Source organism: Oncorhynchus gorbuscha, linkage group LG18 (genome assembly GCF_021184085.1).
Source record: "Oncorhynchus gorbuscha isolate QuinsamMale2020 ecotype Even-year linkage group LG18, OgorEven_v1.0, whole genome shotgun sequence".
Lineage (NCBI taxonomy): Eukaryota > Metazoa > Chordata > Actinopteri > Salmoniformes > Salmonidae > Oncorhynchus > Oncorhynchus gorbuscha.
In genome coordinates, this window is record NC_060190.1 from 78,038,374 (window position 1) to 78,182,552 (window position 144,179).

The window sequence follows — 144,179 nt, forward strand, 5'->3', positions numbered from 1 at the left end:
TGATTAAACATGAAGGTGAGACTGATTAAACATGAAGGTGAGACTGATTAAACATGAAGGTGAGACTGATTAAACATGAAGGTGAGACTGATTAAACATGAAGGTGAGACTGATTAAACATGAAGGTGAGACTGATTTAACATGAAGGTGAGACTGATTAAACATGAAGGTGAGACTGATTAAACATGAAGGTGAGACTGATTAAACATGAAGGTGAGACTGATTAAACATGAAGGTGAGACTGATTAAACATGAAGGTGAGACTGATTAAACATTAAATGAAGGTGAGACTGATTTAACATGAAGGTGAGACTGATTAAATGAAGGTGAGACTGATTAAACATGAAGGTGAGACTGATTAAACATGAAGGTGAGACTGATTAAACATGAAGGTGAGACTGATTAAACATGAAGGTGAGACTGATTAAACATGAAGGTGAGACTGATTAAACATGAAGGTGAGACTGATTTAACATGAAGGTGAGACTGATTAAACATGAAGGTGAGACTGATTAAACATGAAGGTGAGACTGATTAAACATGAAGGTGAGACTGATTTAACATGAAGGTGAGACTGATTTAACATGAAGGTGAGACTGATTAAACATGAAGGTGAGACTGATTAAATGAAGGTGAGACTGATTAAATGAAGGTGAGACTGATTTAACATGAAGGTGAGACTGATTAAACATGAAGGTGAGACTGATTAAACATGAAGGTGAGACTGATTTAACATGAAGGTGAGACTGATTAAACATGAAGGTGAGACTGATTAAACATGAAGGTGAGACTGATTAAATGAAGGTGAGACTGATTAAACATGAAGGTGAGACTGATTAAACATGAAGGTGAGACTGATTAAACATGAAGGTGAGACTGATTTAACATGAAGGTGAGACTGATTAAACATGAAGGTGAGACTGATTAAACATGAAGGTGAGACTGATTAAACATGAAGGTGAGACTGATTAAACATGAAGGTGAGACTGATTAAACATGAAGGTGAGACTGATTAAATTAAACATGAAGGTGAGACTGATTAAACATGAAGGTGAGACTGATTTAACATGAAGGTGAGACTGATTAAACATGAAGGTGAGACTGATTAAACATGAAGGTGAGACTGATTAAACATGAAGGTGAGACTGATTAAACATGAAGGTGAGACTGATTAAACATGAAGGTGAGACTGATTAAATGAAGGTGAGACTGATTAAATGAAGGTGAGACTGATTTAACATGAAGGTGAGACTGATTAAACATGAAGGTGAGACTGATTAAACATGAAGGTGAGACTGATTAAACATGAAGGTGAGACTGATTTAACATGAAGGTGAGACTGATTAAATGAAGGTGAGACTTATTAAACATGAAGGTGAGACTGATTAAACATGAAGGTGAGACTGATTAAACATGAAGGTGAGACTGATTAAACATGAAGGTGAGACTGATTAAACATGAAGGTGAGACTGATTTAACATGAAGGTGAGACTGATTAAACATGAAGGTGAGACTGATTAAATGAAGGTGAGACTGATTAAACATGAAGGTGAGACTGATTAAACATGAAGGTGAGACTGATTAAACATGAAGGTGAGACTGATTAAACATGAAGGTGAGACTGATTAAACATGAAGGTGAGACTGATTAAACATGAAGGTGAGACTGATTTAACATGAAGGTGAGACTGATTAAACATGAAGGTGAGACTGATTAAACATGAAGGTGAGACTGATTAAACATGAAGGTGAGACTGATTTAACATGAAGGTGAGACTGATTAACATGAAGGTGAGACTGATTAAACATGAAGGTGAGACTGATTAAACATGAAGGTGAGACTGATTAAACATGAAGGTGAGACTGATTTAACATGAAGGTGAGACTGATTAAACATGAAGGTGAGACTGATTAAACATGAAGGTGAGACTGATTTAACATGAAGGTGAGACTGATTAAACATGAAGGTGAGACTGATTAAATGAAGGTGAGACTGATTAAACATGAAGGTGAGGCTGATTAAACATGAAGGTGAGACTGATTAAACATGAAGGTGAGACTGATTTAACATGAAGGTGAGACTGATTTAACATGAAGGTGAGACTGATTTAACATGAAGGTGAGACTGATTAAACATGAAGGTGAGACTGATTAAACATGAAGGTGAGACTGATTAAACATGAAGGTGAGACTGATTAAATGAAGGTGAGACTGATTAAATGAAGGTGAGACTGATTTAACATGAAGGTGAGACTGATTAAACATGAAGGTGAGACTGATTAAACATGAAGGTGAGACTGATTAAACATAAAGGTGAGACTGATTAAACATGAAGGTGAGACTGATTAAATGAAGGTGAGACTGATTTAACATGAAGGTGAGACTGATTTAACATGAAGGTGAGACTGATTTAACATGAAGGTGAGGCTGATTAAACATGAAGGTGAGACTGATTAAACATGAAGGTGAGACTGATTAAACATGAAGGTGAGACTGATTTAACATGAAGGTGAGACTGATTTAACATGAAGGTGAGACTGATTTAACATGAAGGTGAGACTGATTAAACATGAAGGTGAGACTGATTAAACATGAAGGTGAGACTGATTAAACATGAAGGTGAGACTGATTAAACATGAAGGTGAGACTGATTTAACATGAAGGTGAGACTGATTTAACATGAAGGTGAGACTGATTAAACATGAAGGTGAGACTGATTAAACATGAAGGTGAGACTGATTAAACATGAAGGTGAGACTGATTAAACATGAAGGTGAGACTGATTTAACATGAAGGTGAGACTGATTAAACATGAAGGTGAGACTGATTAAACATGAAGGTGAGACTGATTAAACATGAAGGTGAGACTGATTTAACATGAAGGTGAGACTGATTAAACATGAAGGTGAGACTGATTAAACATGAAGGTGAGACTGATTAAACATGAAGGTGAGACTGATTTAACATGAAGGTGAGACTGATTAAACATGAAGGTGAGACTGATTAAACATGAAGGTGAGACTGATTAAACATGAAGGTGAGACTGATTTAACATGAAGGTGAGACTGATTTAACATGAAGGTGAGACTGATTAAACATGAAGGTGAGACTGATTAAACATGAAGGTGAGACTGATTAAACATGAAGGTGAGACTGATTAAACATGAAGGTGAGACTGATTAAACCTGAAGGTGAGACTGATTAAACATGAAGGTGAGACTGATTAAACATGAAGGTGAGACTGATTAAACATGAAGGTGAGACTGATTAAACATGTAGGTACGACTGACTTTGTAACCTTAGTAATCATTTGGAAAATACCGTGGCTGTTAGTTCAAGCCAGGTATCCCTTTTGAAAAGCAAGTATTTTGACCTCATTGGGACGACCTGGTGACATAAAGATTGAATAAAAAACAAACAGAGCCCTTTGACTATTCAGAGAGTCCCTCACAAGTAGAGCCTGTAACTCTGCCAATCAATCAATCAATCAAATGTATTTATGAAGCCCTTTTTTTTACATTGGCCGATGTCACAAAGTGCTGTACAGAAACCCAGCCATAAAACCCCAAACAGCAAGCAATGCAGATGTAGAAGCACTCTTGAACTCTAGAACATGTTACAAATCTCAAAGCACGTGTTAAATGCTGTGTAATGTCATTTTACACCATGAGAATCACACTTAGATAGGCAGAGTATCTTCCTGTAAAGTAGATCTGTAGAGAATCAAGGGTTCGGGTAATTATTGAAAGGTAATCCCGGCGTTAATGCCCGTGGTAATATAAGAAAGCTCAGCACCTCTGCGGAGAGGTGTGGATACAAGTTCACGGTAATTATTACTGTGGAACTAAAAGCTGTGATCCAGCTGAAATGTGCCAGGAAAGGGAAAGTAAGACCATATACATAGAATACATGGAAAGGGCTTGGAACCTCTAATCCTGGATTCTGTTCTAATAGAATAAATGGAAAGGGCTTGGAACCTCTAATGCTGGATTCTGTTCTAATAGAATACATGGAAAGGGCTTTGAACCTCTAATGCTGGATTCTGTTCTAATAGAATACATGGAAAGGGCTTGGAACCTCTAATGCTGGATTCTGTTCTAATAGAATACATGGAAAGGGCTTGGAACCTCTAATCCTGGATTCTGTTCTAATAGAATACATGGAAAGGGCTTGGAACCTCTAATCCTGGATTCTGTTCTAATAGAATACATGGAAAGGGCTTGGAACCTCTAATGCTGGATTCTGTTCTAATAGAATACATGGAAAGGGCTTGGAACCTCTAATGCTGGATTCTGTTCTAATAGAATACATGGAAAGGGCTTGGAACCTCTAATCCTGGATTCTGTTCTAATAGAATACATGGAAAGGGCTTGGAACCTCTAATCCTGGATTCTGTTCTAATAAAATACGTAGAAAGGGCTTGGAACCTCTAATCCTGGATTCTATTCTAATAGAATACATAGAAAGGGCTTGAAACCTCTAATCCTGGATTCTATTCTGATAGAATACATAGAAAGGGCTTGGAACCTCTAATCCTGGATTTTGTTCTAATGGAATTCATAGAAAGGGCTTGGAACCTCTAATCCTGGATTCTATTCGAATAGAATACATAGAAAGGGCTTGAAACCTCTAATCCTGGATTCTGTTCTAATAGAATACATAGAAAGGGCTTGGAACCTCTAATCCTGAATTCTATTCTAATAGAATACATAGAAAGGGCTTGGAACCTCTAATCCTGGATTCTGTTCTAATAGAATACATGGAAAGGGCTTGGAACCTCTAATCCTGGATTCTGTTCTAATAGAATACGTAGAAAGGGCTTGGAACCTCTAATCCTGGATTCTATTCTAATAGAATACATGGAAAGGGCTTGGAACCTCTAATCCTGGATTCTATTCTGATAGAATACATAGAAAGGGCTTGGAACCTCTAATCCTGGATTTTGTTCTAATGGAATTCATAGAAAGGGCTTGGAACCTCTAATCCTGGATTCTATTCTAATAGAATACATAGAAAGGGCTTGAAACCTCCAATTCTGGATTATATTCTAATAGAATACATAGAAAGGGCTTGGAACCTCTAATCCTGGATTCTATTCTAATAGAATACATAGAAAGGGCTTGGAACCTCTAATCCTGGATTCTATTCTAATAGAATACATAGAAAGGGCTTGGAACCTCTAATCCTGGATTCTATTCTAATAGAATACATAGAAAGGGCTTGGAACCTCTAATCCTGGATTCTATTCTAATAGAATACATAGAAAGGGCTTGAAACCTCTAATCCTGGATTCTATTCTAATAGAATACATAGAAAGGGCTTGGAACCTCTAATCCTGGATTCTATTCTAATAGAATACATAGAAAGGGCTTGAAACCTCTAATCGTGGATTCTATTCTAATAGAATACATAGAAAGGGCTTGAAACCTCCAATCGTGGATTCTATTCTAATGAACAAGACAAGATGTAGTGGTGTCATCATGACAAACATGCCATGTGCATATTGCTTAAACTATCTATGTAAAATACACCTGCAAGGAGGACACATTTTCAACAAAGATTTGATTTGTATGTATGAATATTTAGGTTGTCTATAACCAAGCTTGATCAGATACAGAATAAGGGTGATGAGAATTAAATTTGCTGAACAAAACACTGAACATTCAACTGAACATTTACTCAGGTTGCCCTATTGAATTGCCCTTGAGGAATCAATATGAATCAGTCTGTAATGTGAATCATATAGTATACCCGTCTGTGACCGCTAAGACAAGCCTGTATGCCGACTGGAAAAGATGAGAAATAATGCTTCCACATCACAACCCCGCAGGACTGAGAGATCAGGGCTAATATGTAGTATACAGTGTATGGTTGTGGGTCATGTCAGGTGAAGTTAAAATGCCAAACACCAAGTTGGTGGAAATGCTGTGATCTTATCACTCAGGCTGTATTTAAAAGACCATGTGTAGAAGCCGCAAAATAATTCCTCTGTCTTCCTCAAACAGACACCGCTGAAGTCCTTTTCCAATGGATATTGATGATCCATGAGCAACAAAAAAAGGTTGATATCCAACATTTACAGTATACATCCTTTGAACCCGCAAGAATAATCTGGCACGTCAACAGGAAGTGACGACAATGAGGGGGCTTCTACATTATCTCCCATAACCTGCTCCATGCATATTGATGATCCATTAGCCACTGTGACCACCATAGACCATGTGACCACCATAGACCATGTGACCACCATAGACCATGTGACCACCAGAGACCATTCTGCTCTCTCTATGTTCTTCCCCTTTCTCTTTCCCCCTCTCTCCTCTCCATCTATCTCAGCCATCTCTCTGTGCTCTCCACCCCCTCCCCCTCCCCCCCACTCTCCCCCCCCAGTCTCTTTGCGCTCCCTCTCTTCCTGCTCCTGCTCTCTCTCCCTGATTCCCCGGCTCTCTCCCTGCTCCCCCTTCTCCCTGCTCATGCTGCCAGTCCCTTTCTCTCGTCTCTTATCCCCTCCAACCTCTCTCCAACCCACCCCCTCTCTCTCCACCCCCCCCTCTCTCTCTCTCTCCACCCCCTCTCTCTCTCCACCCCCTCTCTCTCCACCCCCCTCTCTCTCTCTCCTCCCCCCCCTCTCTCTCTTTCTCTCTCTCTCCAACCCCCTCTTTCTCTCTCCACCCCCCTCTCTCTCTCTCTCCACCCCCCCTCTCTCTCCACCCCCTCTCTCTCTCTCTCTCTCTCCACCCCCTCTCTCTCTCTCTCTCTCTCTCTCTCTCTCTATATCTCTCTCTCTCTCTCCACCCCCCTCTCTCTCTCCACCACCCCCTCTCTCTCTCTCTCCACCCCCCCCTCCCTCTCTCTCTCTCTCTCTCTCCACCCCTCTCTCTCTCTCTCTCTCTCTCTCTCTCCCCCCCTCTCTCTCTCTCTCTCTGCTCCCAGTTCCCCTCCTCCTTTCAGTGTTTTGTGTCCCATTTTTATGAGGTTGAGATGCAATATTAATAAGGGAGACAGCATATTTACTGAGATGTCCTGGGGAGGCTATTTAACTGACTGGGTCAATGGTGCTCCGAAGTAGAAAACACACACCCTCACTCAGATTTTGACCATGTAAATATCTGTCTGATACATTATAATTAGCACCAGAACACTCTCAAACACATTAAGCAATGTCTGGGGTGATAATGTGGCTATAATATGCTACTGCAAGACAAATTATCCTATGAGGTTTATGTTCATTTATACAAGTACCTATAGCTGTTGGTCAATGTATGTACCTGGGTTTGGCTTTGAGTATACAATGATGTTCTCCATCAAAATTGCCAATTCATAACTTGACATACTACGAAAAGCTTTCATCCAGGAAGTCCTCATTATATTATCTCTTCCAATACTGCGCTATTAACCATATTTTCTTATAATGAGAATTACAGAATCATCACTTTATGTGTGACAATACATTCTCTTGAGGCAAAACAGATTTCATGTATCCCAAACACCACCATACACCCTCTATAGTTTGACCAGAGCCCTATGGGTCCCAGTTCCCTATGGGCCTTATATGTCACGCCTTGGTCATTGTATTTTGTGTTTTCGTTATATGTTTGGTCAGGCCAGGGTGTGACATGGGTTTATGTTGTTGTATTTCGTATTGGGGTTTTTGTATTATTGGGATTGTGGCTGAGTAGGGGTGCTTGTATGGGCTTGGCTGCCTGAGGCGATTCTCAATCAGAGTCAGGTGATTCTCGTTGTCTCTGATTGGGAACCGTATTTAGGTAGCCTGGTTTCGCTTTGTATTTCGTGGGTGATTGTTCCTGTCTCTGTGTAGTTTCACCAGATAGGCTGTAATTAGGTTTCACGTTCCGTTTCTTGTTTTCGTATTTGTATAGTTATTTCATGTATCTCTTTTTTCCTTCATTAAAGACATGAGTAACCACCACGCTGCATTTCGGTCCGACTCTCTTTCTACAAACGAAGAACGACGTTACACCCTATGGGTCCCTATGAGTCCCAGTTCCCTATGGGCCTTATAAACCCTGGTTCTGGTCCAAAGTAAAGAACCATATAGAGATCAGGGTGTCGTTTGGGACTCAGTCATTGTTCACTAATACCTGCATCTTAAAAAGACAAAAAAAACCTAGATAATAGGATTTGAAGCCTGGCAAACTGTAATGTTCTCTGGAATAATAATATGTTGTGGTGAATAAGAAATGTGATTGGATCAGAGTCATGGTGAATAAGAAATGTGATTGGATCAGAGTCATGGTGAATAAGAAATGTGATTGGATCAGTGTCATGGTGAATAAGAAATGTGATTGGATCAGAGTCATGGTGAATAAGAAATGTGATTGGATCAGTGTCATGGTGAATAAGGGAATGTGATTGGATCAGAGTTGTGGTGAATAAGAAATGTGATTGGATCAGAGTCATGGTGAATAAGAAATGTGATTGGATCAGTGTCATGGTGAATAAGAAATGTGATTGGATCAGAGTCATGGTGAATAAGAAATGTGATTGGATCAGAGTTGTGGTGGATAAGAAATATGATTGGATCAGAGTCATGGTGAATAAGAAATATGATTGGATCAGTGTCATGGTGAATAAGAAATATGATTGGATCAGTGTCATGGTGAATAAGAAATGTGATTGGATCAGAGTCATGGTGAATAAGAAATGTGATTGGATCAGTGTCATGGTGAATAAGAAATGTGATTGGATCAGAGTTGTGGTGGATAAGAAATATGATTGGATCAGAGTCATGGTGAATAAGAAATATGATTGGATCAGTGTCATGGTGAATAAGAAATATGATTGGATCAGAGTCATGGTGAATAAGAAATATGATTGGATCAGGGTCGTGGTGAATAAGAAATATGATTGGGTCAGAATTATGGTGAATAAAAACGTTTATTAGGTTCGAAATATGGTGAAAAATAACTGTTATTGGGTCAGAATTATGGCAGCTAGTGGTGAATAAATCCTACTTTAGGCCTACTCCTTTGTCATATTTGTTATATGCCATCTGGGGGCGGTTAAGAACATTGAGTATTGAAGCGTCACTGGTTCAAATCCCTGAGCTGACTAGGTGACCAATCGGTTGATTTCCTGGTCACTTGTTATTAGACCCTTTCAGATGGATCGTTCACAGTGTCACAGTGAGACCTGCATGTTTTACATGTTGCTTTCTCTTTCACGTTATCTTATTATCTGTCATTATTACATTCTGTACGTACATAACTCTCTCCGAGACAGTGCCTTTCATGTGAATTAACATTGAGCATAACCTCAGAAACGATCCAGCCTAGACCTGAGATAATATACAGACAATTGTCCCTGATGGTAAATGACAAATGCGGTGGCCTTGGTTAAAACTAAACAGGAAGTGCTCTGCAGTCTACACACATGACATTATAATGTGATCTAGTTCACGTTGTGATGGAGTACATTAGTATAATATAGCAGAAACAGTAGCCTATGTTAAACTACAGGCGGGCAATCCCCTGTTCTGTAGGATATGATTTACATTATCAGGCAGTCTAGTACAGAGAAAATGACAAATTATTCCTTACATGGCCCGAATAATGTGGCGGTTTAATAGAAGCCCCCGGGGCCCAAGACCGTAGGGGGCCCAAGACCGTAGGGGCCCTAAGACCGTAGGGGGCCCAAGACCGTAGGGGCCCCAGGCAGAGAAACATGGAAATGTATATATAGATATATATATTTTTTTTACAGCAACCACCAATCACACGAGCCCAATCTCAATGCTGCTCGATCTGCTAATCATCAGATGGGGGGGAGGAGAGGAGATAGGTGGCCCACGTGGGTAACTGGGGGGCCCTTTCTTGGTTGGGTAACTGATTCAGGGCCGGCCCTAACTTTTTTGGGGAGGCCCTTAAACACTTTAGTCTCTCCCCTCTTGACTGCAGAGACAAAGTTAATTTCCTGCAATTCTATACGTTTTGCCATGTGGCGGAGAGTCATTTTTGCAGTTTTAAAGCTAATTTCTTGCGGTTAATCTGGCACAGATTCCAGAGCGCATTGCATAATTTTGAATCACATACCATGTTCTTAGCTCCAGACACTCTTTCAAGAATTCCCATCAAACACCAGAGAAGATTCAGGGCACGTTCATCTGCTCAGGCATTGCTGACACCTGCCAAATCTTACAATGCCAGGACTTGTATTTTACATATCAGTTAACCACATCATATGTTATGGCAATCTGTCAATCGATAACACAGTCGATGGCATTGCACGCAATCATTGGTTGAGCAGGGGAACGCGACCTCAATCAAATTATTTTTGATTGTCTTGTCCTCACGTGAGCCAATCAATTTCCACAGACTGACTGCACAGTAACAACACAGACTAGCTAGCGAGAAATAAATTACATCACTAAAACAAATAGCCAGCAGATCACACTCCTAAAATAAGTATTTTTTACTTCTTAAACCAAAATATGTCTCATCTCAACAACATGGGCTGTCAGCTGTATGGTGAATAAGAAATGTGATTGGATCAGAGTCATGGTGAATAAGAAATGTGATTGAATCAGTGTCATGGCGAATAAGAAATGTGATTGGATCAGAGTCATGGTGAATAAGAAATGTGATTGGATCAGTGTCATGGTGAATAAGAAATGTGATTGGATCAGAGTCATGGTGAATAAGAAATATGATTGGATCAGAATTATGGTGAATAAAAACGTTTATTAGGTTCGAAATATGGTGAAAAATAACTGTTATTGGGTCAGAATTATAGCAGCTAGTGGTGAATAAATCCTACTTTAGGCCTACTCCTTTGTCATATTTGTTATATGCCATCTGTGGGCGGTTAAGAGCATTGAGTATTGAAGCATCACTGGTTCAAATCCCTGAGCTGACTAGGTGACCAATCGGTTGATGTGCCTTTGAGCAAGGCACTTAACCCTAATTTCTCCTGTAAATTGCTCTGTACAAGAGTGCCCGTAAAATGTCAATCTGTATTTACATGAAACGTTTTTACTCATATATCTGTGGACTGTACAACAAACATATTATATTAAAAAACGTATTCAGGATTCGTGAACTGTCCCTGCTAACATAGGCTAATGCGATTAGCATGAGGTTGTAAGTAACAATAACATTTCCCAGGACATAGACATATCTGATATGGGCAGAAATCTTAAATTATTGTTAATCTAACTGCACTGTCCAATTTACAGTAGCTACTACAGTGAAAGAATACCATGCTATTGTTTGAGGAGAGTGCAGTTTTGAAAATGAAAAGTTATTAATAAACAAATTGGGCACATTTGGGCAGGCTTGATACACATTTTTTAACAGAAATGCAATGGTTCATTGGATCAGATAAACTTTTCACATACACTGCTGCCATCTAGTGGCCAATGTGTAAATTGCACCTGGGCCGGAATAATACATTATGGACTTTCTCTTGCATTGCAAAGATGATGGTACAAAACAAAGAAAAAAAATGGTTGGTTTTTTCTTTCTATTATCATTTACCAGATCTAATGCGTTATTTTCTCCTACAAGCCTTTCAAATTTTCGTAAACTTCAAAGTGTTTCCTTTCAAATGGTACCAAGCAAATGCATATCCTTGCTTCAGGGCCTGAACTACAGGCATTTAGATTTGGGTATGTCATTTTAGGCGAAAATTGAAAAAAGGGGCTGATCCTTAAGAGGTTTTTTTAACAATTTAACAATAGTCATTTCACAGTTCATTTGGGTTCTTAATAGTGCCAACTGTTGTCAAAAGGGTTTGGTAAATACATTTGATTGATTCAATGGTTGACTGATCGATTGGATTATTCATTATTAATAATCACATGTAATTGAATGGAATCTTTGGTTTCCATTCTATTATATTCTACTGTATTCTATTCTATTCAATCCTATTCTAGGCTAATCATGTTCATGTGTTTGAGTCACTGTGGTAACGGTCTGAAATACTATGCATATTTCTCAATGATTATTTTCCACTAGGCTACTGCTTAAATGTCAGACTATTTTAGAGAACGGTGGAAATAAGGTGGAGAGACAATTTGGGGCGGAGTAAATCTAGACGCTACCTCCCTCCCACTCAGGCCAGTGGAGTGGAGGAGAATTCATTCCTAAAGGGCTGGCTCTGGCTCCTCGGACACAGCTCAAAGACGTAGCTAGGAGACATTTGTGTGCGTCTCAGGGAAAGAGAAAGAGAGAGAGAGAGAGAGAGAGAGAGAGAGAGAGACAGAGAGAGAGAGACAGAGAGACAGAGAGATAGAGAGGGAGAGAGAGAGAGAAAGAGAGGGAGAAAGAGAGGGAGGGATAGAGCTGGCTAAATGAGTGTAGACCTCTCTAGCTGATCGGGGAGGTGGTTTTGCTACTTAGCCCGTCATGTGATTGCCCTGGGCTTGTTATCCTTCGGTTTTTCTTATTATTTTTTTGTTTGTTGTTAACTTGATTTTCAGAAGCAGCCTACCTACCAGCGCAGAGAAGGCAAGTAAGAATAGGACTTGTAATCAAATACCGGTGGTGCGTTTTTTTAGTAGGGTAGGCTGGGGGTTTCTGCAGGGTGGTGGACCCGAACACAAGCTTCCTGTGGAGACTCACTACCATCTAGCAGAGACGACAGCGGGAACACCTTTAATACTTGTTTGGAGACGTCCAGAGAAGGAGTTCTCTCTCTTCACCTGGGTCGTTACCGCTGGTTCTTCTTTTCAGTCCTTCTACAAAGAAGAGGATTTCAAGGAATATAATATATGCCACAGATTAAAAGGTCAGTTTCCGATATATAATTAAAGGCTTCATATTTAAAAAAACAAACAAACAAAAAAAAACCATAGAAAAAACTATCTCTGCTCCTGTCTTCTTCTATGTGGCGTTGATGTTTCTTGGATCTACTGATCTAGTCTGCCGGCTCTGTCAGTGAAAGTGTTTGAGAATAGGGACTCGAGGAGAAAGAGAGAGCGATCATTCTTATTCTCCCTTCTGTGGATACAAACAGGAGAGGAACGGCCAAGTCAACATGCCATTCCGTTTGATCATTTACACATTTAGCCAAGCAAACTAACGTGAATTCGGTGAATGCAAATCGGGTAAGTGTATATACGGATAGCTAATTGGTGCATTGTTATTAAGCTACAGAACGGCACAAAACTTGCCCAAGCCATAGCCAGATATCTGTCTGTAGCTATCTAGCATTGGCCGAGGTGGGTCCTCCGCAGTAGATCGCTATTAAAACCTTGTCTTCTCTGCCTGCTGCTATTTCAGACCTCACTGTGTTGCCCTTCGCAGCTGCCGGCCCGTTTCATGGCTCTCAAACTGGCCTAAAAACAGGTGCACATGTGCAAGGATATATGTGGTGCCTGTACGAGATGGTATGCGCTAACGTACTGTATGTAGTTAGATAATAACACTATTTATTTAACCCGATTATCGTGGGTTTCTATGCTGTTACTATTAGTTATATCGGTATCCGACTGAATTACTAGGACTGTACGGCGAGATTTGCAAAGGTGAAGTTATGGCTAGAGATTTAACTTTTTGTTATTTCAGCATTATTTGCAATTCTACTTTTCATGGCCTGCCTTGGAAATGTTGGTTACCCTTAGCCTACTATACAGTCTAATAGTTTACTAGATCTCATTACATTAACCATACGTTATATCATGTTAGGTTAGATTAGCTGAGTAGACTCATTAATACTTTTCCCACCTTCTTCATTGAAAATATAGATGTAGTTTATATGAATAAATCCTACTAGTTGATCTTATTCTGCCCAATGTTATTGCACTATAGCCACCGATTTGCTCAAAACATTTATTAGGTGTCTAGATCCACTTCCACATTAAGGCAGGCTAGTGGAGCCAGTAGCTATTTATTTAATGTAGGTTACAGCTATTTGTTTGCACACATGGGCTTTTCTTGCGTTGTGAGAGAACAGTTTGGGGTAACGTTGAATCAAAATATGAGTCCGGATGCGTTAGATTCTGTGCATCACCGCACTGTAACATTTTTTTTACTGCAATCTTACAATGTAACGCAGTTATCTCGATACTGCTACTGTTTGATTCACATCAAAATGCCACACGGTTTGGTTCAATAATAAAAGTGTGTTATAATTGTTTTTACCGGGGGACGTGTTTTTAATATTTGACTCACGTCTCCCTTCTCCATGGAGACGTTTGAAACCTTCCAGCTGAGGGGGGGGGTGTATCTCTAATCTCTGTATGGCCCGAACGCGGAAAAAGCTGTCTCTCTGTGTGAGGACAGACCACCATATGGCAGGGAAACATTTATGAAGGCTACGACCATACCACACGTTCATTCTTTAGAAAACCCTTTTGGTTTCAATATGTTTGTCTGGTCCTTTAAAACAAACATGTTTTCTTGATAACATCACACTTGTTTTTTTTGTGTTTTTTTTAATCTTTCGAGGTATTTGTGTGTGAGTCTCTCTGGTATTTTTACGTGACCTATCTGAGTGTTTTTTCCCTGAGGTACACTAAAACACTTAGGAATATAAATAGATTATTTTTTAAATGACCCAAATAGACCATTGTACGTTTGTTTATTGTTCTGATTCACTGGGAGGTGTTGGTCCAAAATTATTCATAACCTATTTAGTCATAGATACTTGAAACCTTGGCGGTTTGCCTGTTAGGAGTGGCACTGCATTCTGAAGCATAAGCTGTTTCTAATGAAGCATTAGAACCTGGGTGGTTCCAGCCCCGAATGCTGATTTGACTGACAGCTGTGGTATACGAGACCATATACCATGGGTATGACAAAACATGTTTTTATTGCTCCAATTACTTTAGTAACCAGTTTATAATAGCAATAAGGCACCTCAGGGGTTTAAAATAAGGCCTGAGGGGGTGTGACCAATATACCACAGCTAAGGGCTGTTCTTACCCACAGCGCATTGTGGAGTGCCTGGATACAGCCCTTAGCCATTGTATACTTGTTCATATACCACAAACCCCCAAGGTGCCTTATTGCTAATATAAACTGGTTACCAATGAAATTAGTGCAGTAAAAAAAAGAGAAAGGTGATTCCAATGGTATACGGTCTGATATTTTACCTTTATTTAACTAGGCAAGTCAGTGGTCTAGGAACAGTCTAGGTCTAGGAACTGGTCTAGGAACAGTGGGTTAACTGGTCTAGGAACAGTGGGTTAACTGGTCTAGGAACAGTGGGTTAACTGGTCTAGGAACAGTGGGTTAACTGGTCTAGGAACAGTGGGTTAACTGGTCTAGGAACAGTGGGTTAACTGGTCTTGGAACAGTGGGTTAACTGGTCTAGGAACAGTGGGTTAACTGGTCTAGGAACAGTGGGTTAACTGGTCTAGGAACAGTGGGTTAACTGGTCTAGGAACAGTGGGTTAACTGGTCTAGGAACAGTGGGTTAACTGGCTTGTTCAGGGGGCAGAATGTCATCTGGGCGATTTGAACTTGCAACCTTTCGGTTACTAGTCCAACGCTCTAACCACTAGGCTACCCTGCCTCCCCAATATACTGTGTCTCCGGCTGTCAGCCAATCAGCATTCAGGGCTTGAAAACCCCTCAGTTTATAATAATGAACAACAGCAGTTACATATTGACTAGCCTTTGCCGAATCCCCAACAACTGGAAGTTCCGTGTTTTTAGGGGAAATGGAGAGAGCTTGTGACTTCTTTTGGACATTAACAACGTGACACCATAGATTATCCATTATATTAACAAGACGCTGTAGTGGGCCGCTCTAACGATTCAAGTAAATATCTTCAAAAAATGGAACCCAGCTGGGAAGAGGCAAGATCAGGTGGGACCATTCTAGCCAATGAGAGGGCAAATACATGTGTGAACAACAGGTACAACGGCTTCCATTAGTTACTACAGTCACAAAGTCAAAATTGGCTATGTATTGTAAAAAATTCATGAAAACAAAACATTTGACTTTTTGTTTTTAATGGTTAGGGGTTAGGCGTAAGGTTAGCGGTGTGGTTAAGATTAGGGTTAGTTCATTTTTTTCCCTTTTTCTTCTCCTTATCGTCAAGACCAGTATGTAGGGGATCTATTTTCAGGTGTTTACTACGTTTAGGTGTTATTTTACGGTGTTATTTTCAGGTGTTATTTTACGTTTACTACGCTATAGATTATATAAATGAGAGACAAGACTTTATACAATTATGTCCTCTTTTCAGATGTTTAAATTGTTTTATTTATTTATGGCTCTCCACTTTCTATGTTTGTTTTTTACATCTGGAAACAAGATAAGGTATTTAGTGTGGCCATTTTATTTTATCTTTATTTTACTAGGCAAGTCAGTTAAGAACAGATTCTTACTTTCAATGACGGTCTAGGAACAGTGGGTTTAACTGCCTTGTTCAGGGGCAGAACGACAGATTTGTACCTTGTCAGCTCAGGGACTCGAACTTGCAACCTTTCGGTTACTAGTCCAACGCTCTAACCACTAGGCTACCCTGCCGCCCCATTCATTTCTATACCTTCACTATTTGATGAAACAACATTGATGTAGTGCCTCAGAGCTGCTCTGTAATTAAATAATCAATGGGAAGTGCTTTTAGTAGTGACTTGCAATGCATTCTGGACACTGAAAACAGTGCACATGTCCCAATCGACACCCCTATTCTCTTTACAACACATAGGGGGCTCTGGTCAAACGTAGTGCTTTATGTAGGAGGGAATAGACTGCCGTTCGGACCACAATACATGTCTCACTTGCAAACAACACACAGATTAGTAGTATCACCTCTCCATGACCCTAATACATCCTGTATAGTAGTATCACCTCTCCAGGTGATACATCATGTAGTAATATAGTAGTACCACCTCTCCATGACCCTAGTACATCATGTAGTAATATAGTAGTACCACCTCTACATTACCCTAGTACATCATGTAGTAATATAGTAGTACCACCTCTACATTACCCTAGTACATCATGTAGTAATATAGTAGTACCACCTCTACATTACCCTAGTACATCATGTAGTACTATACGGCCGGATGTGATGCAGCCTGTATCTTCCTGTGAGCGGTAGCAGCTGTTGTCTTGTTTTATCTTTCTGTGAGCGGTAGCAGCTGTCGTCTTGTTTATATTTCTGTGAGCGGTAGCAGCTGTTGTCTTGTTTTATCTTTCTGTGAGCGGTAGCAGCTGTCGTCTTGTTTTATCTTTCTGTGAGAAGTAGCAGCTGTCGTCTTGTTTATATTTCTGTGAGCGGTAGCAGCTGTCGTCTTGTTTATATTTCTGTGAGCGGTAGCAGCTGTTGTCTTGTTTTATATTTCTGTGAGCGGTAGCAGCTGTCGTCTTGTTTTATCTTTCTGTGAGCGGTAGCAGCTGTCGTCTTGTTTATATTTCTGTGAGCGGTAGCAGCTGTCGTCTTGTTTTATCTTTCTGTGAGAAGTAGCAGCTGTCGTCTTGTTTTATATTTCTGTGAGAAGTAGCAGCTGTCGTCTTGTTTTATATTTCTGTGAGAAGTAGCAGCTGTTGTCTTGTTTATATTTCTGTGAGAGGTAGCAGCTGTTGTCTTGTTTATCTTTCTGTGAGCGGTAGCAGCTGTTGTCTTGTTTATATTTCTGTGAGCGGTAGCAGCTGTTGTCTTGTTTATCTTTCTGTGAGCGGTAGTAGCTGTTGTCTTGTTTATATTACCGTGAGCGGTAGCAGCTGTTGTCTTGTTTTATATTTCTGTGAGAGGTAGCAGCTGTCGTCTTGTTTTATCTTTCTGTGAGCGGTAGCAGCTGTTGTCTTGTTTTATCTTTCTGTGAGCGGTAGCAGCTGTCGTCTTGTTTATATTTCTGTGAGCGGTAGCAGCTGTTGTCTTGTTTTATCTTTCTGTGAGCGGTAGCAGCTGTTGTCTTGTTTTATCTTTCTGTGAGCGGTAGCAGCTGTTGTCTTGTTTTATATTTCTGTGAGCGGTAGCAGCTGTTGTCTTGTTTTATCTTTCTGTGAGCGGTAGCAGCTGTTGTCTTGTTTATATTTCTGTGAGCGGTAGCAGCTGTTGTCTTGTTTATCTTTCTGTGAGCGGTAGCAGCTGTTGTCTTGTTTATCTTTCCGTGAGCGGTAGCAGCTGTTGTCTTGTTTTATATTTCTGTGAGAGGTAGCAGCTGTCGTCTTGTTTTATCTTTCTGTGAGCGGTAGCAGCTGTTGTCTTGTTTTATCTTTCTGTGAGCGGTAGCAGCTGTCGTCTTGTTTATATTTCTGTGAGCGGTAGCAGCTGTTGTCTTGTTTTATCTTTCTGTGAGCGGTAGCAGCTGTTGTCTTGTTTTATCTTTCTGTGAGCGGTAGCAGCTGTTGTCTTGTTTTATCTTTCTGTGAGCGGTAGCAGCTGTTGTCTTGTTTTATATTTCTGTGAGCGGTAGCAGCTGTTGTCTTGTTTATCTTTCTGTGAGCGGTAGCAGCTGTTGTCTTGTTTATATTTCTGTGAGCGGTAGCAGCGGTCTTCTTAGGCAGCACCACTTTCTCAATGCGTCCTAAATACCACCCTATTCCCTATATAGTGCACTACTTTTGACCAGGGCCCCAGTCTAAAGTAGTGCACTATATAAGATATAGGGTGCTATTTGGTTCACTGCCTTCGTCTGCTGAAGTACACACAGGGCTGTGTAATAGTCCACACTTCAGCTGCAGCAGCCGTCTGGAGCCTAACCTAACCATGTTCCTGCTCTGTTGCCTGTAAATAACCTGCGGTGGGTTGTCTTACATGGTATGGGGAAAGGTTTAGGAGCGAGTCATGCATGCCCCTTTAATGATCAGTCTGCAGTGTTGCAGTGAAGCAATAGGTTCAGGAGCGAATCATGCATGCCCCTTTAATGATCAGTCTGCAGTGTTGCAGTGAAGCAATAGGTTCAGGAGCGAATCATGCATGCCCCTTTAATGATCAGTCTGCAGTGTTGCAGTGAAGCAATAGAAAACAACAAAGCTACTGGATCCAGAAGTAAAAGAAGGGAGATTCGGACATTTCAGTAGGAAAGTGAAGCAATAGCAACACATGTAACATGTAGCTCCACCTGTAATAATGTGGAAGTACTTGCATCCCCTTTCCCTCACTCTTTTCAGAACATAAAGTTGTACGACTTTCGTAATAGTTTGAAAAGGTACCGTAGCTGTATTCTTCCAACTAAAAGGGTTGCTTGAGGGTCATTTCGTTGGGTGAAAAAAATATATATATATTCTGCCCGAACCCTTTTATATAATTACATAATAGTGGGTTCTTATATTTGTCTGATTTCGCACATGCACACGTGTGTATTAATACGTGTGAATTGGACATGTTTTGTTTGGTCGGTTGGTTGTTTCATGCACTACCTCTCCCTGAGTCACCCCCGGAGAGAGGGGTGACTGCCAAGGTCTGCCATTATCAATGACAACCCTTGGGCAATTAGGGTTAGGTCTAAGTGCCTTTCTCTAGTGCATATCGACAGATTCTCGGTTACTGGTCTAACGCTCTAACCGCTAGGCTACCTGCCGCCTTGATGCTTCTAGGTAAAACATGTTGTATTGATTTAAAAGGAGGATTCAAACTGGAGTTCTGTAGGTAATAGGACTCGTTCTGTAGGTAATAGGACTCGTTCTGTAGATAATAGGACTCGTTCTGTAAGTAATAGGACTCGTTCTGTAGATAATAGGACTCGTTCTGTAGGTAATAGGACTCGTTCTGTAGATAATAGGACTCGTTCTGTAAGTAATAGGACTCGTTCTGTAGGTAATAGGACTCGTTCTGTAGGTAATAGGACTCGTTATGTAGATAATAGGACTCGTTCTGTAGGTAATAGGACTCATTCTGTAGGTAATAGGACTCGTTCTGTAGGTAATAGGATTCGTTCTGTAGGTAATAGGACTCATTCTGTAGGTAATAGGACTCGTTCTGTAGGTTAGGATAGGACTAGTTCTGTGGGTAATAGGACTCGTTCTGTAGATAATAGGACTAGTTCTGTAGATAATAGGACTAGTTCTGTAGATAATAGGACTAGTTCTGTAGATAATAGGACTAGTTCTGTAGATAATAGGACTAGTTCTGTGGGTAATAAGATCTGTTCTGTAGGTTAGGATATGACTCGTTCTGTAGGTAATATGACTCGTTCTGTAGGTAATAGGACTAGTTCTGTAGATAATAGGACTCGTTCTGTAGGTAATAGGACTCGTTCTGTAGGTAATAAGACTCGTTCTGTAGGTTAGGATAGGACTCGTTCTGTAGGTAATAGGACTTTTCAAATGGTGCACAGACAGACTTGTTTGTAGGGCCGGGACGATACCAGTATTGGGAAACTCGTTAGTATCGTAGCAAGGAAACAAAACACGCAGCGAACGTGACTTCTTTGGGACAACAGACGGGTGGGATTTGCCAGGGACCTCACGATTCTATATGTATTGCGATTCGATACTGTGATTTCATTGCGATTCGATGTTCCGAACATACATGTATTGCTAAGCATATGTCTGCTGCAGAGGGACGAGAGAGAGAGAGAGAGAGCCATGAGAAAATGATTAATCGTGGAAATAAAATGGCTGTAAACGAATTATCTCCCTACTTTAGAAAGGAACACGGAGAACAAGCTATGAAGGAAAAATGCTGGAGTTTTGTTTCAGACACATCCAACTATTACAAAAAAATAATATTGCGATATTGTCAAAAAGATACGATACGATATATCGTCATAAATATCCTGATATGTAACCATATACACCCCCCCCCAGTCAAAGAAAAACAGCCCTAATGTTGGAAACAGACATCATTATTTTGTCGCGTGTGTTTCTTTTCCAATTTACAGACAATATTTGACATCATACAGCAGGTTTCTAAAGGAAGAAGTAGTTTCATATGCTTCATATTTTTCATTTCAGGGAAAAAATAATGTGATGCTTCTATTGTCCCTACTGGTTTGTTTTCCAAGGCCTGATGTAAACATGTTGTTGTTTACTTTGTACTGTAGGCTAAACAGTTTATGGCCAAAGCATTTTATAGATTTTTTAAAATTTTATCTGTCTCTGCTAATCAATATTCCTTCAAAACATTTTTACATTTATTTTTAATACCTGAACTTAGGTTTATTCAATACCTTTTTCAAAATGATTAGTGGACAGTGTGCTTTTTTTTTATAGGCAGACTAAGCACAAAGGCGGGACCGATATTGGCTAAAGCAGCAATAGTTTGCATTTGCTCTGGTATTCCAAACAGTGTGTTCATTGTAGCTGTAAAAGTAGGCTGAGGCCTACTCAACCATGGTTGAGACATCAATCTGACAGAAGGCTTTTCTTTGTCTCCCACTTAACAAAAATGTGGATAAAGCATTTTCAGACATCTACAATTGTTCTCTTTAAAAAAAAATGATTCATCCTTCTTCTTTTATAGAAAAACAAAAGCTACACAACTCTGAAAGGTCTATTGAAGCATGCAGTCAACACTCAAACCCAACATTTTGACGTTAAAAATTAGCCTAGCTAACTAGGCTAAACTTCCATACGGTACCTATAAGAAGTGGCTAGTTGTTAAAGCAGACATGTGCTCGATCGGTGTTATTCTCGTCTATTGTCATTGTGTCTATTTGTAACGTCCTGATTGTGTGTTTAGGAGTCATTACAACCATCTTATCCTATATTATCTGATCTCATCATTCTCTCTATAGATAATCCGCCATAACTAATATTCTTTAACTGAGAGCAGCTTTTAGCATGAGCCTCTGTCAACAGTGACAAGCTCAACAGGAGTCGTGTAGTGAGATGTTTAATTCCACAGCACTGCACACAGTCAATGCATAGAGGTGCTTTTTGATGTCTCTGAATGGCCCTGTTTGTTGAAGTGGAGGCGTGTGTGTGTGTGTGTGGTGAACTAGGTGTCAGGAGGGGAGGGGAGGGGGTGTCAGGAGGAGGGGGTGTCAGGAGGAGGGGGTTTTAGGAGGAGGGGCGTGTTAGGAGGAGGGGGTGTCACGAGGGGAGGGGGGGGGGGGTCAGGTGGAGGGGGTGTCAGGAGGAGGGGGGTGTCAGGAGTGGGTATCATGTGGGGTGTCAGGGCGGGTAGTTGTGTGATTCTGGGCCTCATCTTATCCAAATATATCCTTATTCCAAGATATCCTTATCCCAATATATCCTTATCGCAAGATATCCTTATCCCAAGATATCCTTATACCAAGATATCATTATCCCAAGATATCCTTATGCCAAGATATCATTATCCCAAGATATCATTATCCCAAGATATCCTTATCCCAAGATATCCTTATCCCAAGATATCATTATCCCACAATATCCTTATCCCAAGATATCATTATCCCACAATATCCTTATCCCAAGATATCATTATCCCACAATATCCTTATCCCAAGATATCCTTATCCCAAGATATCCTTATCCCAAGATATCATTATCCCAAGATATCCTTATCCCAAGATATCCTTATCCCAAGATATCCTTATCCCAAGATATCCTTATCCCAAGATATCCTTATCCCAAGATATCTATATCCCAAGATATCCTTATCCCAAGATATCCTTATCCCAAGATATCCTTATCACATTCAACATGTTCTAATGTCACTCAGCTGTGCGTAAAGTACATTTTTATTAGTTGACTCTTTTTTTCTTCACTTCTCTTGCGGCTACTTCCCCGAAACACACACAAGCCCCGCCCCCCTGTCACTCAAACAGCTCAGCCCCTCCTCTTTTCTCTTAGTCACTATTAGTTTGCATGCTGTTCTGTTAGGTCATGCAGTCAAACCCCGATTTTGGTCCAAACAAGGAACAAAGCTGCTTTCATCTTTTTGCTTTTTAATAGGCACGTTCCACACTGCACCTTAGCCCAGGGCTTAAGCGAGTGTGATCACACTTGTACATTGTAAAGTGGGATAGCACCAACCGGTGCTATCAGGCCGTGCTCTGGAGCAGGGTTAGCCCTAAAAAAAAACACGGTGCCAAAATAGCCGGTGTGAAATGGAGGTCGAAAACAACACAGAGAATGTGTTCAATCACAAAAGCAGCACCTTCACTGAATTGACATATGCTGGTGATGGCTATAATATGTTTTGTGCATTATGTTTGATAAGTCAATTTATATCATCTAATCCTTCCATTTTGAGGACAGAAACCAAAATATTTTAAGTTGTGCGAAAACATTGGTTGCTATGACTTACGAAAGTGGTTGCTATGCAGGCTGTCTTCTCACTTAAAAAAAAACTAAAGCTACAAACTCTACAGCTGGAAGGGCAGAAAACGCTCCATTTCCCTCTGTTTTCATACCTTTTCAATTGACATTTAATTTGATATATCCATGATAATAATACTGTTGACAGCATTCTCTGTACAGGGACGAGACCAACATAAAAAAAAAAAAAGTGAAACATTTCTTTCTGATGTCGGACAGGTAGACAGCAAGGTTTATACAAACCGTCACTGTTGGAAATAGATTGGCCCGAAGCAGAGGACTTCACGTCTTAATAAATACCTTATTGTTTAGAACATTGGTCATGTATATGTGAGATAACATGTCGGGTGTTTTGTTTGTCCGTTTATTCTAGGGCTTCGGAATACCAGTGTGAATACTTAGCCCAGGGTTAACAAATGCTTGTGTGAACACATGCTAAGCTAGCCCAGGGCCAGTCTATCCTGGGGGAGAAGATAGCCTGGGGACAGGTTAGCCCAGGGCCAGTCTAGCCTGGGGGAGAAGATAGCCTGGGGACAGGTTAGCCCAGGGCCAGTCTAGCCTGGGGGAGAAGATAGCCTGGGGACAGGTTAGCCCAGGACCAGTCTAGCCTGGGGGAGAAGATAGCCTGGGGACAGGTTAGCCTGGGGAAAATGTACCCCGGGGGCCAGTCTAGCCTGGTGCTAAGCATAATGCTCTGTGAAAAGGCCTAATGTCTTCGATTTCAACAGTTCACCCTGGTGTTTTGATATGTGTTGCAAGTCAAATCGCAATATTTTATAAAAAAGAAAAAAAAAGAATGGCCCATATCATGTAACCTTATTCCGGATGGACAATAAAGTTATATTCTTATTGTGTAACCTTATTCCGGATGGACAATAAAGTTATATTCTTATCGTGTAACCTTATTCCGGGTGGACAATAAAGTTATATTCTTATCATGTAACCTTATTCCGGATGGACAATAAAGTTATATTCTTATTGTGTAACCCTATCCTGGATGGACAATAAAGTTATATTCTTATCGTGTAACCCTATCCTGGACGGACAATAAAGTTATATTCTTATCGTGTAACCTTATTCCGGATGGACAATAAAGTTATATTCTCATCGTGTAACTGGATGGACAATACAGTTATATTATTATCGTCTAACCCTAACCTGGATGGACAATAAAGTTATATTCTTATCGTGTAACCCTATCCTGGATGGACAATAAAGTTATATTCTTATCGTGTAACCCTATCCTGGATGGACAATAAAGTTATATTCTTATTGTGTAACTCTATCCTGGATGGACAATAAAGTTATATTCTATTATTGGGACCCATGGTAGGTTGAGTAGTATAGACCAGCCATGCTTATTCTCTGTTCTCTGACAGGGGCTAAGCAATGTCCTCCTCCACCTGGCAGACATGAGCCTCTGCTTCTATCCCAAATGGCGCTGTAGAGTGAAATAGAGTCCCGTTTGGTACGTTGCCTCGTCAATAGAGATGTAGCAGCAGAGGACAGGGCTATGTGCTACTTCTCACAGTTAAACAGCTCTGCTTTCACACTGACCTGTGTCTCTTTACACTTAAAACGAGGAACAATGTCCTCTATTTGAGAGTTTTACTTTACTCAGTCATTCGTTGTCACCCCCCCCCCCCAACATACACATAGGTTACGCACGTGTGGACAGACACGCACATACACACAGTCCTCTATTGGTTCAAACAAACTCACACATTGACACAGCTTAAGTGAAGGCTTTCATCCAGACACACCAGACACAGAGAAAGACCCAGCATGCATCAGTTTAAAAGAGCTAGTGATGATTCAGGTGTTAAAGAGAGTCTGTGGTGCGACGTTAACAAGGCGACACTCCACATTTAGTGGATTGGAGACCCTAACAGTTTTTTATTTTGTCTCTTCAGGACCAGAAAGAAAGTTTTTTTTCGTGTCTCAGTTATGTTGTTATGTTAGGTTAGTGAAGGTCAGATAGAACCGGGCCCTGTGTTTACTGTGAAAGCCTCCTCACAGAACACAGATGACAACACGCATTCCTTCAATCAAAACATCAGTAGTCACAATGCTGCCTGAGATGACTCACCGAACTGCACCGCGGCAGCGTTAGGTTGAGGCCTTTCTTGCTTACGTTGGAGAGACAGAGTGACGTTCAAAGGATTGAAATGTCTAGATTGATTTTCACCTGGAAGGAAGGTGTTGTAATGTTTAAATCTTAGAAAGAGACTATCCCTGTATTGCTGACTCACAACCATTTACTGGGGGGGGTGGTGGTCTTCCTACTGATTTGACTAGCCTGTGTTGGTGGGCATTGCCAGGGCTGGGATTGGTGTGTAACCTGGAAGCCAGGGCTGGGGGTGGATGTGTAAACCAGGGCTGGGTGTGTAAACCAGGGCTGGGGGAGGGTGTGTAAACCAGGGCTGGGTGTGTAAACCAGGGCTGGGGGTGGGTGTGTAAACCAGGGCTGGGTGTGTAAACCAGGGCTGGGTGTGTAAACCAGGGCTGGGTGTGTAAACCAGGGCTGGGGGTGGGTGTGTAAACCAGGGCTGGGGATGGGTGTGTAAACCAGGGCTGGGGGTGTAAACCAGGGCTGGGGGTGGGTGTGTAAACCAGGGCTGGGGGTGGATGTGTAAACCAGGGCTGGGTGTGTAAACCAGGGCTGGGGGAGGGTGTGTAAACCAGGGCTGGGTGTGTAAACCAGGGCTGGGGGTGGGTGTGTAAACCAGGGCTGGGTGTGTAAACCAGGGCTGGGTGTGTAAACCAGGGCTGGGTGTGTAAACCAGGGCTGGGGGTGGGTGTGTAAACCAGGGCTGGGGATGGGTGTGTAAACCAGGGCTGGGGGTGTAAACCAGGGCTGGGGGTGGGTGTGTAAACCAGGGCTGGGGGTGGGTGTGTAAACCAGGGCTGGGTGTGTAAACCAGGGCTGGGTGTGTAAACCAGGGCTGGGTGTGTAAACCAGGGCTGGGTGTGTAAACCAGGGCTGGGTGTGTAAACCAGGGCTGGGTGTGTAAACCAGGGCTGGGTGTGTAAACCAGGGCTGGGGGTGGGTGTGTAAACCAGGGCTGGGGGTGGGTGTGTAAACCAGGGCTGGGGGTGTAAACCAGGGCTGGGGGTGGATGTGTAAACCAGGGCTGGGGGTGGGGGTGTAAACCAGGGCTGGGGGTGTAAACCAGGGCTGGGGGTGGGTGTGTAAACCAGGGCTGGGGGTGTAAACCAGGGCTGGGGGTGGGTGTGTAAACCAGGGCTGGGGGTGGGTGTAAACCAGGGCTGGGGTGTAAACCAGGGCTGGGGGTGGATGTGTAAACCAGGGCTGGGGGTGGGGGTGTAAACCAGGGCTGGGGGTGTAAACCAGGGCTGGGGGTGGGTGTGTAAACCAGGGCTGGGGGTGTAAACCAGGGCTGGGGGTGTAAACCAGGGCTGGGTGTGGGGGTGTAAACCAGGGCTTGGGGTGTAAACCAGGGCTGGGGGTGGGTGTGTAAACCAGGGCTGGGGGTGGGTGTGTAAACCAGGGCTGGGGGTGGGTGTGTAAACCAGGGCTGGGGGTGTAAACCAGGGCTGGGTGTGTAAACTTGGGCTGGGTGTGTAAACCAGGGCTGGGTGTGGGGGTGTAAACCAGGGCTTGGGGTGTAAACCAGGGCTGGGGGTGGGGTGTAAACCAGGGCTGGGGGTGGGTGTGTAAACCAGGGCTGGGGGTGGGTGTGTAAACCAGGGCTGGGGGTGTAAACCAGGGCTGGGTGTGTAAACTTGGGCTGGGTGTGTAAACCAGGGCTGGGTGTGTAAACCAGGGCTGGGGGTGTAAACCAGGGCTGGGGGTGTAAACCAGGGCTGGGTGTGTAAACCAGGGCTGGGTGTGTAAACCAGGGCTGGGGGTGGGTGTGTAAACCAGGGCTGGGTGTGTAAACCAGGGCTGGGTTTGGGTGTGTAAACCAGGGCTGGGTGTGGGTGTGTAAACCAGGGCTGGGTGTGGGTGTGTAAACCAGGGCTGGGGGTGTAAACCAGGGCTGGGGGTGGGTGTGTAAACCAGGGCTGGGGGTGTAAACCAGGGCTGGGGGTGTAAACCAGGGCTGGGGGTGTAAACCAGGGCTGGGGGTGGGTGTGTAAACCAGGGCTGGGGGTGTAAACCAGGGCTGGGTGTGTAAACCAGGGTTTGGGGTGTAAACCAGGGCTGGGTGTGTAAACCAGGGCTTGGGGTGTAAACCAGGGCTGGGGTGTAAACCAGGGCTGGGTGTGTAAACCAGGGCTGGGTGTGTAAACCAGGGCAGGGGGTGGGTGTGTAAACCAGGGCTGGGTATGTAAACCAGGGCTTGGGGTGTAAACCAGGGCTGGGTGTGTAAACTAGGGCCGGCTGCCAGGCAGAGTTGACCCTGACTCTGGCAACTGAAGCAGCACATCCGATGTGTGACGACAGAGACCTTGTTTGATTAGTGGCGATAGGACATCAGCACCTCAGCTATTATATGATGGCTAAGACCGTGGCCACTCTAGTGACACATCACACATCATGTCTGCTTCCCAGATGTACCACATCTACAGACACAGAGGTTCTCTCTTCAACCCTGCCCTTACAAGAAGCATTGTTACAGTAGGCCTAATAGCAGTGTAGTCTAAAGCAGCTAAAAGCCATGGTGCTTCGTCGAGCTACATTAGATTTAGTTTTTAGAATGGATTGTTTTCTCTCTTAGTGTTTGTGTCTGTTACTGAACATACATTATTGTTTCAAATGATCTAACTACTAGGTTACACAGAGATCGACCTACTAGGTTACACAGAGATCTAAGCTACTAGGTTACACAGAGATCTAAGCTACTAGGTTACACAGAGATCTAAGCTACTAGGTTACACAGAGATCTAACCTACTAGGTTACACAGAGATCTAACTACTAGGTTACACAGAGATCTAAGCTACTAGGTTACACAGAGATCTAAGCTACTAGGTTACACGGAGATCTAAGCTACTAGGTTACACAGAGATCTAACTACTAGGTTACACAGAGATCTAAGCTACTAGGTTACACAGATATCTAACTACCAGGTTACACAGAGATCTAACTACTAGGTTACACAGAGATCTAACTACTAGGTTACACAGAGATCTAACTACCAGGTTACACAGAGATCTAACTACTAAGTTACACAGAGATCTAAGCTACTAGGTTACACAGAGATCTAAGCTACTAGGTTACACAGAGATTGACCTACTAGGTTACACAGAGATCTAACTACTAGGTTACACAGATATCTAACTACTAGGTTACACAGAGATCGACCTACTAGGCTACGCAGAGATCTAACTACTAAGTTACACAGACATCTAACTACTAAGTTACACAGAGATCTAACTACTAGGTTCATATCAGTATAATAGTTTCAGATATCACGTAACACTTTGATGCCTAACAACAAGGACACAGTTCACCACCCAGCCTATAATGTGTATCCTACACCTTCTATACCATGTTTCTGTGTTCTGAGAGGGGTCTTTTCTGTCAGAGTACCAGATAGCATTCCAGGTGGACTCTTTGGCAGTTCAGAAATGTTAAGTTTGTTCTCTTCAGCTCGCCCCAAAGCATTCCATTTCACACACACACGCACGCACGCACGCACGCACGCACGCACGCACGCACGCACGCACACACACACACACACACACACACACACACACACACACATTTCCTGCTAGCTAGGGCAGGTTGTGGCCTCTCTCCCAGTTCAAACATACCAGGTGTGTTTTCTACATTAAAAGGCCTTCTGCTGTAGTTCCTCTTGTGATGTTTTCTGAAGTGAAAGCCTAACGTGTTTTCTGAAGTGAAAGCCTAACGTGTTTTTGTCATAGCTACTTTTGGAAGCACTAGCAAACAGCACTCACAGAAATGTGTGTTCTCCTTCTCCAAAACCTTTTAGAGAACAAACATACAACAAATAAAATGTTAAAATAAATAGTTTTGTGGTTTTTCAAAGGGAAGAGTTTGTTTGCAAAAACACAGTTGAGAGTGAAAGCCTAACGTGTTTTCTGAAGTGAAAGCCTAACGTATTTTCTGAAGTGAAAGCCTAACGTGTTTTCTGAAGTGAAAGCCTAACGTATTTTCTGAAGTGAAAGCCTAACGTGTTTTCTGAAGTGAAAGCCTAACGTGTTTTTGTCATAGCTACTTTTGGAAGCACTAGCAAACAGCACTCACAGAAATGTGTGTTCTCCTTCTCCAAAACCTTTTAGAGAACAAACATACAACAAATAAAATGTTAAAATAAATAGTTTTATATAGAGAGAGAGAGCGAGAGAGAGAGAGAGCGAGAGAGAGAGAGAGAGAGAGCGAGAGAGAGAGAGCGAGAGAGAGAGAGAGAGAGAGAGAGAGAGAGAGAGAGAGAGAGAGAGAGAGAGAGAGAGAGAGAGAGAGAGAGAGAGAGAGAGAGAGAGAGAGAGAGAGAGAGAGAGAGAGAGAGAGAGAGAGAGAGAGAGAGAGAGAGAGATGGCCTTTTAAAGTTGCAGTAATCCACCCATCCATCTGTAGTCTCTGTTGCGTTGCCCCCGGGCCTCTTCACTCCTCCATGGCATGTCTAAACCCTTCCCACTGTATCTGTCTGTAGGCCAGTACACACTAAACAAAGCAGCTGTTTCAATGGAGTTAGTCTTGTAGACCGCCTCCCACCACAACTCAATGAGAAAGGGGGAAGACTATCTTTCCCTGGTTATTTTAAAGCTCAATTCTATTGTCATCCCCTTGCTTTAAAGGGAACATGGCAAACTGTTTTCTCTGCTCCTGCAGATTAGCACACACACACACACACACTCATACATTTCACACACACTCATACATCTCACACACACACAGAGATTTCCATCATTGTCTTGAATGCAACAACTGCAGTCCTACTGCAATATTCTGTAACTCCCTCGCTCCTAACTCCCTCGCTCCTAACTCCCCGCTCCTATCTCCCTCGCTCCTAACTCCCCGCTCCTATCTCCCTCGCTCCTATCTCCCTCGCAACCTAACTCCCTCGCTCCTATCTCCCTCGCTCCTATCTCCTCGCTCCTAACTCCCTCGCTCCTAACTCCCCCGCTCCTAACTCCCCCGCTCCTAACTCCCCCGCTCCTAACTCCCTCGCTCCTATCTCCCTCGCTCCTAACTCCCCCGCTCCTAACTCCCCTGCTCCTATCTCCCTCGCTCCTAACTTCCTCGCTCCTAACTTCCTCGCTCCTATCTCCCTCGCTCCTATCTCCCTCGCTCCTATCTCCCCTGCTCCTATCTCCCTCGCTCCTAACTCCTCGCTCCTAACTGGTCAGATAACACCGCTATTGCATCTTGCTTTAAAAAAGTCATAAACATTAACCTTAATTTAAGATCCACAAATCTAAATGATCTTAAAGATGGAAACCCATTAGCGAGTTGCTCCAGATTTGAGGTGATCAGGGTTTAGCAGGGTTTGTCAGTGTTCTAGATGTGAGGTTAACTTGGGTTAACTAGGGTTTAGCAGGGTTTGTCAGTGTTCTAGATGTGAGGTTAACTTGGGTTTAGCAGGGTTTAGCAGGGTTTATCCGTGTTCTAGATGTGAGGTTAACTGGGGTTTAGCAGGGTGTATCAGTGTTCTAATGAGATTAACTGGGGTTTAGCAGGGTGTATCAGTGTTCTAGATGTGAGGTTAACTGGGGTTTAGCAGGGTGTATCAGTGTTCTAATGAGGTTAACTAGGGTTTAGCAGGGTTTAGCAGGGTTTAGCAGGGTGTATCAGTGTTCTAGATGTGAGGTTAACTAGGGTTTAGCAGGGTTTAGCAGGGTGCATCAGTGTTCTGCTGAGGTTAACTAGGGTTTAGCAGGGTGTATCAGTGTTCTGCTGAGGTTAACTTGGGTTTAGCAGGGTGTATCAGTGTTCTAGATGTGAGGTTAACTTGGGTTTAGCAGGGTGTATCAGTGTTCTAGATGTGAGGTTAACTAGGGTTTAGCAGGGTTTAGCAGGGTGTATCAGTGTTCTGCTGAGGTTAACTAGGGTTTAGCAGGGTTTAGCAGGGTTTAGCAGGGTTTAGCAGGGTGTATCAGTGTTCTGCTGAGGTTAACTAGGGTTTAGCAGGGTTTAGCAGGGTGTATCAGTGTTCTGCTGAGGTTAACTAGGGTTTAGCAGGGTTTAGCAGGGTTTAGCAGGGTGTATCAGTGTTCTAGATGTGAGGTTAACTAGGGTTTAGCAGGGTGTTTCAGTGTTCTAGGTGCAATTCTACTGTGACTGAAGAGGGGTACGAAGATGCCAGTTGTCAAACAACTGTCCCCTACAAACCGTGTGTGTGTATCCATTCCTTCACCAACTGCCCTGTCTGCCAAGCTGTCTGTCTGCCAAGCTGTCTGTCTGTCTCAGCTGCCTGCCTGCCTGCCTGCCTGCCTGCCTGCCTGCCTGCCTGCCTGCCTGCCTGCCTGCCTGCTGCCTGTCTGTCTGTCTGTCTGTCTGTCTGTCTGTCTGTCTGTCTGTCTGTCTGTCTGTCTGTCTGTCTGTCTGTCTGTCTGTCTGTCTGTCTTCTGTCTGTCTCTGTCTGTCTCTGTCTGTCTCTGTCTGTCTCTGTCTGTCTCTGTCTGTCTCTGTCTGTCTCTGTCTGTCTCTGTCTGTCTCTGTCTGTCTCTGTCTGTCTCTGTCTGTCTGTCTGTCTGTCTGTCTGTCTGTCTGCCTGCCTGCCTGCCTGTCTGTCTGACTTTCTATGAAATCTGTTAGATTTTTTTTACCGGATTCAGTTTTTTCTCTTCAGGATTCTGTTTTGTCAGGTTTTCACTGATAAAATCACAAGTTTATAACATAAAAAAACACACACAATAGGATTAAATCACATCAGGAGACCACGTCAGGGAAAAATAGAGAAATGTTACATTTTTGGGGTGTCGTTACCCTTTTCATTCCACTGTGCACCACAAGTCTTTTCTGTGTCCTGAGGTGGAAAAGGTTTTTTGTCGTGCCCTCCTCACAACTTTCTGGGTGACTTTGGTCCAGGGGCATGAAACTCTACTACAGCCACGTTGAGGTTAATGGGGGCCTGTTCGGCCCAGCCTTTTTCCTGTAGTCTACGATCAGCTCCTTTTGTCTTGCTCACGTTGAGGTTAATGGGGGCCTGTTCGGCCCAGCCTTTTTCCTGTAGTCTACGATCAGCTCCTTTTGTCTTGCTCACGTTGAGGTTAGAGGTTGTTGGCCTGGCACCGCACCGCCCGGCCAGGTCTCTGACCTCCTCCCTGTACGTTGTCTGTGATCAGGCCTAACGCTGTTGTGTCATCAGCAAACTTGGAGGGTCACCCCTGAGGGGTCACCCTTGTTGAGGATCAGCATGGCATTTTGTGTTGTTGCTTTGTTCATTCTTCACTCTATCCGAGATGTGTGTTTTCCGATATCATCGTTTCATTAGGGCTGATTACCACATCATTTGCACTGCCTTCGCAGCCTAGCTCTAGATCGTCTGAACAAAGTTGAGGAAAGGGAGATCCTCTTTATTTGTAGTGTAAGGAGCTGGATTTTGTTTTGGCTAACACATTCACACACGCACATCTCCGTGTTTGTGTTTGTGTGTGTTTGTGTCATCGTCATGGCAGCAACAGCAGCAGTCGAGGTTGGCTAATTTGTCGGAAAAGGACCTGTATTCACAAAGCGTCTCGGACTAGGAGTAGGATTTCTGATGTAGGATCAGTTTTACCCTGTTAGCCTAATCCTTTTAAATCATAATGAATAAGGAGACCTGATCCTGTATCAGTTCTCCTACTCTGAGACACTTCTTTGTGAATTTGGCAGCAGCTGTGTGTGTGTGTGTGTGTGTGTGTGTGTGTGTGTGTGTGTGTGTGTGTGTGTGTGTGTGTGTGTGTGTGTGTGTGTGTGTGTGTGTGTGTGTGTGTGTGTGAGCAATGGCAGCAGCGAATAAGGTTTCTTTCCTGAAACTAGGGTACCGGTGAGGATTTCCAACACTGGACAACTTGTTACCTCTGTTGAATCATTTATAATAATCTGCATTAAGTTATAAGTGGGGGGGTCATAGCTATATTCAATCAAATTCACAAGTTGATTTAAAACGTGTGTTTAAAGAAACATAGTGGCCCACGGTCAGTTTGCTGAAGATTACTGGTGTAGATTACTGGACTAGGAGCACTGGGGTAGATTACTGGACTAGGAACACTGGGGTAGATTACTGGACTAGGAGCACTGGGGTAGATTACTGGACCAGGAACACTGGGGTAGATTACTGGACTAGGAGCACTGGGATAGATTACTGGACTATGAACACTGGACTAGGAGCACTGGGGTAGATTACTGGACTAGGAGCACTGGGGTAGATTACTGGACTAGGAGCACTGGGGTAGATTACTGGACTAGGAGCACTGGGGTAGATTACTGGACTAGGAGCACTGGGGTAGATTACTGGACTAGGAGCACTGGGATAGATTACTGGACTAGGAGCACTGGGGTAGATTACTGGACTAGGAGCACTGGGGTAGATTACTGGACTAGGAGCACTGGGGTAGATTACTGGACTAGGAGCACTGGGGTAGATTACTGGACTAGGAGCACTGGGGTAGATTACTGGACTAGGAGCACTGGGGTAGATTACTGCACTAGGAGCACTGGGGTAGATTACTGGACTAGGAACACTGGACTAGGAGCACTGGGGTAGATTACTGGCCTTGGAACACTGGGGTAGATTACTGGACTAGGAGCACTGGGGTAGATTACTGGACTAGGAGCACTGGGGTAGATTACTGGACTAGGAGCACTGGGGTAGATTACTGGACCAGGAACACTGGGGTAGATTACTGGCCTTGGAGCACTGGGGTAGATTACTGGACTAGGAGCACTGGGGTAGATTACTGGACGAGGAGCACTGGGGTAGATTACTGGACGAGGAGCACTGGGGTAGATTACTGGACTAGGAGCACTGGGGTAGATTACTGGACTAGGAGCACTGGACTAGGAGCACTGGGGTAGATTACTGGACTAGGAACACTGGGGTAGATTACTGGACCAGGAACACTGGGGTAGATTACTGGCCTTGGAGCACTGGGGTAGATTACTGGACTAGGAGAACTGGGGTAGATTACTGGACTAGGAGCACTGGGGTAGATTTACTGGACTAGGAGCACTGGGGTAGATTACTGGACCAGGAGCACTGGACTAGGAGCACTGGGGTAGATTACTGGACTAGGAGCACTGGGGTAGATTTACTGGACTAGGAGCACTGGGGTAGATTACTGGACCAGGAGCACTGGACTAGGAGCACTGGGGTAGATTACTGGACTAGGAGCACTTGGAGCACTGGGGTAGATTACTGGACTAGGAACACTGTGGTAGATTACTGGACTAGGAGCACTGGACTAGGAACACTGGGGTAGATTACTGTACTAGGAGCACTGGGGTAGATTACTGGACTAGGAACACTGTGGTAGATTACTGGACTAGGAGCACTGGGGTAGATTACTGGACTAGGAACACTGTGGTAGATTACTGGACTAGGAGCACTGGACTAGGAACACTGGGGTAGATTACTGGACTAGGAGCACTGGGGTAGATTACTGGACTAGGAGCACTGGGGTAGATTACTGGACTATGAACACTGGGGTAGATTACTGGTCTAGGAGCACTGGGGTAGATTACTGGACTATGAACACTGGGGTAGATTACTGGACCAGGAACACCATGGTAGATTACTGGACTAGGAGCACTGGGGTAGATTACTGGACTAGGAACACTGTGGTAGATTACTGGACTATGAACACTGGGGTAGATTACTGGACCAGGAACACTGTGGTAGATTACTGGACTAGGAGCACTGGGGTAGATTACTGGACTAGGAGCACTGGGGTAGATTACTGGACTAGGAGCACTGGGGTAGATTACTGGACTAGGAACACTGGGGTAAATTACTGGACTAGGAACACTGGGGTAGATTACTGGACTAGGAACACTGGGGTAGATTACTAGACTAGGAGCACTGGGGTAGATTACTGGTCTAGGAGCACTGGACTAGGAGCACTGGGGTAGATTACTGGACTAGGAGCACTGGGGTAGATTACTGGACTAGGAGCATTGGGGTAGAATACTGGACTAGGAACACTGGACTATGAGCACTAGGAGCACTGGGGTAGATTACTGGACTAGGAGCACTGGGGTAGATTACTGGACTAGGAGCACTGGGGTAGATTACTGGACTAGGAACACTGGACTATGAGCACTGGACTAGAGCACTGGACTAGGAACACTGGGGTAGATTACTGGACTAGGAGCAATGGACTAGGAGCACTGGGGTAGATTACTGGACCAGGAACACTGGGGTAGATTACTGGACTAGGAACACTGGGGTAGATTACTGGACTAGGAGCACTGGGGTAGATTACTGGACTAGGAACACTGGGGTAGATTACTGGACTAGGAACACTGGGGTAGATTACTGGACTAGGAACACTGGGGTAGATTACTGGACTAGGAACACTGGGGTAGATTACTGGACTAGGAGCACTGGGGTAGATTACTGGACTAGGAGCACTGGACTAGGAGCACTGGGGTAGATTACTGGACTAGGAGCACTGGGGTAGATTACTGGACTAGGAACACTGGGGTAGAATACTGGACTAGGAACACTGGACTATGAGCACTAGGAGCACTGGGGTAGATTACTGGACTAGGAGCACTGGGGTAGATTACTGGACTAGGAACACTGGGGTAGAATACTGGACTAGGAACACTGGACTATGAGCACTGGGGTAGATTACTGGACTAGGAACACTGGGGTAGATTACTGGACTAGGAGCAATGGACTAGGAGCACTGGGGTAGATTACTGGACCAGGAACACTGGGGTAGATTACTGGACTAGGAACACTGGGGTAGATTACTGGACTAGGAACACTGGGGTAAATTACTGGACTAGGAACACTGGGGTAGATTACTGGACTAGGAACACTGGGGTAGATTACTGGACTAGGAACACTGGGGTAGATTACTAGACTAGGAGCACTGGACTAGGAGCACTGGGGTAGATTACTGGACTAGGAGCACTGGGGTAGATTACTGGACTAGGAGCATTGGGGTAGAATACTGGACTAGGAACACTGGACTATGAGCACTAGGAGCACTGGGGTAGATTACTGGACTAGGAGCACTGGGGTAGATTACTGGACTAGGAGCACTGGGGTAGAATACTGGACTAGGAACACTGGACTATGAGCACTGGGGTAGATTACTGGACTAGGAACACTGGGGTAGATTACTGGACTAGGAGCAATGGACTAGGAGCACTCGGGGATGATTACTGGACCAGGAACACTGGGGTAGATTACTGGACTAGGAACACTGGGGTAGATTACTGGACTAGGAGCACTGGGGTAGATTACTGGACTAGGAACACTGGGGTAGATTACTGGACTAGGAACACTGGGGTAAATTACTGGACTAGGAACACTGGGGTAGATTACTGGACTAGGAACACTGGGGTAGATTACTAGACTAGGAGCACTGGGGTAGATTACTGGACTAGGAGCACTGGACTAGGAGCACTGGGGTAGATTACTGGACTAGGAGCACTGGGGTAGATTACTGGACTAGGAGCACTGGGGTAGATTACTGGACTAGGAACACTGGACTATGAGCACTAGGAGCACTGGGGTAGATTACTGGACTAGGAGCACTGGGGTAGATTACTGGACTAGGAGCACTGGGGTAGAATACTGGACTAGGAACACTGGACTATGAGCACTGGGGTAGATTACTGGACTAGGAACACTGGGGTAGATTACTGGACTAGGAGCAATGGACTAGGAGCACTGGGGTAGATTACTGGACCAGGAACACTGGGGTAGATTACTGGACTAGGAACACTGGGGTAGATTACTGGACTAGGAGCACTGGGGTAGATTACTGGACTAGGAACACTGGGGTAGATTACTGGACTAGGAGCAATGGACTAGGAGCACTGGGGTAGATTACTGGACAAGGAACACTGGGGTAGAATACTGGACTAGGAGCACTAGGAACACTGGGGTAGATTACTGGACTAGGAACACTGGGGTAGATTACTGGACTAGGAGCACTGGGGTAGATTACTGGCCTTGGAGCACTGGGGTAGATTACTGGACTAGGAAAACTGGGGTAGATTACTGGACTAGGAACACTGGGGTAGATTACTGGACTAGGAGCACTGGGGTAGATTACTGGACTAGGAGCACTGGGGTAGATTACTGGACTAGGAAAACTGGGGTAGATTACTGGACTAGGAACACTGGGGTAGATTACTGGACTAGGAGAACTGGGGATATTCACTAAACTGTTTAGCTAATACTAAATCTGTGATACAATTTCGAACAGGAAGGTAGGCCAGTTTCTTGAATAATACAGACAGCGATAAAGTAGACTAGGATATTATCTCATAAAAGACGATACTCCAGCAAGTAACAGACATGAAAACCTTTATTCCACTCACTCCTCATGACTGCTGCTATGACTACAGACTGAGATACATGTATCCTGTGTATCATCAGTGTGATATTCTACCAAGGCATTATTACACTCCATTCTCCTCTCTGATCTCGGTTTCTCCATTGAGGCTATATGAGTTGTGGTGTGTGTGGGGTGTGTGTGTGTGTGTGTGTGTGTGTGTGTGTGTGTGTGTGTGTGTGTGTGTGTGGTGTGTGTGTGTGGGGTGTGTGTGTGTGTGGTGTGTGCATGTGCTTGTTTGTGCGTGTGTGTGTGTGTGTGGTGTGTGTGTGTGTGTGTGGGGTGTGTGGTGTGTGTGTGTGTGTGTGTGTGGGGGGGGTTTGTGTGTGGGGTTTGTGTGTGGGGTGTTGTGTGTGTGTGTGTGGGGTTTGTGTGTGTGTGTGTGTGGGGTTTGTGTGTGTGTGTGGGGGGTTTGTGTGTGTGTGTGTGTGTGTGTGTGGGGTTTGTGTGTGTGTGTGTGTGGGGTGTGTGGTGCGTGCGTGCGTGCGTGCGTGTGTGTGGGTGGGTGCGTGTGTGTGTGTGTGTGTGTGTGTGTGTGTGTGTGTGTGTGTGTGTGTGTGGTGTGCGCGTGCGGTGTGTGTGCGTTTGTACATGCGTGTGTCTAAAGAGGCTGTATGGTTACCCAGAAGGCTGAGAACATGGTGATTACACACAATGACTGCCACTGATGCTGCACTGCTTATGGGCCGTGTATAAATAATGAGGCCAATGTGTGACATTGGCATAACCATATATGGTTATGTGGGTCTTTCTATACATAATGGGATGAACAGTTCCACAAGTGTACTTAGAAGACTATATGTAAATTGGCCCATACACCACCATGAGCCTGGGACTATACACTGAGTGGACAAAACATTAGGAACACCTGCTCTTTCCAAGACCTAGACTGACCAGGTGAATCCAGGAGATCAGTTATGATCCCTCAGTGATGATGTCATCTGTTAAATTCACCTCAATCCGTTTGGATAAAAGGGTAAGGAGACAGATTAAAGAAGGATTTTTAGGCCTTGAGATCATTAAGAAACGGTTTGTGTATGTACTAATACTGCTCTCAGATTTTTCTCCACCTCCTTCGTGTTTAAATTAAGCCTTGCATACAGAACATTGTGAAAGTATTCAGACCCCTCGTCTTTCTCCACATTTTTGTTATGTTACAGCCTTATTCTAAAATGGATTACATAGTCCCCCCCCCCTCATCAATCTAAACACAATCCCCATAATGACAAAGCAAAAAACAGGTTTTTAGAAATGTTTGCAAATGTATTTAAAAAAAACACAAAAAAAAAACACTGAAATATCACATTTAACAGAAGTATTCAGACCCTTTACTCAGTGCTTTTGTTGAAGCAGTTTCGGCAGCGAATACTGCCTCGTGTCCTATGCTCTGCTCCTAGATGTTTGTTTCAGTCTCTGAAACTATCCATGTTTAAGATCTGCATAGCCTGTGTCTTCCTATGTCTCTGCTCCTCTGCCTTCATTATATATCGTATATCAATGGCCAAAACCACAAGGCTTAATGTATAAGAAATCAGACATGTACCTGGGCCTACTAGGACTTTGGCCGATGCTAGATTCCATACAAAAAATGTTTTAGAGTGTTATTTAATGAGGCAAGTCAGTTAAGAAGAAATTCTTATTTTCAATGACGGCCTAGGAACAGTGGGTTAACTGGTCTAGGAACAGTGGGTTAACTGGTCTAGGAACAGTGGGTTAACTGGTCTAGGAACAGTGAGTTAACTGGTCTAGGAACAGTGGGTTAACTGGTCTAGGAACAGTGGGTTAACTGGTCTAGGAACAGTGGGTTAACTGGTCTAGGAACAGTGGGTTAACTGGTCTAGGAACAGTGGGTTAACTGGTCTAGGAACAGTGGGTTAACTGGTCTAGGAACAGTGGGTTAACTGGTCTAGGAACAGTGGGTTAACTGCCTTGTTCAGGAGCAGAACGACAGCTCGGGGATTTGATTTTGCAACCTTCCGGCTGCTAGTCCAACGCTCTAACCACTAGGCTACCCTGCTGCCCCAGGAAACCTTTGATCTAAGCCAAATTAGAAAATATGTTTTGATTGTTGACAACTGCTTCCCATACGGAGGAAAGATACAGTTGAAGTCGGAAGTTTATATAAACCTTTAGCCAAATACATTACAACTCAGTTTTTCACAATTCCTGATTAATCCTCGTACAAATTCCCTGTCTTAGGTCAGTTAGGATCACCACTTTATTTTAAGAATGTGAAATGTCAGAATAATAGTAGAGAGAATTATTTATTTCAGCTTTTATTTCTTTCATCACATTCTCAGTGGGTCAGAAGTTTACATACACTCAATTAGTATTTGGTAGAATTGCCTTTAAACTGTTTAACTTGGGTCAAATGTTTCGGGTAGCCTTCCACAAGCTTCTCACAATGAGTTGGGTGAATTTTGGCCCAAAAATTAGTTTTAATGACTCCAACATAAGTGTCTGTAAACTTCCAACTTCATGTATGGTCCTTCTGTAGCTCAGTTGGTAGAGCATGGCGCTTGTAACGCCAGGGTAGTGGGTTCGATTCCTGGGACCACCCATACGTAGAATGTATGCACACATGACTGTAAGTCGCTTTGGATAAAAGCGTCCTCTAAATGGCATATATTATTATTTATTATTATTCATATATTATGTTTATATTTTAAATCGTTTTTAAATGGGTTTTCTAAGATACATGATACTGTATATGTTAAAAATGTATTTAATATATTTTAAAATACTTTAAACAATCTATTTATCGATATATTTGGTAAATATATATAAACATATATTTGGAAATATTTTGGAAGATATATTTCAACATGCATTTAATGTATTTGTTTGAAATATATTTTTAATTCAAATTTGTGATGCTACTTTTGATACTGGAGCTGGACGCCGTACTTACAATTCTAGTTAGGAATATGTGGTTTCACCTGACCAGTAGTTTAGCAGGTAGAATAAGGGACTATGGGACATTTAGGGACATGAGGGTATGAAGTTCCAGCCTGTTGCAGGCACACTTTTTTGAAAATGGTTTAATGTGAAACGACACTCTCTGCACTACTGTTCTAATAATTATTTTAATTTAGTTTCGTAATAGCTTCTGTCTTAAAGGGATCGATTTACCGTACAGTCTACGGAAACATTGTCTTTAGCTTTTGTATCCCAACCCCTCATCACACGAGCACCATATAGAGGGATGACCAGCAGTTTCAAGAAGATTCACTTGTTCCTATAGTTTTGTTGGCTCTACAATTCCATAGTTCTACAGTTCAACCACCAACCGTGGTTATTTATTGTCTTTGTGTTCTATAGTTCTACAGTTCAACCACCAACCGTGGTTATTTATTGTCTTTGTGTTCTATAGTTCTACAGTTCAACCACCAACCCTGGTTATTTATTGTCTTTGTGTTCTATAGTTCTACAGTTCAACCACCAACCCTGGTTATTTATTGTCTTTGTGTTCCAAGAGACGCCGCCTGGTCCATCCTCTCCCATTTCTTCCTTCATAATTCACAGACTCATTGGAGTGTTGCTAAGAATAGCTTGTTATTACGTTTCTTGGCATGGAGATACACACAACATTATGGTGCACACATATGGTGGAAGAACGCTCTCCTCCTACACCCTCCTACAGTATGTTCAGTTGAACTAGGAGGATGCTCTCCTCCTACTGCCTCCTACAGTATGTTCAGTTGAACTAAGAGGATGCTCTCCTCCTACAGTAGGTTCAGTTGAACTAAGAGGATGCTCTCCTCCTACAGTAGGTTCAGTTGAACTAAGAGGATGCTCTCCTCCTACACCCTCCTACAGTATGTTCAGTTGAACTAAGAGGATGCTCTCCTCCTACAGTAGGTTCAGTTGAACTAAGAGAATGCTCTCCTCCTACAGTATGTTCAGTTGAACTAGGAGGATGCTCTCCTCCTACTGCCTCCTACAGTAGGTTCAGTTGAACTAAGAGGATGCTCTCCTCCTACAGTATGTTCAGTTGAACTAAGAGGATGTTCTCCTCCTACAGTAGGTTCAGTTGAACTAAGAGGATGCTCTCCTCCTACAGTATGTTCAGTTGAACTAAGAGGATGCTCTCCTCCTACAGTAGGTTCAGTTGAACTAAGAGGATGCTCTCCTCCTACAGTAGGTTCAGTTGAACTAAGAGGATGCTCTCCTCCTACAGTATGTTCAGTTGAACTAAGAGGATGCTCTCCTCCTACAGCCTCCTACAGTAGGTTCAGTTGAACTAAGAGGATGCTCTCCTCCTACAGCCTCCTACAGTAGGTTCAGTTGAACTAAGAGGATGCTCTCCTCCTACTGCCTCCTACAGTAGGTTCAGTTGAACTAAGAGGATGCTCTCCTCCTACTGCCTCCTACAGTAGGTTCAGTTGAACTAAGAGGATGCTCTCCTCCTACAGTATGTTCAGTTGAACTAAGAGGATGCTCTCCTCCTACTGCCTCCTACAGTAGGTTCAGTTGAACTAAGAGGATGCTCTCCTCCTACTGACTCCTACAGTATGTTCAGTTGAACTACGAGGATGCTCTCCTCCTACAGTATGTTCAGTTGAACTAAGAGGATGCTCTCCTCCTACAGTAGGTTCAGTTGAACTAAGAGGATGCTCTCCTCCTACACCCTCCTACAGTAGGTTCAGTTGAACTAAGAGGATGCTCTCCTCCTACAGCCTCCTACAGTATGTTCAGTTGAACTAAGAGGATGCTCTCCTCCTACAGCCTCCTACAGTATGTTCAGTTGAACTAAGAGGGTGCTCTCCTCCTACAGTAGGTTCAGTTGAACTAGGAGGATGCTCTCCTCCTACAGTATGTTCAGTTGAACTAAGAGGATGCTCTCCTACAGTATGTTCAGTTGAACTAAGAGGATGTTCAATTTTATTTTTTAAATATTTGTTTAATACTTTTTTATTTTACGTTTATTTAACTAGGCAAATTCTTATTTACAATGACGGCCTACCCCGGCCAGACCCGGACGAAGGTGTGCCAATTCCATGCCGCACTGTGGTACTCCCAATCACAGCCGGATGTGATACAGCCTGGATACGAACCAGAGACGGCAGTGCCATAGACCGCTGCGCCACTCGGGAGCCCAATTTTGAACCAGAAGGATGATTTGGCCTGTCGTCTTCTTCCTAGAACTATTCCGTTGACCTGTAGAGTTAAAATACTTATTTAATCTGGAACCAGATTAAATGTAGTCCTTGTTCTGGACTAAATACAGATGCTCTATGAAACAGGATATTTAGGCCAGTAATCAGAACCTAGATGTATGCTAATCTTCCTTTTTGAAGAGATGTTCTGAGTGTCTGTGTGGCACCATTCCTCCCTGGCCTTGTCGCCTGTCTGCTTAGCTCTCCCTCTTCTCAACGTTCTCTCTATGTTGTCCTGTTATAGGAATGCCTCCCTGTCTTCTCACCCTGCCTGCCTACTGCCATTAATAGAACAGGTATCAGCTGTGTCTCTGGTTCTATTGGGAGACGTTGAAAGGGCATGTGGTGTGTTGATTGGGTGAGGCTCTGACAGGTCAGGAAGGCCTCATCCCATTGGCTAGTGTAGGAATTCCACCAGTCAGTGAGTCTAGTCGGATGACGGGTTAGCCTAATTACACTGGGTATGCAGTCTCCTAGCGGACGGGGCTTGCCAAAATAGGCCTGTGTTGTCATCTCCTCTCATCTGTCTGACCGTCTACAGCCGTGTTTCCCAAACTTTTTATAGTCCCGTACCCCATTCAAACATTTAACCTCCAGTTGTACCCCCTCTAGCACCAGGGTCAGCTGTCCCTCCACTAGCACCAGGGTCAGCGCACTCTCATATGTTGTTTTTTTGCCATCATTGTAAGGCTGGTTTAATGATAGAGATGGCTGGAGGTGGAGTCTGATGATGTCATGTTAGGTTTAATGATAGAGATGGCTGGAGGTGGAGTCTGATGATGTCATGTTAGTTTTAATGATAGAGATGGCTGGAGGTGATGATGTCATCTGGAGGTGGAGTCTGATGATGTCATGTTAGGTTTAATGATAGAAGTGGCTGGAGGTGGAGTCTGATGATGTCATGTTAGGTTTAATGATAGAGATGGCTGGAGGTGGAGTCTGATGATGTCATGTTAGGTTTAATGATAGAAGTGGCTGGAGGTGGAGTCTGATGATGTCATGTTAGGTTTAATGATAGAGATGGCTGGAGGTGGAGTCTGATGATGTCATGTAAGGTTTAATGATAGAGATGGCTGGAGGTGGAGTCTGATGATGTCATGTTAGGTTTAATGATAGAGATGGCTGGAGGTGGAGTCTGATGATGTCATCTTTCTAATGTATTATCTCAAGTGGCTTCAAGCTTCCCCCAGATATCACACTATCCACAGTGACAGTTAGCCTCGTGTTGTGGTTAAGTAGCCTAGACAACAACAAAAAACAGGAATAAACTGAAATATGTCTGGACATAGCTGGGTGGACTGCTCCACAGAATGGGACGTGGATTTAATCTAAAATATAAGACCGCTTTTGACGTCCGAAAACATCAGACAAACGTTGTTTTTAGGTTGACCTGTCCCTTTTTTTAAGGGTTCTGGTTTTCACTACTCTGCTTTCCATCTTTCGGACAGCAACAGCTCTCCATTAAAATGCTCCATTATGCCACAAGCTGTCCTTTTCACTGGTTTTACACTCATTCATTCAAGCAGTAAAGTTAGGCGTTTAATCTAGGATAGATGAGACGTGGTTTGAAGTAGCCTGTGAAAATGAATTACTGTACAGTCTCTATCATCAACTCCACCAAAGTGTTTTTTTTTAAAGCAGGATAGTTATTCTAAAGCATTAGGGCTAAAAGCAGGCCGAGGCCTAAATTAGTTTCTCACATTTTGCCTCAGTCGTCCCCGTTCCATGTCCCCCGTGTGAATTGGTTGTTTTTTGAATTCCGAGACGTTCATCTCTGCCTGCTTACAAGCACCATTAGGCTACCGTCCAAAAAACACAAATTATGGCATCATCATTAGATGACACTGAGTTCAGCGGGTAATTATGTTTATTTATACTGATGGAACAGGATGATACAACGGGGGGGGGGATTGTCACCTATACAGTATGTGTACCTCCAGTAAGAACATGTTGTCTGTCAGACAGGACAGGAATGCTTTGTTTATAAAGCTAAGCTACATCCTGGGATTTGAAAAACAGACAAAACAAAATGGGGACCACTTGTTTTCTTGAGCAGCTGAAGGATGAGCCTCTGGGAACAGCGGCGTCGTGTGTTACTGATGGTAGGCTGTGTTACTGATGGTAGGCTGTGTTACTGATGGTAGGCTTTGTTACTGATGGTAGGCTTTGTTACTGATGGTAGGCTTCTGCTAAATGACTTAAATGTAAATGTAAATGTTACTGATGGTAGGCTGTGTTACTGATGGTAGGCTGTGTTACTGATGGTAGGCTTTGTTACTGATGGTAGGCTTTGTTACTGATGGTAGGCTTTGTTACTGATGGTAGGCTTTGTTACTGATGGTAGGCTTTGTTACTGATGGTAGGCTTCTGCTAAATGACTTAAATGTAAATGTAAATGTTACTGATGGTAGGCTGTGTTACTGATGGTAGGCTGTGTTACTGATGGTAAATGGTAGGCTTAAATGGTAAATGTAATGGTATTTGTTACTGATGGTAGGCTTTGTTACTGATGGTAGGCTGTGTTACTGATGGTAGGCTTTGTTACTGATGGTATGCTTTGTTACTGATGGTAGGCTTTGTTACTGATGGTAGGCTTTGTTACTGATGGTAGGCTTTGTTACTGATGGTAGGCTTTGTTACTGATGGTAGGCTTTGTTACTTCGGTCCCAGCTCTCTGCAGGTCATTCACTAGGTCCCCCCGTGTGGTTCTGGGATTTTTTGCTCACCGTTCTTGTGATCATTTTGACCCCACGAGGTGAGATCTTGCGTGGAGCCCCATATCGAGGGAGATTATCAGTGGTCTTGTATGTCTTCCATTTCCTAATAATTGCTCCCACAGTTGATTTCTTCAAACCAAGCTGCTTACCTATTGCAGATTCAGTCTTCCCAGTCTGGTGCAGGTCTACAATTTTGTTTCTGGTGTCCTTTGCCAGCTCTTTGGTCTTGGCCATAGTGGAGTTTGGAGTGTGACTGTTTGAGGTTGTGGACAGGTGTCTTTTATACTGATAACAAGTTCAAACAGGTGCCATTAATACAGGTAACGAGTGGAGAACAGAGGAGCCTCTTAAAGAAGAAGTTACAGGTCTGTGAGAGCCAGAAATCTTGCTTGTTTGTAGGTGACCAAATACTTATTTTCCACCATAATTTGCAAATAAATTCATTAAAAATCCTACAATGTGATTTTGGGATTTTATTCCCTCATTTTGTCTGTCATAGTTGAAGTGTACCTATGATGAAAATTACAGGCCTCTCTCATCTTTTCAAGTGGGAGAACTTGCACAATTGGTGGCTGACTAAATAATTTTGTGCCCTACTGTATATATTTATTCAGTATCAAATCTAATTTTATTGGTCTCAGCATACACATATTTTGCAGATGTTATCGCAGGTGTAGCAAAATGCTCATGTTCTTATGAGCTCCAACGGTGCTCAGTAATACGTACAATTATAAAATAATACACACAGATCAAACAAATTCTAGTCACAGTACACAGGAGAACACATTACACGAACATAACATTATGATGCTGCGTTTCCATTTTTCAAAGTAGAATACATTTCTCCCAGTGTATAAATACCTTGAGCATGACATGAGTTATTCTGGAAATTAGAATCTAGAATCTAGAATCTAGAAATTAGAATTATCTGTGGAATCTCTGTATAGAGCAGGAACCCAGGAATAGGAACCCAGGAATAGGAACCCAGGAAGTTCCCTGATGGACTAATGGGTATCTAAATAAACTAAACTCAAGCAGGATGACCTTTCAGTCACGGGTCATAGGCATGATGACAATGCGTTTACAATCCAGGCCAGGCAAACCAAATGCCCCTGCATAGACCTGCACTAGAACAGATCAACAGAACTCTCTATGTACAGCGCCTTCAGAAAGTATTCATACCCCTTGACTGGTACAGAGCCTTCAGAAGGTATTCACACCCCTTGACTGGTACAGAGCCTTCAGGAAGTCTGGATAAGAGCGTCTGCTAAATGACTTAAATGTAAATGTAAATGTAAAGTAATCACACCCCTTGACTGATACAGAGCCTTCAGAAGGTATTCACACCCCTTTTTACACATTTTGTTGTGTTACAAAGTGGGAATATAATGGATTTAATTGTAATTTTCTGTTAACAATCTACACAAAATAATCTGTCAGTGGAAGAAAGATGTTCCGTATTTTTGGAATTAAATCTTGATTAGATAAGTATTCAACGCTCTGAGTCAATACATGTTAGAAACACCTTTGGCAATGATTACAACACTGAGACTTTCTGGGTAAGTCTCTAAGGTCATGTCCCACACTTGACACTTCAAATCAAATGTATTTATATAGCCCTTCGTACATCAGCTGATATCTCAAAGTGCTGTACAGAAACCCAGCCGAAAACCACAAACAGCAAGCAATGCAGGTGTAGAAGCGGATTTCTCCTCATTCTGGACCAATCAGGCACAGGGATGTGCGGATTTCTCCTCATTCTGGACCAATCAGGCACAGGGATGTGCAGATTTCTCCTCATTCTGGACTAATCAGGCACAGGGATGTGCAGATTTCTCCTCATTCTTGACCAATCAAGCACAGGGATGTGCAGATTTCTCCTCATTCTGGACCAATCGGGCACAGGGATGTGCAGATTTCTCCTCATTCTGGACCAATTAGGCACAGGGATGTGCAGATTTCTCCTCATTCTGGACCAATCAGGCACAGGGATGTGCAGATTTCTCCTCATTCTGGACCAATCAGGCACAGAGAAAGAGCATACAGTGGGAAACGGCATCAGCTTGTTTTGGTTCCTGTGAGAGGTACTTTTTTCATTGTCACGTTGGAGGAAATACATTCTTAGCGTGTGAAGAATATGTTTGCTGGCCTCATAAATTCTAATATTTTAGAAGAAGAAAACAAAAGCACGAAACAGGCAGCAGCTACTCTTCCTGGGGTTTATTATGGATCCCCATTAGTTCCTGCCAAGGCAGCAGCTACTCTTCCTGGGGTTTATTATGGATCCCCATTAGTTCCTGTCAAGGCAGCAGCTACTCTTCCTGGGGTTTATTATGGATCCCCATTAGTTCCTGTCAAGGCAGCAGCTACTCTTCATGGGGTTTATTATGGATCCCCATTAGTTCCTGTCAAGGCAGCAGCTACTCTTCATGGGGTTTATTATGGATCCCCATTAGTTCCTGTCAAGGCAGCAGCTACTCTTCCTGGGGTTTATTATGGATCCCCATTAGTTCCTGCCAAGGCAGCAGCTACTCTTCCTGGGGTTTATTATGGATCCCCATTAGTTCCTGCCAAGGCAGCAGCTACTCTTCCTGGGGTTTATTATGGATCCCCATTAGTTCCTGTCAAGGCAGCAGCTACTCTTCCTGGGGTTTATTATGGATCCCCATTAGTTCTTGCCAAGGCAGCAGCTACTCTTCCTGGGGTTTATTATGGATCTCCATTAGTTCCTGCCAAGGCAGCAGCTACTCTTCCTGGGGTTTATTATGGATCCCCATTAGTTCCTGCCAAGGCAGCAGCTACTCTTCCTGGGGTTTATTATGGATCCCCATTAGTTCCTGCCAAGGCAGCAGCTACTCTTCCTGGGGTTTATTATGGATCCCCATTAGTTCCTGCCAAGGCGGCAGCTACTCTTCCTGGGGTTTATTATGGATCCCCATTAGTTCCTGCCAAGGCGGCAGCTACTCTTCCTGGGGTTTATTATGGATCCCCATTAGTTCCTGCCAAGGCAGCAGCTACTCTTCCTGGGGTTTATTATGGATCCCCATTAGTTCCTGCCAAGGCAGCAGCTACTCTTCCTGGGGTTTATTATGGATCCCCATTAGTTCCTGCCAAGGCAGCAGCTACTCTTCCTGGGGTTTATTATGGATCCCCATTAGTTCCTGCCAAGGCAGCAGCTACTCTTCCTGGGGTTTATTATGGATCCCCATTAGTTCCTGCCAAGGCAGCAGCTACTCTTCCTGGGGTTTATTATGGATCCCCATTAGTTCCTGCCAAGGCAGCAGCTACTCTTCCTGGGGTTTATTATGGATCCCCATTAGTTCTTGCCAAGGCAGCAGCTACTCTTCCTGGGGTTTATTATGGATCTCCATTAGTTCCTGCCAAGGCAGCAGCTACTCTTCCTGGGGTTTATTATGGATCCCCATTAGTTCCTGCCAAGGCAGCAGCTACTCTTCCTGGGGTTTATTATGGATCCCCATTAGTTCCTGCCAAGGCAGCAGCTACTCTTCCTGGGGTTTATTATGGATCCCCATTAGTTCCTGCCAAGGCAGCAGCTACTCTTCCTGGGGTTTATTATGGATCCCCATTAGTTCCTGCCAAGGCAGCAGCTACTCTTCCTGGGGTTTATTATGGATCCCCATTAGTTCCTGCCAAGGCAGCAGCTACTCTTCCTGGGGTTTATTATGGATCCCCATTAGTTCCTGCCAAGGCAGCAGCTACTCTTCCTGGGGTTTATTATGGATCCCCATTAGTTCCTGTCAAGGCAGCAGCTACTCTTCCTGGGGTTTATTATGGATCCCCATTAGTTTCTGTCAAGGCAGCAGCTACTCTTCATGGGGTTTATTATGGATCCCCATTAGTTCCTGTCAAGGCAGCAGCTACTCTTCCTGGGGTTTATTATGGATCCCCATTAGTTCCTGCCAAGGCAGCAGCTACTCTTCCTGGGGTTTATTATGGATCCCCATTAGTTCCTGTCAAGGCAGCAGCTACTCTTCCTGGGGTTTATTATGGATCCCCATTAGTTCCTGTCAAGGCAGCAGCTACTCTTCATGGGGTTTATTATGGATCCCCATTAGTTCCTGTCAAGGCAGCAGCTACTCTTCCTGGGGTTTATTATGGATCCCCATTAGTTCCTGCCAAGGCAGCAGCTACTCTTCCTGGGGTTTATTATGGATCCCCATTAGTTCCTGCCAAGGCAGCAGCTACTCTTCCTGGGGTTTATTATGGATCCCCATTAGTTCCTGCCAAGGCAGCAGCTACTCTTCCTGGGGTTTATTATGGATCCCCATTAGTTCTTGCCAAGGCAGCAGCTACTCTTCCTGGGGTTTATTATGGATCTCCATTAGTTCCTGCCAAGGCAGCAGCTACTCTTCCTGGGGTTATTATGGATCCCCATTAGTTCCTGCCAAGGCGGCAGCTACTCTTCCTGGGGTTTATTATGGATCCCCATTAGTTCCTGCCAAGGCGGCAGCTACTCTTCCTGGGGTTTATTATGGATCCCCATTAGTTCCTGCCAAGGCGGCAGCTACTCTTCCTGGGGTTTATTATGGATCCCCATTAGTTCCTGCCAAGGCGGCAGCTACTCTTCCTGGGGTTTATTATGGATCCCCATTAGTTCCTGCCAAGGCAGCAGCTACTCTTCCTGGGCTTTATTATGGATCCCCATTAGTTCTTGCCAAGGCAGCAGCTACTCTTCCTGGGGTTTATTATGGATCCCCATTAGTTCCTGCCAAGGCAGCAGCTACTCTTCATGGGGTTTATTATGGATCCCCATTAGTTCCTGCCAAGGCAGCAGCTACTCTTCCTGGGGTTTACTATGGATCCCCATTAGTTCTTGCCAAGGCAGCAGCTACTCTTCCTGGGGTTTATTATGGATCCACATTAGTTCTTGCCAAGGCAGCAGCTACTCTTCCTGGGGTTTATTATGGATCCCCATTAGTTCCTGCCAAGGCAGCAGCTACTCTTCCTGGGGTTTATTATGGATCCCCATTAGTTCCTGCCAAGGCAGCAGCTACTCTTCCTGGGGTTTATTATGGATCCCCATTAGTTCCTGCCAAGGCAGCAGCTACTCTTCCTGGGGTTTATTATGGATCCCCATTAGTTCTTGCCAAGGCAGCAGCTACTCTTCCTGGGGTTTATTATGGATCTCCATTAGTTCCTGTCAAGGCAGCAGCTACTCTTCATGGGGTTTATTATGGATCCCCATTAGTTCCTGCCAAGGCAGCAGCTACTCTTCCTGGGGTTTATTATGGATCCCCATTAGTTCCTGCCAAGGCAGCAGCTACTCTTTCTGGGGTTTATTATGGATCCCCATTAGTTCCTGCCAAGGCAGCAGCTACTCTTCCTGGGGTTTATTATGGATCCCCATTAGTTCCTGCCAAGGCAGCAGCTACTCTTCCTGGGGTTTATTATGGATCCCCATTAGTTCTTGCCAAGGCAGCAGCTACTCTTCCTGGGGTTTATTATGGATCCCCATTAGTTCCTGCCAAGGCAGCAGCTACTCTTCCTGGGGTTTATTATGGATCCCCATTAGTTCTTGCCAAGGCAGCAGCTACTCTTCCTGGGGTTTATTATGGATCCCTATTAGTTCTTGCCAAGGCAGCAGCTACTCTTCCTGGGGTTTATTATGGATCTCCATTAGTTCCTGGCAAGGCAGCAGCTACTCTTCCTATTATGGATCCCCATTAGTTCCTGCCAAGGCAGCAGCTACTCTTCCTGGGGTTTATTATGGATCCCCATTAGTTCCTGCCAAGGCAGCAGCTTCTCTTCCTGGGGTCCAGCAAAATTAAGGCAATTATACAGTTTTAAAACAAACTTTACAATACTTTCATTACAGAATTCACAACTTCTATGTGTGCACCCTCAGGCCACTCCTCCACATCTACAATACAAAACCCATGTGAATTTGTGTGTGTGTGTGTGTGTGTGTGTGTGTGTGTGTGTGTGTGTGTGTGTGTGTGTGTGTGTGTGTGTGTGTGTGTGTGTGTGTGTGTGTGTGTGTCTTCACAGTCCCCGCTGTTCCCTAAGGTGTATTTTTTATCAGTTTTTAAATCTGATTCTACTGCTGCATCAGTTACCTGATGTGGAATAGAGTTCCATGTAGTCATGGCCTCTGCTGGCATGTCTTGTGGTGTATACATGGGTGTCTGAGCTGTGTGCCAGTAGTTTAAACAGACCTCTGGTGGCATGTCTTGTGGGGTATACATGGGTGTCTGAGCTGTGTGCCAGTAGTTTAAACAGGCCTCTGCTGGCATGTCTTGTGGTGTATGTATGGGTGTCTGAGCTGTGTGCCAGTAGTTTAAACAGACCTCTGGTGGCATGTCTTGTGGGGTATGTATGGGTGTCTGAGCTGTGTGCCAGTAGTTTAAACAGACCTCTGGTGGCATGTCTTGTGGTGTATGTATGGGTGTCTGAGCTGTGTGCCAGTAGTTTAAACAGACCTCTGGTGGCATGTCTTGTGGTGTATACATGGGTGTCTGAGCTGTGTGCCAGTAGTTTAAACAGACCTCTGGTGGCATGTCTTGTGGGGTATGTATGGGTGTCTGAGCTGTGTGCCAGTAGTTTAAACATACCTCTGGTGGCATGTCTTGTGGGGTATGTATGGGTGTCTGAGCTGTGTGCCAGTAGTTTAAACATACCTCTGCTGGCATGTCTTGTGGGGTATGTATGGGTGTCTGAGCTGTGTGCCAGTAGTTTAAACAGACCTCTGGTGGCATGTCTTGTGGGGTATGTATGGGTGTCTGAGCTGTGTGCCAGTAGTTTAAACATACCTCTGGTGGCATGTCTTGTGGGGTATGTATGGGTGTCTGAGCTGTGTGCCAGTAGTTTAAACAGACCTCTGGTGGCATGTCTTGTGGGGTATGTATGGGTGTCTGAGCTGTGTGCCAGTAGTTTAAACAGACCTCTGGTGGCATGTCTTGTGGGGTATACATGGGTGTCCAAGCTGTGTGCTAGTAGTTTAAGAATAGAATGTGTCGTTAGAACATTCAGAGTGGCTAGAATGTGTCGTTAGAACATTCAGAGTGGCTAGAATGTGTCGTTAGAACATTCAGAGTGGCTAGAATGTGTTGTTAGAACATTCAGAGTGGCTAGAATGTGTCGTTAGATCATTCAGAGTTGCTAGAATGTGTTGTTAGAACATTCAGAGTGGCCAGAATGTGTTGTTAGAACATTCAGAGTGGCCAGAATGTGTTGTTAGAACATTCAGCGTGGCTAGAATGTGTTGTTAGATCATTCAGAGTTGCTAGAATGTGTTGTTAGAACATTCAGAGTGGCTAGAATGTGTTGTTAGAACATTCAGAGTGGCTAGAATGTGTTGTTAGAACATTCAGAGTGGCTAGAATGTGTCGTTAGAATATTCTGGAGTGGACATGAGTCATTTTAGTAATTCTAAAGCCTGTCTGTCCCTTCTATTCTAAAGCCACAGTTAGTCCCCCGGCCTCATTCCACGCTGGACAAAGGTGTTACCATGGCGCCTCCAGGAACTGTCTGTCACCCCTCCATGTTGTGACTTGGTTCAGACTGGGAACTGTCTGTCACCCCTCCATGTTGTGACTTGGTTCAGACTGGGAACTACCTGTCACCCCTCCATGTTGTGACTTGGTTCAGACCGGGATCTATCGGTCACCCCTCCATGTTGTGACTTGGTTCAGACTGGGAACTGTCTGTCACCCCTCCATGTTGTGACTTGGTTCAGACTGGGAACTACCTGTCACCCCTCCATGTTGTGACTTGGTTCAGTCAGTTTGTCTTTCAGACCAGTCCACTCCTCACCTCTCCATGTTGTGACCAGTCCACTCCTCACCTCTCCATATTGTGACTTGGTTCAGACTGGGAACTACCTGTCACCCCTCCATGTTGTGACTTGGTTCAGTCAGTTTGTCTTTCAGACCAGTCCACTCCTCACCTCTCCATGCTGTGACCAGTCCACTCCTCACCTCTCCATGCTTGTTCAGACTGGGAACTAGTCACCCCTCCATATTGTGACTTGGTTCAGTCAGTTTGTCTTTCAGACCAGTCCATGCTGTGACCAGTCCACTCCTCACCTCTCCATGCTGTGACCAGTCCACTCCTCACCTCTCCATGCTGTGACCAGTCCACTCCTCACCTCTCCATGCTGTGACCAGTCCACTCCTCACCTCTCCATGCTGTGACCAGTCCACTCCTCACCTCTCCATGCTGTGACCAGTCCACTCCTCACCTCTCCATGCTATGACTTGGTTCAGACCAGCCCACTCCTCACCTCTCCATATTGTGACTTGGTTCAGTCAGTTTGTCTTTCAGACCAGTCCACTCCTCACCTCTCCATGCTGTGACCAGTCCACTCCTCACCTCTCCATGTTGTGACTTGGTTCAGACCAGTCCACTCCTCACCTCTCCATGTTGTGACTTGGTTCAGACCAGTCCACTCCTCACCTCTCCATATTGTGACTTGGTTCAGTCAGTTTGTCTTTCAGACCAGTCCACTCCTCACCTCTCCATGCTGTGACCAGTCCACTCCTCACCTCTCCATGCTGTGATCAGTCCACTCCTCACCTCTCCATGTTGTGACCAGTCCACTCCTCACCTCTCCATGCTGTGACCAGTCCACTCCTCACCTCTCCATGCTGTGATCATTCCACACCTCACTTCTCCATGCTGTGACCAGTCCACTCCTCACCTCTCCATGTTGTGACTTGGTTCAGACCAGTACACTCCTCACCTCTCCATGCTGTGACTTGGTTCAGACCAGTCCACTCCTCACCTCTCCATGCTGTGACCAGTCCACTCCTCACCTCTCCATGTTGTGACTTGGTTCAGACCAGTCCACTCCTCACCTCTCCATGTTGTGACCAGTCCACTCCTCACCCCTCCATGCTGTGACCAGTCCACTCCTCACCCCTCCATGCTGTGACCAGTCCACTCCTCACCTCTCCATGTTGTGACTTGGTTCAGACCAGTCCACTCCTCACCTCTCCATGTTGTGACTTGGTTCAGACCAGTCCACTCCTCACCTCTCCATGTTGTGACTTGGTTCAGACCAGTCCACTCCTCACCTCTCCATGTTGTGACTTGGTTCAGGCATTTTGTCTTTCAGACCAGTCCACTCCTCACCCCTCCATGCTGTGACCAGTCCACTCCTCACCTCTCCATGTTGTGACTTGGTTCAGACCAGTCCACTCCTCACCCCTCCATGTTGTGACTTGGTTCAGACCAGTCCACTCCTCACCCCTCCATGCTGTGACCAGTCCACTCCTCACCCCTCCATGTTGTGACTTGGTTCAGACCAGTCCACTCCTCACCCCTCCATGTTGTGACCAGTCCACTCCTCACCCCTCCATGTTGTGACTTGGTTCAGACCAGTCCACTCCTCACCCCTCCATGTTGTGACTTGGTTCAGACCAGTCCACTCCTCACCCCTCCATGTTGTGACTTGGTTCAGACCAGTCCACTCCTCACCTCTCCATGTTGTGACTTGGTTCAGACCAGTCCACTCCTCACCTCTCCATGTTGTGACTTGGTTCAGACCAGTCCACTCCTCACCTCTCCATGTTGTGACTTGGTTCAGACCAGTCCACTCCTCACCCCTCCATGTTGTGACTTGGTTCAGACCAGTCCACTCCTCACCTCTCCATGCTGTGACTTGGTTCAGACCAGTCCACTCCTCACCCCTCCATGTTGTGACTTGGTTCAGACCAGTCCACTCCTCACCTCTCCATGTTGTGACTTGGTTCAGACCAGTCCACTCCTCACCTCTCCCACTCACCTTTCATTCCCCCTCCCAGGCATCTACACACACCACTCCTAGCAACCACCTCTATTTAAATCTTAATCTCTGAGCTTTGGGCAGTGGACTGTATCAGCCTTCAGAACTGGCCTCTCTCTCTGTCAGTCTGTCTCTGGGTCTCTCTGTCAGTCTGTCTCTGTGTCTCTGGGTCTCTCTGTCAGTCTGTCTCTGTGTCTCTGTGTCTCTGTGTCTCTGTGTCTCTGGGTCTCTGGGTCTCTGGGTCTCTGTGTCTCTGTGTCTCTGGGTCTCTGGGTCTCTGTGTCTCTGTGTCTCTGTGTCTCTGGGTCTCTGTGTCTCTGTGTCTCTGGGTCTCTGGGTCTCTGTCAGTCTGTCTCTGGGTCTCTCTGTCAGTCTGTCTCTGTGTCTCTGGGTCTCTCTGTCAGTCTGTCTCTGTGTCTCTGGGTCTCTGGGTCTGTCTCTGTGTCTCTGGGTCTCTGTCAGTCTGTCTCTGTGTCTCTGGGTCTCTGTGTCTCTGTGTCTCTCTGTCAGTCTGTCTCTGTGTCTCTGTGTCAGTCTGTCTCTGTGTCTCTGTGTCAGTCTGTCAGTCTGTCTCTGTGTCTCTCTGTCAGTCTGTCTCTGTGTCTCTCTGTCAGTCTTTCTCTGTGTCTCTGGGTCTCTGTGTCTCGGTGTCTCTCTGTCTCTGTGTCTCTGGGTCTCGGTGTCTCTCTGTCTCTGTGTCTCTGTGTCTCTCTTTCAGTCTGTCTCTGTGTCTCTCTGTCAGTCTGTCTCTGTGTCTCTGGGTCTCGGTCTGTCTCTGTGTCTCTGGGTCTCGGTCTGTCTCGGTGTTTGTCTGTCTGGCTGTCTCGGTGTCTGGCTGTCTCGGTGTCTGTCTGTCTCAGTGTCTGTCTGTCTGTCGGTCTCGGTGTCTGTCTGTCTGTCGGTCTCGGTGTCTGTCTGTCTCGGTCTCGGTGTCTGTCTGTCTGTCTGGGTCTCTGTCTGTCTGGGTCTCTGTCTGTCTGGGTCTCTGTCTGTCTATCTGTCTCTCTCTGTCTCTCGGTCTCTCTCTGTCTCTCGGTCTCTGTCTCTCTCTCTCTCGGTCTGTCGTCTCTGTCTCTCTCTCGGTCTCTCGTCTCGGTCTGTCTCTCGGTCTCTCTCCTTCACAAAGGCCCAGTGAGTCAGTGTGGATGGTACTGCCAGAGCCCAGGTCTGTGTGCCTGTAGACCCCCTCTGATCTTACCCCCCTTTTGATGAGACATCTCTCAGGAAGCCAAAGTCCATTCCATTCCACGGCCCAGAGCTCACAGCCAGCTCAGGTTCAGGCTCCGGCTCTGTGTGCGTACCAATCGGTACCCTATTTGTATATCCCCTACATCCAAAGCCCTTTGGACCCTGATCAAAACTAGTGCACTACATAGAGAATAGGGTGGCATTTGGGACGCACTGCGGACTCCGAATCAGTTTTGGGGGGGTGGGTGATCGTCGATGCCTGTCTGACGGTCTGCCGGTTTACACTACCCAGTCTCAGGTCTCTCCTTGTACCGGGGTGACAGGTGAAGGGTTGGTTGATCAAGAGTGGAATGCAGCTATGTGAAAACGGACATTTTACCCTCTGAATAGCCCCCTTCACTTCTCCGAGTGCTGAAAGGAGCTCTTTATCAATCTGCTAGACTACCAGAGAGGAGACAGTTCTGGCTTTAATCCCTAAAAGGCACCCTACGTAGTGCACTATATAGGGACTAGGGTGCCATTTGGGAAGCAGATCTGAAATTCTTTAATACTGCCAGGCCACTCTGCCAGGCCAGTCCATCAGGCCACTCTGCCAGGCCAGTCCATCAGGCCACTCTGCCAGGCCAGTCCATCAGGCCACTCTGCCGGGCCAGTCCATCAGGCCACTCTGCCGGGCCAGTCCATCAGGGCACTCCGCCAGGCCAGTCCATCAGGCCACTCTGCCGGGCCAGTCCATCAGGCCAGTCTGCCGGGCGAGTCCATCAGGGCACTCCCTGGTCCACCCTGGTGCATCAAGCCACTCTGCCAGGTATGGTGGAGAAACAGGCCACTCCCTACTCCATCAGGCCACTTTCCCAGGTATGGTTGAGAAACAGGCCACTCCATCAGGCCACTCTCTACTCCATCAGGCCACTCTCTACTCCATCAGGCCACTCTCCCAGGTATGGGGGAGAAACAGGCCACTCCATCAGGCCACTCTCTACTCCATCAGGCCACTCCCTACTCCATCAGGCCACTCTCCCAGGTATGGGGGAGAAACAGGCCACTCCATCAGGCCACTCTCTACCTCCATCAGGCCACTCTCCCAGGTATGGGGGAGAAACAGGCCACTCCATCAGGACACTCCCTACTCCATCAGGCCACTCCTTACTCCATCAGGCCACTTCCTGGTGTATCAGGCCACTTCCTGGTGTATCAGGCCACTCCCTGGTGCATCAGGCCACTCCCTACTCCCTACTCCATCAGGCCACTCTCTACTCCATCAGGCCACTCCCTACTCCATCAGGCCACTCTCTGTTCCATCAGGCCACTCCCTACTCCATCAGGCCACTCCATCAGGCCACTCCCTACTCCATCAGGCCACTCCATCAGGCCACTCCCTACTCCATCAGCCACTCCATCAGGCCACTCCCTACTCCATCAGCCACTCCATCAGGCCACTCCCTACTCCATCAGGCCACTCCATCAGGCCACTCCCTACTCCATCAGGCCACTCCCTACTCCATCAGGCCACTCCCTACTCCATCAGGCCACTCTCTGTTCCATCAGGCCACTCTCTGTTCCATCAGGCCACTCCCTACTCCATCAGGCCACTCTCTGTTCCATCAGGCCACTCCCTACTCCATCAGGCCACTCTCTGTTCCATCAGGCCACTCCCTACTCCATCAGGCCACTCTCTGTTCCATCAGGCCACTCTCTGTTCCATCAGGCATATTGTTCAGGCTGAATACTAGAGGGAGTTTCTGAAGGAGGAGCGAGGGTCTGTACCTTTTGTGGACACAGTAGCTTACCTGTTATCAACAATGACGGATGATATGATTTCAGGGATTCTGATTCTGGAATCCTGTGTGGCTTCAACTTCATTTCTCTCAATGACAGAGGGCAGAAGGTTTTAACTGCAGGGATTCTGATTCTGGAATCCTGTGTGGTTTCAACTTCATTTCACTCAATGACAGAGGGCAGAAGGTTTTAACTGCAGGGATTCTGATTCTGGAATCCTGTGTGGTTTCAACTTCATTTCACTCAATGACAGAGGGCAGAAACTGGTTTTTCTGGAATCCTGTGTGGTTTCAACTTCATTTCACTCAATGACAGAGGGCAGAAGGTTTTAACTGCAGGGATTCTGATTCTGGAATCCTGTGTGGTTTCAACTTCATCATTTAACATTTACATTTAAGTCATTTAGCAGACTCTCTTATCCAGAGCGACTTACAAATTGGTGCATTCACCTTAAGACATCCAGTGGAACAGTCACTTTACAATAGTGCATCTAAATCTTAAGGGGGGGGGGTGAGAGGGATTACTTATCCTATCCTAGGTATTCCTTAAAGAGGTGGGGTTTCAGGTGTCTCCGGAAGGTGGTGATTGACTCCGCTGTCCTGGCGTCGTGAGGGAGTTTGTTCCACCATTGGGGGGCCAGAGCAGCGAATAGTTTTGACTGGGCTGAGTGGGAGCTCACTCAATGACAGAGGGCAGAAGGTTTTAACTGCAGGGATTCTGATTCTGGAATCCTGTGTGGTTTCAACTTCATTTCACTCAATGACAGAGGGCAGAAGGTTTTAACTGCAGGGATTCTGATTCTGGAATCCTGTGTGGTTTCAACTTCATTTCACTCAATTACAGAGGGCAGAAGGTTTTAACTGCAGGGATTCTGATTCTGGAATCCTGTGTGGCTTCAACTTAATTTCACACAATGACAGAGGGCAGAAGGTTTTAACTGCAGGGATTCTGATTCTGGAATCCTGTGTGGCTTCGACTTCATTTCACACAATGACAGAGGGCGGAAGGTTTTAACTGCAGGGATTCTGATTCTGGAATCCTGTGTGGCTTCGACTTCATTTCACACAATGACAGAGGGCGGAAGGTTTTAACTGCAGGGATTCTGATTCTGGAATCCTGTGTGGCTTCGACTTCATTTCACACAATGACAGAGGGCAGAAGGTTTTAACTGCACAATGACAGAGGGCAGAAGGTTTTAACTGCAGGGATTCTGATTCTGGAATCCTGTGTGGCTTCGACTTCATTTCACACAATGACAGAGGGCAGAAGGTTTCACTGCAGTTTTCAGTGATTGTGTTCTCAAAACAGACTACTGCTTTTTGTTGTTTTCTATGATAATACATCTTATGCATTAGGCCTCATATCTGTCACTTTCTGCCCCCCAAAAAACAACTTATTTTTAGTTGGTATTTCCTTCGATTCTGCACTGTTGTTTAACTTGAACATTTTCAAATGGAATCTTTTGCATTCTGTTGATTTAATTCAGAACTTGGCTTTGTGCAGTAAATGACAGGACCAAGCAGAGCTTAGGAAACAACATGGCGTTCTGGTGGATTTAGGAACCCTTGACTTGTTGTTTAGGCTGAGTTACATTCTCCTCTCTTCTGGGGAATAATCAACACATAAGTGTATGTGGCAGGGTAGCCTAGTGGTTAGAGTGTAGAGGTGGCAGGGTAGCCTAGTGGTTAGAGTGTAGAGGTGGCAGGGTAGCCTAGTGGTTAGAGTGTAGAGGTGGCAGGGTAGCCTAGTGGTTAGAGTGTGGAGGTGGCAGGGTAGCCTAGTGGTTAGAGTGTGGAGGTGGCAGGGTAGCCTAGTGGTTAGAGCGTTGGACTAGTAACCGGAAGGTTGCAAGTTCAAACCCCTGAGCTGACATGGTACAAATCTGTCGTTCTGCCCCTGAACAGGCAGTTAACCCACTGTTCCTAGGCCGTCATTGAAAATAGGAAATTCTTCTTAACTGACTTGCCTGGTTAAATAAAGGTCAAAAAATAAAATTAAAATATGACTAGGTCTTTCTCGCTCACCTTTCTCTTGTTTCTTCCACTTCTGCCTTTCCCAATGCTCGTTTGTGTTCCTCTCATCTCTCTCTTTTCTTCTCCTTCTCACCTCTCTCGCATTCCAAATCTCTCCCACCTCTCTCTCTCTCACCTTCCAAATCTATCCCACCTCTCTCTCTCCTTCCAAATCTCTCCTAACCTCTCGCTCTCCTTCCAAATCTCTCATAACCTCTCGCTCTCCTTCCAAATCTCTCCCACCTCTCTCTCTCGCTCGCCTTCCAAATCTCTCCCACCTCTCTCTCTCTCGCCTTCCAAATCTCTCCTAACCTCTCTCTCTCGCTCTCCTTCCAATTCTCCCACCTCTCTCTCCCTCTCCTTCCAATTCTCCCACCTCTCTCTCCCTCTCCTTCCAATTCTCCCACCTCTCTCTCCCTCTCCTTCCAGTTCTCCCACCTCTCTCTCGCTCTCCTTCCAATTCTCCCACCTCTCTCTCTCTCGCTCTCCTTCCAATTCTCCAACCTCTCTCTCCCTCTCCTTCCAATTCTCCCACCTCTCTCTCCCTCTCCTTCCAATTCTCCCACCTCTCTCTCCCTCTCCTTCCAGTTCTCCCACCTCTCTCTCGCTCTCCTTCCAATTCTCCCACCTCTCTCTCCCTCTCCTTCCAATTCTCCCACCTCTCTCTCGCTCTCCTTCCAATTCTCCCACCTCTCTCTCCCTCTCCTTCCAATTCTCCCACCTCTCTCTCGCTCTCCTTCCAATTCTCCCACCTCTTTCTCCCTCTCCTTCCAATTCTCCCACCTCTCTCTCGCTCTCCTTCCAATTCTCCCACCTCTCTCTCGCTCTCCTTCCAATTCTCCCACCTCTCTCTCGCTCTCCTTCCAATTCTCCCACCTCTCTCTCCCTCTCCTTCCAATTATCCCACCTCTCTCTCGCTCTCTTTCCAATTCTCCCACCTCTCTCTCGCTCTCCTTCCAATTCTCCCATCTCTCTCTCGCTCTCCTTCCAATTCTCCCACCTCTCTCTCTCCCTCTCCTTCCAATTCTCCCACCTCTCTCTCGCTCTCCTTCCAATTCTCCCACCTCTCTCTCTCTCCTTCTCCCACCTCTCTCTCTCTCGCTCTCCTTCCAATTCTCCCACCTCTCTCTCTCTCGCTCTCCTTCCAATTCTCCCACCTCTCTCTCTCTCGCTCTCCTTCCAATTCTCCCACCTCTCTCTCTCTCGCTCTCCTTCCAATTCTCCAACCTCTCTCTCGCTCTCCTTCCAATTCTCCCACCTCTCTCTCTCTCGCTCTCCTTCCAATTCTCCCACCTCTCTCTCTCTCGCTCTCCTTCCAATTCTCCCACCTCTCTCTCTCTCGCTCTCCTTCCAATTCTCCCACCTCTCTCTCCCTCTCCTTCCAATTCTCCCCCTCTCTCTCCCTCTCTCACACGTGTTGTTCCCTCTCCCACCTCTCTGGTTGGTTCAGTTGTTTCCCTCCCAGTAGAGAGGGGCTGAGCCCTCCAGGGAAATGAGCTGTGTGTTGTATAGATATGTGGAGCTGCCCCACCTACTCTACACACACACACACACACACACACACACACACACACACACACACACACACACACACACACACACACACACACACACACACACACACACACACACACACACACACACACACACACACACACACACACACACAGCATTTTAGGCAGCTTCTCGTCTCTGTTGCTCCATCCCCTTCTCCTTCCCTCCCCCTCATGAAAGTCATGTGTGAATAACAGCCCTGAGTTGAGCTCACCAGCCAGGCCGATACAATGGAAAAGTCATGCATTCATCTCAGCACTTCCAAGAAAAGCTTCAGTTGAGCTGGGCTGGTATTGTAAGGTGACCCCTGTTTCACCATGTTTCACTAGTCAATGGGAGGGAGGCAGGGTCTTTCTGCCTTTAGAGGGGAAGACAGGGCTGTTCTGGCTGTAATGACTTGGTGAATTCACAGAGCGAGACACAGAGACAAAGAAAGGAGGAACGATGGAGAGACAGCGTGGGAGAGACACAGAGACAAAGAAAGGGGGAACGATGGAGAGACAGCGTGAGAGAGAGAGAGAGAGAGAGAGAGAGAGAGAGAGAGAGAGAGAGAGAGAGAGAGAGAGAGAGAGAGAGAGAGAGAGAGAAGGAAAGACAGACAGCGAATGAGAGACAGCGAATGAGAGACAGAGGGAGACAGAAGCTCTGTTTATATCTTCCGTTAACATGCACCCTTTTGCCCTGATCTTGACCCGATCTTGTCTGTTTACACTTATAAGATCTGACCACAATCAGATCACAATGTGTCTTAATCATCTAATTATCAGATATTTTTGAAAGATCACAACAAAGGCTACATGTTAGAATCAGGTATAGACAGAACTAGAGAGAGATGTGTTTTCGTCTCCTTCTCCCCCCCCTCCTATCCTCCTTGAGTTGAAAGTTGTTTCTTTCAGTTTGAATGTTAGTCTGATTATGTTGCCATAGCTACACACCTGGGTTTATGTTGCTATAGCTACACACCTGGGATTATGTTGCTATAGCTACACACCTGGGATTATGTTGCTATAGCTACACTCCGGAGATTATGTTGCTATAGCTACACACATGGGATTATGTTGCTATAGCTACATAACGATAGGAAGCATGCACATTGTTGCCTGGAATGTAATTGACAATGGGATTTGTGTAGACTACAGATAATTAACTCTTAAGGTGATAGAGAGAGAATGAACTCCGAGGTGTTTAAAGTTGAGGTTAAATATTGAGCCTGTCTAGCAGTTTTAAAACTCCTCCTGGTATTTAAAGAATGTCTTAATGAATCCCTGTTTCTACTCTTTCTACAGGTCTCAAATGCTCGGTTAACAATGGGATCTACGAACCACTGAAGAGCCTCTGACAAAGGAACAAGGGAAACAAGAGGAGCGGGGAGGAGAAAAGGAGAGAGAGAAATCAAAGGAGAGGGGACTCTCAGAGAGAGAGAGAGAGAAGGAGCCCCTATTGAAAAGAAAAGCGGAGGTTGGGTCGGGTAGGATCAGCTTTGTGTCTGTCGGTGTGTGGTTGGGTTGCATGCTGTCCTCTCCAGGGGACATCCTCCTTTGTGTGAGAGATAGTTAACAAAAGACAAAGAATGCCCAATAAACAGAGAGGAGAGTGTCGAGCGACGGAGGAGGCTAGAGCGTGGATGCCTGGTCTGGGGAGCTTAGCCTTGGGTTGCAGGGCTAGTGTGTTGCTGCTACTGGCTCTCATGGTAACTCTGGCTCAAGGGGCCTGGCCACTGGATCAATCCCAGGGACAGGTGGAGGTGCTGGGGGACATGATGGTGGACGGACCCGGGGAGCTGGAGGCCTCCATGCACTCCTCCATACTGTCAGACTTCCAGTCGGTGGAGGCCTTGGATCCGGTGGCGGATGCAGTTCAGCAGTCTGCAGTAGGAGCAAGGGGAGTGTCAGGATTCCCTGACTCGTCTGCTGTGGTTGGCCGGGTGTTTCAGATGAAGGTTCCGGTGAAGACGGACCATACCAGGAACATGGTGAAGGTGAGAAACCCAAATCAATCATTACTGAGGCCCCCGAGGTGTGTGTGTGTGTGTGTGTGTGTGTGTGTGTGTGTGTGTGTGTGTGTGTGTGTGTGTGTGTGTGTGTGTGTGTGTGTGTGTGTGTGTGTGTGTGTGTGTGTGTGTGTGTGTGTGTGTGTGTGTGTGTGTGTGTGTGTGTGTGTGTGTGTGTGTGTGTGTGTGTGTGTGTGTGTGTGTGTGTGTGTGTGTGTGTGTGTGTGTGTGTTTCAGGGTTTCCAGACAATGTGACTGGGAAGATTTTAATTTAACGTCCATTTAAGAAATGTACCGGCCCCATATGGATTGTGTCCATAACCCATGTCCACCACGTTGCACAGAATGACACAAGTCACATTTACATTGTGGTGGTGCTTCATCATAGAACAAGTGTTAATGAACCAGCCAATAAAACATCATATTCAAATATTTGCCAAAATGCAATTAGCAGGAAAACACCATTCTAAACAGAACACCTGGGGGAAAACACCATTCTAAACAGCACACCTGGGGGAAAACACCATTCTAAACAGAACACCTGGGGGACCATTCTAAACAGAACACCTGGGGGACCATTATAAACAGAACACCTGGGGGACCATTATAAACAGAACACCTGGGGGACCATTCTAAACAGCACACCTGGGGGAAAACACCATTCTAAACAGCACACCTGGGGGAAAACACCATTCTAAACAGCACACCTGGGGGAAAACACCATTCTAAACAGAACACCTGGGGGAAACACCATTCTAAACATCACACCTGGGGGAAAACACCGTTCTAAACAGCACACCTGGGGGAAAACACCATTCTAAACAGAACACCTGGGGAAAACACCATTCTAAACAGCACACCTGGGGAAAACACCATTCTAAACAGCACACCTGGGGAAAACACCATTCTAAACAGAACACCTGGGGAAAACACCATTCTAAACAGCACACCTGGGGAAAACACCATTCTAAACAGCACACCTGGGGAAAACACCATTCTAAACAGCACACCTGGGGGAAAACACCATTCTAAACAACACACCTGGGGAAAACACCATTCTAAACAACACACCTGGGGAAAACACCATTCTAAACATCACACCTGGGGGAAAACACCATTCTAAACAGCACACCTGGGGGAAAACACCATTCTAAACAGAACACCTGGGGAAAACACCATTCTAAACAGCACACCTGGGGAAAACACCATTCTAAACAGAACACCTGGGGAAAACACCATTCTAAACAGCACACCTGGGGAAAACACCATTCTAAACAGCACACCTGGGGAAAACACCATTCTAAACAGCACACCTGGGGAAAACACCATTCTAAACAGCACACCTGGGGGAAAACACCATTCTAAACAACACACCTGGGGAAAACACCATTCTAAACAGAACACCTGGGGAAAACACCATTCTAAACAGAACACCTGGGGAAAACACCATTCTAAACAGCACACCTGGGGGAAAACACCATTCTAAACATCACACCTGGGGAAAAACACCATTCTAAACAGCACACCTGGGGGAAAACACCATTCTAAACAGCACACCTGGGGGAAAACACCATTCTAAACAGAACACCTGGGGAAAACACCATTCTAAACAGAACACCTGGGGAAAACACCATTCTAAACAGAACACCTGGGGAAAACACCATTCTAAACAGAACACCTGGGGGAAACACCATTCTAAACAGCACACCTGGGGGAAAACACCATTCTAAACAGAACACCTGGGGAAAACACCATTCTAAACAGAACACCTGGGGGAAACACCATTCTAAACAGCACACCTGGGGAAAAACACCATTCTAAACATCACACCTGGGGTTCTAAACAAACCTGGGGGAAAACACCATTCTAAACAGAACACACAGAACACCTGGGGAAAACACCATTCTAAACAGCACACCTGGGGGAAACACCATTCTAAACAGAACACCTGGGGAAAACACCATTCTAAACAGAACACCTGGGGGAAACACCATTCTAAACAGCACACCTGGGGGAAAACACCATTCTAAACATCACACCTGGGGAAAACACCATTCTAAACAGCACACCTGGGGGAAAACACCGTTCTAAACAGCACACCTGGGGAAAAACACCATTCTAAACATCACACCTGGGGGAAAAACACCGTTCTAAACAGCACACCTGGGGGAAAACACCATTCTAAACAGCACACCTGGGGGAAAACACCATTCTAAACAGCACACCTGGGGAAAAACACCATTCTAAACAGCACACCTGGGGAAAACACCATTCTAAACATCACACCTGGGGGAAAACACCATTCTAAACAGCACACCTGGGGGAAAACACCATTCTAAACATCACTCCTGGGGAAAAACACCATTCTAAACAGCACACCTGGGGAAAAACACCATTCTAAACAGCACACCTGGGGAAAACACCATTCTAAACAGCACGCCTGGGGGACCATTCTAAACAGCACGCCTGGGGGAAAACACCATTCTAAACAGCACACCTGATAGCAGTTTGATATACAGTATGTGGCAGAGATGAACATCTCTGTTCGATGCTTAGAAAGAGGAGGAAACTAAAGATGCAACAACTAGGGTGGGTTTAATAGAACAGGAGAGAGATGACATTTTGGTGGGTCTAATAGAAAGAACGTTGATATGAAAACCAATAGAACAGGAGAGAGATGACATAGTGGTGGGTCTAATAGAACAGGAGAGAGATGACATAGTGGTGGATCTAATAGAACAGGAGAGAGATGACATAGTGGTGGATCTAATAGAACAGGAGAGAGATGACATAGTGGTGGGTCTAATAGAACAGGAGAGAGATGACATAGTGGTGGGTCTAATAGAACAGGAGAGAGATGACATAGTGGTGGATCCAATAGAACAGGAGAGAGATGACATAGTGGTGGATCTAATAGAACAGGAGAGAGATGACATAGTGGTGGGTCTAATAGAACAGGAGAGAGATGACATAGTGGTGGGTCTAATAGAACAGGAGAGAGATGACATAGTGGTGGATCCATTCAGGAAGTAAATGGAAATTAAAACTCCCGTCTATACAGACATATATCATCTCATTCCAAATCCTTCACCAGAAAGCATGACTTAGCCACAGAGGAATCAAGGATCATTAGCTTCTTAAAAAAAATAAAAAATGTTTGGATTGTTTAAAATCACAAGCTTGTAGGCCTATGCCTATTTGGGAAGCCCACAGTTATCGGCCTAGTTGATTATTAAGTCACGCTGTCAGAGAAAAGCATCTAAAATACTGTTTGTGTGAAAAATAATTTATCTGGAATACAATTTAAAAGTGTTGAGACAAGAAAAAGGGGAGGAGGTGTGTGTGGTGAAGATGTGTGCAAGTCTCTCCAGAATGGCTCCGCTGTCTCTGCTGTGCCTTCTTCACAACGCTGTCTGTGTGGGTGGACCAATTCAGTTTGTCCGGTATGTGTACGCCGAAGAACTTAACTTACTACCCTCACCACTACTGTCCCTTTGATGTGGATAGGGGCGTGCTCCCTCTGCTGTTTCCTGAAGTCCACAATCATCTCCTTTGTTTTGTTGACGTTGAGTGTGAGGTTATTTTCCTGACACCACACTCTGAGGGCCCTCACCTCCTCCCTGTAGGCTGTCTCGTCGTTGTTGGTAATCAGGCCTACCACTGTAGTGTCTAACAGTACACCTACCACTGTAGTGTCTAACAGTACACTTCAAGTGACCCTCGTTCAAGATGGCCGTACTTCTTCATTACACAAAGGAAAAACCTCAACCAATTTCTAAAGACTGTTGACATCCAGTCGAAGCGATAAGAACTGCAAGATGGTCCCTTAGAAATCTGGATTCCCAATGAAAACTCATTGAAAAGAGAGTGAAAAAACAAATCAGAATGGTTTGTCCTCTGGGTTTCGCCTGCTAATAAGTTCTGTTATACTCACAGACATTATTCAAACAGTTTTAGAAACGTCAGAGTGTTTTCTATCCAAATATACTAATACTATACATATTTTATCTTCTGGGGATGAGTAGCAGGCAGTTGAATTTGGGCACGCTTTTCATCCGGACCGAAAAATACTGCCCCCCCCCATCACCAAGAAGTTAAACAAATCAAAAATGTATTTTATATTTGAGACTCTTCAAAGTAGCCGGCCTTCGCCTTGTTGACAGCTTTTGACTGGTACTGTAATTCTACAGCATATTGACAATGTCACATGTGAAAAACATTCCTGTACTAAGACTAGCGTTGAGACAGTGGCTAGATTGTAGTTAGTTATCTGTTGTCATCTGATGTCATAAGGTGAATGCACCAATTTGTAAGTCACTCTGGATAAGAGCGTCTGCTAAATGACTTAAATGTAAATGTAATCTGTCCATGTCTTTCCACGAGGGCCCCAGACTCCCCACAGACGCTGGTCTGTGATTGATTGTGAAACATGCCAAATGTTTGAAATGCATGACCCCAGCACTTATTCCCATGATAACAATCTGTCTTCCAGTCTTCGGGTGTAGTCATATATTAACGGGATTTTTCTGCCCTGTCAAACACATGTTAAAAAGTCCCTGGTACAATACACCAAACCATGAGTACTTTTGCATATTGGGAATATGGACCCTGACAGCTGGGCTAAAGAATGCTAACGCCAAGCCCTATCGCCAAGCCCTATCGCCAAGCCCTATCGCCAAGCCCCATCGCCAATCCCTATCGCCAAGCCCCATCGCCAAGCCCCATCGCCAAGCCCTATTGCCAAGCCCTATCGCCAAGCCCTATCGCCAAGCCCTATTGCCAAGCCCTATCGCCATGTTCTAAAGAGTAGAGCCTGCTTTTTTTACACACACGTACACAATAAAGGACAAGCACACACACACTCGCGCACGCACACACACACACACACACTAAATCTGATGGGCACACACCCATATACACACACACACATACACACACACTCGCGCACGCACACACACATACACACACACACAGACACTAAATCTGATGGGCACTCACCCATATACACAGGTAGCCAAAGCTCAAGGCTGTAGAGCAAAGCGATCGTCAATGTTCGACTACCATGAGACCAATAATAACATCTAAGGTTTTATGGTGTAAAATCAGAGATGCATGAGAGAGAGAGATGTGGTATGCATTATGTATTATGAATGTGGTATTCATATGTATAATGGATAACAATTCACACAGTTGCTGTAATGGCCTTGGACACAAGGGATAAGCTCACAGCCATCCAGTGAGGCCTAGTTATTCACAATTATTGGTGTAATTACTTTGGCTTCACACTCCCACTCGCCTCTCTTTCATTCTCTGAAAATTAACGGGGCCATACTTGCGAACATGTTTCAAGGTTAAGTTTAAGCATCAGCCAATTAAAATTGTTAAGTACTGTCACACGGTAGTAAGCTACATTGTGTCCCATCAGATAACCTGGCACACGTTATCCCTATGCTAGCCTCACCAGGTGGCAGTGATTTATTTCCTGTAACAAATTCCTCATCAGCCTATCAAAGATCTTAAACATTTTCCTGAACAAACCAATGGCATTTCTTAAAATAGGTCACCTAGGCCACCAAATGGATACATGTGAACCTTGAATTATCAAGCTAGGAAACACAGGCTGGAAGAAGAAGAAGAAGAAGCCTCTAGATGATTCCAAGACCATGCAGGCGTGGCTACTCGCAGGCGTGGCTACTCGCAGGCGTGGCTACTCGCAGGCGTGGCTACTCGCAGGAAAAACTGTCATTTCTAAAATCTCTTTTTAACTCCTTTTAATACCGAAAGATGCAGAAGGAAAATTAAATGTCCAGATACTTGTCAATATGTTACAGTGAAATCAGCTCGTCTCTCAAAAATTGAGACGTACACTACCGTTCAAACGGTCACTTCAAAAATTGTTACTTAGATATTTTTTAAAGAAAAGCAAAAAAAAAAAAGGTCCATTAAAATAACATCAAATTGATCAGAAATACAGTGTAGACATTGTTAATGTTGTATATGACTATTGTAGCTGGAAACAGATCATTTTGAATGGAATATCTACATAGGCGTACAGGAGCCCATTATCAGCAACCATCACTCCTGTGTTCCAGTGGCATGTTGTGTTAGCTAATCCAAGTTTATAATTTGAAAAGGCTAATTGATCATTAGAAAACCCTTTTGCTATTATGTTAGCACATCTGAAAACTGTTGTTCTGATTAAAGAAGCAATAAAACTGTCTTTCTTTAGACCAGAAGAGTATCTGGAGTGGCATTATTTGTGGGTTCGATTAAAGGCTCAAAATGGCCAGAAACAAAGACCTTACAACATTAACCATGTCTACACTGTGTTTCTAATCAATTTTATGTTATTTTATTGGTAAAAAAAAATTGCTTTTCTTTCAACAACACAGACATTTCTAAATGACCCAAAACTTTTGAACAGTAGTGTATATTCCTGTCGCCTAGACTTCCCTGTCGCCTAGACTTCCCTGTCTCCTAGACTTCCCTGTCGCCCGGACTTCACTGTCGACCTCGACTTCCCTGTCGCCCGGACTACACTGTCGACCTCGACTTCCCTGTCGCCCAGACTACACTGTCGACCTCGACTTCCCTGTCGCCCGGACTACACTGTCGACCTCGACTTCCCTGTCGCCCGGACTTCACTGTCGACCTCGACTTCCCTGTCGCCCGGACTACACTGTCGACCTCGACTTCCCTGTCGCCCGGACTACACTGTCGACCTCGACTTCCCTGTCGCCCGGACTACACTGTCGCCCGGACTACACTGTCGACCTCGACTTCCCTGTCGACCTAGACTTCCCTTTCGCCCAGACTTCCCTGTCGCCTAGACTTCCCTGTCGCCCGGACTTCCCTGTCGGCCTAGACTTCCCTGTCGCCTAGACCTCCCTGTAGCCTAGACTTCCCTGTCGCCCGGACTTCCCTGTCGACCTCGACTTCCCTGTCGCCTAGACTTCCCTGTCGCCTAGACTTCCCTGTCGCCTAGACTTCCCTGTCGCCTAGACTTCCCTGTCGCCTAGACTTCCCCGTCGCCTGGACTTCCCTGTCGTCCGGACTTCACTGTCGACCTCGACTTCCCTGTCACCTAGACCTCCCTGTCGTCTGGACTTCCATGTCGCCTAGACTTCCCTGTCGCCTAGACTTCCCTGTCGCCTAGACTTCCTTAGGGAAACTGCCTTGTGAGACTGCTTTTCTTTCCAGTGTATATTCTCTCTCCTCTCCACCCGTCACCAGACAGGACTCACTTTTTCTCCTCTTTCCCTCTTTCCCTCTCTTTCCCTGAAACCCCTCCCTTTCTGACACACAGAGGCTTGCGCTGAACCCAGTTAGGCTTGGCGGCGTGGCAGGAAAACTTGTATTAGTAGGATGGATGACCAGATAAAAATGGGTGAAATATGTGACTCTTTATGTGTTTCTGGTCAGATATATCCAGTTCATTCAATCCAGATGTGTATCCCTCCATGCCTGCCTGCCTCCCTGCCTGCCTCCCTCTCTATTTGTTATGTTATAATTGCGTAGCAACCAACCAGGGTTTGGAGGCCCTTCAATCTACTGCTGGTGTTATGTAGCTCATGTCCAGGTCCGGCTCCAAGCATAAACAACATAAGCAGAGAGGGGGGAGTCAGTCGGAGTCTCAGTCAGTGTCTCAGTCGTTGTCTCAGTTGGGGTCTCAGTCGTTGTCTCAGTCGGGGTCTCAGTCGGGGTCTCAGTCAGTGTCTCAGTCGTTGTCTCAGTCGTTGTCTCAGTCGTTGTCTCAGTCGTTGTCTCAGTCGTTGTCTCAGTCGGGGTCTCAGTCGTTGTCTCAGTCGTTGTCGTTGTCTCAGTCGGGGTCTCAGTCGTTGTCTCAGTCGGGGTCTCAGTCGGGGTCTCAGTCGTTGTCTCAGTTGTTGTCTCAGTCGGGGTCTCAGGTGTTGTCTCAGTTGTTGTCTCAGTTGGGGTCTCAGTTGTTGTCTCAGTTGTTGTCTCAGTTGGGGTCTCAGTTGTTGTCTCAGTTGGGGTCTCAGTTGTTGTCTCAGTCGGGGTCTCAGTCGTTGTCTCAGTTGTTGTCTCAGTCGGGGTCTCAGGTGTTGTCTCAGTTGTTGTCTCAGTTGGGGTCTCAGTTGTTGTCTCAGTTGTTGTCTCAGTTGGGGTCTCAGTTGTTGTCTCAGGTGTTGTCTCAGGTGTTGTCTCAGGTGTTGTCTCAGTCGGGGTCTCAGTTGTTGTCTCAGTTGTTGTCTCAGTTGGGGTCTCAGTTGTTGTCTCAGTTGTTGTCTCAGTTGTTGTCTCAGTTGGGGTCTCAGTTGTTGTCTCAGTCGGGGTCTCAGTTGGGGTCTCAGGGGTCTCAGTTGGGGTCTCAGTCAGGGTCTCAGTCAGGGTCTCAGTTGGGGTCTCAGTCGGGGTCTCAGTCAGTGTCTTAGTCAGGGTCTCAGTTGGAGTCTCAGTCTCAGTCTGGGTCTCAGTCAGTGTCTCAGTCGGGGTCTCAGTTGGGGTCTCAGTCGGGGAGTCAGTCGTTGTCTCAGTTGGGGTCTCAGTCTCAGTTGGGGTCTCAGTCTCAGTCTCAGTTGGGGTCTCAGTCTCAGTCTCAGTCTGGGTCTCAGTCAGTGTCTCAGTTGGGGTCTCAGTTGTTGTCTCAGTCGGGCTCTCAGTCGGGGTCTCAGTCGTTTTCTCAGTCGTTGTCTCAGTAGTTGTCTCAGTTGTTGTCTCAGTCGTTGTTGGGGTCTCAGTCGGGGTCTCAGTCGGGGTCTCAGGTGTTGTCTCAGGTATTGTCTCAGCTGTTGTCTTTGTCGGGTTCTCAGTTGTTGTCTCAGTTGGGGTCTCAGTCGTTGTCGTTGTCGGGGTCTCAGTCGTTGTCGTTGTCGCGGTCTCAGTCGGGGTCTCAGTTGTTGTCTCAGTTGTTGTCTCAGTTGTTGTCTCAGTTGTTGTCTCAGTCGGGGTCTCAGTCGTTGTCGGGGTCTCAGGTGTTGTCTCAGGTGTTGTCTCAGTTGTTGTCTCAGTTGTTGTCTCAGTCGGGGTCTCAGTCGGGGTCTCAGTCGGGGTCTCAGTCGTTGTCGGGGTCTCAGTCGTTGTCGGGGTCTCAGGTGTTGTCTCAGTTGTTGTCTCAGGTGTTGTCTCAGTTGTTGTCTCAGTCGGGGTCTCAGTTGTTGTCTCAGTCGTTGTCTCAGTCGGGGTCTCAGTCGTTGTCGGGGTCTCAGTCGTTGTCGGGGTCTCAGGTGTTGTCTCAGTTGTTGTCTCAGGTGTTGTCTCAGTCGGGGTCTCAGGTGTTGTCTCAGGTGTTGTCTCAGGTGTTGTCTCAGGTGTTGTCTCAGTCGGGGTCTCAGTTGTTGTCTCAGTTGTTGTCTCAGTTGGGGTCTCAGTTGTTGTCTCAGTTGTTGTCTCAGTTGTTGTCTCAGTTGTTGTCTCAGTTGGGGTCTCAGTCGGGGTCTCAGTCGGGGTCTCAGTTGTTGTCTCAGTTGTTGTCTCAGTTGGGGTCTCAGTTGGGTTCTCAGTTGGGGTCTCAGTTGTTGTCTCAGTTGTTGTCTCAGTTGGGGTCTCAGTTGTTGTCTCAGTTGTTGTCTCAGTTGTTGTCTCAGTCGGGGTCTCAGTCGGGGTCTCAGTCGGGGTCTCAGTTGTTGTCTGAGTTGTTGTCTGAGTTGTTGTCTCAGTTGTTGTCTCAGTTGTTGTCTCAGTTGATGTCTCAGTTGTTGTCTCAGTTGTTGTCTCAGTTGTTGTCTCAGCTGTTGTCTCAGCTGTTGTCTCAGTTGTTGTCTCAGCTGTTGTCTCAGTTGTTGTCTCAGTTGATGTCTCAGTTGTTGTCTCAGTTGTTGTCTCAGTTGTTGTCTCAGTTGATGTCTCAGTTGGGGTCTCAGTCGGGGTCTCAGTCAGGGTCTCAGTCGGGGTCTCAGTCTCAGTTGGGGTCTCAGTCTCAGTTGTTGTCTCAGTTGTTGTCTCAGCTGTTGTCTCAGTCGGGTTCTCAGTTGTTGTCTCAGTCGGGTTCTCAGTTGTTGTCTCATTCGGGGTCTCATTCGGGGTCTCAGTTGGGGTCTCAGTTGGGGTCTCAGTCGGGGTCTCAGTCTCAGTTGGGGTCTCAGTCGTTGTCGCAGTCTTAGTCTCAGTTGGGGTCTCAGTCGAGGTCTCAGTCGGGGTCTCAGTTGGGGTCTCAGTCTCAGTCGGGGTCTCAGTTGGGGTCTCAGTCTCAGACGGGGTCTCAGTCGTTGTCGCAGTCTCAGTCGGGGTCTCAGTCGGGGTCTCAGTCGGGGTCTCAGTCGGGGTCTCAGTCGGGGTCTCAGTCGGGGTCTCATTTGGGGTCTCATTTGGGGTCTCAGTTGGGGTCTCATTTGGCGTCTCAGTTGGGGTCTCATTTGGGGTCTCAGTTGGGGTCTCAGTTGGGGTCTCAGTCGGGGTCTCAGTCGGTGTCTCAGTTGGGGTCTCAGTTGGGGTCTCAGTCTCAGTTGGGGTCTCAGTCGGGGTCTCAGTTGGGGTCTCAGTCGGGGTCTCAGTCGGGGTCTCAGTCGGGGTCTCAGTTGGGGTCTCAGTCGGGGTCTCAGTCAGGGTCTCAGTCGGGGTCTCAGTCTCAGTTGGGGTCTCAGTCTCAGTTGGGGTCTCAGTCTCAGTTGGGGTCTCAGTTGGGGTCTCAGTCGGGGTCTCAGTTGGGGTCTCAGTTGGGGTCTCAGTCTCAGTCTCAGTCTCAGTCGGGGTCTCAGTCGGGGTCTCAGGTGTTGTCTCAGTCGGGGTCTCAGTCGAGGTCTCAGTCGTTGTCTCAGTCGTTGTCGTTGTCTCAGTCGTTGTCGCGGTCTCAGTCGTTGTCGAGGTCTCAGTCGTTGTCTCAGTCGTTGTCGTTGTCTCAGTCGTTGTCGCGGTCTCAGTCGTTGTCGCGGTCTCAGTCGTTGTCTCAGTCGTTGTCGTTGTCTCAGTTGTTGTCGCGGTGTCAGTCGTTGTCGCGGTCTCAGTCGTTGTCTCAGTCGGGGTCTCACTAGGGGTCTCAGTCAGAATACTGACCGGGCATGCAGGGCACGTGCCCAAGGGCCCTGACCTCCATAGACTAACAAAATCAATCATATTAGCATAAATCATGGCACAAGTGTAGAATTGCAGGAAATTAGCTTTAAAACTGCAAAAATCTCTCTCCACCTCATGGCAAAATAAATAGATTTGCAGTTAATAAGCTGTATAACTGCGAAACACAATTTTTGTTGTTGTAGAATTGCATTAAATTCGTTATAAAATTGCAAGATTCTCTAGAATATCATAAAAGCTTTAAAACTGCTAAATATTCTCAACACCACATGGTAAAATCTATTTTTCTCTCCTCCATCAAAAAGGGAGTGACTAAAACACACACTGAGGGAAGATAAGTATTTCATTTAGTGAACACAACACAACAGCCCCCAACTGAAATATGTATCTGTTGACTAAGTCATTCCTAAAACTGCGTTAGTCTGTGAACCCTGGCAGAAGTGGAGTACTCAGTCGGGGTCTACTTTAGACCAGAGCCCTATGAGCCATGAGCAAAAGTAGTAGCACTAAACATGGGATAGAGTGCATTTGGGACATACCCAGTGATACGGCCAAAAAAAAGAGACCACTAACAACCCACTAATACTCTCTGTGTGTGTGTGTGTGTGTGTGTGTGTGTGTGTGTGTGTGTGTGTGTGTGTGTGTGTGTGTGTGTGTGTGTGTGTGTGTGTGTGTGTGTGTGTGTGTGTGTGTGTGTGTGTGTGTGTGTGTGTGTGTGTGTGTGTGTGTGTGTGTGTTTGCGTGTGTGTGTGTGTTTGCGTGTGTGTTATTCTACAACATTCAAGCCTCTGTAGCTTTTATCCCTTGTCCATCTCCTCATTTCTCTCTCCTCTTCCTCCTCCTCCTCTTCCTTCTCCTCATCCTCCTCCCTCTCCTCCATCTCCTCCTCCTCCTTTCTCTCTCATCTTCGTTCGCCTTCTCAATAACTATTCATTATGGTAACTGCAAGCAAATGTTGTTGTGGCCTGTTCCTTTTAGAAAAGGCTTCATGACTACACTGTTCAGAACAGCTTGGTGCCTCCTGGGTTGAGGGTCACCTCAGGTCTTCTCCATCCCAAATGCCACCCTATCCCCTACATAATGCGCTACATTTGACCAGGGCCCTATAGGGAATAGGATGCCATGTGCCTATAGGAAGTTTGTGACTCATCCTTATAGGTTACCTGAGTGAGAGGAAACTAGGGAACTGAAGTCTCTCTCTCTCTCTCTCTCTCTCTCTCTCTCTCAATTTAATTAAATTCAATTAAATTCAAAGTGCTTTATTGGCATGGGAAACATATGTTTACATTGCCAAAACAAGTGAAATAGATGATAAACAAAAGTGAAATAAACAATAAAAATGAACAGTAAACATTACACTCACAGAAGTTCCAAAAGAATAAGACATTTCTAATGTCATATTATGTCTATATACAGTTTTATAATGATGGGCAAATAGTTAAAGTACAAAAGGGAAAATAAATAAACATTAATATAGGTTGTATTTACAATGGTGTTTGGTCTTCACTGGTTGACCTTTTCTGTCATAGCACCCTGTGGTATTTCACCCAGTAGCTACAGGAATTTATCAAAATTGGATTTGTTTTCAAATTCTGAAGGAAATATGTGTCTCTAACTTGGTCATAAATTTGGCAGGAGGTTAAGAAGTGCAGCTCAGTTTCCACCTCATTTTGTGGGCAGTGTTCACATAGCCTGTCTTCTCCCGAGAGCCAGGTCTGCCTACGGCGGTCTATCTCAACAGCAAGGCTATGCTAACTGAGTCTTTACATAGTCAAAGCTTTCCTTAAGTTTGGGTCAGTCACAGTGGTCAGGTTTTCTGCCGCTGTGTACTCTCTGTTTAGGGCCAAATAGCAATCTAGTTTGCTCTGCTTTTTTGTTAATTCTTTCCAATGTGTCAAGTAATTATCTTTTTGTTTTCTCATGATTTGGTTGGGGCTAATTGTGTTGCTGTCCTGGGGCTCTGTGGGGTGTGTTTGTGTTTGTGAACAGAGACCCAGCCCCAGGACCAGCTTGCTTAGGGGACTCTTCTCCAGCTTCATCTCTCTTTAGGTGATGGCTTTGTTATGGAGGGTTTGGGAATCGCTTCCTTTTAGGTGGTTGTGGAATTTAATGGCTGTTTTCTGGATTTTGATAATTAGCGAATATCGGCCAAATTCTGCTCTGCATGCATTATTTGGTGTTTTACATTGTACACTGCATGCAGAGTCTCAATTTGTTGTTTGTCCCATTTTGTGAATTATTGTTGGTGAGCGGACCCCAGAGCTCATGACCGTAAATGGCAATGAGATTTATAACTTTTTAATTTATTTTTTAGACAGATCTAATTGGTTTGTCGAATTTCATGTTCCTTTGATGCCTTGTCTCTCAGATCGTTCTCAGCTTTGTGGAAGTTACCTGTGGCGCTGATGTTTAGGCCAAGGTATGTATAGTTTTGTGTGCTCTAGGGCAAAGGTGTCTAGATGGAATTTATATTTGTGGTCCTGGCGACTGGACCTGTTTTGGAACACCATTACTTTTGTCTTACTGAGATTTACTGTCAGGGTCCAGGTCTGACAGAATCTGTGCAGAAGATCTAGGCTGTAGGGCGTCATTGGTTGGGGAAAGAAATACCAGATCGTCAGCAAACGGTAGACATTTGACTTCAAATTCTAGTAGAATGAGGCCGGCTACTGCAGACTGTTCTAATGGTTGATATACCGTATATGTGACTCTTCGGTCATTTGAATTTCTGTTTTTTACATTGGATAAAAGTAGAGACTCAGAGCTACAAAATGATATATCACGCACTGCAGTTGTGGAAACAATGGTAAAGTAATTATGCTTTGAAAGTTGATCAACTTGTAAAATCACTTTTGAGGAAACTGTGTTTCCATGTTTTGGTACTGCTATTGGAGATGTCTTCTTTGTCTACACCCATTCAGCATTGTTCACACCCTCTTAAGCCTTAGCCCCACCCATCTCTTTAAGGGTTGATACAACCGTTCCGTACTAACTAGCCAGCTACTTTGAGAGAGAGAGAGAGAGAGAGAGAGAGAGAGAGAGAGAGAGAGAGAGAGAGAGAGAGAGAGAGAGAGAGAGAGAGAGAGAGAGAGAGAGAGAGAGAGAGAGAGAGAGAGAGAGAGAGAGAGAGAGAGAGAGAGAGAGAGAGAGAGAGAGAGGGAGAGAGAGAGAGAGAAATAATTAGTGGGAGAGAGAGAGAGAGAGAGAGAGAGAGAGAGAGAGAGAGAGAGAGAGAGAGAGAGAGAGAGAGAGAGAGAGAGAGAGAACAGCTCACTGATCATTACTCTATCTGTGGTTTCGCGTTCAGAGCGCACAGTGGACGCTCTGGCCAATCAGTAGAGTTGTTCTGAAAGCTCTGACCTCACAACTATCTGACCTCCCCATCAAAAGCTTCTAAAGCCATGACATCATTTTCTGGAACTACAGTCAAGCACCCAAGCTAACTGGCTATCAATGGCTAGCTACTTCCAGACACATAACTGTGCTGCTGGCAACAACTGAATTATGCTGATGTTGCTGACGTTTTACTGACACCAGACATATTCAACGAGCTTTCAAAAATGCATCAGTTAATTCTGTGCTCTGGCAGACTAAGACAGGCTTTTTTGTTAAGAAATGTAGCTAGCTATCCTTATGTAATACATGTATCACTAGCCACTTTAACTATGCCACTTTGTTTACTTTGTCTACACACTCATCTCATATGTATATACTGTACTCGATACCATCTACTGTATGCTGCTCTGTACCATCACTCATTCATATATCCTTATGTACATATTCCTTATCCCCTTACACTGTGTATAAGACAGTAGTTTTGGAATTGTTAGTTAGATTACTTGTTGGTTATCACTGCATTGTCGGAACTAGAAGCACAAGCATTTCGCTACACTCGCATTAACATCTGCTAACAATGTGTATGTGACAAATAAAATTTGATTTGATTTGATTTGGACAATAATCACAACTCATAACTTTACTACCCTGCATGAATCTGCAGGTAGATAACAACCAGGTTCTATGGCTATAACTAGTCAAGCAAATGTGACGGAGATACGAAGAATAAGATCATACACATAACGTTAGCTAGCGACCCAGCCAGCGAACATTCGGTACCTAACTTTAGAAGAAAAAGAAAACGCGCACCTAGGTTCAGAACTTTTGTGAAACATCACAGCACAGTTGAAAAAATATATGGCAAATAGAAATTCAAAAAGTGGATTGTGTTCAGAGATAGAAGCGAGGGGTTTCGTTGGAGCTGAAAGGTGGGACTAATAACGAGCAAAATATAACTAATGTAAAATATACTGTGTCTGTAAAATGTATATAGTATGAATAGGCTGGAAGTAGAAGCCGTGGTAGGGTTTGGGGAGGGGTGGTAGGGTTAGGGGATGGGTGGCAGGGTTAGGGGAGGGGTGGTAGGGTTAGGGGAGGGGTGGTAGGGTTAGGGGATGGGTGGCAGGGTTAGGGGAGGGGTGGTAGGGTTAGGGGATGGGTGGCAGGGTTAGGGGAGGGGTGGTTTAGGGTTAGGGGGTTGGGTTAGGGGAGGGGTGGTAGGGTTAGGAGAACATAATAAAGACAATTATATACATAAAAATATATATATATATATATATATATATATATATATATATATATATATATATATATATATATATATATATTTATTTATTTATTTTTTCATAAAAAATATGGGGGATTGGAAATTATTAATTGATGGAAGCCACAATCTATCTGCAATATAAAAGCTGATCTTCCCCCTAAAAAAATTGTAAGAAGTAGCTGATTTGACATTTGCCTTAAATATTGTTTTCACTGAGGAAATGTACGAGTCTACTGTTAAATGCTCTCTCTCCCTCCCTCACATGTGCTGCCATAGAATTGCATTCTATCAGTCTTTTCCCAGACACACAGCATAGATATCATAATCTTCCGTTATCCACAGTGTGTTTGACAGTGGAGACTAAAACAAGGAAGGGTGTATTCTAGGACTGTGCTCTGGGGTATAATACTATTGCTCTAGTGCTGAACAGCAATAGAATAGAGTGATATATATAAATGTTTTAACAGTTTGAAAATGGGCTGGATTTGGAGACCAGACTCTCATAAACATCTGACGGTCTGTCTAGCTACCAACCCTAAGGGTCTGTCTAGCTACCAACCCTAACGGTCTGTCTAGCTACCAACCCTAACGGTTCCTAGCTACCAACCCTAAAGGTTCCTAGCTACCAACCCTAACTGTCTGCCTAGCTACCAACCCTAACGTTCCTAGCTACCAACCCTAAAGGTTCCTAGCTACCAACCCTAACTGTCTGCCTAGCTACCAACCCTAACTGTCTGCCTAGCTACCAACCCTATCTGTCTGCCTAGCTACCAACCCTAACGGTCTGCCGAGCTACCCACCCTAACAGTCTCTCCTCCCCCCTCTCCTCCACCTCTCCTCATCCTCCTCTCTTCCTCCTCATCCTCTCCTCCTTCTCTCCTTTACCTCTCATCCACCTCTCCTCCTCTTCCTCCTCCTTATCCATGTCTCCTCCCCCTTTCCCTCCTGATCTCCTCCTCCTTTCCCTCCTCCTCTCCTCCTCCTCTCCTCCAACACTAGGCTGATACTGTATGTCAAAATGAGGACACGGATAGTTTAACGGTGGTGTACATAGGCCTAGATCTAGGGCAGAGCATGTCATTAATGTAAACAGTACAGAATGTCTTCGATACTTTAGTTGTTGATTCTACACCACTCACTCATCTTGTAATTTATCATTCCTTCGTTCCTCCCTCTACTTCTCCATCACAACATAGATCTCTTTTCTCCTCATGCAGTGTGTAGACACTGATTGTGAGAGACGCTGATAGTCAGAGACGCTGATAGTCAGAGACGCTGATAGTCAGAGACGCTGATAGTCAGAGACGCTGATAGTCAGGGACGCTGATAGACAGGGACGCTGATAGTCAGGGACGCTGATAGACAGGGACACTGATAGTCCTAATATTCAGAGACACTGATAGTGCTAATAGTCAGAGACACTGATAGTGCTAATAGTCAGAAACACTGATAGTGCTGATAGTCAGAGACACTGATAGTGCTAATAGTCAGAGACACTGATAGTGCTAATAGTCAGAGACACTGATAGTGCTAATAGTCAGAGACACTGATAGTGCTGATAGTCAGAGACACTGATAGTGCTAATAGTCAGAGACACTGATAGTGCTAATAGTCAGAGACACTGATAGTGCTAATAGTCAGAGACACTGATAGTGCTAATAGTCAGAGACACTGATAGACAGAGACACTGATAGTGCTAATAGTCAGAGACACTGATAGACAGAGACACTGATAGTGCTAATAGCCAGAGACACTGATAGTGCTAATAGTCAGAGACACTGATAGTGCTAATAGTCAGAGACACTGATAGTGCTAATAGTCAGAGACACTGATAGACAGAGACACTGATAGTGCTAATAGTCAGAGACACTGATAGACAGAGACACTGATAGTGCTAATAGTCAGAGACACTGATAGACAGAGACACTGATAGTGCTAATAGTCAGAGACACTGATAGACAGAGACACTGATAGTGCTAATAGTCAGAGACACTGATAGTGCTGATAGTCAGAGACGCTGATAGACAGAGACACTGATAGTGCTGATAGACAGAGACACTGATAGTGCTAATAGTCAGAGACACTGATAGTGCTAATAGTCAGAGACGCTGATAGTGCTGATAGTCAGAGACACTGATAGTGCTAATAGTCAGAGACACTGATAGACAGAGACACTGATAGTGCTAATAGTCAGAGACACTGATAGACAGAGACACTGATAGTGCTAATAGTCAGAGACACTGATAGTCAGAGACACTGATAGTGCTAATAGTCAGAGACACTGATAGTGCTGATAGTCAGAGACGCTGATAGACAGAGACACTGATAGTGCTGATAGACAGAGACACTGATAGTGCTAATAGTCAGAGACACTGATAGTGCTAATAGTCAGAGACGCTGATAGTGCTGATAGTCAGAGACACTGATAGACAGAGACGCTGATAGTGCTAATAGTCAGAGACACTGATAGTGCTAATAGTCAGAGACACTGATAGTGCTAATAGTCAGAGACGCTGATAGTGCTAATAGTCAGAGACACTGATAGTGCTAATAGTCAGAGACACTGATAGTGCTAATAGTCAGAGACACTGATAGTGCTAATAGTCAGAGACACTGATAGTGCTAATAGTCAGAGACACTGATAGTGCTGATAGTCAGAGACACTGATAGACAGAGACGCTGATAGTGCTAATAGTCAGAGACACTGATAGTGCTAATAGTCAGAGACACTGATAGTGCTGATAGTCAGAGACACTGATAGTGCTAATAGTCAGAGACACTGATAGTGCTAATAGTCAGAGACACTGATAGTGCTAATAGTCAGAGACACTGATAGTGCTAATAGTCAGAGACACTGATAGTGCTAATAGTCAGAGACACTGATAGACAGAGACACTGATAGTGCTAATAGTCAGAGACACTGATAGACAGAGACACTGATAGTGCTAATAGTCAGAGACACTGATAGACAGAGACACTGATAGTGCTAATAGTCAGAGACACTGATAGACAGAGACACTGATAGTGCTGATAGTCAGAGACACTGATAGTGCTGATAGTCAGAGACACTGATAGTGCTGATAGTCAGAGACACTGATAGACAGAGACGCTGATAGTGCTAATAGTCAGAGACGCTGATAGTGCTAATAGTCAGAGACACTGATAGTGCTAATAGTCAGAGACGCTGATAGTGCTAATAGTCAGAGACACTGATAGACAGAGACGCTGATAGTGCTAATAGTCAGAGACGCTGATAGTGCTAATAGTCAGAGACACTGATAGTGCTAATAGTCAGAGACGCTGATAGTGCTAATAGTCAGAGACACTGATAGTGCTAATAGTCAGAGACACTGATAGTGCTAATAGTCAGAGACACTGATAGTGCTAATAGTCAGAGACACTGATAGTGCTAATAGTCAGAGACACTGATAGTGCTAATAGTCAGAGACACTGATAGTGCTAATAGTCAGAGACACTGATAGTGCTAATAGTCAGAGACACTGATAGTGCTAATAGTCAGAGACACTGATAGTGCTAATAGCCAGAGACGCTGATAGTGCTGATAGCCAGAGACACTGATAGTGCTAATAGTCAGAGACACTGATAGTGCTAATAGTCAGAGACACTGATAGTGCTAATAGTCAGAGACACTGATAGTGCTAATAGTCAGAGACACTGATAGTGCTAATAGTCAGAGACGCTGATAGACAGAGACACTGATAGTGCTAATAGTCAGAGACACTGATAGACAGAGACACTGATAGTGCTAATAGTCAGAGACACTGATAGTGCTAATAGTCAGAGACACTGATAGTGCTAATAGTCAGAGACACTGATAGACAGAGACGCTGATAGTGCTAATAGTCAGAGACGCTGATAGTGCTAATAGTCAGAGACACTGATAGTGCTAATAGTCAGAGACACTGATAGTGCTGATAGTCAGAGACACTGATAGTGCTAATAGTCAGAGACACTGATAGTGCTAATAGTCAGAGACACTGATAGTGCTAATAGTCAGAGACACTGATAGTGCTAATAGTCAGAGACACTGATAGTCAGAGACGCTGATAGACAGAGACGCTGATAGACAGAGATGCTGAATGTCACGGTGGGTTTGGGGGCTTTGAGCAAAAATCAGAACAGTGTTCATCACACCGGAAGTGAACGCATCACAAATGGCAGCCTATCTTCTATTTCTCTGGTCAAAAGTAGTGCACTACATAGGGAATAAGGTGCCATTTGGGTAAGGAGAGTTAGTGTCTTTTGATGAGATTAACAACCCCCTGGTTTAATTAACTTCACTACTAAAGTGGGGAGAAAGGGGGCAGAGCAGCTACCTACTGCTGTGTACTCATCACACACACGCACGCACACACGCATACACACATGCCCACACGCGAACACACACACACATCATCTCATCATCTTCGGGTGATGGCACCCAGAAGCTTTTTTGATACATCACCACATTACCCATCATCATAGTTATTAAAGTTTCTCTCCAAAATAGCCACATCTGCTCTGATGCAGCGGTAGGAGGTGTTGGAGCATTAATGAGAAGGTGTGTGTGTGTGTGTGTGTGTGTGTGTGTGTGTGTGTGTGTGTGTGTGTGTGTGTGTGTGTGTGTGTGTGTGTGTGTGTGTGTGTGTGTGTGTGTGTGTGTGTGTGTGTGTGTGTGTGTGTGTGTGTGTGTGTGTGTGTGTGTGTTTGATTCGAAAAGCCCATATGCTGTTTCCTGTCTTCCCCTGGTGCTGGCTGTGTATTGGTTAGACCATTAATGATCCATCTAGGGAACGCCGGTATCTACATCATTTATCAACTGTACGATTTATCAGCCGCAACATTAACTGGTTGAGAAGCAGAGGACGCGTTAGTGGTTGTTTTATGGGATGTATTTGAATGTCAATCCCCTTGTGATGTATTTCTCCGTCATCCACATGGAATGTTTTAAGTTATTATGTTAACTGTATTAGACCATGCTAAAAGAAGATGTAAGAAACCCCATGTTGAAGAAACCCCATGTTGAAGAAACCCCATGTTGAAGAAACCCCATGTTGAAGAAACCCCATGCTAAAAGAAGATGTAAGAAACCCCATGTTGAAGAAACCCCATGTTGAAGAAACCCCATGTTGAAGAAACCCCATGTTGAAGAAACCCCATGTTGAAGAAACCCCATGTTGAAGAAACCCCATGTTGAAGAAACCCCATGTTGAAGAAATCCCATGTTGAAGAAACCCCTTGTTGAAGAAACCCCTTGTTGAAGAAACCCCATGTTGAAGAAACCCCATGTTGAAGAAACCCCATGTTGAAGAAACCCCATGTTGAAGAAACCAAATTTTGAAGAAATCAATCAATCAAATGTTTTTATAAAGCCCTTCTTACAACAGCTGATGTCACAAAGTGCTGTACAGAAACCCAACCTAAAACCCCAAACAGCAAGCAATACAGGTGTAGAAGCACGGTGGCTAGGAAAAACTCCCTAGAAGGGCCTGAACCTAGGAAGAAACCTAGAGGGGAACCAGGTTATAAGGGGTGGCCAGTCCTCTTCTGGCTGTGCCGGGTGGAGATTATAACAGAACATGGCCAAGATTTTCAAATGTTCATAGATGACCAGCAGGGTCAAATAATAATCTTCACAGTGGTTGTAGAGGGTGCAACAGGTCAGCACCTCAGGAGTAAATGTAAAACTCCTTGCAGATGGCCATCGCATCTTTCAGCATGTTTTTACAAAAATATAGATTCAATGTTCTCCGCAAGGACATATACAGGATACTAGCCTCCACAACATTACCTTCACTATGTTAACCAGGGCATATACAGGATACTACCCTCTACACCACTATGTCACCAGGACATATACAGGATACTACCCTCTACACCACTATGTCACCACGACATATACAGGATACTACCCTCTACAACACTATGTCACCAGGACATATACAGGATACTACCCTCTACAACACTATGTCACCAGGACATATACAGGATACTACCCTCCACAACATAACCTTCACTATGTCACCAGGACATATACAGGATACTACCCTCCACAACATAACCTTCACTATGTCACCAGGACATATACAGGATACTAGCCTCCACAACATAACCTTCACTATGTCACCACGACATATACAGGATACTACCCTCTACAACACTATGTCACCAGGACATATACAGGATGCTACCCTCTACAACACTATGTCACCAGGACATATACAGGATACTACCCTCCACAACATAACATTCACTATGTCACCAGGACGTACAGTTGAAGTCGGAAATTGAAAACTTGTTTTTCACACAGTCAAGGTATTGGAGTGGCCATCACAAAGCCCTAACCTCAATCCTATAGAAAGTTTGTGGGCAGAACTGATAAAGTGTGTGCGAGCAAGGAGGCCTACAAACCTGACTCAGTTACACCAGCTCTGTCAGGAGGAATGAGCCAAAGTTCAACCAACTTATCGTGGGAAGCTTGTGGAAGGCTACCTGAAACGTTTGACCCAAGTTAAACCATTTAAAGGCAATGCTACCAAATACTAATTGAGTATATGTAAACTTCTGACCCACTGAGAATGTGATGAAAGAAATTCAAACTGAAATAAATTACTTTCTCTACTATTATTCTGACATTTCACATTCTTTAAATAAAGTGGTGACCATAACTGACCTAAAACACTGAATATTTAATGGGATTAAATGTCAGGAATTGTGAAAAACTTGAGTTTAAATGTATTTGGCTAAGGTGTATGTAAACTTCCGACTTAAACTGTATACACAGGATGCTACCCTCCACAACATAACCTTCACTCCAAATCAAAACTCCAACCTACAACCTGATTTCGGACAAAATTACCTGGAAGGATTCCTACTACCAAGATTCTTATTTCCAAGGTCTATACGGCAAATGCTCTGGCAAACCAACGACCAGCAAAAGAAGAACAAGAAACGTGAAAACATCATCCAGCCTGGAACTGAGTAATGTTTAGTCTGAAGCTACTTTTAGTGCCAAGAAGAAAAATAAATTACAATGTTATATTGTACTTTATTAGGACAGAATGCTAAGTTAAGGCTACCAAGTTTGCTAGGACTGAACAGATCAAGCTGCAACTTCAATTAGCACTGAAGTGTGAAGTGAGAGGTGTCAAAGCCCTTGAGCCCAACAATGGCAGAAGAGTTTTCCAGCCTCCCCCACCCAAATTCATAGGCCGTTGAAGCCCCCTCCCTCTGTGCAGCAGTCATTACAACACAGTAGCCCCTGGATTCATCTCTATTTTGAAATCAGATATACAGCCAGGATACTCCAATTGTAAATGACCTCAATAAGAAACGATATTGTTGCTTTGATCGCATCAGAAGATATCCTCCTCGCCATCTCCAAATTACAACAGCCACAGGACAATTTTGTTTGAATGTCGTAAAGGACCATCCGCCAAAACTAAAGAGATATAGCTCGCTAACAACCTCCTTTTCCACGTTGAAAGACAGGGTGGACAGAGATATAGCTAGCTAACAACCTCCTTTTCCATGTTGAAAGACAGGATGGACAGAGATATAGCTAGATAACGACCTCCTTTTCCACGTTGAAAGACAGGGTGGACAGAGATATAGCTAGCTAACGACCTGCTTTTCCACGTTGAAAGACAGGGTGGACAGAGATTTGCTAGGTACGTTAGCTAGCTAGCTGGGATTTTCTGCACGCATCTTCCTCCCGAAAAAAGCTTCTCCCAAGTGGGTGTGTCATCTAATCCCGTTGCCTGCTGCACTGCTGCTTGGATTCCAGCTGGCGATCTGTTCACCGTCTGCCCTGGTTGTCTCCCCTTTTTGGTACTGGTACCTCCGCCACACTCCCCCCTCTTTCCCGAGGTTTCACTCACCCCTAGCACACACGCACTGTTGGTGCGAGTTACTTCCAAACTTACAATGGCTAACCCCAAGTCGTTATATATTTTTTATTGTGCTTAATGCTATTTATCCCACGACTCCTATGTGCTTTGTTGACTATGAACGTTCTTGTTTACTCAACCGTGGGACAGACTATGTTTGTTCCCACACTCGGCACTCTGACTCTCTATTAGTTACACGGGCTGTTGGCCTCCCGTCCTATTCTACCCACTTCTGGCCGGCTTTATATTCATGTTACCTGATTAAATCGCTCTATAATAGGATATCGTTGTCATCTATTGCACATTGCTTGCTGTTTGGGGTTTTAGGCTGGGTTTCTGTACAGCACTTTGAGATATCAGCTGATGTAAGAACGGCTATATAAATACCTTCGATTTGATTTGATTCAAATGTCATAGGTAAACATTTCACTGTAACCACCTGTTGTATCTGGCGCATGTGACCAATATAATTGGATTTGATTTGAAATCAGGACTGCGGAGCTCTCCCTGTCCTCCCCTGTGCCTTGATTATATTACTGTTGATGGTATGTGGAAATGTGCATGTACACCCTGGCCCATCTACTGTTGCTAGCCCCAATTCTGACTTGTGCTCTGATATCTGCTTCACTGATTTCTGCTCTCATAAAAGCCTGTGTTTTCTGCACGTCAACACTAGAAGCTTATTACCTAATTGAAAGTGTGGGTTCACAGCGCCAATCCAGATGTGTTGGTCATTACTGAGACTGGTTAAGGAAGATTGTTTTGAACACTGTTAACCTTTCTGGTTATAACCTTTTTCGGCAGGACAGATCTTCCAAAGGTGGTGGAGTGGCAATATTTACCAAGGATCACCTTCAGTGCTCAGTTGTCTCCACCAAGTCTGTCCCCAAACAATTTGATTTGCTAGTTTTAAGCATTAAACTTTCCAAATAACTATTTTTGACTGTTGCTGGATTTTGTCAGTCATCATCAGCACTGGCCTGTACCCGACCTGCCATAAGCTCTCTCCTGGCCCCTTACACTCTGAATGTGTCCTGCTAGGTGACCTAAACTGGGACATGCTTAAACTACCTGACCAAGTCCTAAAACAATGGGACTCCCTGTATCTTTCTCAGATTAATACCAATCTCACAAGGTATGACTCCAAACACCCAGAAAAGGCTACTCTCCTTGATGTTATCCTCACAAATAATCCTGATAGGTGTCAGTCTGGTGTTTTCTGTAATAATTTTAAGCTGTAAAACAGTGATCACTATGTTCGTAATGGTTGCTCAGTGAAACGACCTGTCCTGAATTGTCATAGACTCTTGCTAAAAAGCTTTAATGAGCAAGCCTTCCTTCATGACCTGGCCTCTGTAAACTTGATCCCCTCTGTCAAAGACGCTTGGACCTTCTTTTTTAATAGTTTCAGTGGTATTGTTAACAAACACGCCCCAATAAAGAAAATGAGAATTTCAAACAGGTTCAGCCCCTGGTTCGACCGTGATCTGGCAGAGTTACTCCACCTCGAAATGTATTTTTCGAAATATCGTCACACGCACACTCAGGCTGACTGGCTCTCGTTCAGGCAAATGAGAATGAATTGCACTCAGGCTATCCGGCCAAAGTTAGTTACTTTAAGGAGCAGTTCTCTGTCTGTGGCCTGTTCATCAAGTGTTGAAAAAATATGTAAATAATCAACTGACTGGCTTTCTTGATGTCTGTAGTATTCTCTCTGGTACGCAATCTGGTTTCCGGTCAGGTTATGGATGTGTCGCTGCAACCTTAAAGGTCCTCAATGATGTCACCATTGCCCTTGAGTCTAAGCAATGTTGTGCTGCTATTTCTATTGACTGCCAAAGCTTTTTATACAGTAGACCATTACATTCTTGTGGGCCGGCTAAGGAGTTTTGGTGTCTCTGAGCGGTCTTTGGCCTGGATTGCTAATTACCTCTCTCAGAGTGCAGTGTATAAAGTCAGAACAGCTGCTGTCTCAGACGCTGCCTGTCACCAAGGGAGTACCCCAAGGCTCGATCCTAGGCCCCACACTCTTCTCAATTTACAGCAACATAGTTCAGGCAGTAGGAAGCTCTCGCATCCATTTATATGCAGATTATACAGTCTTATACTCAGCTGGCCCCTCCCCGGATTGTGTGTTAAACGCTCTACTACAAATCTTTCTTAGGGTCAAACAAGGTCTCTGCCCTTAACCTTGTTCTGAAAACCTCCAAAACAAAGGTTATGGTTTGGTTTGGTTTGGTAAGAGGAATGCCCCTCTTCCGACTGTTCTGATAACTAAATCTGAGGGTTTAGAGCTTGAGGTACTCACCTCTTACAAGTACTTGGGAGTATGGCTAGATGGTACACTGTCCTTCTCTCACACATATCAAAGCTGCAGACTAAGGTTACATCCTAACTTGGTCTCCTCTATCGTAATCGCTCATCTTTCACCCAAGCTGCCAAACTTACCCTGATTCAGATGACCATCCTACCCATGCTCGAATACGGACACGTAATTTACACATGATCAAGTAAATGTATAGATCTGCAAGTAAAGGTGCTCTCCAGCTGCTAGATGTACTTTAAAATTAATTGTATCTTGTTAATTGTTAACTATATTTCACCTTTTAACCTTATAGAGAAACTTAGTTTTGCACTAGTCTAATAGAAAAAAATTGAAATTGTGTGAAGAAAATCACCAGTAGCAGCTTCTCAGTAGCAGCTTCTCACAACAATAACATATCCTATTATTTATAAACCCAAAAGATAAAACAACAACAAGATCTCTTCTCTGTTATTAATGGCTGCAATATGTAACTTTTGGGAGCAATTGACCAAATTCACATAGAAATGTGAGTTATAGATCTGTCATTCTCTGTAACGGTTCTCTTGTGGTGAAGGAGAGTCGGACCAAAATGCAGCGTGATGATGATTCATGATATTTTAATGAAGGAAAAAACTATACATGAAGAAACTACAAAATAATGAAATGTGAAAACTGAAACAGCCCCATCTGGTGCAAACACAAAGACAGGAACAATCACCCACAAAGACAGGAACAATCACCCACCAAACAGCCCCATCTGGTGCAAACAAAAACAATCTCAGCCCCATCTGGTGAAACACATATGGAACAATCACCCACCAAACAGCCCCATCTGGTGCAAACACAAAGACGGGTTCCCAGCCCCATCTGAAACACAAAGACAAACAATCATCACCAAACAGCCCCATCTGGTGCAAACACAAAGACAGGATCAATCACATTGGTGCAAACACAAAGACAGGACAAACACAAAGACCAATCACCCAGACAAACACAAAGACAGGAACAATCTAGATAAACCAAAGACAGGAACAATCACCCAAAACAGCCCTACTGGTGCAAACACAAAGACGGGAACAATCACCCCCAAACAGCCCTATCTGGTGCAAACAAAACACAAAGACAAAATCACACCAAACAGCCCTATAAACCCATGTCAATCACCCTGGCCTGACCAAACAAATGAAGACAAACACAATAGAGACAACAATAATCACCTGACTCTGATTGAGATTCCAGACAGCCATAGACTTTGCTAGATAACCCCACCAGGGCAAAACACATTCCCATGTCACACCCTGGCCTGACCAAATAAATGAAGACAAACTAATATATTACGACCAGCGGTTGATCTGTTCTATGTGTTACTTCTATGCTTCCCATTCTTAAAGTTAAATGTTTTGTCTTTTACTTTCGTTTTGTTTACACCAGCTCCAAACAACTGAAAATACAATATTTATAATATGTATTATATTTATTAATATGGAAAATATATTTCAGTGTTTTTTAGATGATACAACGGTCCTCTACACTATACTTGCTTGTTTTGTCACGTAAACGGAAAATAAGGCAAATGATTCAAATTTTTGCAACCAGGATATGGTGATTTATGCATAGTTCATCTTGAATGATTTATAAACTAGTTACACAGTCAAGAAAACAGTCAATTCTGTGAGTAGAACAGAAGTTATGAGCGTAAACATATTATTTTTCATGTTGTTTTCTTGTATTTTATCTTAAATTATTAATTGAATCAAAAAAGACTTATCAACTCTTTATCTTTTGTTTTTTTTCCCCAGATAACTGAGTCAGGTAAGGAGACGTTACCAACATGGCTGCACTGGGACTGGGAGAGAAACGTCCTACAGGGTCTACCACTGGGTGAGGACAAGGGTGTCCACTATATCTCCGTCTCTGCATCCAATGGCAGCCAGGATATCTTCTCCATCGAGGTGCACCCAGAGGAACACGCTGACACTGACCCGATCCAGGTAGCCATCCAGTCAGCGTCCAACAACTCCAACAACGAGGTAGAGCCATTCGTCTGTGGCCACGAGGAGCCGGTGACGGTGCTCACAGTGATTCTGGATGCCGACCTGACCAAGATGAGCTCCAGACAGAGGGTGGAGCTGCTGGGCAAGATGAAGAAGTTCTCTGGCGTGGCGCTGCAGCACATGAAGATACTTCCCGTGGTCAACAACAGATTGTTCGATATGTCCGCCTTCATGGCCGGACCAGGAAATGCCAAAAAGGTGGTTGAGAACGGAGCCCTGTTATCCTGGAAGCTGGGCTGTTCCCTGGACCAGAGTAACGTCCCTAATATTGGTAGCGTCCAGGCGCCGGCTAAAGCAGGCACTATGTCGGCTCAGTTGGGATATCCGGTCGTCGGTTGGCACATCGCCAACAAGAAGCCTCATATCCCAAAACGGGTGAGGCGCCAGCTCAACAATACCCCTACTCCTGTTCTAGCTCTGCTTCCCCCAACGTCTGTCGTCGAGCCCCCCGTTCGCATTGTTCCCACCCTATCGTCACCTGCCATTGCTGCCCCCACAGACAGCTCTGCCCCACCCATGAGAGGACCTGTGCCCTTGCCCATGAAGCCCACGATCCGTGTCAGAGACTCTTATTCCCACACTCCCACTCAGGGTGCACCCCTGCCAACCAGAGTGATGGAGTCCACTAGTACCATCTCCATTGAACCCACCATGACCAGGCATACTGTTGTGGAATCCACGCCGACACTCCCTCCACCCACCACAGTCGCCACCAGAAAGCCAACCAAGAAACCAAAGAGACCGAAGACCACTCCGATGCCAAGGGAGCCCAAGACCACCACAGCCAAACCAGCCAGGCGCACTACCCCGTCGTCCATCGTGCCTGACCCAAGAAACGAGAAACCAGATCTCCGCAACCCCATCGATCAGGTCAATGCCTTCGTTGGCACATATTTTGAAGTGAAAATCCCATCCGATACTTTCTTTGACAAGGAGGACGGTACGACAGACAAGTTGAGGTTGACATTGAGGATGAACCACAACGAAGTGGTCGGAGATGATTCCTGGATACAGTTTAATAGCACAAGTCAGCTGCTGTATGGTCTACCTGACTCGAACCACATCGGGAAGCACGAGTACTTCATGCAGGCCACCGATAAAGGCGGTCTGAATGCAATCGATGCCTTTGAGGTCCGTGTGAACCGCTGGGCTCCCAACGATAAGTCCCCGGTCTTGTTCCAGGCTCGCTTCCACGGGGAACCTCACCAGGTGACCAACGACATCCACAAGAAGATTTTGCTCATCAAGAAACTGGCGTACTCGTTCGGGGACCGCAACAGCAGCACGGTCACCCTGAGAAACATCACCAAGGGATCCATCATGGTGGAGTGGACCAACAACAGCCTCCAGCAGAACCCCTGTCCCAAGGAGAAGATCCAGACCATGTCCAGGAGGATCTCTAACGCCCAGGGAAGGCCCTCCCAGACATTCATCTCCACCATGGAGCCTGAATTCAAACCCATCGACATCAAGGTCAAAGGGACAGCCGCCTGCCGGAACTACATGTTCGTGCCGCCGAGTGAAATCACCATTCCTTTACCCCCGGCCGTCACCCCGGCGCTCGGCGCCGGACGCCAGAGCACGGACGACGTCTACCTTCACACGGTCATCCCTGCGGTAGTGGTGGCGGCCATCTTGCTGATCGCCGGCATCATCGCCATGATCTGCTACCGTAAAAAGCGCAAAGGAAAGCTGACCATCGAGGACCAGGCTACCTTCATCAAGAAGGGGGTACCCATCATCTTCGCAGACGAGCTTGACGACTCCAAGCCCCCTCCGTCCTCCTCCATGCCGCTCATCCTGCAGGAGGAGAAACCCCCACTGCCCCCGCCTGAGTACCCCAACATGACCAGTCCAGAGACCACCCCCCTGAACCAGGACCTTCTGGGGGAGTACACAGCTCTGAGGGATGAGGATCCCAATGCCCCTCCCTACCAGCCTCCACCCCCTTTCACTGTCCCCATGGAAGGTAAAGGCTCTCGTCCAAAGAACATGACCCCCTACAGATCCCCACCACCTTACGTGCCACCCTAAGGTTAGCTGGCTCTTCCAGAGGAGGAGAGGGGCAGCAGGGGGGACTTGTAACCGTCTCACACCAGTGTTGTCTGTTTGGAAATAAGGGGTGGGAGGAGGAGGGTAGAGGCTCTGCAAAGTGGCAATGAACTTCAGACATTTTGGGTTGCTAGGGTTTTGGGCTGATCTAATCAAGGCTGAGTTAAAGTTGAACGATGGGAGGGAGGGAGAACTAGGTGGTAGCCTCGGCAACAATAGCCACAACAATGACACTATTCAGTCTCTCGTCATCTCATTGTTTACAGCTGAACAGCTAGATTGAGAAGACACGCCCCTCCTGTCCCAGCAGCTTTTTTCTCCATTTGAAACTAAATGGCCTTTTCTTTTATTTTGTGTCTTTTGGTTCTGGTTTTCTTCAGTTTTTGACTTGACTTTAAGATCAAACTAATTGCCTTTTTTTAAATCTTCTTTTATCTTGAATAATACAAGAGGACAATAAACAAACACACTGCAGACAAAAAGGTTTTTAATGATGAGATAGAGAGTTCTATGAATGAAAACAAACACAACATAATCATGTTGATCTGGGACAGCCAACCCTGCAGACAGTTAAACACAGTGGTTGATTGATGTGGCGGTGGCTGTTTGGATTCAATAATGTTTGCCTTTTAACACTAATTGTATGTTTTTACCCTTATTCACACAATGTCTAGTCAAGATGAGCATAACAAGGGTAGCCTAAAAGAATAATTAGAAATTAGTATTACATTTTTTTTAATTATTTTACTTTATATTTTTAAGGTTAGATTAGATTAGATAGGATTGTTTTGGTGGTGGAGCAGATCTCCTGACTGAAATAGCCTGCAGGATCTCTTTTTCCCCCAATCAGAAAGGAACGGTACACCGTTCCTGGCCTGGTTATTACCAGATGGTTACCCTGGCCTGGTTATTACCAGATGGTTACCCTGGCCTGATTATGACCAGATGGGTACCCTGGCCTGGTTATGACCAGATGGTTATGACCAGATGGGTACCCTGGCCTGGTTATGACCAGATGGGTACCCTGGCCTGGTTATGACCAGATTTCTTGTTTTTACTTTGCCTGAGTTTCCCAAAGCCACCCAAAATAATTCAAGAGAGAAATATAACACAATCCAATGCCCTTTTCACTATTCTTGTTTAAAGTGGGTTAAAATGAGTATCGTGATCCGAATATGATCATAACATTGACCATTTGAATGCCATTTTGCCTTTATGGTGATGCGACAAGTGTCTTCTGTAAATAACGATGGATCGGCCTGTGTATTTTTAGTCCCAAAAAAAACAACGTTTTGTGTAAATCAGATATGGAAAAAGCCTCCTGCAGTTTATTTTAGACAAGGGGTAATTTATTTTTTTATGTAGTAATGATGCTCTTGTTTTTCACAGTTTATGCGGTAAAACAGTTTAGGGCCGTTGAGAATGTCCTGAATGGGACACAACATGTATTCACAAAGGGCATTGTTGAGAGGAGGGTAGGAGAGTTAGAGAGAGACAGAAAGAAATGGGAATATCCCAATAACAAGATTACCAGAAAACACAGAAAAAAATGGTTGATTTAAAATCTCTATCTAATTTTTTTACAACGTTTTTTGATACAGCATCAAATTGTAAAACAAAAAATATCTATAAATACATGAATAGTGTACTGCAATTTGTAAAATCTTAGAGTAGAGAATTGATTCCTTATTATATACCTTTTCTCATTGGTCACCTATTTCAAATGATTTTTTAATTTTTTTATTTTGCCATATTGTCGAATTGAAATGTACCTCCTGTTATACAGTCGGAATGACCCATTTTATGTAATCACACATTTTATTTAATGTTCAGATTCTTCACTAACGACTTTGAAAGTGACCCTTTGCAATAATGTAAGGTGGTGGTGGTGGTGGTCAATGCAGGTTAGATGAGTGATGATGTACTACACGCATAATGATGATGATGTACACGCATAATGATGATGATGATGTACACGCATAATGATGATGTGCACGCATAATGATGATGTACACGCATAATGATGATGTGCACGCATAATGATGATGTACACGCATAATGATGATGTACACGCATAATGATGATGTGCACGCATAATGATGATGTACACGCATAATGATGATGCTGATGTACACGCATAATGATGATGATGATGTACACGCATAATGATGATGTGCACGCATAATGATGATGATGATGTACACGCATAATGATGATGTGCACGCATAATGATGATGATGATGTACACGCATAATGTTGATGATGATGTGCACGCATAATCAATGATGATGTACACGCATAATGATGATGATGATGATGATGTGCACGCATAATGATGATGATGTACCTACATAGTTTGTTTTCGCCAGATACCAAGTGTTGCTTTTTTGAGTGTCCATTTATTATGGAAGCCGACCTCTGTCTCTATATCCAGATAATTCTCCCTTCTTCACACGTTTGACATTATAATAATAATAATAATAACATTCTAATCCAACAAGCTCCCATAGTATTGGAATGAATGAATCATCAGTATATATATATATATATATATATATATATATATATATATAACAGAGTGGACTATGGTGGTATATCTCGCTTGGTATGTTGCCATACATTATAATATAGAGATTTATTTTGTATTGATGAGCTTCGGTTATAATTGGTTTTCTAATGCTTCCCCATATAGATGAGTCAGTATGTGTACGTCCGTAGAGGTTTCATTTAGGAGTGTATCCCATCGCTCTAATCTGTCAGCCATTTTGATTCCTGTCACAATAACCGGCTCGTAATTCTTTCTCCTTGAACTAAAACCGGTATTATTAATCTGACCAGATGACCCATTGTGATCTGAATCTGATGTTTGTAGATCTCCTTTCAGTTCAATGCCTCCATCACACTCACCGCCATGAAATACAGACGGAGTTTATTGGTTATATGTAAAGAACTTGCCCCCCCCCTGCGTCCACAGATCATGTCGCCACTTCAGCTCTATTGATTTCAGGACGAGGAACAAACTGCAATAAGAGTCCTAGATGGTTTATCCCAACAGGGTTGTTAGTTAGTCACATAAGAAATATATAATTGCTTATGACAGTTACTGAGATTGATGAAGATTTGATCCACGTTTGAGGTGAGATTCATAGAACAATAGGTAAGTAGAAGTACAAGGACAGGTTTTTTTTTGTTGTTGGTTTGCGTATATTTTAAGTGGCGTAATCATTTCAGCGTTAAGCTCAATTCATTCATTAGGCGAAGAATCGAGTTACATCCTAATCTAAGATAAGTACGTGTGAAGCGTACATGTTGTGTTAAAATCGTACATGACGTAAGTGAAAGTTTTAGTGACGTGTGTTTCTCAAATTCGGATTTATTCCCATTTGACTCAAATTAAGAGGAGATGATGATCTGATTTGTGCGAAGCTTAACGGAGAAGAATTCCAAACGATGCAAAAAATATATATACATGTAATAGCAGTCATTAATTTGTAACTGATTCAAATGCCTTGTTGACAGAATATCTGATCTGTTGGGCTTCATTTCAAGTTACATTTCAGATATTAGCAAAACGGTTATTGCGAAAGATATGGCATCAACAACAAAAACACATTCTTCTATTCTTTTAGAACACGATAGCTGTCCTGAAGGATAAACATTCAGGTGGAGCAACCATTACGTTTTGGAAGAGTTTGCCCTCCGTCTCATTTAGCTTTTCTGTATTTCTGTGTTGTTCATTTTATTTTATTAGATTTCCTTCTTTTTTTTTGCCCATTTGAAATGTAGAGATTGGTGTGTGTGTGTGTGTGTGTGTGTGTGTGTCAAATCAAAATCAGCCTTAGAAATGAATTTCTTCATATGCAGCAAGAAGGACTGACTGAAAGCCTCCCGAAAGCCCCCTTCAAGGTGCATATTTTAGTATATTATTTTGTTCACTATAGAGAATGTTTTTTTTTTTTTCATTTCGTTTTTACATTCATGAGTGAATTAGTACTTACAATTGGAATATTGATGATAGTAACAATAGTGATAGTGATGATTATAATAATTACAATAATAATATGGTTATCACAATGGTTTCAGGGGGACATTATACACTGTTTGTCCTTCATTTGTGTCAGTTTTTTAATTGAAATACCTGTTTCCCCCACCGCGTTCCCAATAAAAATGGGACTCGCAAACAAAATGGTTGCCAAAGTACAGCGCAGTGAAAGTTATTTGGCTTGTCTTAACACATTGCACGTATCAGACAGACGTTCAGTTGACATGCTAAAACACATGACAAAGAGCTAGCCTCTCTGAAAGCCACCCCAGGGGGAGGGAGGAATTAGAGGGATGATACACCAGGGGGAAGGAGGGAGGAATTAGAGGGATGATACCCCATGGGGGAGGAGGGAGGAGGGAGGAATTAGAGGGATGATACCCCAGGGGGAAGAAGGGAGGAATTAGAGGGATGATACCCCATGGGGAAGGAGGGAAGAGGGAGGAATTAGAGGGATGATACCCCAGGGGGAAGGAGGGAGGAATTAGAGGGATGATACCCCAGGAGGAAGGAGGGATGATACCCCATGGGGAAGGATGGAGGAATTAGAGGGATGATACCCCATGGGTAAGGAGGGAGGAATTAGAGGGATGATACCCCAGGGGGAAGGAGGGATGATACCCCATGGGGAAGGAGGGAGGAATTAGAGGGATGATACCCCATGGGGAAGGAGGGAGGAATTAGAGGGATGATACCCCATGGGGAAGGAGGGAGGAATTAGAGGGTTGATACCCCATGGGGAAGGAGGGAGGAATTAGAGGGATGATACCCCAGGGGGGAGGAGGGAGGAATTAGAGGGATGGTACCCCAGGGGGAGGGAGGAATTAGAGGGATGATACCCCAGGGGGAAGGAGGGAGGAATTAGAGGGATGATATCCCATGGGGAAGAAGGGAGGAATTAGAGGGATGGTACCCCATGGGGAAGGAGGGAGGAATTAGAGGGATGATATCCCATGGGGAAGAAGGGAGGAATTAGAGGGATGGTACCCCAGGGGGAAGGAGGAAGGAGGGATGATACCCCAGGGGGAAGGAGGGAGGAATTAGAGGGATGATAAATAGACTGAGAAAATGCAGATTGAAGGAAATTGTTTTCCATCTGGAGCGGTTGGGAAAAGCCTGGCAATTGTCCTTGACCACAGGGAACTTCCAACCTAGAAAAGAGGGTTGTACACATGTATGAATGCTTGAGTAAACAATGCATGGTGAAAAATGCATTTCTCTTCTCCTGTGTTTAAATAACATTGTTTTATTTATGCCACTAGACACTGTACGTTGAAATCTTGTATTAAAAAAAAAGTGTTTTCACCCAACTATTGCTGTGACCTCTTATTGGTTGTTTGGTCATCTACCAATGGGAGTGTTTCATCCTTGACGGACATTTTATTTGTACCAGAAAGAAAGAAAAAAAAAAAAAAAAGGTATCTCAACTGCAACTACAAGCGTGTCATCATATTCAGCTCTATCTGTCCAGTATACTTGTGACCTCTTATTGGTTGTTTGGTCATCTACCAATGGGAGTGTTATTCAGCTCTATCTGTCCAGTATACTTGTGATAGCAGTGTTCTCGGTAGCCTTCAATGAACTTAGACCCATATTGAACCCAAAGACACTGGGTAAGAGCAGCATTTTATATCTCTTTTCGTTACATATATCCCTCAAGCTACTTTACATGGGTTTGGGAAACATGTGTGCTTTCTCTGTAGCTGTGACATTGCAGAGAGGTTTGTGTGGGGAGGGTGACGGTGTCTTTTCAAATGAAGGAATATGAATACTGATAAAATGTTTTATCAATCAAATATAAAAAGTGCTGTACAGAAACCCAGCCTAAAACCCCAAAAAGCAAGCAATTACAGGTGTAGAAGCACTAAAATATTACTGATACACGTTCACTAACGGATGGTAAACTTTGACATTGATTTTGACTGTTTGACAACATTGTCTAGCAGCATAGAATGTTTGTGTTTTAGTAGTGGTCTCCTATCAACACTATTCTATACCCTTGGAGTGGTCTCCTATCAACACTATACCCTTGTAGTGGTCCCCTATTAACACTATTCTATACCCTTGGAGTGGTCTCCTATCAACACTATACCCTTGTAGTGGTCCCCTATTAACACTATTCTATACCCTTGTAGTGGTCTCCTATCAACACTATACCCTTGTAGTGGTCTCCTATCAACACTATTCTATACCCTTGTAGTGGTCCGCGATCAACACTATTCTATACCCTTGTAGTGGTCTCCTATCAACACTATTCTATACCCTTGTAGTGGTCTCCTATCAACACTATTCTATACCCTTGTAGTGGTCCCCTTTATTCTATACCCTTGTAGTGGTGGACTCCTATCAACACTATTCTATACCCTTGTAGTGGTCCCCTAAACACTATTCTATACCCTTGTAATCAAACTATTCTATACCCTTGGAGTGGTCTGTATCAACACTATTCTATACCCTTGTAAACTCCTATCAAACTATTCTATACCCTTGTAGTGGTCTCCTATCAACACTATTCTATACCCTTGGAGTGGTCTCCTATCAACACTATTCTATACCCTTGGAGTGGTCTCCTAACAACACTATTCTATACCCTTGTAGTGGTCTCCTATCAACACTATTCTATACCCTTGGAGTGGTCTCCTATCAACAATATACCCTTGTAGTGGTCCCCTATTAACACTATTCTATACCCTTGTAGTGGTCTCCTATGAACAGTATTCTATACCCTTGTAGTGGTCTCCTATCAACACTATTCTATACCCTTGTAGTGGTCTCCTATCAACACTATTCTATACCCTTGTAGTGGTCTCCTATCAACACTATTCTATACCCTTTTAGTAGTGGTCTCCTATCAACACTATTCTATACCCTTGTAGTGGTCTCCTATCAACACTATTCTATACCCTTGTAGTGGTCCCTATCAACACTATTCTATACCCTTGGAGTGGTCTCCTAACAACACTATTCTATACCCTTGTAGTGGTCTCCTATCAACACTATTCTATACCCTTGGAGTGGTCTCCTATCAAATATACACCCCTATATACCCTTGGAGTGGTCTCCTATCAACACTATACCCTTGTAGTGGTCCCCTATTAACACTATTCTATACCCTTGTAGTGGTCTCCTATCAACACTATACCCTTGTAGTGGTCCCCTATTAACACTATTCTATACCCTTGTAGTGGTCTCCTATCAACACTATTCTATACCCTTGTAGTGGTCCGCGATCAACACTATTCTATACCCTTGTAGTGGTCTCCTATCAACACTATTCTATACCCTTGTAGTGGTCTCCTATCAACACTATTCTATACCCTTGTAGTGGTCCCCTATCAACACTATTCTATACCCTTGTAGTGGTGGACTCCTATCAACACTATTCTATACCCTTGTAGTGGTCCCCTATTAACACTATTCTATACCCTTGTAGTGGTCCCCTATCAACACTATTCTATACCCTTGGAGTGGTCTCCTATCAACACTATTCTATACCCTTGTAGTGGTCTCCTATCAACACTATTCTATACCCTTGTAGTGGTCTCCTATCAACACTATTCTATACCCTTGGAGTGGTCTCCTATCAACACTATTCTATACCCTTGGAGTGGTCTCCTAACAACACTATTCTATACCCTTGTAGTGGTCTCCTATCAACACTATTCTATACCCTTGTAGTGGTCTCCTATCAACACTATTCTATACCCTTGTAGTGGTCTCCTATCAACACTATTCTATACCCTTGTAGTGGTCTCCTATGAACAGTATTCTATACCCTTGTAGTGGTCTCCTATCAACACTATTCTATACCCTTGTAGTGGTCTCCTATCAACACTATTCTATACCCTTGTAGTGGTCTCCTATCAACACTATTCTATACCCTTGTAGTGGTCTCCTATCAACACTATTCTATACCCTTGTAGTGGTCTCCTATCAACACTATTCTATACCCTTGTAGTGGTCTCCTATCAACACTATTCTATACCCTTGGAGTGGTCTCCTAACAACACTATTCTATACCCTTGTAGTGGTCTCCTATCAACACTATTCTATACCCTTGTAGTGGTCTCCTATCAACACTATTCTATACCCTTGTAGTGGTCTCCTATCAACACTATTCTATACCCTTGTAGTGGTCTCCTATCAACACTAATCTATACCCTTGGAGTGGTCCCCGATCATCCCCGATCAACACTATTTGCAGAGATACTTTTTTTGGGAGCATTTCGATGAACATTAATTTCTCCGGTTCCCTCCGCCACAAACTGTCCCACGTGTTTCTAGTTTCACCAGCTGATTTCAACAACTGATATTTTTTAATTCTGTGGTCATATTGGCAGGTTTGTTAGCAACAAATCTACACTGAACAAAAATATAGACACAACAATGTCAAAGATATTACTGAGTTACAGTTCATATAAGGAAATCAGTCGATTGTAAGACATTCATTCTATGGATTTCACATGACTGGGAATACATGGAATACAGATATGCACCGGGGCACAACTATCACTGGGGACATGCCCCCCCCCACACATTCTGAAATTGCATGCTTGCCCCCCCTCCAGTTTTATCATTGGAACGTGATACAAAACACATTTCATATCTTTCCCATCTGTCCTTCATGACTTTAACCCTTTAACACGAAGGGCGTCAAACTGATTCCACGAAGGGCCGCGTGTGTGCTGTTTTTTTTCTTCCTTTCAATTAAGACCGAGACAACCAGGTGAGTTCCTTACTAATTAGTGACCTTAATTAATCAATCAAGCACAAGGTGTTATGCCGGTGAATGAGGACCCAAAAGCGACTTAACAGAAACAGAGTCTTTATTCCAGTCTTAAACAAAAACGATAATCCTGGATATTATCTTAGGTAAATACAAAACAGGAAAACTGAAATCCTCTCGTCAGTAGAGAGGAACGACTGGAGACGCGACCACAGACTGCAGGTCGCTTCGGGAAGGCACAGGCCGTAGCTGACATAGACACCTGCTCACACGCAGCATCTGAAGAAGGCAAAACACGACAGGGCGGAACAAAGACACAGAACAGCAAACATCAAACAAGGATCCGACAAGGACAGAAGCGGAAAACAGAGGGAGAAATAGGAACTCTAATCAGAGGGCAAAATAGGGGACAGGTGTGAAAGAGTAAATGAGGTAGTTAGGAGAATGAGGAACAGCTGGGAGCAGGAACGGAACGATAGAGAGAGAGAGCGAGAGAGGGAGAGAGGGAGGGGGAGAGAGAGGGATAGAAAGAGGGAAAGAACCTAATAAGACCAGCAGAGGGAAACGAATAGAAGGGAAGCACAGGGACAAGACATGATAATCAATGACAAAACATGACAGTACCCCCCCACTCACCGAGCGCCTCCTGGCGCACTCGAGGAGGAACCCTGGCGGCAACGGAGGAAATCATCAATCAACGAACGGTCCAGCACGTCCCGAGATGGAACCCAACTCCTCTCCTCAGGACCGTAACCCTCCCAATCCACTAAGTACTGGTGACCACGTCCCCGAGAACGCATGTCCATGATCTTCCGTACCTTGTAAATAGGTGCGCCCTCGACAAGGACGGGGGGAGACGAACGGGGGCGCGAAGAAAAGGCTTGACACAGGAGACATGGAAGACAGGGTGGACGCGACGAAGATGTCGCGGAAGAAGCAGTCGCACAGCGACAGGATTGACGACCTGAGAGACACGGAACGGACCAATGAACCGCGGAGTCAACTTGCGAGAAGCTGTCGTAAGGGGAAGGTTACGAGTGGAAAGCCACACTCTCTGACCGCGACAATACCTAGGACTCTTAATCCTACGTTTATTGGCGGCTCTCACAGTCTGCGCCCTGTAACGGCAAAGTGCAGACCTGACCCTCCTCCAGGTGCGCTCACAACGTTGGACAAAAGCCTGAGCGGAGGGAACGCTGGACTCGGCGAGCTGGGACGAGAACAGAGGAGGCTGGTACCCAAGACTACTCTGAAACGGAGATAGCCCGGTAGCAGACGAAGGAAGCGAGTTGTGAGCGTATTCTGCCCAGGGGAGCTGTTCTGCCCAAGACGCAGGGTTTCGAAAAGAAAGGCTGCGTAATATGCGACCAATCGTCTGATTGGCCCTTTCTGCTTGACCGTTAGACTGGGGATGAAAACCGGAAGAGAGACTGACGGAAGCACCAATCAAACGACAGAACTCCCTCCAAAACTGTGAAGTGAATTGCGGGCCTCTGTCTGAAACGGCGTCTAACGGGAGGCCATGAATTCTGAACACATTCTCAATGATGATTTGTGCCGTCTCCTTAGCGGAAGGAAGCTTAGCGAGGGGAATGAAATGTGCCGCCTTAGAGAACCTATCGACAACCGTAAGAATCACAGTCTTCCCCGCAGACGAAGGCAGACCGGTAATAAAGTCTAAGGCGATGTGAGACCATGGTCGAGAAGGAATGGGAAGCGGTCTGAGACGACCGGCAGGAGGAGAGTTACCTGACTTAGTCTGCGCGCAGTCTGAACAAGCAGCCACGAAACGACGCATGTCACGCTCCTGAGTAGGCCACCAAAACCGAGACAGGAACGAAAAGAAGGTTACTAAGGACAAGCGCGCGGCGACGCAGTGTGAGTGAGTGCTTGCTTTACCTGTCTCTCAATTCCCCAGACAGTCAACCCAACAACACGCCCTTCAGGGAGAATCCCCTCGGGGTCGGTAGAAGCCACAGAAGAACTAAAGAGACGGGATAAGGCATCAGGCTTGGTGTTCTTATTTCCCGAGCGATAAGAAATCACGAACTCGAAACGAGCGAAAAACAACGCCCAACGAGCTTGACGTGCATTAAGTCGTTTGGCAGAACGGATGTACTCAAGGTTCTTATGGTCAGTCCAAACGACAAAAGGGACGGTCGCCCCCTCCAATCACTGTCACCATTCGCCTAGGGCTAAGCGGATGGCGAGCAGTTCGCGGTTACCCACATCATAGTTGCGTTCCGATGGCGACAGGCGATGAGAAAAATAAGCGCAAGGATGGACCTTATCGTCAGAATGGAAGCGCTGGGACAGAATGGCTCCCACGCCCACCTCTGAAGCGTCAACCTCGACAATGAATTGTTTAGTGACGTCAGGAGTAACAAGGATAGGAGCGGATGTAAAACGCTTCTTGAGGAGATCAAAAGCTCCCTGGGCGGAACCGGACCACTTAAAGCACGTCTTGACAGAAGTAAGAGCTGTGAGAGGGGCAGCCACTTGACCGAAATTACGAATGAAACGCCGATAGAAATTAGCGAAACCGAGAAAGCGCTGCAACTCGACACGTGACTTGGGAATGGGCCAATCGCTGACAGCCTGGACCTTAGCGGGATCCATCTGAATGCCTTCAGCGGAAATAACAGAACCGAGAAATGTGACAGAGGAGACATGAAAGGCGCACTTCTCAGCCTTCACGTAGAGACAATTCTCTAAAAGGCGCTGGAGTACACGTCGAACGTGCTGAACATGAATCTCGAGGGACGGTGAAAAAATCAGGATATCGTCAAGGTAAACGAAAACAAAGATGTTCAGCATGTCTCCCCCTCCTCTCTCTCTCTCCCTTCTCCATTTCTCTCTCTCGCTCTTTCTCGCTCTCTCTCTCTCTATCCCCCTCCCTCTCTCAGGGAGAGAGAATTACTGACAGGACCCAGATCTGAGAATGACAACACCCCCCCCCCCAGCTCTGTCTCACGCTGGGTATGTACATAGTCAATGGTAGGCTTCGAGGGGACTCCTATGGTTGTTACACCTATAGCTCATCACTTGGCAGTAGTACTGTAGACTACTTTATCACTGAACTCAATCCAGAGTCTCTCAGAGCGTTCACAGTCAGTCCACTGACACCCCTATCAGATCACAGCGAAATCACACTCTAATTGAACAGAGCTTTGCTCAATCATGAGGCACCAAAGCCAAAGGATCTGAATAATATTAAGAAATGCTATAGATGGAAGGAGAGTAATATGGACATCTACCAAAAAACAATTAGGCAACAACAAATTCAATCCCTTTTAGACAACTTCCTGGACAAAATGTTCCACTGTAAAAGTGAAGGTGTAAACTTGGCAGTAGAAAACCTAAACAGTATATCTGACCTCTCAGCTTCCCTATCAGATCTAAAAATCTCAAATAGAAAACCGAAGAAAATGAACAACAATGATAAATGATTTTCATGAAGAATGCAAAAACCTAAGAAAGAAATTGAGAAACCTGTCCAACCAAACACATGGAGACCCAGAAAACCTGAGTCTTCACCTTCAAAGGGATTTAGCTTAAGCCCCACCCTCTTCAATATATATAATCGAATTGCCGAGGGCACTAGAACAGTCTGCAGCACATGGCCTCACTTTACTAGAATCTGAAGTCAAATGGCTACTGTTTGCTGATGATCTGGTGTTTCTGTCACCAACCAAGGAGGGCCTACAGCAGCACCTAGATCTTCTGCACAAATTCTGCCAGACCTGGGCTGTGACAGACCTGGGCTGTGACATCTTAGTAAGATCAAAATAATGGTGTTTCTAAAAAGGTCCAGTTTCCAGGATCAGAAATGTAAATTCCATCTCGACACTGTTGCCCTGGAGCACACAAACTACTATACATACCTTGGCCTAAACATCAGCGCCACAGGTAACAACCACAAAGCTGTGAACGATCTGTGAGACAAAGCAAGAAGGGCATTCTATGCCATCAAAGGGATCTGGCTAAAAATACTTGAATCAGTCATAGAGCCCATTGCCCTTTATGGTTGTGAGGTCTGGGATCCACTCACCAACCAAGACTTCACAAAATGGGGCAAACACCAAATTGAGACTCTGCATGCAGAATTCTGCAAATATATACTCCGTGTACAACGTAGAACACCAAATAATGTATGCAGAGCAGAATTAGGCCGATACCCACTAATTATCAAAATCCAGAAAAGATCTGTTAATTCTACAACCACCTAAAAGGAGGCGATTCCCAAACCTTCCTTAACAAAGCCATCACCTACAGAGAGATGAACCTGGAGAAGAGTCCCCTAAGCAAGCTGGTCCTGGGGCTCTGTTCACAAACGCAAACACACCCTACAGAGCCCCAGGACAACAGCACAATTAGACCCAACCAAATCATGAGAAAACAAAAAGATAATTACTTAACATATTGGAAAGAATGAACAAAAATACAGAGCAAACTAGAATGCTATTTGGCCCTAAACAAAGAGTAGAGAGTGACAGAATACTTGACCACTGTGACTGACCCAAATTTAAGGAAAGCTTTGACTATGTACAGACTCAGTGAGCATAGCCTTGCTATTGAGAAAGGCCGCCGTAGGCCGATCTGAGTCTCAGGAGAAGACAGGCTATGTGCTCACTGCCCACAAATGAGGTGGAAACTGAGTTTCACTTCCTAACCTCCTGCCAAATGTATGACCATATTAGAAACACATATTCCCTGAAATTGCACAGATCCACACAATTTGAAAACAAACCCTATTCTGATAAACTCCCATATCTACTGGGTGAAAAACCAGTGGGCCATCACAGCAGAAAGATTTGTGACCTGTTGCCACAAGAAAAGGGCAACTAGTCAAGAACAAACACCATTGTAAATACAACCCATATTTATGTTTATTTATTTTCCCTTTTGTACTTTAACCATTGGTACACCGTTACAACACTGTATATATAGACATAATATGACATTTGAAATGTCTTTATTCTTTTGGAACTTCTATGAGTGTAAAGTTTACTATTCATTTTTGTTTACTTCGCTTTTGGAGAGTATCTACTTCACTTGCTTTGACAATGTTAACACACATTTGCCATGCCAATAAAGCCCATTAAATTGAAATTGAATTGAGAGAGAGAGAAAGCGGTGACAGGCCACAGAAATTAGTCACATTGTGTTTAAAAAAGCGAGTGGTAGAACAAAGCTGCTGTTTCCTTGGTAGATAATATCTTCAAGGTCTTGACTCCTCCCTGTTGTTACCATGTTCTGGTCCCTGTTTCCTTGGTAGATAATATCTTCAAGGTGTCACGCCCTGACAGTAGAGAGCTTTATATGTCTCTATTTCGGTTTGGTCAGGGTGTGATTTGGGTGGGCATTCTATGTCCCCTTTTCTATGATTTGTATTTCTGTGTGTTTGGCCGGGTGTGGTTCTCAATCAGAGGCAGCTGTCTATCGTTGTCTCTGATTGAGAACCATACTTAGGCAGCCTTTTTCCCACCTGTATTTGTGGGTAGTTGTCCATGTATAGGTGCCTGTGAGCACTACGTTGGCGTCACGGTTTCGTTTTGATGTTTATTGTTTGGTTGGCGACATCTTACAATAAAGAAGAATGTACGCTCACCACGTCACAGCCTCTTCCCCTCCTCACCACGTCACAGCCTCTTCCCCTCCTCACCACGCTGCGCTTTGGTCCCTGGTTCCACCTTAGACGATCGCGACACAAGGTCTTGACTCCTCCCTGCTGTTACCATGTCCCTCTTCTCCTCCTCCTTCCTCCTCTTAAAATATAATTTTATTCAGTGGATCTGTCAAGTATAAACACCATGGGACCACGCAGCCGTCATACCGCTCAGGAAGGAGACGTGTTCTGTCTCCTAGAGATGAACGTACATTGGTGCGAAAAGTGCAAATCAATCCCAGAACAACAACAAAGGACCTTGTGAAGATCCTGGAGGACATGGGTACAAAATTATCTATATCCACAGTAAATCGAGTACTACATCGATATAATCTGAAAGGCCGCTCAAGGAAGCCACTGCTCCAAAACCGCAAATAAAAAAGCCAGACTACGGTTTGCAACGGCACATGGGGACAAAGATCGTACTTTTTGGAGAAATGTCCTCTGGACTGATGAAACAAAAATACAACTGTTTGGCCATAATGACCATCGTTATGTTTCGAGGAAAAAGGGGGTGGCTTGCAATCCGAAGAACACCATCCCAACCGTGAAGCACAGGGGAGGCAGAATCATGTTGGGGGGGGTGCTTTGCTGCAGGAGGGACTGGTGCACTTCACAAAATAGATGGCATCATGAGGGAGGAAAACTATGTGGATATATTGAAGCAACATCTCAAGACATCAGTCAGGAAATTAAAGCTTGGTTGCAAATGGGTTTTCCAAATAGACAATGACCCCAAACATACTTCCAAAGTTGTGGCAAAATGGCTTAAGGACAATAAAGTCAAAGTATTGGAGTGGCCATCATAGAGCCCTGACCTCAATCCCTTAGAAAATGTGTTGGCAGAACTGAAAAAGCATAAAGCATGTGCGAGCAAGGAGGCCTACAAACCTGACTCAGTTACACCAGCTCTGTCAGGAGGAATGAGCCAAAATTCACCCAACTTACTGTGGGAAGCTTGTGGAAGGCTACCCAAAATGTTTGACCCAAGTTAAACAATTTAAAGACAATGCTACCAAATATTATTTGAGTGTATGTAAACTTCTGACCCACTGGGAATGTGATGAAAGAAATTAAAGCTGAAATAAATCATTCTCTCTACTATTATTCTGACATTTCACATTCTTAAAATAAAGTGGTGATCCTAACTGACCTAAAAACATGGAATTATTACTAGGATTAAATGTCAGGATTTGTGTAAAACTGATTTCAAATGTGTTTGGCTAAGGTATTTGTCTGTATATATATATATATATACATAGGTGTATGTAAACTTCAGACTTACAAAAGTATTCTTCCCCCTTGACGTTTTTCGTATTTAGTTACATTACAACCTGTAATTTAAATTGATTTTTATTTGGATTTCATGTAATGGACAAATACAAAATAGTCAAAATATCGCGATGTGAAATGAAAAAAATTACTTGTTTCAATAAATGTCCCCGAAACTACGGTAAAGTGGTGTGTGCATATGTATTCACCCCCTTTTCTATGAAGCCCCTCCCCTTTTACATGAAGCCCCCTCCCCTTTGCTATGAAGCCCCTCCCCTTTGCTATGAAGCCCCCTCCCCCCCTTTGCTATGAAGCCCATCCCCTCCCATTTGCTGTGAAGCCCCCCCATTTGCTATGAACCCCCCTTTTGCTATGAAGCCCCTCCCATTTGCTGTGAAGCCCATCCCCTTTACATGAAGCCCCTAAATCAGATCTGGTGCAACTAATTACCTTCAGAAGTCACGTATTTAGTTCAATAAAGTCCACCTGTGTGCAATCTAAGTGTCACATGATCTGTCACAAAGTTGTGGAGAAGTACAGATCAGGGTTGGGTTATAAAAAAATATCTTAAACTTTGAACATCCCACGGAGCACCATTAAATCCATTGTTAAAACATGGAAAGAATATTGCACCACAACAAACCTGCCAAGTGAGGACCGTCCACCAAAACCCATAGTTTAGCATAGTTTAAGAACAACTCTGAACAAGAGCATTGCAATACCTCCCTTTCTATCTTTCTGTCTCTCTTTCTCTGCCCTGAAAACATTGATGTGACCTTACAATGGTATTTCTCTACTCACCAAACCTAGTACAGTATAGTTCCCTCTGGGGATGTGTATGACTCCAGTACACTGAAACAGATATCTGTTATCCTGATCTGTTATCCTCCGATATGTTATCCCCTAATCTGTAATCCCCTGATCTGTTATCCCATGATCTGTTATCCTGATCTGTTATCCTGATCTGTTATCCCCTTATCTGTTATCCCATTATCTGTTATCCTGATCTATTATCCCCTGATCTGTTATCCTCCGATATGTTATCCCCTAATCTGTAATCCCCTGATCTGTTATCCCATTATCTGTTATCCTGATCTATTATCCCCTGATCTGTTATCCTGATCTGTTATCCTGGTCTGTTTTCCTGATCTGTTATCCCCTGATCTGTTATCCCCTTATCTGTTATCCTGATCTGTTATCCTGATCTGTTATCCCGATCTGTTATCCTGATCTGTTATCCCCTGATCTGTTATCTCCTGATCTGTTATCCTGATATTTTATCCTGATCTGTTATCCCCTTATCTGTTATCCTGATCTGTTATCCTGATCTGTTATCCCCTTATCTGTTATCCTGATCTGTTATCCTGATCTGTTATCCTGATCTGTTATCCTGATCTGTTATCCTGATCTGTTATCCCCTGATCTGTTATCTCCTGATCTGTTATCCCCTGATCTGTTATCTCCTGATCTGTTATCCTGATCTGTTATCCCCTGATCTGTTATCCCCTGATCTCTCCTGCAACCACCAGAGAGAGGGTTTAGACCAGCTGAAAACAGCATGAACAGCTGGTTGCTGTGAAGCTTGACTGCAGACTGTGACAGCTCCTACAAAAGTTATGTCTAAATATCGCCTCAATTTGTCCCATTTCCTTTCCTAGAGCCTCATTCTCAAAGAAGGTATGAACAGAGAGAACTTGGCCTCCATAATGGTTGAAAAAGAGGCAAGGACATAGGATTTTATATATCGCAGAAAAACGAAAGACTGACAGGGATTCAGTCTGAGGAGAGTTGTGGTGCTCTGCACTGACAGGGATTCAGTCTGAGGAGAGTTGTGGTGCTCTGCACTGACAGGGATTCAGTCTGAGGAGAGTTGTGGTGCTCTGCACTGACAGGGATTCAGTCTGAGGAGAGTTGTGGTGCTCTGCACTGACAGGGATTCAGTCTGAGGAGAGTTGTGGTGCTCTGCACTGACAGGGATTCAATCTGAGGAGCGCTGCTCTATACTAGACACTGCACTTTTTAAAGGCAATTTCCCCAATGTTCGTGGAGATCACAGTAAACACTGCAGATGCTGGCTCAAGTGGAAATGATACTGAACAAAAATATAACCACAACATGCAATGTGTTGGTTCCTTGTTTTGTGAACTGAAATAAAATATCCCAGAAATGTTCCATATAAACAAAAAGCTTCTGTCAAATGTTGGCAACAAATTTGTTTTTCATTCCTGTTAGTGAGGATTTATCCTTATTAAAATAATCCATTCACCTGACAGGTGAATGTCAAAAATATCCATATCAAAAAGGGGATGTTTTATTATGCTGGGGACAATAAAAGGCCACTCTAAAATGTGCAGTTTTGACACACATCATCGCAATGCCACAGAAGTTTTCAGGGAGTGTGCAATTGGCATGCTGACTCCAGGAATGTCCACCAGAGCTGTTGCCAGAGAATGTAATGTTCATTTCTCTACCATAAGACGTTGTTTTTTTGTGAATTTGGCAGTACATCCAACCGGCCTCACAACCGCAGACCACGTGTAACCACGCCAGCCCAGGACCTCCACATCCGGCTTCTTCAACTGCGGGATTGTCTGAGACCAGCCACCCGGACAGCTGATGAAACTGTGGGTTTGCACAACCAAAGATTTTCTCTTCACAGATGAATCCCCTTGTCAACTGTACCGGGCAGATGGCACAGAGCATGTGTGGCATGGTGGGCGAGTGGTTCGCTGATGTCAAGTGGTGGCGGTGGGGTTATCTATCTCTATATATCTATCTCTCTCTATATATATATATATAATAGCTGTAATGGTGGTGATGTGATATCTATCTCTCTCTCTCTCTATATATATATATAATAGCTGTAATGGTGGTGATGTGATATCTATCTCTCTCTCTCTATATATATATATATAATAGCTGTAATGGTGGTGATGTGATATCTATCTCTCTCTCTCTATATATATATATATAATAGCTGTAATGGTGGTGATGTGATATCTATCTCTCTCTCTCTCTCTCTATATATATATATATATATATATATAATAGCTGTAATGGTGGTGATGTGATATCTATCTCTCTCTATATATATATATATATAATAGCTGTAATGGTGGTGATGTGATATCTATCTCTCTCTCTATATATATATAATAGCTGTAATGGTGGTGATGTGATATCTATCTCTCTCTATATATATATATATAATAGCTGTAATGGTGGTGATGTGATATCTATCTCTCTCTATATATATATATAATAGCTGTAATGGTGGTGATGTGATATCTATCTCTCTCTATATATATATATATATATAATAGCTGTAATGGTGGTGATGTGATATCTATCTCTCTCTCTCTCTATATATATATATATATATATATAAATAGCTGTAATGGTGGTGATGTGATATCTATCTCTCTCTCTCTATATATATATATATATATATATATATAATAGCTGTAATGGTGGTGATGTGATATCTATCTCTCTCTCTCTATATATATATATATATATATATATATATATATAATAGCTGTAATGGTGGTGATGTGATATCTATCTCTCTCTCTCTATATATATATATATAATAGCTGTAATGGTGGTGATGTAATATCTATCTCTCTCTCTATATATATATATAATAGCTGTAATGGTGGTGATGTGATATCTATCTCTCTCTCTCTATATATATATATATAATAGCTGTAATGGTGGTGATGTGATATCTATCTCTCGCTCTCTCTCTATATATATATATATATATATATATATATATATATAATAGCTGTAATGGTGGTGATGTGATATCTATCTCTCTCTCTATATATATATATATAACAGCTGTAATGGTGGTGATGTGATATCTATCTCTCTCTCTATATATATATATATATATAATAGCTGTAATGGTGGTGATGTGATATCTATCTCTCTCTCTCTATATATATATATAATAGCTGTAATGGTGGTGATGTGATATCTATCTCTCTATATATATATATAACAGCTGTAATGGTGGTGATGTGATATCTATCTCTCTCTATATATATATATATATAACAGCTGTAATGGTGGTGATGTGATATCTATCTCTCTCTATATATATATATATATAATAGCTGTAATGGTGATGATGTGATATCTATCTCTATCTCTCTATATATATATATAATAGCTGTAATGGTGGTGATGTGATATCTATCTCTCTCTCTCTATATATATATATAATAGCTGTAATGGTGGTGATGTAATATCTATCTCTCTCTATATATATATATATATAATAGCTGTAATGGTGGTGATGTGATATCTATCTCTCTCTCTATATATATATATATATTAGCTGTAATGGTGGTGATGTGATATCTATCTCTCTCTATATATATATATAATAGCTGTAATGGTGGTGATGTGATATCTATCTCTCTATATATATATATATAATAGCTGTAATGGTGGTGATGTGATATCTATCTCTTTATATATATATATATAATAGCTGTAATGGTGGTGATGTGATATCTATCTCTCTCTATATATATATAACAGCTGTAATGGTGGTGATGTGATATCTATCTCTCTCTCTCTATATATATATATATATAATAGCTGTAATGGTGGTGATGTGATATCTATCTCTCTCTCTATATATATATATAATAGCTGTAATGGTGGTGATGTGATATCTATCTCTCTATATATATATATATATAATAGCTGTAATGGTGGTGATGTGATATCTATCTCTCTCTATATATATATATATATAATAGCTGTAATGGTGGTGATGTGATATCTATCTCTCTATATATATATATATAACAGCTGTAATGGTGGTGATGTGATATCTATCTCTATATATATATATAACAGCTGTAATGGTGGTGATGTGATATCTATCTCTCTCTATATATATATATATAATAGCTGTAATGGTGGTGATGTGATATCTATCTCTCTCTATATATATATATATAACAGCTGTAATGGTGGTGATGTGATATCTATCTCTCTCTATATATATATATAACAGCTGTAATGGTGGTGATGTGATATCTATCTCTCTCTCTATATATATATATATATATATATATATATAACAGCTGTAATGGTGGTGATGTGATATCTATCTCTCTATATATATATATATATATATATATATAGCTGTAATGGTGGTGATGTGATATCTATCTCTCTCTCTATATATATATATATATATATATATATATATATATATAGCTGTAATGGTATGATGTGATATCTATCTCTCTCTCTATATATATATATATATATATATATATATATATATATATATATATATAGCTGTAATGGTGGTGATGTGATATCTATCTCTCTCTCTATATATATATATAATAGCTGTAATGGTGGTGATGTGATATCTATCTCTCTATATATATATATATATATATATATAACAGCTTTAATGGTGGTGATGTGATATCTATCTCTCTCTCTATATATATATATAACAGCTGTAATGGTGGTGATGTGATATCTATCTCTCTCTCTCTCTCTCTCTATATATATATATATATATAATAGCTGTAATGGTGGTGATGTGATATCTATCTCTCTCTCTATATATATATATATATAATAGCTGTAATGGTGGTGATGTGATATCTATCTCTCTCTATATATATATATATATATAGTAGCTGTAATGGTGGTGATGTGATATCTATCTCTCTCTATATATATATATATATAATAGCTGTAATGGTGGTGATGTGATATCTATCTCTCTCTCTATATATATATATAATAGCTGTAATGGTGGTGATGTGATATCTATCTCTCTATATATATATATATATATATAATAGCTGTAATGGTGGTGATAACAGCCAAGATGCTCTCTCTCTCTATCAACATAACAGCCAAGATGCTCTCTCTCTACCAACATAACAGCCAAGATGCTCTCTCTCTACCAACATAACAGCCAAGATGCTCTCTCTCTCTACCAACATAACAGCCAAGATGCTCTCTCTCTACCAACATAACAGCCAAGATGCTCTCTCTCTACCAACATAACAGCCAAGATGCTCTCTCTACCAACATAACAGCCAAGATGCTCTCTCTACCAACATAACAGCCAAGATGCTCTCTCTACCAACATAACAGCCAAGATGCTCTCTCTCTCTACCAACATAACAGCCAAGATGCTCTCTCTCTACCAACATAACAGCCAAGATGCTCTCTCTACCAACATAACAGCCAAGATGCTCTCTCTCTACCAACATAACAGCCAAGATGCTCTCTCTCTCTACCAACATAACAGCCAAGATGCTCTCTCTACCAACATAACAGCCAAGATGCTCTCTCTCTCTACCAACATAACAGCCAAGATGCTCTCTCTCTATCAACATAACAGCCAAGATGCTCTCTCTACCAACATAACAGCCAAGATGCTCTCTCTCTATCAACATAACAGCCAAGATGCTCTCTCTCTACCAACATAACAGCCAAGATGCTCTCTCTCTCTACCAACATAACAGCCAAGATGCTCTCTCTCTCTACCAACATAACAGCCAAGATGCTCTCTCTCTATCAACATAACAGCCAAGATGCTCTCTCTCCAAGTCTATCAACATAACAGCCAAGATGCTCTCTCCAAGTCTATCAACATAACAGCCAAGATGCTCTCTCCAAGTCTATCAACATAACAGCCAAGATGCTCTCTCTCTATCAACATAACAGCCAAGATGCTCTCTCTCTCTACCAACATAACAGCCAAGATGCTCTCTCTCTCTACCAACATAACAGCCAAGATGCTCTCTCTCTATCAACATAACAGCCAAGATGCTCTCTCCAAGTCTATCAACATAACAGCCAAGATGCTCTCTCTACCAACATAACAGCCAAGATACTCTCTCTCTACCAACATAACAGCCAAGATGCTCTCTCTATCAACATAACAGCCAAGATGCTCTCTCTCTACCAACATAACAGCCAAGATGCTCTCTCTCTATCAACATAACAGCCAAGATGCTCTCTCTCTCTACCAACATAACAGCCAAGATGCTCTCTCTCTCTACCAACATAACAGCCAAGATGCTCTCTCTCTACCAACATAACAGCCAAGATACTCTCTCTCTACCAACATAACAGCCAAGATGCTCTCTCTATCAACATAACAGCCAAGATGCTCTCTCTCTACCAACATAACAGCCAAGATGCTCTCTCTCTATCAACATAACAGCCAAGATGCTCTCTCTCTACCAACATAACAGCCAAGATGCTCTCTCTCTCTACCAACATAACAGCCAAGATGCTCTCTCTCTCTACCAACATAACAGCCAAGATGCTCTCTCTACCAACATAACAGCCAAGATGCTCTCTCTCTATCAACATAACAGCCAAGATGCTCTCTCTCTATCAACATAACAGCCAAGATGCTCTCTTTCCAAGTCTATCAACATAACAGCCAATATGCTCTCTCTCTACCAACATAACAGCCAAGATGCTCTCTCTCCAAGTCTATCAACATAACAGCCAAGATGCTCTCTCTCCAAGTCTATCAACATAACAGCCAAGATGCTCTCTCTCCAAGTCTATCAACATAACAGCCAATATGCTCTCTCTCTACCAACATAACAGCCAAGATGCTCTCTCTCCAAGTCTATCAACATAACAGCCAAGATGCTCTCTCCAAGTCTATCAACGGTTAAATGACCTCATCTTCCTCTCCACTTTCTCCAGCAGTATTGACCGTTCATTGGCCACTACATTTTCAGTATTCAATTGGTCACTGTCACCATGTCTTGGTGAAATCAAGGTACTGACAGCAAAAAAACTTCTACAAAAATCATTAACATGTCCTTGAAATGAACCTGTAGATATCCTCTTTAAGGAATGTATTTATCTATTTAATCCGTATCGCTGAAGAGTTATAGATTCCGTTAAATAAATGTAAAGGTAATTTCCAATTGAGCCGACATACGTTTACCATGAATATAATGTCCGCTAACGAGACAGACAGAGACAGATAGAGACAGATAGAGACAGACAGAGACAGACAGAGACAGATAGAGACAGATAGAGACAGGCAGAGACAGACAGACAGAGACAGACAGAGGCAGACAGAGACAGACAGAGACAGACAGAGACAGATAGAGACAGATAGAGACAGACAGAGACAGACAGAGACAGACAAAGACAGATAGAGACAGATAGAGACAGACAGAGACAGACAGAGACAGAGACAGACAGACAGACAGACAGACAGACAGACAGACAGACAGACAGACAGACAGACAGACAGACAGACAGACAGACAGACAGACAGACAGACAGACAGACAGACAGACAGACAGACAGACAGACAGACAGACAGACAGACAGACAGACAGACAGACAGACAGAGAGTGACAGACAGGTGGTGGTGTTCATATCTGTTGGACGAAGAGAAGTAAGGTGACACAGCAACAGTTCCAGACTGATTCACTGTTTCACTGTAACAGAAAGGGAAATAGAAGGGGAAACAGAAAGGGAAATAGAAGGGGAAACAGAAAGGGAAATAGAAGGGGAAACAGGAAGGGAAATAGAAGGGGAAACAGAAAGGGAAATAGAAAGGGAAATAGAAGGGGAAACAGAAAGGGAAATAGAAGGGGAAACAGAAAGGGAAATAGAAGGGGAAACAGGAAGGGAAATAGAAGGGGAAACAGGAAGGGAAATAGAAGGGGAAACAGAAAGGGAAATAGAAGGGGAAACAGAAAGGGAAATAGAATGGGTAACAGGAAGGGAAATAGAAGGGGAAACAGAAAGGGAAATAGAAGGGGAAACAGAAAGGGAAATAGAAGGGGAAACAGAAAGGGAAATAGAAGGGGAAACAGAAAGGGAAATAGAAGGGGAAACAGGAAGGGAACTAGAAGGGGAAACAGGAAGGGAAATAGAAGGGAAAACAGGAAGGGAAATAGAAGGGGAAATAGAAAGGGGAAACAGGAAGGGAAATAGAAGGGGAAACAGGAAGGGAACTAGAAGGGGAAACAGGAAGGGAAATAGAAGGGGAAATAGGAAGGGAAATAGAAGGGGAAACAGGAAGGGAAATAGAAGGGGAAACAGGAAGGGAAATAGAAGGGGAAACAGAAAGGGAAATAGAAGGGGAAACATGAAGGGAAATAGAAGGGGAAACAGGAAGGGAAATAGAAGGGGAAACAGGTCATTGAGACTGATATTGAGTCTTGCTGGATGTATAAGGTGACACTGCACCAGCCAAGATTAATCTCTCTCTCTCTGTCTATCAACAGTTACGACCCGATCTTCCCCTTCTTTTCCTCCAGCAGTATTGACTGTTCATTGGCCACGACGTTTCAGTATTCAATTGGTCACTGTCACCATGCAGTGTGCTGGACCGATGTGGCCAGTCCAGTGGGAATCAGGGTCAGATCAATATATCTGAATCCTCTTAGTATGTGTCAAGCAGACAAATGATGTTGGAGAAGTGAGAGTTTGGAGACGTATTGATGCCATTTTTTTCACTCTGTGTGTCCTCAAGGTGGTATGCAGACACAAGCGTGCACACAAACACACACACACTCAGAATGAGGGACAGAACGAGGACAGAACGAGGTACAAAACGAGGGACAGAATGAGGGATAGAATGAGGGACAGAACGAGGGACAGAACGAGGACAGAACGAGGTACAAAACGAGGGACAGAATGAGGGATAGAATGAGGGACTGAATGAGGGACAGAATGGGGGACAGAATGAGAGACAGAATGAGGGACAGAATGAGGGACAGAATGAGAGACAGAATGAGGGACAGAATGAGGGACAGAATGAGGGATAGAATGAGGGACAAAATGGGGGACAGAATGGGGGACAGAATGAGGGACAGAATGGGGGACAGAATGGGGGACAGGATGAGGGACAGAATGGGGGACAGAATGAGGGACAGAATGGGGGACAGAATGAGGGACAGAATGGGGGACAGAATGAGGGAGAGAATGAGGGACAGAATGAGGTTCAGAATGACTGACAGAACACAATCCTTCTTTTTTTCAATTAATATCTAGGAGAGGAGGATAATATCTAGGAGGAGAGGAGGATAATATCTAGGAGGAGAGGAGGATAATATCTAGGAGGAGAGGAGGATAATATCTAGGAGGAGAGGAGGATAATATCTAGGAGGAGAATATCTAGGAGGAGAGGAGGATAATATCTAGGATAGGATAATATCTAGGAGGAGAGGAGGATAATATCTAGGAGGAGATGAGGATAATATCTAGGAGGAGAGGAGGATAATATCTAGGAGGATGAGGATAATATCTAGGAGGAAGGAGGATAATATCTAGGAGGAGATAATATCTAGGAGGATAATATCTAGGAGGAGAGGAGGATAATATCTAGGAGGAGATGAGGATAATATCTAGGAGGAGAGGAGGATAATATCTAGGAGGAGAGGAGGATAATATCTAGGAGGAGGATAATATCTAGGAGGAGGAGGATAATATCTAGGAGGAGAGGAGGATAATATCTAGGAGGAGAGGAGGATAATATCTAGGAGGAGAGGAGGATAATATCTAGGAGGAGAGGAGGATAATATCTAGGAGGAGATAATATCTAGGAGGATAATATCTAGGAGGAGATGAGGATATCTATCTAGGAGGAGAGGAGGATAATATCTAGGAGGAGATGAGGATAATATCTAGGAGGAGAGATAATATCTAGGATAATATCTAGGAGGAGGATAATATCTAGGAGGAGGAGGATAATATCTAGGAGGAGAGGAGGATAATATCTAGGAGGAGAGAGGATAATATCTAGGAGGAGAGGAGGATAATATCTAGGAGGAGAGAGGAGGATAATATCTAGGAGGAGAGGAGGATAATATCTAGGAGGAGGAGGATAATATCTAGGAGGAGAGGAGGATAATATCTAGGAGGAGAGGAGGATAATATCTAGGAGGAGAGGAGGATAATATCTATCTAGGAGGAGGAGGATAATATCTAGGAGGAGAGAGGATAATATCTAGGAGGAGAGGAGGATAATATCTAGGAGGAGATGAGGATAATATCTAGGAGGAGAGGAGGATAATATCTAGGAGGAGAGGAGGATAATATCTAGGAGGAGAGGATGATAATATCTAGTAGGAGGATAATATCTAGGAGGATAATATCTAGGAGGAGAGGAGGATAATATCTAGGAGGAGAGGAGGAGGATAATATCTAGGAGGAGAGGAGGATAATATCTAGGAGGAGAGGAGGATAATATCTAGGAGGAGAGGAGGATAATATCTAGGAGAGGATAATATCTAGGAGGAGGGATAATATCTAGGAGAGAGGAGATAATATCTAGGAGGAGAGGAGGATAATATCTAGGAGGAGAGGAGGATAATATCTAGGAGGAGGAGGATAATATCTAGGAGGAGAGGAGGATAATATCTAGGAGGAGGAGGATAATATCTAGGAGGAGAGGAGGATAATATCTAGGAGGAGAGGAGGATAATATCTAGGAGGAGAGGAGGGATAATATCTAGGAGGAGAGGAGGATAATATCTAGGAGGAGAGGAGGATAATATCTAGGAGAGAGGATAATATCTAGGAGGAGGAGGATAATATCTAGGAGGAGAGGAGGATAATATCTAGGAGGAGGGAGGATAATATCTAGGAGGAGAGGAGGATAATATCTAGGAGGAGAATATCTAGGAGGAGGATAATATCTAGGAGGAGAGGAGGATAATATCTAGGAGGAGGAGGATAATATCTAGAGGAGGATAATATCTAGGAGGAGAGGAGGATAATATCTAGGAGGAGGAGGATAATATCTAGGAGGAGGATAATATCTAGGAGGAGAGGAGGATAATATCTAGGAGGAGAGGAGGATAATATCTAGGAGAGGAGGATAATATCTAGGAGGAGAGGAGGATAATATCTAGGAGGATAGGATAATATCTAGGAGGAGAGGAGGATAATATCTAGGAGGAGAGAGGATAATATCTAGGAGGAGATGAGGATAATATCTAGGAGGAGAGGAGGATAATATCTAGGAGGAGGATAATATCTAGGAGGAGATAATATCTAGGAGGAGATAATATCTAGGAGGAGAGGAGGATAATATCTAGGAGGAGAGGAGGATAATATCTAGGAGGAGAGGAGGATAATATCTAGGAGGAGATGAGGATAATATCTAGGAGGAGAGGAGGATAATATCTAGGAGGAGAGAGGATAATATCTAGGAGGAGATAATATCTAGGAGGAGAGGATAATATCTAGGAGGAGAGGGAGGATAATATCTAGGAGGAGAGGAGGATAATATCTAGGAGGAGAGGAGGATAATATCTAGGAGGAGAGGATAATATCTAGGAGGAGAGGAGGATAATATCTAGGAGGAGATGAGGATAATATCTAGGAGGAGAGGAGGATAATATCTAGGAGGAGAGGAGGATAATATCTAGGAGGAGAGGAATAATATCTAGGAGGAGAGGAGGATAATATCTAGGAGGAGAGGAGGATAATATCTAGGAGGAGAGGAGGATAATATCTAGGAGGGATAATATCTAGGAGAGGAGGATAATATCTAGGAGGAGAGGAGGATAATATCTAGGAGGAGAGGAGGATAATATCTAGGAGGAGGATAATATCTAGGAGGAGAGGAGGATAATATCTAGGAGGAGAGGAGGATAATATCTAGGAGGAGAGGAGGATAATATCTAGGAGGAGAGGAGGATAATATCTAGGAGGAGGAGGAGGATAATATCTAGGAGGAGAGAGGATAATATCTAGGAGGAGAGGAGGATAATATCTAGGAGGAGAGGAGGATAATATCTAGGAGGAGAGGAGGATAATATCTAGGAGGAGAGGAGGATAATATCTATAATATCTATCTAGGAGGAGAGGAGGATAATATCTAGGAGGAGAGGATAATATCTAGGAGGAGAGGAGGATAATATCTAGGAGGAGAGGAGGATAATATCTAGGAGGAGGATAATATCTAGGAGGAGGATAATATCTAGGAGGAGAGAGGATAATATCTAGGAGGAGAGAGGATAATATCTAGGAGGAGAGGAGGATAATATCTAGGAGGAGATAATATCTAGGAGGATAATATCTAGGAGGAGAGGAGGATAATATCTAGGAGGAGAGGAGGATAATATCTAGGAGGAGGATAATATCTAGGAGGATAATATCTAGGAGGAGAGGAGGAGGATAATATCTAGGAGGAGGAGGATAATATCTAGGAGGAGGAGGATAATATCTAGGAGGAGAGGATAATATCTAGGAGGAGAGGAGGATAATATCTAGGAGGAGATGAGGATAATATCTAGGAGGAGAGAGGATAATATCTAGGAGGAGATAGGATAATATCTAGGAGGAGAGGAGGATAATATCTAGGAGGAGAGGAGGATAATATCTAGGAGGAGAGGAGGATAATATCTAGGAGGAGAGGAGGATAATATCTAGGAGGAGAGGAGGATAATATCTAGGAGGAGAGGAGGATAATATCTAGGAGGAGGGAGGATAATATCTAGGAGGAGATGAGGATAATATCTAGGAGGAGAGGAGGATAATATCTAGGAGGAGAGGAGGATAATATCTAGGAGGAGAGGAGGATAATATCTAGGAGGAGAGGAGGATAATATCTAGGAGGAGAGGAGGAATATCTAGGAGGAGAGAGGATAATATCTAGGAGGAGGATAATATCTAGGAGGAGAGGGAGGATAATATCTAGGAGGAGAGGAGGATAATATCTAGGAGGAGAGGAGGATAATATCTAGGAGGAGAGGAGGATAATATCTAGGAGGGAGGATAATATCTAGGAGGAGAGGAGGATAATATCTAGGAGGAGGAGGATAATATCTAGGAGGAGAGGAGGATAATATCTAGGAGGAGAGGAGGATAATATCTAGGAGGAGAGGAGGATAATATCTAGGAGGAGAGGAGGATAATATCTAGGAGGAGATAATATCTAGGAGGATAATATCTAGGAGGAGAGAGGATAATATCTAGGAGGAGAGGAGGATAATATCTAGGAGAGGAGGATAATATCTAGGAGGAGAGAGGATAATATCTAGGAGGGAGGAGGAGGATATCTAGGAGGAGGAGGATAATATCTAGGAGGAGAGGAGGATAATATCTAGGAGGAGATGAGGATAATATCTAGGAGGAGAGGAGGATAATATCTAGGAGGAGAGGAGGATAATATCTAGGAGGAGAGGAGGATAATATCTAGGAGGAGAGGAGGATAAGGAGGAGAGGAGGATAATATCTAGGAGGAGAGGAGGATAATATCTAGGAGGAGAGAGGATAATATCTAGGAGGAGAGGAGGATAATATCTAGGAGGAGAGGAGGATAATATCTAGGAGGAGAGGAGGATAATATCTAGGAGAGGAGGATATTATCTAGGAGGAGGATAATATCTAGGAGGAGAGGAGGATAATATCTAGGAGGAGATGAGGATAATATCTAGGAGGAGAGGAGGATAATATCTAGGAGGAGAGGAGGATAATATCTAGGAGGAGGATAATATCTAGGAGAGGATAATATCTAGGAGGAGAGGAGGATAATATCTAGGAGGAGAGGAGGATAATATCTAGGAGGGAGATAATATCTAGGAGGAGGATAATATCTAGGAGAGGATAATATCTAGGAGGAGATAATAATCTAGGAGGAGAGGAGGATAATATCTAGGAGGAGAGGAGGATAATATCTAGGAGGAGGATAATATCTAGGAGGATAATATCTAGGAGGAGATGAGGATATTATCTAGGAGGAGGATAATATCTAGGAGGAGAGGAGGATAATATCTAGGAGGAGGAGAGATAATATCTAGGAGGAGAGGAGGATAATATCTAGGAGGAGAGGAGGATAATATCTAGGAGGAGAGGAGGATATCTAGGAGGAGAGGAGGATAATATCTAGGAGGAGAGGAGGATAATATCTAGGAGGAGAGGAGGATAATATCTAGGAGGAGGAGGATAATATCTAGGAGGAGGATAATATCTAGGAGGAGATGAGGATAATATCTAGGAGGAGAGGAGGATAATATCTAGGAGGAGAGAGAGGATAATATCTAGGAGGAGAGGAGGATAATATCTAGGAGGAGAGGAGGATAATATCTAGGAGGAGAGGAGGATAATATCTAGGAGGAGAGGAGGATAATATCTAGGAGGAGAGGAGGATAATATCTAGGAGGAGAGGAGGATAATATCTAGGAGGAGAGGAGGATAATATCTAGTAGGAGAGGAGGATAATATCTAGGAGGAGAGGAGGATAATATCTAGGAGGAGAGGAGGATAATATCTAGGAGGAGAGGAGGATAATATCTAGGAGGAGAGGAGGATAATATCTAGGAGGAGGAGGATAATATCTAGGAGGAGAGGAGGATAATATCTAGGAGGAGAGAGGATAATATCTAGGAGGAGGATAATATCTAGGAGGAGAGGAGGATAATATCTAGGAGGAGAGGAGGATAATATCTAGGAGGAGGGAGGATAATATCTAGGAGGAGAGGAGGATAATATCTAGGAGGAGAGAGGATAATATCTAGGAGGAGAGGAGGATAATATCTAGGAGGAGAGGAGGATAATATCTAGGAGGAGAGGGATAATATCTAGGAGGAGAGGAGGATAATATCTAGGAGGAGAGGAGGATAATATCTAGGAGGAGAGGAGGATAATATCTAGGAGGAGAGGAGGATAATATCTAGGAGGAGAGGAGGATAATATCTAGGAGGAGAGGAGGATAATATCTAGGAGGAGAGGAGGATAATATCTAGGAGGAGGATAATATCTAGGAGGAGAGGAGGATAATATCTAGGAGGAGAGGAGGATAATATCTAGGAGGAGAGGAGGATAATATCTAGGAGGAGAGGAGGATAATATCTAGGAGGAGAGGAGGATAATATCTAGGAGGAGAGGAGGATAATATCTAGGAGAGGAGGATAATATCTAGGAGAGGAGGATAATATCTAGGAGGAGGATAATATCTAGGAGGAGGATAATATCTAGGAGGAGAGGAGGATAATATCTAGGAGGAGAGGAGGATAATATCTAGGAGGAGAGAGGATAATATCTAGGAGGAGAGGAGGATAATATCTAGGAGGAGAGGAGGATAATATCTAGGAGGAGAGGAGGATAATATCTAGGAGGAGAGGAGGATAATATCTAGGAGGAGAGGAGGATAATATCTAGGAGGAGAGGAGGATAATATCTAGGAGGAGGAGGATAATATCTAGGAGGAGAGGAGGATAATATCTAGGAGGAGGATAATATCTAGGGAGGAGGATAATATCTAGGAGGATAATATCTAGGAGGAGAGGAGGATAATATCTAGGAGGAGAATATCTAGGAGGATAATATCTAGGAGGAGAGGAGGATAATATCTAGGAGAGGAGGATAATATCTAGGAGAGGAGGATAATATCTAGGAGAGGAGGATAATATCTAGGAGGAGGATAATATCTAGGAGGAGGGATAATATCTAGGAGGAGAGGAGGATAATATCTAGGAGGAGAGGAGGATAATATCTAGGAGAGGAGGATAATATCTAGGAGGAGAGGAGGATAATATCTAGGAGGAGGAGGATAATATCTAGGAGGAGAGGAGGATAATATCTAGGAGGAGAGGAGGATAATATCTAGGAGGAGAGGAGGATAATATCTAGGAGAGGAGGATAATATCTAGGAGGAGAGGAGGATAATATCTAGGAGGAGGAGGATAATATCTAGGAGGAGAGGAGGATAATATCTAGGAGGAGAGGAGGATAATATCTAGGAGGAGGATAATATCTAGGAGGATAATATCTAGGAGGAGAGGGATAATATCTAGGAGGAGGAGGATAATATCTAGGAGGAGAGATAATATCTAGGAGGAGATAGGATAATATCTAGGAGGAGAGGAGGATAATATCTAGGAGGAGAGGAGGATAATATCTAGGAGGAGAGGAGGATAAGGAGGAGAGGAGGATAATATCTAGGAGGAGAGGAGGATAATATCTAGGAGGAGGGAGGATAATATCTAGGATAATATCTAGGAGGAGAGGAGGATAATATCTAGGAGGAGAGGAGGATAATATCTAGGAGGAGAGGAGGATAATATCTAGGAGGAGAGGAGGATAATATCTAGGAGGAGAGGAGGATAATATCTAGGAGGAGAGGAGGATAATATCTAGGAGGAGAGGAGGATAATATCTAGGAGGAGAGGAGGAGGAGAGGAATATCTAGGAGGAGAGGAGGATAATATCTAGGAGAGAGGAGGATAATATCTAGGAGGAGAGGAGGATAATATCTAGGAGGAGAGGAGGATAATATCTAGGAGGAGAGGAGGATAATATCTAGGAGGAGAGGAGGATAATATCTAGGAGGAGGATAATATCTAGGAGGAGGATAATATCTAGGAGGATAATATCTAGGAGGAGAGGAGGATAATATCTAGGAGGATAATATCTAGGAGAGAGAGGAGGATAATATCTAGGAGGAGAGAGGATAATATCTAGGAGGAGAGGATAATAATATCTAGGAGGAGAGGAGGATAATATCTAGGAGGATAACATCTAGGAGGAGGAGGATAATATCTAGGAGGAGATGAGGATAATATCTAGGAGGAGAGGAGGATAATATCTAGGAGGAGAGGAGGATAATATCTAGGAGGAGAGGAGGATAATATCTAGGAGGAGAGGATAATATCTAGGAGGAGGATAATATCTAGGAGGAGGATAATATCTAGGAGGAGGATAATATCTAGGAGGATAATATCTAGGAGGAGAGGAGGATAATATCTAGGAGGAGAGGAGGATAATATCTAGGAGGAGATGAGGATAATATCTAGGAGGAGAGGAGGATAATATCTAGGAGGAGAGGAGGATAATATCTAGGAGGAGGATAATATCTAGGAGGAGAGGAGGATAATATCTAGGAGGAGGATAATATCTAGGAGGATAGGATAATATCTAGGAGGAGAGGAGGATAATATCTAGGGAGGAGAGGAGGATAATATCTAGGAGGAGAATATCTAGGAGGAGAGGAGGATAATATCTAGGAGGAGAGAGGATAATATCTAGGAGGAGATAGGATATCTAGGAGGAGAGGAGGATAATATCTAGGAGGAGAGGAGGATAATATCTAGGAGGAGAGGGAGGATAATATCTAGGGATAATATCTAGGAGGAGAGGAGGATAATATCTAGGAGGAGATGAGGATAATATCTAGGAGGAGATGAGGATAATATCTAGGAGGAGAGGAGGATAATATCTAGGAGGAGGAGGATAATATCTAGGAGGAGAGGAGGATAATATCTAGGAGGAGAGGAGGATAATATCTAGGAGGAGATGAGGATAATATCTAGGAGGAGAGGAGGATAATATCTAGGAGGAGGATAATATCTAGGAGGAGGATAATATCTAGGAGGAGATGAGGATAATATCTAGGAGGAGGATAATATCTAGGAGGAGAGGAGGATAATATCTAGGAGGAGAGGAGGATAATATCTAGGATAATATCTAGGAGGAGAGGAGGATAATATCTAGGAAGAGGATAATATCTAGGAGGAGGATAATATCTAGGAGGAGAGGAGGATAATATCTAGGAGGAGAGGAGGATAATATCTAGGAGGAGAGGAGGATAATATCTAGGAGGAGAGAGGATAATATCTAGGAGGAGAGGAGGATAATATCTAGGAGGAGAGGAGGATAATATCTAGGAGGAGAGAGGATAATATCTAGGAGGAGATGAGGATAATATCTAGGAGAGGAGGATAATATCTAGGAGGAGGATAATATCTAGGAGGAGAGGAGGATAATATCTAGGAGGAGAGGAATATCTAGGAGGAGAGGATAATATCTAGGAGGAGAGGAGGATAATATCTAGGAGGAGATAATATCTAGGAGGAGAGGAGGATAATATCTAGGAGGAGATGAGGATAATATCTAGAGAGGAGGATAATATCTAGGAGGAGAGGAGGATAATATCTAGGAGGAGAGGAGGATAATATCTAGGAGGAGAGGAGGATAATATCTAGGAGGAGGATAATATCTAGGAGGATAATATCTAGGAGGAGGAGGAGGAGAGAGGATAATATCTAGGAGGAGATGAGGATAATATCTAGGAGGAGAGGAGGATAATATCTAGGAGGAGAGGAGGATAATATCTAGGAGGAGAGGAGGATAATATCTAGGAGGAGAGGAGGATAATATCTAGGAGGAGAGGAGGATAATATCTAGGAGGAGAGGAGGATAATATCTAGGAGGAGAGGAGGATAATATCTAGGAGGAGAGGAGGATAATATCTAGGAGGAGAGGAGGATAATATCTAGGAGGAGAGGAGGATAATATCTAGGAGGAGAGGAGGATAATATCTAGGAGGAGAGGAGGATAATATCTAGGAGGAGAGGAGGATAATATCTAGGAGGAGAGGAGGATAATATCTAGGAGGAGAGGAGGATAATATCTAGGAGGAGAGGAGGATAATATCTAGGAGGAGGATAATATCTAGGAGGAGAGGAGGATAATATCTAGGAGGAGAGGAGGATAATATCTAGGAGGAGAGGAGGATAATATCTAGGAGGAGAGGAGGATAATATCTAGGAGGAGATGAGGAGGATAATATCTAGGAGGAGAGGAGGATAATATCTAGGAGGAGGAGGATAATATCTAGGAGGAGAGGAGGATAATATCTAGGAGGAGAGAGGATAATATCTAGGATAATATCTAGGAGAGGAGGATAATATCTAGGAGGAGGAGGATAATATCTAGGAGGAGAGGAGGATAATATCTAGGAGAGAGATAATATCTAGGAGGAGAGGAGGATAATATCTAGGAGGAGAGGAGGATAATATCTAGGAGGAGAGGAGGATAATATCTAGGAGGAGAGGAGGATAATATCTAGGGAGAGAGGATAATATCTAGGAGGAGAGGAGGATAATATCTAGGAGGAGAGGAGGATAATATCTAGGAGGAGGAGGATAATATCTAGGAGGAGAGGAGGATAATATCTAGGAGGAGAGGAGGATAATATCTAGGAGGAGAGGAGGATAATATCTAGGAGGAGAGGAGGATAATATCTAGGAGGAGAGGAGGATAATATCTAGGAGGAGAGGAGGATAATATCTAGGAGGAGAGGATAATATCTAGGATAATATCTAGGAGGAGAGGGATAATATCTAGGAGGAGAGGAGGATAATATCTAGGGAGGGAGGATAATATCTAGGAGGAGAGAGGATAATATCTAGGAGGAGAGGAGGATAATATCTAGGAGGAGAGGAGGATAATATCTAGGAGGAGAGAGGATAATATCTAGGAGGAGAGGAGGATAATATCTAGGAGGAGAGGAGGATAATATCTAGGAGGAGAGGAGGATAATATCTAGGAGGAGAGGAGGATAATATCTAGGAGGAGGAGGATAATATCTAGGATAATATCTAGGAGGAGAGGAGGATAATATCTAGGAGGAGATGAGGTTAATATCTAGGAGGAGAGGAGGATAATATCTAGGAGGAGAGGAGGATAATATCTAGGAGGAGGATAACATCTAGGAGGAGAGGAGGATAATATCTAGGAGGAGATGAGGATAATATCTAGGAGGAGAGGAGGATAATATCTAGGAGGAGAGGAGGATAATATCTAGGAGGAGAGGAGGATAATATCTAGGAGGAGGATAATATCTAGGAGGAGGATAATATCTAGGAGGAGGATAATATCTAGGAGGATAATATCTAGGAGGAGATGAGGATAATATCTAGGAGGAGGATAATATCTAGGAGGAGAGGAGGATAATATCTAGGAGGAGAGGAGGATAATATCTAGGAGGAGGAGGATAATATCTAGGAGGATAATATCTAGGAGGAGAGGAGGATAATATCTAGGAGGAGAGGAGGATAATATCTAGGAGGAGAGGAGGATAATATCTAGGAGGAGAGGAGGATAATATCTAGGAGGAGAGGAGGATAATATCTAGGAGGAGAGGAGGATAATATCTAGGAGGAGAGAGGATAATATCTAGGGAGAGGAGGATAATATCTAGGAGGAGATGAGGATAATATCTAGGAGGAGAGGAGGATAATATCTAGGAGGAGAGGAGGATAATATCTAGGAGAGGAGGATAATATCTAGGAGAGAGAGGAGGATAATATCTAGGAAGAGGATAATATCTAGGAGGAGAGGAGGATAATATCTAGGAGGAGAGGAGGATAATATCTAGGAGGAGAGGAGGATAATATCTAGGAGGAGAGGAGGATAATATCTAGGAGGAGAGGAGGATAATATCTAGGAGGAGAGGAGGATAATATCTAGGAGGAGAGGAGGATAATATCTAGGGAGGAGGATAATATCTAGGAGGAGAGGAGGATAATATCTAGGAGGAGAGGAGGATAATATCTAGGAGGAGAGGAGGATAATATCTAGGAGGAGAGGAGGATAATATCTAGGAGGAGAGGAGGATAATATCTAGGAGGAGAGGAGGATAATATCTAGGAGGAGAGGAGGATAATATCTAGGAGGAGAGGAGGATAATATCTAGGAGGAGAGGAGGATAATATCTAGGAGGAGAGGAGGATAATATCTAGGAGGAGAGGAGGATAATATCTAGGAGGAGAGGAGGATAATATCTAGGAGGAGATGAGGATAATATCTAGGAGGAGAGGAGGATAATATCTAGGAGGAGAGGAGGATAATATCTAGGAGGAGAGGAGGATAATATCTAGGAGGAGAGGAGGATAATATCTAGGAGGAGAGGAGGATAATATCTAGGAGGAGAGGAGGATAATATCTAGGAGGAGAGGAGGATAATATCTAGGAGGAGAGGAGGATAATATCTAGGAGGAGAGGAGGATAATATCTAGGAGGAGAGGAGGATAATATCTAGGAGGAGGATAATATCTAGGAGGAGAGGAGGATAATATCTAGGAGGAGAGAGGATAATATCTAGGAGGAGAGGAGGATAATATCTAGGAGGAGAGGAGGATAATATCTAGGAGGAGAGGAGGATAATATCTAGGAGGAGAGGAGGATAATATCTAGGAGGAGAGGAGGATAATATCTAGGAGGAGAGAGGATAATATCTAGGAGGAGAGGAGGATAATATCTAGGAAGAGGATAATATCTAGGAGGAGAGGAGGATAATATCTAGGAGGAGAGGAGGATAATATCTAGGAGGAGAGGAGGATAATATCTAGGAGGAGAGGAGGATAATATCTAGGAGGAGAGGAGGATAATATCTAGGAGGAGAGGAGGATAATATCTAGGAGGAGAGGAGGATAATATCTAGGAGGAGAGGAGGATAATATCTAGGAGGAGAGGAGGATAATATCTAGGAGGAGAGGAGGATAATATCTAGGAGGAGAGGAGGATAATATCTAGGAGGAGAGGAGGATAATATCTAGGAGAGAGGAGGATAATATCTAGGAGGAGAGGAGGATAATATCTAGGAGGAGAGGAGGATAATATCTAGGAGGAGAGGAGGATAATATCTAGGAGGAGATAGGATAATATCTATCTAGGAGGAGAGGAGGGAGGAGGAGGATAATATCTAGGAGGAGAGGAGGATAATATCTAGGAGGAGAGGAGATAATATCTAGGAGGAGAGGAGGATAATATCTAGGAGGAGAGGAGGATAATATCTAGGAGGAGAGAGGATAATATCTAGGAGGAGAGGAGGATAATATCTAGGAGGAGAGGAGGATAATATCTAGGAGGAGAGAGGATAATATCTAGGAGGAGAGGAGGATAATATCTAGGAGGAGAGGAGGATAATATCTAGGAGGAGAGGAGGATAATATCTAGGAGGAGAGAGGAGGAGGAGAGGAGGATAATATCTAGGAGGAGAGGAGGATAATATCTAGGAGGAGAGGAGGATAATATCTAGGAGGAGAGGAGGATAATATCTAGGAGGAGAGGAGGATAATATCTAGGAGGAGGAGGAGGAGGATAATATCTAGGAGGAGAGGAGGGATAATATCTAGGAGGAGAGGAGGATAATATCTAGGAGGAGAGGAGGATAATATCTAGGAGGAGAGGAGGATAATATCTAGGAGGAGAGGAGGATAATATCTAGGAGGAGAGAGGATAATATCTAGGAGGAGAGGAGGATAATATCTAGGAGGAGAGGAGGAGAGGAGGATAATATCTAGGAGGAGAGGAGGATAATATCTAGGAGGAGAGGAGGATAATATCTAGGAGGAGGATAATATCTAGGAGGAGGATAATATCTAGGAGGAGGATAATATCTAGGAGGAGGATAATATCTAGGAGGAGAGGAGGATAATATCTAGGAGGAGGATAATATCTAGGAGGAGAGGAGGATAATATCTAGGAGGAGAGGAGGATAATATCTAGGAGGAGAGAGGATAATATCTAGGAGGAGAGGAGGATAATATCTAGGAGGAGAGAGGATAATATCTAGGAGGAGAGGAGGATAATATCTAGGAGGAGAGGAGGATAATATCTAGGAGGAGAGATGAGGATAATATCTAGGAGGAGAGGAGGATAATATCTAGGAGGAGAGGAGGATAATATCTAGGAGGAGAGGAGGATAATATCTAGGAGGAGAGGAGGATAATATCTAGGAGGAGATGAGGATAATATCTAGGAGGAGAGGAGGATAATATCTAGGAGGAGAGGAGGATAATATCTAGGAGGAGAGGAGGATAATATCTAGGAGGAGAGGAGGATAATATCTAGGAAGAGGATAATATCTAGGAGGAGAGGAGGATAATATCTAGGAGGAGAGGAGGATAATATCTAGGAGGAGAGGAGGATAATATCTAGGAGGAGAGAGGATAATATCTAGGAGGAGAGGAGGATAATATCTAGGAGGAGAGGAGGATAATATCTAGGAGGAGAGGAGGATAATATCTAGGAGGAGAGGGATAATATCTAGGAGAGAGGATAATATCTAGGAGGAGAGAGGATAATATCTAGGAGGAGAGGAGGATAATATCTAGGAGGAGAGAGAGATAATATCTAGGGAGAGAGGGATAATATCTAGGAGGAGAGGATAATATCTAGGAGAGAGGATAATATCTAGGAGGAGAGGAGGATAATATCTAGGAGGAGAGGAGGATAATATCTAGGAGGAGAGAGGATAATATCTAGGAGGAGAGGAGGATAATATCTAGGAGGAGAGGAGGATAATATCTAGGAGGAGAGGAGGATAATATCTAGGGAGAGGAGGATAATATCTAGGAGGAGAGGAGGATAATATCTAGGAGGAGAGGAGGATAATATCTAGGAGGAGAGAGGATAATATCTAGGAGGAGAGGAGGATAATATCTAGGAGGAGATGAGGATAATATCTAGGAGGAGATGAGGATAATATCTAGGAGGAGAGGAGGATAATATCTAGGAGGAGAGGAGGATAATATCTAGGAGGAGAGGAGGATAATATCTAGGAGGAGAGGAGGATAATATCTAGGAGGAGAGGAGGATAATATCTAGGAGGAGAGGAGGATAATATCTAGGAGGAGAGGAGGATAATATCTAGGAGGAGAGGAGGATAATATCTAGGAGGAGAGGAGGATAATATCTAGGAGGAGAGGAGGATAATATCTAGGAGGAGGATAATATCTAGGAGGAGAGGAGGATAATATCTAGGAGGAGAGGAGGATAATATCTAGGAGGAGAGGAGGATAATATCTAGGAGGAGAGGAGGATAATATCTAGGAGGAGAGGAGGATAATATCTAGGAGGAGAGGAGGATAATATCTAGGAGGAGATGAGGATAATATCTAGGAGGAGAGGAGGATAATATCTAGGAGGAGAGGAGGATAATATCTAGGAGGAGAGGAGGATAATATCTAGGAGGAGAGGAGGATAATATCTAGGAGGAGGATAATATCTAGGAGGAGAGGAGGATAATATCTAGGAGGAGAGGAGGATAATATCTAGGAGGAGAGAGGATAATATCTAGAGGAGGAGAATAATATCTAGGAGGAGAGGAGGATAATATCTAGGAGGAGAGGAGGATAATATCTAGGAGGAGAGAGGATAATATCTAGAGGAGGATAATATCTAGGAGGAGAGGAGGATAATATCTAGGAGGAGAGGAGGATAATATCTAGGAGGAGAGGAGGATAATATCTAGGAGGAGAGGAGGATAATATCTAGGAGGAGAGGAGGATAATATCTAGGAGGAGAGGAGGATAATATCTAGGAGGAGAATATCTAGAGGAGAGGAGGATAATATCTAGGAGAGAGGAGGATAATATCTAGGAGGAGAGGAGGATAATATCTAGGAGGAGAGGAGGATAATATCTAGGAGGAGAGGAGGATAATATCTAGGAGGAGAGGAGGATAATATCTAGGAGGAGAGGAATAATATCTAGGAGAGAGGATAATATCTAGGAGGAGAGGAGGATAATATCTAGGAGGAGGAGGATAATATCTAGGAGGAGAGGAGGATAATATCTAGGGAGAGGAGGATAATATCTAGGGAGAGGAGGATAATATCTAGGAGGAGAGGAGGATAATATCTAGGGAGAGGAGGATAATATCTAGGAGGAGAGGAGGATAATATCTAGGAGGAGAGGAGGATAATATCTAGGAGGAGAGGAGGATAATATCTAGGAGGAGAGGAGGATAATATCTAGGAGGAGAGGAGGATAATATCTAGGAGGAGAGGAGGATAATATCTAGGAGAGGAGGATAATATCTAGGAGGAGAGAGGATAATATCTAGGAGGAGAGGAGGATAATATCTAGGAGGAGAGGAGGATAATATCTAGGAGGAGAGAGGATAATATCTAGGAGGAGAGGAGGATAATATCTAGGAGGAGAGGAGGATAATATCTAGGAGGAGAGGAGGATAATATCTAGGAGGAGAGGAGGATAATATCTAGGAGGAGAGGAGGATAATATCTAGGAGGAGAGGAGGATAATATCTAGGAGGAGAGGAGGATAATATCTAGGAGGAGAGGAGGATAATATCTAGGAGGAGAGGATAATATCTAGAGGAGAGGAGGATAATATCTAGGAGGAGAGGAGGATAATATCTAGGGAGAGGAGGATAATATCTAGGAGGAGAGGAGGATAATATCTAGGAGGAGAGGAGGATAATATCTAGGAGGAGAGGAGGATAATATCTAGGAGGAGAGGAGGATAATATCTAGGAGGAGAGGAGGATAATATCTAGGAGGAGAGGAGGATAATATCTAGGAGGAGAGGAGGATAATATCTAGGAGGAGAGGAGGATAATATCTAGAGGAGGAGGAGGATAATATCTAGGAGGAGAGGAGGATAATATCTAGTAGGAGAGGAGGATAATATCTAGGAGGAGAGGAGGATAATATCTAGGAGGAGAGGAGGATAATATCTAGGAGGAGAGGAGGATAATATCTAGGAGGAGGATAATATCTAGGAGGATAATATCTAGGAGGAGATGAGGATATTATCTAGGAGGAGGATAATATCTAGGAGGAGAGGAGGATAATATCTAGGAGGAGAGGAGGATAATATCTAGGAGGAGAGGAGGATAATATCTAGGAGGAGAGGAGGATAATATCTAGGAGGAGAGAGGATAATATCTAGGAGGAGAGGAGGATAATATCTAGGAGGAGAGGAGGATAATATCTAGGAGGAGAGAGAGGATAATATCTAGGAGGAGAGGAGGATAATATCTAGGAGGAGAGGAGGATAATATCTAGGAGGAGAGGAGGATAATATCTAGGAGGAGAGGAGGATAATATCTAGGAGGAGAGGAGGATAATATCTAGGAGGAGAGGAGGATAATATCTAGGAGGAGAGGAGGATAATATCTAGGAGGAGAGGAGGATAATATCTAGGAGGAGAGGAGGATAATATCTAGGAGGAGAGGAGGATAATATCTAGGAGGAGAGGAGGATAATATCTAGGAGGAGAGGAGGATAATATCTAGGAGGAGAGGAGGATAATATCTAGGAGGAGAGGAGGATAATATCTAGGAGGAGAGGAGGATAATATCTAGGAGGAGAGGAGGATAATATCTAGGAGGAGAGGAGGATAATATCTAGGAGGAGGATAATATCTAGGAGGAGGATAATATCTAGGAGGAGAGGAGGATAATATCTAGGAGGAGAGGAGGATAATATCTAGGAGGAGGATAATATCTAGGAGGAGGATAATATCTAGGAGGAGAGGAGGATAATATCTAGGAGGAGGATAATATCTAGGAGGAGAGGAGGATAATATCTAGGAGGAGAGGAGGATAATATCTAGGAGGAGGATAATATCTAGGAGGAGAGGAGGATAATATCTAGGAGGAGAGGATAATATCTAGGGAGAGAGGATAATATCTAGGAGGAGAGGAGGATAATATCTAGGAGAGGAGGATAATATCTAGGAGGAGAGGAGGATAATATCTAGGAGGAGAGGAGGATAATATCTAGGAGAGGAGGATAATATCTAGGAGGAGAGGAGGATAATATCTAGGAGGAGAGGATAATATCTAGGATAATATCTAGGAGGAGAGGAGGATAATATCTAGGAGGAGAGGAGGATAATATCTAGGAGGAGAGGAGGATAATATCTAGGAGGAGAGGAGGATAATATCTAGGAGGAGGAGGATAATATCTAGGAGAGGAGGATAATATCTAGGAGGAGAGGAGGATAATATCTAGGAGGAGAGGAGGATAATATCTAGGAGGAGAGGAGGATAATATCTAGGAGGAGAGGAGGATAATATCTAGGAGGAGAGGAGGATAATATCTAGGAGGAGAGGATAATATCTAGGAGGAGAGGAGGATAATCTAGGGAGAGGAGGATAATATCTAGGAGGAGGAGGAGAGGATAATATCTAGGAGGAGGAGGATAATATCTAGGAGGAGAGGAGGATAATATCTAGGAGAGGAGGATAATATCTAGGAGGAGAGGAGGATAATATCTAGGAGGAGAGGAGGATAATATCTAGGGAGAGGAGGATAATATCTAGGAGGAGAGGAGGATAATATCTAGATAATATCTCTAGGAGGAGGAGAGGAGGATAATATCTAGGAGGAGAGGAGGATAATATCTAGGAGGAGGAGGATAATATCTAGGAGAGAGAGGAGGAGGATAATATCTAGGAGGAGAGGAGGATAATATCTAGGAGGAGAGGAGGATAATATCTAGGAGGAGAGGAGGATAATATCTAGGAGGAGAGGAGGATAATATCTAGGAGGAGAGGAGGATAATATCTAGGAGGAGAGGAGGATAATATCTAGGAGGAGAGGAGGATAATATCTAGGAGGAGAGGAGGATAATATCTAGAGGAGAGGAGGATAATATCTAGGAGGAGAGGAGGATAATATCTAGGAGGAGAGGAGGATAATATCTAGGAGAGGAGGATAATATCTAGGAGGAGAGGATAATATCTAGGAGGAGAGGAGGATAATATCTAGGAGGAGAGGAGGATAATATCTAGGAGGAGGAGGATAATATCTAGGAGGAGAGGAGGATAATATCTAGGAGGAGAGGAGGATAATATATAGGAGGAGATAATATCTAGGAAGGGATAATATCTAGGAGGAGAGGATAATATCTAGGAGGAGAGGAGGATAATATCTAGGAGAGGAGGATAATATCTAGGAGGATAATATCTAGGAGGAGAGGAGGATAATATCTAGGAGGAGGATAATATCTAGGAGGAGAGGATAATATCTAGGAGGAGGATAATATCTAGGAGGAGAGGAGGATAATATATAGGAGGAGAGGAGGATAATATCTAGGAGGAGGGAGGAGAGGAGGATAATATCTAGGAGGAGATAATATCTAGGAGGATAATATCTAGGAGGAGGAGGATAATATCTAGGAGGAGGATAATATCTAGGAGGAGAGGAGGATAATATCTAGGAGGAGAGGAGGATAATATCTAGGAAGAGAGGAGGATAATATCTAGGAGGAGAGGAGGATAATTTCTAGTAGGAGAGGAGGATAATATCTAGGAGGAGAGGAGGATAATATCTAGTAGGAGAGGAGGATAATATCTAGGAGGAGAGGAGGATAATATCTAGGAGGATAATATCTAGGAGGAGGATAATATCTAGGAGGATAATATCTAGGAGGAGAGGAGGATAATATCTAGGAGGATAATATCTAGGAGGAGGATAATGTCTAGGAGGAGATGAGGAATTCCCCTCCTCAAGACGATACCACGACGGCCCTCAAGGAACATCACTGGACTTTACTAGAAACCATATATCCTGAGGCTGCATTTATTGTAGCTGTGGATTTTAACAAAGCAAATTTAAAAACAAGACGTCCTAAATTCTATCAGCATATTAACTGGATCACTGCTACTCTGACTTCAGTGATGCAGACAGGACCCTCCCTTGCCCTCCTTACCGCAAATCTGACCACGACATTTCGCTCCTTCCTTCCTATAGGCAGAAACTCAAAAAGGATGTACCTGTGATAAAGATTATTCAATGCTGGTCTGACTAATCGGAATTACGCGCTTCAAGATTGTTTTGATCACGCGAACTGTGACATGTTCTGGGTAGCCTCGGAGAATAATATTGATTTATACACTGATTGGGTGTGAGAGTTTATAAGGAAGTGCGTAGGAGATGTTGTACCCACTGTGACTATTAAAACCTACGCTAACCAGAAACAGTGTATAGATGGTTAACACAAAACTGAAAGTGCAAACCACTGCATTTAACCATGGAAAAGTGACTGGGAATATGGCCGAATACAAACAGTGTAGTTATTCCCTCCACAACGTGGTCTTGCTTCCAGACGAACTAAACACCTTCTTTGCCCGCTTTGAGGATAATACAGTAGCACCTACGTGGCCCGTTACCAAGGACTGTGGGATCTCCTTCTCCGTGGCCGACGTGAGTACGACATTTAAACGTGTTAACACTCGCAAAGCTGCCGTGCCAGACTGTATCCTTAGCCGTGTCCTCAGAGCAAGCGCCAGCCAGCTGGCTGGTGTGTTTACGGATATATTCAATCTCTCCCTATCCCAGTCTGCTGTCCCTACATGCTTCAAAGATGGCCACCATTGTTCCTGTACCCAAGAAGGCAAAGGTAACTGAACTAAATGATTATTGCCCCATAGCACTCACTTCTGTCATCATGAAGTGCTTTGAGAGACTAGTCAAGGATCATATCACCTCCACCTTACCTGTCACCCTAGACCCACTTCAGTTTGCAAACCGTCCCAACAGGTCTAAAGACGATGCAATCGCCATCACACTGTACACTGCCCTTTCCCATCTAGACAAGAGGAATACCTACGTCAGAATGCTGTTCATTGATTACAGCTCAGCTTTCAACACCATAGTACCCTCCAAACTCATCATTAAGCTGGAGGCCATGGGTCATAACACCGCCCTGTACAACTGGGTCCTGGACTTCCTGACGGGCCGCCCCCAGGTGGTGAGGGTAGGTAACAACATCTCCACTCCGCTGTTCCTTAACACTGGGGCCCCGCAAGGGTGCGTTCTCAGCCCCCTTCTGTACTCCTTGTTCACCCACGACTGCGTGGCCATGCACGCCTCCAACTCAATCATCACGTTCGCAGACGACACAACAGTAGTAGGCTTGATTACCAACAATGACGAGATGGCCCACAGGGAGGAGGTGAGGGCACTCGGAGTGTGGTGTCAGGAAAATAACACTCAACGTCAACAAAACAAAATAGATGGTCGTGGACTTCAGGAAACAGCAGAGGGAGCACCCCCCATCCATATCGACAGGACAGAAGTGGAGAAGGTGGAAAGTTTTAAGTTCCTCAGTGTACAAATCACAAATAAACTAAAATGGTCCACCCACACAGATAGTGTGGTGAAGAAGGCACAATAGTGCCTCTTTAACCTTGGCTTGTCACCTAAAACCCTCCCAAACATTTACAGATTGAGAGCATCCTGTCGGGCTGTATCACCACCCGGTACGGCAACTACACCGCCAACAACTGCAGGGCTCCAGAGGGTTGTAGGGTCTGCACAACGCATCACTGGGGGCAAACTACTTGCCCTCCAGGGCACCTACAGCACCCGATGTCACGGGAAGGCAAAAAAGATCATCAAGGACATCAACCACCCGAGCCACTGTCTGTTCACCCCGCTACCATCCAGAAGATGAGGCCAGTACAGGTGCATCAAAGCTGGGACAGAGAGATGTATTATTTAATGCTTCTCAAAGCCATCAGACTGTTAAACATCACTAACACAGAGAGGCTGCTGCCAACATACAGACTTGGCCAATTTAATAAAGGGATCACTAGACACTTTATTAATGTTTACATATCTATCATTTCTCCTCTCATATGTAGATAGTGTATTTTATGCATCATGATACACATGCCGGTCGGTCATGGCTCAGCAATATATTTATGTGTGTATATTTTCTTATTCCATCCCTTTACTTAGATTTGCGTGTATTAGGTACAGTTGAAGTCATACGTCTACATACACTTAGGTTGGAGTCATTAAAACTTAGGTTGGAGTCATTTTTCAACAACAAATTTTGGCAAGTTGCTTAGGACATCTACTTTGTGACACAAGTACTTTTTACAACAGTTGTTTACAGACACTTATAATTCACTGTATCACAATTCCATTGGGTAAAAAGTATACATACACTAAGTTTACTCTGCCTTTAAACAGCTTGGAAAATTCCAGAAAATGATGTCATGGCTTTAGAAGCTTCAGATAGGCTAATTGACATAATTTGAAACAATTGGAGGTGTACCTGTGAATGTATTCCAAGGCCTACCTTCAAACTCAGTGCCTCTTTGCTTGACATCATGGGGAAATCAAAAGATAATCAGCCAAGTCTGGTTCATCCTTGGGAGCAATTTCCAAACACCTGAAGGTACCACATCTGTACAAACAATAGTACGCAAGTATAAACACCATGGGACCACACAGATGTCATACCACTCAGGAAGGAGATGCATTCATTCTCCTAGAGATGAACATACTTTGGTGCGAAAAGTGCAAATCAATCCCAGAACAACAGCAAAGGACCTTGTGAAGATGCTGGAGGAAACAGGTACAAAATTATCTATTTACACAGTAAAACAAGTCCTATATGAACATAACCTGAAAGGCCGCTCAGCAAGGAAGAAGCCAATGCTCCAAAACTGCCATAGAAACCCAGACTACGGTTTGCAACTGCACATGGGGACAAATATCGTACTTTTTGGAGAAATGTCCTCTGGTCTGATGAAACAAAAATAGAACTGTTTGAGCATAATGACCATCGTTATGTTTTGGAGGAAAAAGTGAGAGGATTGCAAGCCGAAGAACACCATCCCAACCGTGAAGCACGAGGGTGGCAGCATCACATTGTGGTAGTGCTTTGCTGCAGGAGGGACTGGTGCACTTCACAAAATAGATGGCTTCATGAGGAGGTAAATTTATGTGGATATATTGAAGCAACATCTCAAGACATCAGTCAGGAAGTTAAAGCTTGGTCGCAAATGGGTCTTCCAAATGGACAATGACCCCAAGCATACTTCCAAAGTTGTGGCAAAATGGCTTATGACAACTCAGTCAAGGTATTGGAGTGGCCATCACAAAGCCCTGGCAAGGAGGCCGAAAAAAACCTGATTCAGTTACACCAGCTCTTTCAGGAGGAATGGGCCAAAATTCACCCAGTTTATTGTGGGAAGCTTACGGAAGGCGACCTGAAACGTTTGTCCCAAGTTCCACAATTTAAAGGCAATGCTACAAAATATTGAGCGTATGTAAACTTGTGACCCACTGGGAATATGATGTTAGAAATTAAAGCTGAAATAAATAATTATCTTTGATTTAATTCTGACATTTCACATTCTTAAAATAAAGTGGTGATCATAACTGACCTAAGACAGTGAATTTTTACTTGGGTTAAATGTCAGGAATTGTGAAAAACTGAGTTTAAATGTATTTGGCTGAGGTGCATGTAAACTTCCGACATCAACTCTTATCTGTTGTGGAATTGCTGGATTACTTGTTAGATATTGCTGCACAGTCAGAAGTGGAAGCACTACACTCGCAATCACATCTGCTAACCATGTGTATGTGACCAATCACATCTGCTAACCATGTGTATGTGACCAATAACATTTGATTTGATTTGATTTCCTTAGCCTCATCCCTCAACTGTATATAATTTCCCTAGCCTCATCCCTCAACTGTATATAATTTCACTAGCCTCATCCCTCAACTGTATATAATTTCACTAGCCTCATCCCTCAACTGTATATAATTTCACTAGCCTCATCACTCAGCTGTATATATTTTCCCTAGCCTCATCCCTCAACTGTATCTATTTTCCCTAGCCTCATCCCTCAACTGTATATAATTTCCCTAGCCTCATCCCTCAACTGTATATAATTTCCCTAGCCTCATCCCTCAGCTGTATATAATTTCCCTAACCCCGTCCCTCAACTATATATCAATGCCTTAACCCCCGTCCCCCCGTCCCCGTCCCCGTCCCTCAACTATATCATGATAGATGTGGAATTGTTGGATCTCAAAGTCATTGTCACAGATAGAACACATTATAGTGGATGATGTCAAGTCAACATCTATTCCACGTTGGTTCAACGTAATGGATGGGAAATGCTTATGAATGTCTGATCTTCTGACCAATCAGGGTAATCTGTCTCTATTGGCGATTAATCACAACGACCAACGATGGGAAATAGATGAATTATCCAAAGGTGTAAAGGTGTAAAGGTGTAAAGGTGTAAAGCCGAATTGGAACTGTTTTGGAGGAATGGTCATTATTTAGTGGAATCTTTTAGTTTCCGGGTTTGTTTCTTACTCAGGGAAATGCTATTAAAACATGATGCATCCATTCACGTTCTTTGTAATAATGAGGAACGTTTTGAATAAGGAGATTTATGAAATACAAGAACACACCTTAACAATAAAGCATTAGTATTACAGGACAAATTCAAGTAAAAATAAAATAAAATGAAATTATACTTCCTATCTAAAATACCTTATTTTATCGATTAAATCATTGAAATTGTAACAACAAATCCCTCCATTTTGAAATGAAGGAAGGTTCAGTGTCGTCATGGTAATGTGTGTCCTTTATTACTCATCTCCGTCTACTAGTCCTGGTAAAGGACAGCATCACCCTGTCGTGTGTGGACAGACGCTGTCTCTGTGTGTGTGTGTGTGTGTGTGTGTGTGTGTGTGTGTGTGTGTGTGTGTGTGTGTGTGTGTGTGTGTGTGTGTGCGTGCGTGCGTGCGTGTGTGTGTGTGTGTGTGTGTGTGTGTGTGTGTGTGTGTGCGTGCGTGCGTGCGTGCGTGTGTGTGTGTGTGTGTGCGTGTGTGTGTGTTTTTACAGATTGTCTCCTTTATTACTCATCTCCGTCTACTAGTCCTGGTAAAGGACAGCATCACCCTGTCGTGTGTGGACAGACGCTGTGTGTGTGTGTGTGTGTGTGTGTGTGTGTGTGTGTGTGTGTGTGTGTGTGTGTGTGTGTGTGTGTGTGTGTGTGTGTGTGTGTGTGTGTGTGTGTGTGTGTGTGTGTGTGTGTGTGTGTGTGTGTGTGTGTGTGTGTGTGTGTGTTTTGTATTTTTTTACAGACACATCGTTCCGTGTCAAATCAAGAGGCTCCAACTCTGTCTGGTGGTCTGAAACCATTAATTTGGTAGCCTAATTATGTTTCGCCTCACTCAAGCTGCCAACAGTTTTTATATGAAGACAAACCCACCATCAACGACGACAGAGATGAACCCAGAATGTTAGAGTCTCAAAGCGGTCACAGATATCACTAAAGCTTTGGAACGAATAACAAAATTGACTGGGAATTTCTATTTGTTTTTATTTATAAAAATAAAAATAAAAAACGTCAGACAGTGAGTGATGTGATACTGGCAGGGTTATTATTGTGTTTTTTTTAACGTTCCAAATGGCGCCATATTCGCTACCTAGTGCACTACTTTTGACCAGAGCCTTATGGGGAGCTAGTCTAAAAGTAGCGTGCTACATAGAGAATAGGATGCCGTTTGGGCAGCACTGTCTGTCTGTCAGCTATAGTAGATTATTGTCA

The 144,179-nt window shown here is 43.9% G+C and overlaps 2 protein-coding genes across 3 annotated transcripts; one reads left to right on the forward strand and one right to left on the reverse strand.

Annotated features, from left to right (window-relative positions):
* The first annotated feature begins 12,195 nt into the window (after positions 1-12,195).
* LOC124002471 (dystroglycan 1-like) lies at positions 12,196-96,057 on the forward strand. 2 transcript variants are annotated; one of them, XM_046309886.1, is made up of 3 exons: positions 12,196-12,746; positions 62,983-63,674; positions 91,254-96,057. In XM_046309886.1, exons 2-3 carry the CDS (start codon positions 63,267-63,269, stop codon positions 93,540-93,542), a joined length of 2,697 nt encoding a protein of 898 aa, XP_046165842.1. In that variant the 5' UTR covers positions 12,196-12,746; positions 62,983-63,266; the 3' UTR covers positions 93,543-96,057. The 2 variants fall into 2 exon arrangements, with proteins under 2 accessions (XP_046165842.1, XP_046165843.1); XM_046309887.1 differs by lacking the exon at positions 12,196-12,746 and adding an exon at positions 12,913-13,065.
* Positions 25,403-27,502, reverse strand: LOC124004213 (extensin-like). The gene has a single exon (XM_046312976.1). The coding sequence runs from the start codon at positions 27,500-27,502 to the stop codon at positions 25,403-25,405; it is 2,100 nt and encodes a 699-aa protein (XP_046168932.1).
* Positions 96,058-144,179: the final 48,122 nt, after the last annotated feature.

Coding starts and splice junctions, on each gene's coding strand:
- LOC124004213 (XM_046312976.1), bottom strand. CDS start 27,502: ATGTGCTGCTTCAGTTGCCAGAGTCAGGGTCAACTCTGCCTGGCAGCC.
- LOC124002471 (XM_046309886.1), top strand. CDS start 63,267: ATGCCCAATAAACAGAGAGGAGAGTGTCGAGCGACGGAGGAGGCTAGA. Junction 63,675..91,253: donor ATACCAGGAACATGGTGAAG/GTGAGAAACCCA, acceptor TTTTTTCCCCAG/ATAACTGAGTCAGGTAAGGA.